Consider the following 121,771-nt stretch of genomic DNA (forward strand, 5'->3'; position numbering starts at 1 on the left):
TAATTTGAGTTTGAACATACCCAGCTTTGCCAAGAGATGACTCTGACTCGGACCCCATGGGGTTTTACAGCTCTAATGACTGACACTATCTAACAACTGTTTGTATACCTAGTCTAAATTAATAAGTCCAGTATTTACCCAGATCCAACAAGCTATAGCCAGGGAAAGGAGGTCACTTCATACAAACATGACCTCTAGATATGTTCCTTAAGGGATACCTCTAATTGGGGAGCGGGAAAGAAGTCCCAACATTAGAAAATGATTGTAAGCTCAAAATAATTCAACAGTGTTCTAAAACCACTGAAATGACCATAGGAAACAATCATAGATGAGTGGAACCCGGATGAATAAAGTAATACTTCGGCAGGACAACAACATTTGAAACGTATTTGAAGAGGCATGGACAAAAAAGAAAGAGAAGACTGAGAAAGAAGTCTGCAATCATATGATACGGGGAAACAGGGATGTCATGTGTAGGAATACCAGAGATACTCGTAAGGAATATCTTTTAAAAACAAAGAACAACACTGTCCTTGCGTTTTTAGATAGGTATAATGTGGCATGGACAGGTTGTCATCTACTCTATTTGATCTGGAGATGCCAGTTGAAGCCAAAGAATCATTAGACTTCTCTTCCCAACTATCTCCCCACCACCACCCCAGCCCTACCCCTGGAACTCCTAGTTGGGTGCTATTTTTTTGTCTGACAATGTCTTTATTTTACCTCAGTTTTGTTTTTTTGTTTGTTTAATTTTTTTATTGGAGTTCAATTTGCCAAAATTTAGCATAACATCCGGTGCTAACTTTGGCTCTAGATTTTTCTTGTTTTTTTTCGGGTATTTGACCTACATAACAAATTGTCGTGCATCTTGCCACCAGGTGGCAATATGGGCATTTTATTTAAAAGATCATGAACTGTGCAGCTAGCCCTATAAATAGTGCAAACCTGCTTTTGTGCTGTCTCTAAAGGACTGGGAATCCCATTTAGTGTCTAAAGTAAACGTACAGAAGTTATAATAATAAAAGACTCCTTTGACCAACTAACATATATTCCAAATCCTATAACTGAGGTACCGTGCGAGCCTTAGCTGCAGTAATAATGGTGAAGACCCAACAAGTTTTGTTAGCTACTTTGTGGCTTCAGTTAAGCTGTAAATTGGGGAATTTGGGAATATGGGAACAGAAAGACTAAGTGGATTTTTTTTCAAAATTCTGAGGAGGGGAGAAATGGAGCTCCAAGTGGCTAAACTGGAGTAGTACCCTCTGGGAACTGTGTAAGGGAACAAATTTTGTAGAAATGTTGCCATAATAGTGATATTCTGTGTTTGATGATGATGTCTTCGAGAATAGGAGTAAGTGGCAAAAATAGAGTGGGGCACAGTTCCCAGTACCTGACTGCTCAGGAAGGAGACTTTGTCACAATCAACTGCAGTTAACTCAGTAGGAATGACACTGGTTACACTGGTTACAACAGACTCCTGGAGGAGGTATTTTCTCCTTGTTTATCCTGAGTGTAGAGACTAAGAAGAAGGGAAGAGTAAGGGCCACAGTAAACACAGAGGAACTTCACAGCTCCCTGTACATTACAGCCTCCCAGCCCACAGCCTCTGCCACCTCCCTCTGTGCTGTGGGGACACAGTGCTCCACAGTCATCTGGAGCCCGTACCCAAACTCTGCAGCTCAAAGGCATCACTTCCCCTCATTCTTGTCTTTCTAAAGTTGTCTGTCCCGCTCGCTGGAAAGATGTCAGTATTTTAAGTTGTGAAAATATAAAGTGTTTCCCCCTCTAGACCATCTCTAATCTGTAAAACAGCACCACCAAGTATTTTAACCAGAACAACGCATGATCTATGACATCGGAAGTGGAATATACAGGCTATGGAGTTAAATTTCAAGGTACAAAAATTCTAATTCTGCCATTTAACTAACTGACGGATAATCTTGGCCAAGTTATGCTTTCTCTGTGCCTTAGTTTTTCCTCAACTATAAAAAAGAGAAAACAGTGTATCTAACTCCTATGTGTGGGAATTATAGGAAGTAATACATGCAAAGTGCTTAAAACAGTCCCAGCACATAGTTAGCACTACGTAAGTAGTAACTCATTAGTATTAGGTTTAGATGTACCATGAGTTTGCTATACTCGCTGATGGATTATACCTTAAATCTTTGGAGAAATAAATGCAATATAAATAGTAACCCCTTAATAATAATTTTAGTTTCCATATTATGTCCTCAAAATGCCCAGTAATCATCAGCCTTTTTAAAATGTGTAGGAAACACATAGAGTGGCTTTAGAAAATCTGGTAGAAGGATGACACTACAGTTGGTTTGTTTGTGGAGCTACATGGCTAAGAGTGGTCCTGGGGAAGCTCATGACTTCTTTTGGAGAAAATACAGTTCTAATTTTCTCAACTGGAGATCCCTAATGGAAACTTGCATTTCTAGAAATTCATGAAACAAAATATCAAACCCAGCGGGTCTCATTCACTGGTTCTTTACCTTTCTTTCACCAAGGATTCCTTACATAAAGGAACTACCTTTAAACAGTAGTACTTGCTGCTAAAGTACTACCAGCACGTATCTAAAAAGTCATTAGGGTTACAAATGTCTGTTCTCCCAGTCCCCTGAAAAAACAGCAATGCCATGCATGCTGTACTCCCTCTCTCCAATCCAACTCAATTTTAGCAATTTCTAAATTATATATTCTACTCTTAATTTAACAATATTAGATATTATCTATTCATTTCCTTTTATGGTATCACACCACCATACTCACTTGCTAACAAATAGTTATATCACAGTATGGAGTTAAATCAATAGTCATTATACATATGATTATGGCCATGTAAATATTGTCATTCTCCAGCCAAAATGAATATTATGATTACATTTCCTCTCTGGTACCATTTGTTTTGGGTTAATAATTGCCTTATTTTTTCATTTATCCTATATCAATATCCTGGAGATATTTTTTCTGATTTCTTTAGCAGAGTTTTAAAAATCTGTTAATTATTTCCCCAAGCACATCAAATTGATTATCTATTTTTCCTTTTTGCCCTAGAGATTCCCAGTCCCTGGGAAGCCTTGACCTGTGTGAATTGACTGATTCTTCAGACCTGGTGCACAAATATTACTCTAGGACCTTTCACCATTTTTGCTATCTTGCATCTTGAATCTCAGATACCTTCCTTTCTTGGTTTAGTCCTTTCTTTTGCTAAAACACTTTATCTGAAACCTCTGTAATAAAGCAAGCATAAGATTTTTTTAGTCAGTCTTTGCATGTTTGAAAATATCTTTATTCTACCTTCACACTTGATTTCTATTTTCACTGAATATAAAATTATAGGTTGAAATGCTCTCAGCATTTCCAGTGTTTGGGCAGCAAAAGTATTTTTATTGACTTTTTTTTTTTTTTTTTTGAGAAAAAATAGGGAGAGCACTCAGTTCTTCCTCAGTATTTTGAAGATATTATTCCCCAATTTCCTAATATCCAGGATTGCTGTTAAGATGGGTAATGCCATTTTGAATCATTCTTTTTTATGACCTTTTTATTCTCTCTGGGCAGGTTTAGGATTCTGTCTTTTCCCCCTTATATTCTAAAATTCCAATTTAACAAATATATATGAGTAACTACGTAGAAAGCATTTCTACGTTCCATGTATATAATATGCCTGAGACACTGTGATATCTCAGAGGAGCTTACAACATGGTACTACCTACTGCTCATCCCATAGGTATGTTCACTTCATTTAGTTCACATTCCTTGCCATGGATAAGACTGCCACTTATCCAGGGCAGTAGGCAGGCACAACTTGCTTTTCTGAGTCTATCACACATATAAAAAATGGAAAGAATAAAATATTTCCTCAATATTAAAGGAGAGTTCTCTTCATTAAAAAGCCAAGAAAGGGGCACCTGCGTGGCTCAGTGGCTCAGCATCTGCCTTTGGCTCAGGTCATGATCCCAAGGTCTTGGGATCAAGTCCTGCATCAGCCTCTATACAGGAAGCCTGCTTCTCCCTCTGCCTGTGTCTCTGCCTCTCTCTCTCTCTGTATCTTTCATGAATAGATAAGTAAAATCTTTTAAAAATTAAAATAAAATAAATAAATAATAAAAAGCCAAGAAAAGTGATGTCGAACCATCTTCAAATGGGAGTAGGAACGTTCAGTTTTCTCAAAGATGCTGGGGACATTAATCATAATCTTTTTTTCATTTAGTAGTTTAATAAATATTTATTGAGAGACTATTATGGGCCAGACATTAATCAAGACATTGGATACACACCAATGAGCAAGAAAAGCAAAATCCCTCTGATCTTGAAGCTTATGTCAACAGGAAACACAAAGACATAAAAATGCAGAAATAAACAAATAAGTTCAATAATTCCAGAAATATTTATTGAACACCTGCTATTTACCAGGTATGTTCTAAGTCCTTAGAACGTAACAATAAATGAACACAATAAATGAAAACATCTACTCATATGGAATCAATATTCTAGTGAATAAATGAACGAAGTAAACCAGATGATATTTGGGCTGAAACTCAAAGGAAAATATAGACTGGGTTATGCTAAGATATGAGGAGAAAGCATTCTAGGCACAGGGAAAGAAAACACAAAAGCCTTAAAATGCAGAAAGGCTTAGTGTACTCCAGAACTCCAGAAACAGGAATAAGAAGGGAGAAGCCCAAGCATAATGAATGAGATAAGTGCAAGATGACTTTTAGAGGCATTGTGTGGAGCCTTACAAAAACCATGGTGAGTTGGATTTGGGATTTATACCAACTATACTGAGAAGCTGCTAGAGAATTATAAATAGGCCAGTGGCATTTACCTTTGATTTACTTTTCTTAAACAACATTACTTGGCTCCAGTGTGGAAAGTAGATAAGGAGAGAGGAAGAGAAGAAAAAGAAAAAGAAAACAAACAAACAAAAAACAAAAATATTTAGTAGATTGTTGAAGTAATCCATGCAAAAATGGTGGTAGTTTAGACTAGAATGGGAAATAGTGGAGATGAAGAGAAACATTCAACTATAGGATATGGTTGATGGTGAAATTGACAGGTTTTGCTCATGGATTAAATGAGAGGTAGGGTAGAAGAAAAGGACCAGAAAGAAATGACTCCTTGCTATGTGGTCTAAGCAACTGAGTACATCTTGATATGAATTCTTGACCTAGAAAACTGGAAAAGGAACAAGTTCAAAGAAAAATCAATATTTATGTTTTAGCCATGCTGGGTTTATGATGCCCATTAGAAGCCCAAGTAAAGATGTTCTAGAGAAGTTAGGTAAATTAGTTTGGTGTTTAATAGAGTGGTCAGGGATAGAGATAAAACCTCAGATGTCATTGATATGTGGGTGGTATTTAAGGCCAAGGGGCATGGTGAGAGACTGGTTAGGATGAAAATGTACTGAAGGGATGAGAGCTTAGGTCAGACTTGAACACTCCAGAAGAAAGTGAACAGAGAAGAGAGAGAGAGAGTAGTAGAGGGAGCTAGGAGGAGTAGCCATAAGGCAGGAGAAAACCAGGAGAGTCAAGAGAGGGGAATGTCTAACTGTGAGAGAGCACTGGTCTGCCAAGAGGTTGAATAAGATGGTAACAGAGAGGTGACAATTGGCTTTGCTGCAAGGAGGTTCTAGTGTGTTTGACAAGAACAGTCTCAGTGAGTGGTGGAATGGAAGATGAAGTGAAATTGATTGAGGAGCTAATGAGAGGCAAAGAAATAGAAGTGGAGGGATCCCTGGGTGGCCCAGCGGTTTGGCGCCTGCCTTTGGCCCAGGGCGCGATCCTGGAGACCCGGAATCGAATCCCACATCGGGCTCCCGGTGCATGGAGCCTGCTTCTCCCTCTGTCTGTGTCTCTGCCTCTCTCTCTCTCTCTCTCTCTCTCTGTGACTATCATAAATAAATAAAAATTTAAAAAAAGAAATAGAAGTGGAAAAAATAGTTCATTTGAGAAGTTTTGTTGGGAAAGGAGTGGAGAAATGGAATACTAGCTAAGGAAGAACAAGCGGTGAGGGAGCAATTTGTTATTCTGTTGGTTTGTTGGTTGGTTGGTTGGTTGGTTGGTTGGTTGGTTGGTTGGTTGGTTGGTTTTTAAAAGAGTAGACAAAAGAGTATGATTTTGGAAGACAAAGCTATTTTAAGGTGCTGCTTTATTGTTACTAGTGATAGAAATTCGTCCCAAGTTTATAAAACTGTGGATATTCAGGATTAAATCGCTAAATAAATACAAATGATTCACTTGCAGAAAAGTGACCTCTGGGGCATTGCCCAACATTCTTACTTCCAATTTAAGTGTATCTTTGTGCATCAGTCCTGAAGTTTGAGCAATGCAGGTTTAAAACTTTTGAGTTGCAGCCATTAGAAATGACAAATACCCACCATTTGCTTCAATGTGGATGGAACTGGAGGGTATTATGCTGAGTGAAGTAAGTCAATCGGAGAAGGACAAACATTATATGTTCTCATTCATTTGGGGAATATAAATAATAGTGAAAGGGAATATAAGGGAAGGGAGAAGAAATGTGTGGGAAATATCAGAAAGGGAGACAGAACATAAAGACTCCTAACTCTGGGAAATGAACTAGGGGTGGTGGAAAGGGAGGAGGGCGGGGGTGGGGGTGAATGGGTGACAGGCACTGAGGGAGGCACTTGACGGGATGAGCAGTGGGTGTTATTCTGTATGTTGGCAAATTGAACATCAATAAAAATTAATTTGTTATTAAAAAAAAGACTTTTAAGTTGAATTAGCATCTGGCCTGGTTACATTCCTTATTAAGGTAGTACCTGAATCTCTGGTAGGATACCAAATGTATGAAAAACTAAACAATGACTGGAAAGCTTAACATTGTGTCAGCTAAAGTGAAGTTCTGAGGAAAGGAGAATCTTCAATCATTTTCCAAAAATCCCATGACATTCCTCTCTTTGTCTAACTGAATTCAAGGTAACACTTCAGAAATATATTTATCCTCCCTGAAATCCCTGCAGTTGGAAGGAAAGAGCTGTAAACAAATCATGACCTAAGCACTGACAGCTTCCTTGGTATCTGTCACACAGGTGAATTATGCAATACAAAGGCTGAGTCAGCCTGCCACTGTTTTACCCTAAGAACATAGTTCACAATCCTGAAGAAGACTCTTAAAATCTGTAGCAAAGGTGTGTACCCACCAATTTCAGTTTATGTTTTCCTTCCCACTGACTCTTGCCTAGGTTTGTATTAGATTTAAAAAAGAAAAAAACAAACAAATTTGTGATGACTTGTAGTGCGTTTGTGTGCATGTGTATGTGAGATTCGATGATATTTTAATTACAACTAAATTCCTGCTCTAGTCTGACTTTTAAAAAAACGATTCTAATTAGGAAATAAGTTTTATGAATGAAATATCTTAATTTTGTCCCTCTCGTAGATGTCATAATGTACTCTCTTGTAGAAAAATCAGGCTATCAGAGGTTATAAAAATCAACTTATAGGATTGTCTTGTTAACATAAAGTTTAGGAACATCACTGGAAGCTATAGAATAGAGAGAATGACTCTTCTATTTATTAGTCATGAGTCAGAGACTTCATACATTACACACACACTCCAACATCACAGTCTGTGATATGGAGGGACATTCTAGATGATCGTGGACAACCTGTTCCAACCTGAGATCTACATCTGGCCTCAGGTGTGAAGAACTTAAAAAAAAAATCATTAAGGATGAGACCAAAGATTCTGTGGTCACTGAGATTTGGAATAAAACTCAAAGTACAAGTGAACAAGTAATGTTTTTCATTTAAGGCAGGATGGTTGTGGAGCTTGTGAAAGCATATAGATAGCATTATGCCCTTAAAGAAAGGAGGAGGAGGAGGAGGAGAAGCAGAAGAAGAAGTAGTAGTAGTTATTTGCTAAAGATCTAAACTCAGAAGACAAGGAAAAAGAATGAACAAATGTTGAAACTCCATTTTTTCAGACTATTCCTAAAATAAATGAGACCTGTCAGGGAATAAATAAAAGCATCTTCCAAAGAGGCTTATGGTATTGGGAAAAAAGTCATTGGACACTATTCCATACTAGCACCCTGGAGATCATGGATATTTCCTGCTATTGGGAAGGACAATATATATATATTAGTTTTATGGTCCTTTCTTTGTAGAGTTTTTTTTTAAGATTTTCTTTATTTATATGAGACACAGAGACAGAGCATGAATGGGACAGAGGGGCAGGGAGAGAGGGAGAAGCAGACTCACCACTGAGCAGGAAGCCCAACGTGGGCCTGGATCCCAGGACCCTGAGACATGACCTGAGCTGAAGGCAGATCTGTAAGCAACTGAGCCACCCAGGTGCCCCACTTTGTAAATATCTTATTAACCAAGCTGATCTGTCTGAAAAGAAATATATGGATCAGTGAGGGAGAAAATGGACAGTCAGCCAAGGTCAGAAGGATCAGAAAAAAGACTTCCCATCCAGCAATCCTACAAACTACTCCAGGTGTCCCTGATTGTCCCCTGGTTGCTCTGAACTCAAATATGAGAGCATGAAACCTTTGTATTTCAAAGGATTAGATGCCAGAAGAATTAGAAGTTAAAGTCCTGTTGATCATGGCACAATTCCATCCAAGGGCCCAGGCTAGTCGATGGGAATAAGGCTGGATGTTCGGCTCTAAAGTTTTCTTATCCTGCCTCACATACCACTTACAGAAGCCATATGGTTTCCATGTGCAATATTATTTTTTTGCTTCTAGGAATAGTTTTTTGATATCTCTCTTGTTCTTCCCTGCCACATTAATTGACATTAATTGACTCTCCACCTCTTTCCAAACTTGACAGATCTTCTTGAGTTGTGAAACATTGCTCCCTTCTCCAGTTAAATAAAGATGCAAGGCTCATCTTCTAAACTCCATTTCTATGTCAAGGACAGATATTCAACCGTCATCCCTCAGACATATTTTCATTTCATTTGTTTAAATCTTCCAGTATTTCAACTACAATAAAATGTTTAAATCTCTTGAGTGAAGTCTTAAGATAGTGAATCTTACATATATTTCTACTGGGAAAGAGGGAGTTTTATATTAAGTTGTTCATACAAAGGCAGTAAGTCACAAAGCTGGCTCTGAGACCATGTTCCACGGATGCCAACTGGGGAAAAGACACAAAAGAAGATTAACTTTAAATAAGCAGACAACTCTTAAAATAGGACCCCAGTAAGAGTGAGAGTATCAATGGCAGCCTGGAGGAATCCATCAAAGGCCTTTCACCACCCACTATCATACCCCAATAACGCTTTCTCTCTCCTTTCTCTTTTTTCTTCCCTCTTTCCTTCTCTTCTATTTGTCCTTGAGACCCCAGAGTTCTCCAAAAGCCCAACAATCTCTCCTAGCCTCAGGCCTGGCTGCATTTCCAAAGCCTTATTATGTAACCATATCAAGTCAGTTATAATTTCAAGTCCCCATTTCCTGTTGGGGAGACAATGTTGAAATTCCATGAGGTGTGAATGAACTTTTAGAACACCTTTGGCTTTATTGGCAGTTGAAATGCTAGAAAACAGAAGCAGTGAGGTTTAGTCAATGATGTCTTGGTGAGTGGATAATTGAAGCTGAAGTCGAAGAACCAAAAATGGTTCCTAGACTTAGGCTGCAGAAAAATAAGTAACGGCTAGGACCCATGGTTTGGGGCCAAATACTTTGGAAAAAGGAAAAAAGACAGCAAGCACCAAGTGGCTTAAATCAGATCCTCTCATACATAACTTCATAGCCCATCAACCCCACTTTTTCTGTTGTCACTCTTGTGACAATCAGATTTCTGCAAACGTCTTCCGATTGGATGCATGCACAACATGTCAGTGCCTCATCTCAGCTGGCCAGGGAGGCGTATCTCTTGTTTCCTGACTGGGGGCTTCTCTGACATCAAGGTGTAGAATACCTTAGGAATCTGTGGGGCACTCTTATCACACAACAGAGAAGTTCAGGGGAATGAATACTCCTGGGACTACTTTTGAACAATGGTGAAAAACCAACAAATACATGGTTTCACCTTCACCCCAATCCCTAACCCCACAGATCAAAAAGTCTGCAGCATATTCCATAAGGTTCTTTAGAAGGTCCCAGCAGGATCAAGCACTGGAAACAATGGTGGTCAGCTCCATCATGCACCCTGTAGTGTAGTCTTTCCCCACTGTCCAGTTCCACTTTCTTTATCCTTCACTCCTGCTCCTGAAGATCGCTTCCCAAATAGATGCCATGCACATAAACTTTGGTCTCCAGTTCTGCTCTTTTTTTTTTAAGATTCTATTTATTTATTCATGAGAGATAAACAGAGAGGCAGAGACATAGGCAGAGGGAGAAGCAGGCTCCTTGCGAGGAACCCGAAACAGGACTCAATCCCAGAACCCCAGGATAACAACTTGAGCCAAAAACAGATCCTCAACCACCGAGCCACCCAGTTGCCCCTCCAGCTCTGCTCTTAAGAAAACTAAAGCTAAAATACTGCTTTTTCTCCCACTGAAGAGACAGGACACAGAGAAGAAGACATGCAGCCCCTTCCCATCTGCTCTCAGGAGTGCCTCTTCCCCTTCATAAGCCATAGAGGCTGGCCTGTGTAGCTGTCCCAGGGAGTATTAACAGCCTCCTTGTCATGATACATGTTCCCAGCTTTAAGGACTGGACACATGTAAGTCACTTTACTAAAACAAAGTAAAGTGTTGAAGTCAGAAGGTCTGAGTGGAATTACACAGTGAGACAGAGGGAAAATCCAGGAAATGCTGGCCCTAACAGAGAGGAAAAAGCAAAAAAAAAAAAAAAAAAAAAAAAGGAAAGAAAGAAAAAGAAAAAGAAAACAAATAAATAAGTAAAAACTATTCTTGTAAGAAATATCTTATTTGTTTGAAGGCCCATCGGTCCTTTCCTAGAACCAAAAGATTTTTTCCATCGAATAAACCCACAAGTATAAAGAGAAAACACAAACACGAATGAAAGTTGCCTCAGAGAGTTGACAAGATCATTCACAGAGACAGAGTTTTGGGTCTCAACTTTCTCAGCATCCTCAGTGAATTTTGTGTGGAAGATAAAAGTACAGAAATATTCTTAGTTGTAAAGATATTGAGGCTAACACTCTCTCTTGTAGTCAAATGAATGAACTGGTGGAAACAACTCCATCAAGAAGCTGGCTTGGTCAGCTTTTTTTCTCCTATATCTGGTCCTCAGTCACTAAATCAGTATGTACATGTAGACTACTTACCAGGCACCAGCTGGTGTGGGAACTGCAAAGGAACATTAGAACCCTCTACGAAGGAACTCAGTCTGGCCCAATGTATCTTACCCTAAGACTTATTTCCATAAATCAAGTTGTTCCTGGAATTGAAAGATTAGAAGTTCCATGAGGGCAGGAACCACATGTTTTGGTCATTACTGTTTCCCTAGTGCTTAGCGCAGGGCCTGGAGTAAGAAAGTTTCTCATTGATCCACCTGACTCTGTCATCTGTCTTGATAATGAAATTTTCTTCATTGCAGGGGTATATTTTGTTCATTTTCATATCCACAGAATGATTAGCACTTTACTTTGCCAAAAAGTATAAATTGGTGAAAAAAAATTGTGTGAAATTACATTACATGCATTCAAGTGATTTGTTCGTTCTGATTTTCTTTCTATGCCTCTTTATTTGCTGACTTACTGATTGTATTTTTGCCCCAGAAAGTCTGTGAGGACAGAGCCTTGTGTTTCTTGCTCACTGACGCTTCTCTTGTACCTAGCCCAGTGTCTGATATCTAGAAGTAGCCCAATAAGTGGTTTTAGGAATAAGTGAATGGAAAAGCTATTTCTAGGCTTCTGTTGAAAAAACCTCTTTGCAGGGTTTATTTTATTTATTTATTTATTCATGAGAGACACACATACAGAGAGAGAGAGAGAGAGAGGCAGAGACACAGGCAGAGGGAGAAGCAGGCTCCATGCAGGGAGCCCATTGTGGGACTTGATCCTGGGTCTCCAGGATCACACCCTGGGCTGAAGGCGGCGCTAATCCACTGAGCCACCAGGGCTGCCCTTTGTAGGGTTTAGTAGGCAAAACCCTGGAATCCTGGTCCCAGTGACCTGGGAGCATAACTTTCGAGAAACCACATCACCACTTCCAGCTTTTCCATCACCTGGAAAACTAGGATAATAATAAACACTCAACATTTATCAAAAGATATTAGCAGTAATAAATTAGGTCATGTATAAAGATTTATGTTTCTAAAGTGATCATGAAAACTTTATTTAAAAGAAAGGAGAAAGAGAAGGAGAAACCTAAATGTCTAACAATAGAAGAATTGATTTATTTTGGCACATCTTTATAATGGATACAACCTCTAAAAATCATATTACCTGAATTTCTGCTTCTAACCAAGATAGAATGACAGAGACCAGATTTACCTCTCCATCTGAAACAACAACAAAAAGCTCCGGATTAGGAGCTTTAGGTGAAACAGCAGTTTTTAAGACACCAAATACCAGGCAATGAATGAGAGTGGTCCCCAAAAGATGAGAACAAATGAGAGAGTCTCCAGACAATGGCACGGGGAAGAGAAAGTGAGGCAGAATGAGGTGGCTTCCCTGAGTTGAGGAGACAGAGCTGAGATTCGAGGAGCTACAGTTCATAGGACAGAACACCAGAGGAAAGAGAGGTGTGCAGAGAAAAGTCCCTGAAGAGCTGCAGAGAATCCCCTTGAGTATTCAGCAGAGTGCTCATCAGGCATGTGGAAACTACCCAAGGCCAGAGAAAGAGGCATCCAAAGGATCAGACAGAACAATGCCTTTTCAAATATATCTAGAATTTAAAAGGGAACTAATTGTTTGACCATATATCTCTCAATTCTTTGATTAATAATTTCAGACATTTCATTTTCTCTGGCTCTACTCACTAATGATTGTTGGCTATTTCAAACAAAAAAAATCATTTCATATAAATATTTAGAAAACAGCCCTGTCTGCTTGAGATAAAGAGTGAAAAAAAGAATAAATGATATCCATGGATGGCGTTGACAAAAAGTTACTAATAAACCTGTTTTTTTCTGATATCGGTACAATTGCCTTGAAAAATTAGCCTTTATATCTAACCCTTGAATTCATTTATATATAGTGCCAAATTAGGATAAATTCAAACCATGCTGATACTTATAAAATGTGATTCTATATAATGTAAAAGCCCTTAAACTCAAATCAACTTCAAACTGCAGCTTTACTCAGTTTTTAATTATCAAGTTATCAATACTATCTATTGTGACATTATTAACTTATTAAATACTTTCCATAATTTCTCTCATTCTTCATCTTGTTAGACTGAGAATTTCTAATTATTCGGAATCTTTCTTTTATTCCTGTAATCATCTTTGTTGTTATATCTATTTGGGCATTCTTTTTTACTTTGAAGAACAACTACCATTAATGGCTTCCAAAACAAGATCCAAATATGACCCCCTCATTAACAGTCCCACATGGTGTGAATTCTGCCTTCCCAAGGAAGAAATGTTTTTAATAACTACATTTCCCAGGATCCTTTGCACCTGGGGTGTGGCCCTGAGCCTTTAATTGGGAGATGAGCCACGTGAAGAATAGTCTAAGCAGGGACATCCCTTTCCGCGGTGGGGGGCAGTAGAGGCTGCATAGTTCTGGGGTTGGCAGCAATAGCAGCTTTTTGATTGGGCCAGGGGCACCAGTTTCCTCTTTGGGACCAGTTTGGTTTCATGTTCTGTGGCTGGTGGCACTGAGGGCAGCTTTCTGATTGGGACATTCAGCATCACCATCAATGATGGGGGACAGAGGCAGTGACTTCTTTACCAGGCAGGTCGGGTGAGTGGCTCTGATCATCATTCCTAGAAGTTAAGCGCAGAGTGTTTCTCTAGCTCATATGATGATCTGTGAGTCATCTAATACTCCTCCCCAAATCCCTATCTGCTTAGACAAAGTAAAGCCAATTGCTCTTTCCTCCTTGTCATTGATCACACAGACCTCTCACAGTGTTTAGTCTGAGGCACATCATGGCTTTCATTCCAGTTTACTTCAAGCTATGTCAGCTGCTTCACCTTTTCACTGGGGTACGCTCAGCTCATCTCAACAAGTAACAGTTCATAATGCTTTACAAGGATCTCCGGTTCTTTGCCCGGCAGAACTGGGGCTATGCATAAGAATAAAATCAATTTTGATTGCTGGCCCAGGACATGTCCTAGAATGAATGCACAGCAGATCTCAGAAGCTAGATTCCACAGGAACCAACCTTCTGAACATTACAAAGAGCCTTCAATGCTAGACGTGGGAGTGAGTCAAATGGAAAACTTTCCAAAGGCTTCTCTTCTTACAGTGTTTCTCCACAACCTCACTGAATATCTTCATTAGATTTCTTTCTCACCCCAAGAGTCAGGACCTCCGATACAAAGCATCTTTGAATTTCAAGTTTAAGGAAAATTTTCCTCATTTGGTGGGAGTGGGAAGACAGTTCCAAGACTAAATTTAAAGTTCCTTCATCCCTTTCTTACCAGCTAATATCAAATCAATTTCCATTCAATTGGCTAAGCCTTACTCATTCTTTCAATCTTGAATTAAATGTCACTTCCTCAATGAGCACTTTCTTGCCTCCAATCTAAATTTGTTCCTTCTATTTTATTGTTTCAAAGAACTCCGTAATTTCTATGAAACAGTGACACAGGTTTTACTTTATAGGCCTTAACACAATTTCTATGTATTTCTATATGATTATCTGTATAATAAGTATCTGTCTTTCCTATTAACCTCTCAGTTTACTAAGTGTCCTATGTTCAGAATAGTGCCTGGCACAAAGGAATGCGATAGCTGATGAATGAATGAATCTAAGCAACTACATACTCTACACTGGACTGTTGCATAAGTGTGGATACTCCCAATGACACATCCTTAATTCAAATACTGAAATGCTCAAAGAGGATTGGAAGCACACAAAGCAGTGTTTCTGGGGAGTGGGGCTCCAGTTCAATATGATTGAAAACAAAGAATAAAAACTTTAAAGAGAATCCACATACAAGTAAATGTCAACATGGAAAACCATGGAGAGTGTGTTTGTATGGAAAGTGGATATAGTAACAATGTTAGACTACCCATTTCCAAACTTGAACTAGGCTGACATGAGAGATCACCGTGGGCCAGGCCCTGAGAGATGGTTGGAAAATTTGGATCACTGACAATGAGATTTGTTTACTATTCCACTAAGCACAGTAACGGATTTAGCTTTGCCTGAAGATGGAACGTTGTCCTAGCTCCTGGGACGTAATGCATAAATCCTCAGATTTTCCTGAATCATAGGAATATCTTTGTTATAGATGATGAGCTTCTTGGATCACACCTGATAGTTCTGCTAACAAGACGACTCAGCATGGGGCTGGCCACACCGAGTAATCTCAGGGTAAAGGCTTGACAATGCCAAAAAGACCAACTATATCATTTAAGGTGGAGGCTTTGGGTTACATGGTCTCAGTTACCCCTGAGCCTGAGTTCAACCATGTAGGCAATCTATTAATCACGCCTACAAAATGAGATCCTAATAAAAACTTGGGACACCAAAGCTCAAGTGAGCTTCTTGAGTTGGCAATGCTCTATGAATATTTGTCACATATCAATATTGAGAGGGTAACCTGTCTCTGAGAACAACGGAAACTTCAGTTTTGGAACTCTCCCAGACTTTCCTATGCATCTTTTACCTTGGATGTTTCAACATATTCTTTTTTGGTAATAAAAGTAACCATGAGTGTAATAAGTTTCAAAGAGTTTTATGAGTTTTTCTAATGAATTATGGAACGTAAGGTGTTTTGGGAAGCTTCTATATTTGTAGTTGTCAGAAGTAAGAACAATCTTATGTAGATGCTTTAACTTTATAGTTGATTTCTAACTCCTTGCAATTGGGGTCACAAGTTCTGGGTAGACTTGTCAGTCTGAAGGTTTATGCCTTCAGCCTCACAATGTGACCAACTTTGAGTGGCTACATTTTGTATTGAGCCAATTCTATGTGGATAAAATAGTATTTATCTATACAGCATCTAAAAACTAATCAATTCTATCATGAGAGTGAAAAAAAAAAGTTGAAAGTTGATAACATGGGCAAAGGAACTGGAAAGAAAAGTAAATGTCTCCCATGTTGTTTGGAACATATGCCTATATGAGATCATTATTTAAAATGTGCTCAACACATGTGCTGGAAATGTCTAATAATAACTAGTATTTGTTGAATGCTTACCATTGAAAGTTTCTGTTCTGTATGTTCTACATATATTAATTCTGATTTAATTCTCAGAACAACCCAAGTTACCAGCCCAGTTTATAAGAAAATGAGGCACAAGGAGGCTAAATAATTTTCTCTAGGTTACATACTCCCAGGATTTGAATCCAAACCATCAGACTCCGTAGTTCATGCTCTTACCAGTGCCCTCATATGGTTTATTAGTAGGTAATCCCTTATATTTTTTATGATCTTACAGAAAGGCATAGTAAACTGGTTATCTGAATTCCCAATCCTTTTTTTTTAAAGATTTTATTTATTTATTCATGAGAGATACACAGAGAGAGGCAGAGACACAGGCAGAGGGAGAAGCAGGCTCCTCACAGGGAGCCTGATGCAGCACTTGATCCCAGGACCAGGATCATGCTCTGAACCAAAGGCAAGACACTCAACCGCTGAGCCACCCAAGCATCCCCGAATTCCCAATTCTAACCATCTTTGTGACAAAGTAAGATTTTTATATGAGCAGACATGTATTTTATTTCTGATAATCCCCTTTGGCCCTATGGTCCCTCTCATGTTAGGCAGGAAACCTGGACTTCTTGTACTGGAGGAAGGAGAACATAATGAGCACAGAAGAAAAAAGAATAAGTAAATTCTTTGCTTTCAAACTTCAAAACAAAATATGAAAATTTTCTACAGAAATTACTGCAGCCCTAGATTTAATGCAAACTTTTTGGTCTGTGGAAATTTTTAGGGGTGATGGAGACAAAAGTAAGAAAGTAAGACAATGGTGGCAACCTCTGTGCCCTATCCCCTTACCCCTCTCCTGGCAATGGGGTAGAAGGAGCAATAATGGAGCTGCAAAGCAGTTTGTAGGAATGTGAGAGTAGAAGACTTACAATTAATTCCTGTCAGAAAGCCTCGGTGACAATATACTTGCAAGTTTCCAGAGATGGCTGTGCAGCAGTGCCAATGTGCTCAGAGAGCTCAAGACAGCTTGGTTCTGCCAGAGTGATGTCCTAGCAGATGAATTTTCACATGTACACAAAAAGCATGGAAATTAACTGAGAGAGCCTCAGTGAATCTAGAGTAGTCTCAATTTTATGATAAAAAGGACGTGGAACATGTGGATCCACAACCAGAAACCTACAGGGACTCAGACATCTGGACAGATGACCCAACACACTGGCCCCTAGTATGTGCCAGTGTAGACCAGGTGCCCCCAAGCAATACCAGGAACATTTAAGCCCTCTAAAACTTAGATATCATTCCAAGAAGGTGGGAGTTGGGGAGAAGGGGATTTGAACAGGTGGAGAAAACCCTGAACAGATTTCAAAAATTATAATTTAATTGTGCAAACCTCATATTTGCTTAAAGTATATTTTCTGCTACCAGGCAAATGGTTGCTGGAATTAAAAATTCAGTTGTTATAGAAGATAAAGCTGTCCTGTTTTATACATATGAGTTGATTGCAAAATATTTACCCACTACATCTCTATTCATCAGATCAGCCATATTCAATGCCTTCTCTACTCCTACACAAATGACAAATGGCTTCCAAGTATATTACTTACCCCTTCAGGCCTACCAAAGGTATGTGCTCTTTCTAAGACCAGGAAACCAAAACACTGCAGCTGTAAACCACTAACCTGAATACTTACTGAAAGAAATGGTTTGGGTTAGTATGGAATTTAGCATAACCCTGAAATATGAGACTTTTTAACTAAAGGCACCAGGGGAAGATATATTACCTATTAGGGGACCCTGCTGACAATGATAAGAATGAAGATGGTGATTGGCAAGCAGTAGTTTCAAAGAGGCACATAAACAAACATTGAAAAATAGTAAGCATACAAGATAATTCATTTGGACACTTTTATATGCAGCATATATAGGATTTAAAATAACATTCCCAAGTTAAACTAAAAACATTACTATGTAAATGCCACAACTAAACCAAATGAAAGAGTAAATACCAATCTTGCAAATTGATCTCCCTTAAGGGCACTCAAAGGCTAGTACTGCATGCTGCTCTCTAAAGAAATGTCCTCCTTTATATCAATCTTCTCTGTTTTGACAGCAAACCCATTGACCGGCATATGTTTTGGAATTTCTCAACAATTGACTTTCAAGGCCTAACAAATGCTCATTCTCCACCTTCTTAGAAACCTCACAGGAGCCACTGCTGCCAATTAAAAACATAAATCTAACCCCAAATCTGCATTACTTCAAAAAGAGAGTGGACACCCCCATTCCCCACATTGTTTATACACATCTGTGTCAATCCTTTTGTTGAATGGGCCACGCCAGCAGGAGATCATCAATCAGCAAGTGTCACCAAGCCCAAGTACAAAATGGCTTAATAGGAAAATGGTGTATTTTTTTATTCCCTGGTGTCACTTACTAAAATGTAAGTTCCTTGTTGATCTCATCACACTGGGTTATGCTTTAGTGAAGGGTTGAAAAGACCCAGCCTGCACACATTATGGAAGTTTTGAAATAATGTCTCAGTGAACAGATGTATACTTTCTCCCAACAGCTCTTTTAGGAAATGATTTTTTTATGAGCCCAAAACATCCTTGATTTGTCCCCGATTAAAAGTCAAGTTAAAACTAAATACTTTTTTAAAAAAATAATGAAAGAAATTTGACAGAAATGTCAAGAAGTTATTGATACAAGGACTTTCAAGATTGAAAAACACTGGATTAATAATAATGTCTTTGTTTAGTGGAAAAAATTTATAGTATAGGAGAGAGATAAAAAGCACAGACTCCAGGTATAGATTGTCTGCATTCAGATCTTTCATATTCAAGCTCTGTGACCTTGAACAAATTACTCTATCTCTCCTTGCTTCAGTCTTTTGGAAAAGTTGATATAGTAAATAATAAATACTTCATAGGGTTGCCAGAGTCTGGCACATAATAAGTGATCAAGTAATGCTAATTATTTGCATATTGGTAGATATGAGAAGCAGTTAATGTATAGTTATATGCCAGTGATTATAAAATGTATGCAAAATCGATGCTTTGTATTTTATATTGATTACAAAGTGTTTTGCTTCTCTGTTCACCGAAAAGAGTAAAGAACTTTCCTATAAAGAGCAAAGAGCTTTTCCTATAATATTCAAAACATTATCCTAATGGTTGCAACAACAGTTAGCTAGGAATGTTTGTTACAGAAACCTCACTTGTGAGATGTTGTAAAACATTGATTATTGTAATTGTAAACTATGTTTACCATGGAAGGCTGTTCTGACTCACCGGCCTGTGATTAATAAGGACTAAATGTACCATTGTTGATTTAGGTCTAATTTATTCAATCAATATGGAAGGAGTGAGCAGATTCACTTAAATTTAGTAGCATAGCTAAAGGCATTTCTCATTGTAAAAAAAAAATTTTTTTTTTAAAAAGAAGATTCTAACAGATTTACTTTAAATCACAATGTAATTTCTTTTTTTGAGATGACAACAGTATCTTCTGTCTGACAACATTCAACTTGTTTCAGATTTATTCAGTGTTTTCTCAACTTCAAAAAGCACTTGAAAACCCATAAGGGAGGGGAAAATATATCTGTTCATTTTCAATAGTTACACTAAGAATACTTTCCAAAAGTCATATTTATCATCGCTTCCAAAAGGAATTCTAACAGTACTCTGAGAGTATGATAGTGATGAGGAAGAAAAGTCAATAGTTGACTTGGCTTTCACTACATGGAACAATGTAATGTGTCCTTTTTCTAAACTCTCTGACTCCACCAGAAAGAGGAGACACGGAGGATATGGCTGAGAGCTAAGGGATCAGGAGCTTCTAGGCCTGGGACAGCTTGACTGGTTTCCTGTGGCCTGGAGTCCAAAGCTTAGGTGAGCAAAGAGGAAGGAGGAAAAGAGAGAGGGCCAATGCTGAGGATCAGGCCTTTTTCCCCACTGAAAATAGGTGATTAGCAGACATCCAGAGGTGCTCCTTCTTCCTTACACTTGCCTTTGGCTTGGCTTCTTAACACCTATCTAACCCTCACTAAACTAAATGTCTGGAAGAGCCACACAAACTGAGTGAGCCATCAGATACCCCAAAGCAGTCTCCAAAGAAGACCCATGTTCCCCCAAGGGGAAGCCTGTTTCACCTACCAGGCCTGAGAAGTAAAACTGGGTACAAAAATCAGGACTATGACATAGGTTCAGGTTCCAGGCCAGAAACAGAGATTAAGCTTAATCTTTCAATATCAGAATTCCTGAAATTTACCCTACCATCAATCACCCTTTCAATCTTGTGTCAGTCCTCAGGAAAAGAGGTTCTGTCCCAAGCCCCAATTATTGCTGGGTGTGTCTCCACCTTTTTAAAACTGGAGACCTCCGTTTTCAATCAAAAACTTTTGCAGACAGTAATAGATTTTCAATATCCACTGATTGAAAAATAGTATTATGAATACAGTAATACTTTTAAATAGATGTATTTGTTTTTTACTAATCACAATACATCCGTGTGAAGTTTTAACCTAGAAGGACAAATATGTATAAAACAAACTTATTGGGGCACCTGGGCAGTCAATCGGTTAAGCATCCAACTTGTGATTTCAGTTCAGGTCATGATCTCATGGGTCATGGGATTGAGGCCTGTGTAGGGCTCCATGCTCAGCTTTTGAGATTCTCTCCCTCTGCTCCTCTCTCTCTCTCTCTCTCTCAAACAAATAAATGAATCTTTAAAAAATAAAATAAAATAAAACAAACTTACCACAGTGCCCAATACAGTGAAAGCACTCCAATAAAGAGTAGGTACTAATGAATGCTGCTAATGAATGACAATCTCTTGTCAAAGTCTATTTGGTCCACAGGTAATGCCTGATGCACACGTGGATTCTCAGAGTCCTTACAGTTTCTCAGTAACATATGAGCTATAAATGAGGCTTCAAATTTCCCATGACAGTAACTTTGATTCATATTAAACACCAGCAGCATTGACCACTGTGTCCTGCTATTAGACAATTCTTTTTTTTTAGATTTTTTTAATTTATTCATGAGAGGCAGAGAACTTATAGACAATTCTTGATAAATTAATAAAATTGAATCTACTTCCCTCAAATGTCATGAAGAGATAAAATATCTTGGCTCTGCTCCTTGGCATTTTTAAAATTCTCCGTTGTTTAAAAAAAAAAAATTTATAGGCTTCTACTTCCTAAAAAAGAAGAAAAAGAAGAAGAAGAAAATTGATCTGAATGTTATTCATGAAAACTAAAGGAAAGTCTTCTTGGAGAAGACCAAGTATGGCAGAGTTCTGCTAGAATTTGTTCTCAGCATGACCTGAGCATAATTTTATTTGAAGATCCAGGGTACAATCTAAGAAGTACTCAGCTTCTGGTGACCCTAAAATCAGTAACAAACAAAATTGGCCTGCTGGCCTCTTGAATAATCTGAGTTCTCATCCTTTTATAACATACTGGTTTATGTCCTAAAAAATAAAAAGTATTTATGAACAAGTAAGAAAATTTCACATCTCAAAAGAAATGTAGATGAAAGCCATGAAAAGGCAGTTCACAAAAGAAACAATGAAAATGGTTAATAAGCTTTTGAAAATAAATTCAACCCCACAGATAATTAATAAAATCAAGTAACGAGATGTAGCATATTCTTACTACAAATTGACGGAGGTCTGTGGGAATAGATCCTTCCTAGAATAATGTGCTAAGACACACTGTCATACACTGCTGATTAACATGTAAACAGTACAAACTTCTTAGATGCTAATATTTACCAAGATCCTTAAGAAGATTAACATTAGTGACCTGAGTTCTCATCAGCAGATTGGCAGGCTGCATGTGGTAGAGTACAGAAATGGGCACCATTGCATGTACCTCCCTGAATCATGCTTTTTACGTCTTTGTGGCTCTTGCTTGCAGAGGTAGACTGTTTCTCCATTCCTTGAATCTGGGCTGGACATTTAATTTTCCTTGGCCAACAGAGCATGGCCCAAGTGACAGTGTACAAGTTCTGTGCCTGCGCCTCATGAGACCTTGCCTGAATGAGGCTTTCCTGCCTGCTTTCTTGAGGCCTCTGATTTTGCCATGTGAGAAAGCTGAGATTAACCTCCTGGAGGATGAGAGACTGTGTGGACCACAGCCATGTCAGCCCAGTCGTCACTGAGGTCCTGGGCACCTGAGAGAGCCCAACGAAGATCAGCAAAGCTGACCTGCAGCTGATCACAATGGACTTCAGATGTATGAGGGGCTCTAAAACTAGAAGAAATACCAGTTGGTTCCCACTTAAATTGCTAACCCAGAAATAGCAACTAATCTAGAATATTGTGATTATTATGTCGCCATTAGAAAGAATATATTATGATGATATGCATGGGCCTAGGAAGATATTTATGATATATTTATAGGAGAAGAAAAACTGTCAAATACTGCTTATCATAAGATTCAGTTTTCTGCAAGAGCAAAGCAAAAGAAAACCTATACATATAAAAGCCTATAATAAGGCATGCATGGCCATGCACCACTGGCTGCCGCAGGAGCAGTGGACTTGGCAAAAGAGGAGGAGCATGAAGGAAGGAACAGAGGAGCAGGAGAAGCTGACTTTTTCTCTCACCCATTTCTGTATTATATGATGGTAACAGCCAGCATGAATCATTTTTATAATTTAGGGATTTAGATTTTTAAGAAAAGTGAAGGGCTAAGGAGTGCTTTAGAAAACCTGAAGGCTTCTGATTGAAGACACAAAGGTCCAGTGGTGGAAAGAACATGTACTTTGGATTCTAAGCTTTGCTGTAAAGGACAGAGAAAGAGAAAGAGAGAGAGAGTTAGTTTATGTGCTTGTCTCATTAATTCTCCCTCTGCAAATTTAATTCATGGGAATTAATCTAAATGTGCATAAATAATTATACAGAAGTATTTCGTTGTACACTTTTTATTATGTCAAAAATTGGGAAAATATAAATATCTTCCAGTTGTAGAATGGTTAAATAAATCTTGGCAATTTCTCCACAAATGCAGCCATTAAAGCCATATTAATAATCTGAAAATACTCTAGCCGTTAAGAAAAAAAATACAATAAATACAACTGAATATGCCACATTGTTACAATTCTGTAAATGCCCATATATAAAGCTAATACACAAGTTAACAAAGCTTATCTCTGTGTGTTTGATTTAAAAGGTGATTTTTTATTTTCTTCATATTTTTCCCATGCTTTCCCAATACATATAATGAATACACATTTGAATTTAGAATAAAAATACATACTATAAATATTTTTAAAGAATCCTTGAGAGAGGGAGAAGAGGGACATAACAGAGAAATAGGTGAAAAAACATAAGAACACCCACCTTTTTTTTTTTACCTCCCATTAATACCAAATCAAAAACTGCCAAGCAGGAGACATTTTATCGGGGGTCTGAGACAACACTGATGGTAGTATTGAATATTTATATACACCAACTGGAATGATCCATCAGGGAGAAATTGATAATGCAGAGGGAGAACCTAACATTATAAAGTCCTTGAGTTGGCAAAGGTAATAGGTCCAGCACATAAACAGAGCAGTCGGCCTTAAGATGAGCAGGGAGGGATCATCCATTAAACGGAGAGCAGCCTGAAGTTGGCCTGTAAGGAAAGAGCCAAGTCACACCTCAAGGGCCTCCCACCTCAAGAAAAGAACAGGTCTTTGGGATGTTGGCAGAGCCTGTGCTGGGGCAGCTCAATGACACAGTTAGGGTCCAGGAGCCCACAGATGACCCATGACGCTTCCCGCATTTATTTCCTCTACCTGGTACCTTGTCTCTCTCTTCAGTACCTGCCATTCCCCGCCTCCGACCACATGCACACACACCATGTACACATAACCATCTTTAGATCCTAACTTAGACACCACTTCTGGTGGGAATCCTCTTAGGTGGTTCTTCACCTACCAGACCAGATCTAAGCTGTGTGAGATCAGCAATCTCGTGTCTATTATTTATAGCACTTCCAGCACTAGTACAATATCTGCAAGTAGTGAGAACCCCAAAAGTACTTGTTGAATCAATAAACCTCAGATCTTATTCACGCTGCAGCACAACCAAGCCTTGGCCTGGAGAATATGTGACTGTCATTTTAGAGACGAGTCTGAAGGTATAAAAGCAGAAACAAGGAAACAAGATCAACAGGCAAGAGTTTGATAAGATGTGCTATAGCCCATCCTTCCAGAGACCACATCTCCTCTTCTGGGACAGTAGTGCCAAATAACTCCAGGGATTCTGAATATGACTGATCAGTATCCACAGCAGAAGGGAGGTTGTCAAGAGTAGAAGTCCTGCCCAGTTGCTCCAGCCTGGACAGTGATGATGTTCATCTTCCCAGTCAGGAACGGCCCTAACCTGGGACTATGTCACGTCTCAGGCTCTGCAACCTTGGGAATGCAGGAGGTTATATTTGCTAGTGATTTGGGGCCTCTATAGTGATGAATTAACTTTCCCAAAGAGAAGCCTGGCGTTTATCCTCAGCCCCTGCAAGGTGACCTCAAGGCTCTGGAATATCCTGCTTCATAGGGAGTATCCTTGTTTGCCTGAAGGTTTTGGCCACCATCTGTCTAACAATGTGATTTATGATGAGGGCTTTGAAACAACGCTTTTTGAGTTTCACCACCTCCAGAGGAACCAAAAACAAAAGGTATTATCCAGAACCACCGGGAGGGGCTGTAAGGCTAAAGGTGGCCACATGAGCAATATAAATGACAGAGCCCTAATAAAAACGCTGAACCTCTGGGCACTAAAGGCTCATGTGAGTTTCCCTGTGTGTGTTGTCACATATCATGGGCGGAGGAAAAAACATAATCCAGGTCTCCATAGGGGGAAGATGACCAGAAGTTTCATGTTTAGAACCCTCCCAGATGTCACCCTATGAATCTCACCCATTGGCTGAGTCTAATTCTTATCCTTTTGCTATAATAAAACTACTCAAAAGTATAGTGCTTTCCTGAATTCTTTGAGTCATTCTCTAGGACTATCAAACTTGAGGAACTATGGAACTCTCCGAATTTGTTAGCCAGCTAGTTAGAAATTGTGAGTAGCCTGGGGACCCAGAACTAGCAATTGGTGTGTGAAGTGAAGGCAATCTTACAGAGGCCTACACCCTTACCCTGGGAAGCCTGCCCTAACTTCAAGTAGCTGGTACCAGAATTCATTGTAGGCGTATTCTGAGTGAAGCATGGGAAATTGAACCAATGCTACCTGACACCTACCTGGGCTACCTAGGAAGCCCATCAGGAGAGTCCTCTGCTCTCTTCTCTGACCCACAGGTCCCAGAAAGTCTCCAGGGGCCATCAGCTCCAACAACAATGTCTGTGCAGGAGAGGAGCTGCAATTCTAGTCTGAAAGAACACTATCTGTGTATTGATTAAGATTCAAATGTTACAAAAAGCTTCCCAGTAGGTGGAAGATTTATCTTATTCTTGGTGTAATTAGAATGGTTATTCAATAAATGGATGCTATTCAGTGAAATTCCAAGAAGAAGCAGCTAAATTCATCAACCTCATCAGCTCACAGTCCTGGCCAGGACCCATAATACTGTGCTCCCAGAGAGGGCACAGAGAGCAGAGTGATGGAAAAACAAAAAACAAACAAACAACAACAAAAAAAAACAAAACAAAACAAAAAAACGGGCTGCAGGAGCCTGGAAATGCCAACATAAACACACACCCACACACAGGAAGACACTAGGAGAGAGGAATTGTGAGTGCTTGGTCCTCTGGGGTCTGGGAAGCAAACTGCTTATTATATTTGGAAAACATTCCCATACCCAGGCCCAGAGAATAGAGACAGTAAGGGTGTCCAGATCTCCTTTCAGGCATCATTCTCCCCTGAATCTAGTACCTGAGGTAACTGGGGAGCAGAAGAAAATAGTATTTGCTCAAAACTTAGCAAGTCATTAAAAAAAAAAAAAAGCCAGCTGTCTGAGCTTTGTCTCCTTGTGGAACTCAATGAAGCTAAGTCCTCTAGCTGTACACACTGACTGTGTGTCTCAAATGGAATGTTTCTGACTTCATTTCTACCTCTCCCCCATCACACAAGAAGGAAAGTGGGCCAGGACAGGCAGTTAAGACAGCTGTTGCTCCCACTGGCTTTACGGAAGTCCCCCCAAGCCCCTCACACACCCCTGGAGCCCTGAGGTTCTGCCCAGTGCAGCCAGACCAGTCTTCAGGATTGACTCCCTCCTCCCCAGGATTCCTCCTGAGAGTGGGCTTTCCCTGAAAACACAGTGTGCGTTCCCACTTCCCACTCAGGCCATGCCATTTGTTTCAAGGACTCTCTACTCCCTATTTTTTAGTACTTCACTCCCACCTCTGATGCATACCTCTCTGAAGATCATCTCCCTCATGCTTGCACACTCTAAAGCCTTAGAGCAATCATGTTGCTTTAGATTACATTTATTAGTGGACACCTCACAGTCACTGTGAGATGCCAAAGCTACAATGCTAGGAGAAAAATATACCCGACAACAAGTCCCATATTGTCTAACGGGAAAGATAGCATAAACAGATACATAAACAAATATATATGCAAATTGGGATGAGTATTATGAAAGCAATAAACAGGAGGCTGAGAGGAGATTGAAGAGTTCAATTTACACAGGGTAATCAGGAAATGCTCTTCCTTCCTTGGGAAGCAGTGAGTGAGGGGATGGAGAAAAGTCAGAATTTTTACACTAATGAACATTCTACTGCCAGCGGACACAGAACCAGGGGAAAGGAGTTTTCACCCAACAGAGTCGAATGAACACATCAATCACCTGGCCCAGTGGGTGACATTACTCCACAGGGGATGTAACTTGGATCTGTGTCAATCCACCACACCTCCAGTGTCACTCTCCCCAAGATATGGTGTGTCTGTGTTTGCACCATGTCTGTCTAGGAAAATTATATTCTCAGAATAGAGCACAACTAGTTGATTTTCATGACCACCAGGGTTCTCTTTACAATGGCACTTTGAGAACTTTGCTAATTGGCCAGAGATCAGGATATAATGAGGGGATATCTAGTTAGCAACTGAACTTCTCATGTCTGACCAGGTTCTAAACTTCTGTTCAACTCAGCAGCTCATTATTGTGTTCCTGGAATTAGAACCCCAACATAAAAGCTATCTCCATCTACAGTTGCCACTTTTTTTTTTAATAATACATTTATTTTTTATTGGTGTTCAATTTGCCAACATACAGAATAACACCCAGTGGTCATCCCATCAAGTGCCCCCCTCAGTGCCCGTCACCCATTCACCCCCACCCCCCGCCCTCCTCCCCTTCCACCACCCCTAGTTCGTTTCCCAGAGTTAGGAGTCTTTATGTTCTGTCTCCCTTTCTGATATTTCCCACACATTTCTTCTCCCTTCCCTTCTATTCCCTTTCACTATTATTTATATTCCCCAAATGAATGAGAACATATAATGTTTGTCTTTCTCCGAATGACTCATTTCACTCAGCATAATACCCTCCAGTTCCATCCACGTTGAAGCAAATGGTGGGTATTTGTCATTTCTAATAGCTGAGTAATATTCCATTGTATACATAAACCACATCTTCTTTATCCATTCATCTTTCGATGGACACCGAGGCTCCTTCCACAGTTTGGCTATTGTGGACATTGCTGCTAGAAACATCAGGTGCAGGTGTCCCGGCGTTTCATTGCATCTGTATCTTTGGGGTAAATCCCCAGCAGTGCAACTGCTGGGTCGTAGGGCAGGTCTATTTTGAACTCTTTGAGGAACCTCCACACAGTTTTCCAGAGTGGATGCACCAGTTCACATTCCCACCAACAGTGCAAGAGGGTTCCCTTTTCTCCGCATCCTCTCCAACATTTGTGGTTTCCTGCCTTGTTAATTTTCCCCATTCTCACTGGTGTGAAGTGGTATCTCATTGTGGTTTCGATTTGTATTTCCCTGATGGCAAGTGATGCGGAGCATTTTCTCATGTGCGTGTTGGCCATGTCTATGTCTTCCTCTGTGAGATTTCTCAGTGTGGCAGGATACAAAATCAATGCCCAGAAGTCAGTGGCATTTCTATACACTAACAATGAGACTGAAGAAAGAGAAATTAAGGAGTCAATCCCATTTACAACTGCACCCAAAAGCATAAGATACCTAGGAATAAACCTAACCAAAGAGGTAAAGGATCTATACCCTAAAAACTATAGAACACTTCTGAAAGAAATTGAGGAAGACACAAAGAGATGGAAAAATATTCCATGCTCATGGATTGGCAGAATTAATATTGTGAAAATGTCAATGTTACCCAGGGCAATTTACACGTTTAATGCAATCCCTATCAAAATACCATGGACTTTCTTCAGAGAGTTGGAACAAATCATCTTAAGATTTGTGTGGAATCAGAAAAGACCCCGAATAGCCAGGGGAATTTTAAAAAAGAAAACCATAGCTGGGGGCATCACAATGCCAGATTTCAGGTTGTACTACAAAGCTGTGGTCATCAAGACAGTGTGGTACTGGCACAAAAACAGACACATAGATCAATGGAACAGAATAGAGAACCCAGAAGTGGACCCTGAACTTTATGGTCAACTAATATTCGATAAAAGAGGAAAGACTATCCACTGGAAGAAAAACGGTCTCTTCAATAAATGGTGCTGGGAAAATTGGACATCCACATGCAGAAGAATGAAACTAGACCACTCTCTTTCACCATACACAAAGATAAACTCAAAATGGATGAAAGATCTCAATGTGAGACAAGATTCCATCAAAATCCTAGAGGAGAACACAGCCACTTTTTTTAAAAAAAGCAAAATCCATATGGACCTTACGAGTGTAAATCTGAAAATTTTCAGGTCATTTTCTCTAATTTTTCCATGAGGGCTGATGCAAGTCAATCTGAGGACAGCAACTCATTTGGTGTGACATGATCTGAAGTTAAGCAAACTTATTTTTCTTACGCAACGTTTTTGGAAATTGGTGCAATACCACGCCCAAACCAAAATACCACACATTTATTATCTCACAATCTCATGGGTCAGGAGTCCAGGCACGGCCTTGCTGGTCCTCTGTGTGGGGTATCACAAGGCTGCATTCAAGGTGTTGGCTGAGACACATTTTTAATCTAAAGATTTGACTGTAGAAGAATCTACTGCCATACTCATTCAGGGTTTGGGCATAATTCATTTCCTTGCAGCTGCATGACTGAGGACCCAGTGTTTTTGGCAGCCATCACCTGGAATTCCCCTCTTCCTGCCTAGAGGCTGCCCAGAGTTCCTAGCGGTCTCCTGCAGTTCCTTTGGACTTTTCCAACATGGCTGCTTATGTCATCAAGCCAGCAGGGAGATTCTCTCATTCTAGTCTACCAAGACAGAATCTTTTTTAATGTAACATAAAAACAGGGGGACAGCCCATCATCTCTGCATCTTGTGCTGGTTAGAAGCAAGTAAGTCATAGGTCCCTCCTACCCTCAAGAAAGGGGATTGTCTCCAAAGTCATGGACACTAGAAGACAGGGAATTATCGCTTTACCACAGTCCGTCATCTGACCCCCAAAGATTCATGTCCCTCCTACTTGCAAAATATATTCACACACACCCAAAGATCTCAAGAGTCTCATCTCATACAGCGTCAGTTCATAGCCAACATTTCATCATCTAAATTATGTCCAAGTTCAAATGCAGCTCCTGGGTGTTATCTGTTAAGTACAGGCACAATTCCTCTCCATCTGTCAAGCTGTGAAACAAATGATCTGCTCCCAACACATGCAGATTTCAATGTTAGAATGGGCTCAACCACAGGATTATAGCTGTAGACATTTGGATCCAAAAAAGGGTGAAATGAAAGGTTAAAAGCCTCACTGAAATCTAGCTGGGCAAACATTAAGAATTCCTTGATTAGATTTGAGGCATGGAAATAATTCTCAACTGTGCCCTCTTGGCTTTTAGTTCCATCCTCACAGTCATCTTTCTTCTTTCAGGAAAGGTAACACGTTTGCAGTTGAGTGATTTTATCAGCCCGCTTCCTGCCAGTAGAGTTTTAGGGATCTGACAGCCTTTTTGTTTTGTTTTGTTTTGTTTTTTACTCTGTACTCTGTATTACCCTCCCCGCCCCCCAAGCTGGTAGTGTTTCAGCTGAAATAATTTTCTCAATTCATGGGTCTCCCATGGATTTCAGTGAAGTTTTACTCCTTTAGAAAAAAGCCACACCCACAGAACCTTTCCAGATAACCCATACCTGTGGCTCTTGCTCAGATGGCTGAGGGACCATCCTCTTAAGCTTCCTAGAAGTCCTATGGTTTGGTCGAAAGGCACATCCAAGCCTCTTTAAAGAGCTCCTTGTGTGACTGAATACTCCTGGCTTTCTATCTTTCCGAGGTTTTAATGAAAGAAGTCACACTCTCTGTTCTCTTCTTCATGTCGTATTATCTTAATTTTAGCCTCTTTTTCCACTTGAAGAGATTGAGAATTTTCAGATTCATCCAGTCCTGGTTCTTTTTTGTTTAACAATCCTTTCCTCAATTTACTTCTCTTCTTTTCATTTCATTATAAGCAGCAAGAAGAAACCCAGTGGCACCTCCATACTTTCCTTCAAAATCTCCTCAGCTCTACAACTAATTTCAGCCTTTTATATAACTATAGGAGGCGACTTCAAAAAGTTTTCTGCCACAACCTAACAGGATTCCCCTCCTCCAGTTTCCAATAATGTATTCTTCACTTCCTTCTAAGACTTCACTAGATGTATCCTTGAAGCCAAATTTCTATTAACCCTTAATATAGGGCAAATAGAGCTGTATCTAGAAAAACATCGCCAAGTTTCCCTCTCTGATGCAAACCAGGAAACCAGGACTGTGCAGAAAGTCACTTCATAACCCCATGAGGGCTCAGTCCTGAGAGGTATTTCAAGGACTGTTTCTCTCCTCCCTCCATCTATTCCCAACTGTTGGGCATCCACCATGTTTCTACATCCAGAAATAGAAACTCCCAGAAACAACTTAGAGAAAGTCAGCAGGACTATTAGCAGTGCTTTGCTTCTTTTAGGGAGAGACAGTGGGAGGAAAAGTTTATAGATATGATTATAAATAGAAATAATTCCCAGGTAGTGCAGGCTGAGAATTTTTGGAGTCTTGTATCCCATTAGTTCAGAGTATGAGAGGGCCAGGAAATTGGGATAGAGAAGAAGATATTAAAGTATGGTATACTTACATTTACTTGTTTGTTTGGGAAAACTAAAATGCTCTAATGGCTTTTTTCATATCTTTAAAATAAGGAAGTTAGGCTTGGAAGCCTCAAAGAGTCCTTTAATTCTAAATTTTTTGTGTGATTCTTTCACTGAAAAGACAAAATTTAAATTAGTGTTGGTGTTGAAGTGTAACTCTCAAATGCTAGTCTTGGCATTAAGGCCAAGCCCATTGGTGAAGTTTTAGTTGATAGCTCAAAGTTATTGGATCCTATTCCAGCCACCCAGAACCCAGGAAAAGCTGAGTGAGAAGTAAGTTTTAAGAATTAGGGGCCAACTTGGGTAATTAGCAGGCAGCTTATATATGAAAATGAGCACCTTCATGGGAACGTCACAAATACACATCAAAGATCTGTCACACTCAGACGTTAAAGACCATCCTGCTGAAAGATGAAAGGGTCAACCAGGAAATTAGAGAAGAATTAAAAAGATTCATGGAAACTAATGAGAATGAAGATACAACCGTTCAAAATCTTTGGGATACAGCAAAAGCAGTCCTGAGAGGGAAATATATCGCAATACAAGCATCCCTCAAAAAATTGGAAAAAAGTCAAATAAACAAGCTAACCTTGCACCTAAAGGAACTGGAGAAAGAACAGCAAATAAAACCTACACCAAGCGGAAGAAAGAAGTTAATAAATATTCAAGCAAAACTCAAAGAAATAGAGATCAGAAGAACTGTAGAACAGATCAACAAAACCAGGAGTTGGTTCTTTGAAAGAATTAATAAGATAGATAAACCATTAGCCAGCCCTATTAAAAACAAAATAGAAAAGACTCTAATTATAAAATCACGAATAAAAAGGAGAAATCACAACCAATACCAAGGAAATACAAATGATTTAAAACATACTATGAGGGATCCCTGGGTGGCGCAGCGGTTTGGCGCCTGCCTTTGGCCCAGGGCGCGATCCTGGAGACCCGGGATCGAGTCCCACGTCGGGCTCCCGGTGCATGGAGCCTGCTTCTCCCTCTGCCTGTGTCTCTGCCTCTCTCTCTCTCTCTCTCTGTGACTATCATAAATAAAAAAAAAAAAAAAACATACTATGAGCAGCTATACGCCAATAAATTAGGCAACCTAGAAGAAATGTACACATTTCTGGAAAACCACAAACTACCAAAAACTGGAACAGGAAGAAATAGAAAACCTGAACAGGCCAATAACCAGGGCGGAAATTGAAGCAGTCATCAAAAACCTCCCAAGACACAAAAGTCCAGGGCCAGATGGCTTCCCTGGGGAATTCTATCAAACATTTAAAGAAGAAGCAATACCTATTCTTCTAAAGCTGTTCCAAAAGATAGAAAGGGATGGAGTACTTCCAAACTCATTTCATGAGGCCAGCATCACCTTAATTCTAAAACTACACAAAGACCCCACCAAAAAGAAGAGTTATAGACCAATATCCCTGATGAACACAGATGCAAAAATTCTCAACAAGATACTAGCCAATAGGATCCAACAGTACATTGAGAAGATTATTCACCAGGACCAAGTGGGATTTATCCCTGGGATGCAAGGCTGGTTCAACACTCATAAAACAATCAACGAGATAGATCGTATCAACAAGAGAAAAAAACAAGAACCATAGGATCCTCTCAATAGATGCAGAGAAAGCATTTGACAAAATACAGCATCCATTCCTGATCCAAACTCTTCAGAGTGTAGGGATAGAGGGAACATTCCTCAGCATCTTAAAAGCCATCTACGAAAAGCCCACAGCAAATATCATTCTCAATGGGGAAACACTGGGAGCCTTTCCCCTAAGATCAGGAGCAAGACAGGGATGTCCACTCTCACCACTGCTATTCAACATAGTACTAGAAGTCCTAGCCTCAGCAATCAGGCAACAAAAAGAAATAAAAGGCATTCCAATTGGCAAAGAAGAAGTCAAACTCTCCCTCTTCGCCGATGACATGATACTCTACATAGAAAACCCAAAAGACTCCACCCCAAGATTGCTAGAACTCATACAGCAATTTGGCAGTGTGGGAGGATACAAAATCAATGCCCAGAAGTCAGTGGCATTTCTATACACTAACAATGAGACTGAAGAAAGAGAAATTAAGGAGTCAATCCCATTTACAACTGCACCCAAAAGCATAAGATACCTAGGAATAAACCTAACCAAAGAGGTAAAGGATCTATACCCTAAAAACTATAGAACACTTCTGAAAGAAATTGAGGAAGACACAAAGAGATGGAAAAATATTCCATGCTCATGGATTGGCAGAATTAATATTGTGAAAATGTCAATGTTACCCAGGGCAATTTACACGTTTAATGCAATCCCTATCAAAATACCATGGACTTTCTTCAGAGAGTTGGAACAAATCATCTTAAGATTTGTGTGGAATCAGAAAAGACCCCGAATAGCCAGGGGAATATTGAAAAAGAAAACCATAGCTGGGAGCATCACAATGCCAGATTTCAGGTTGTACTACAAAGCTGTGGTCATCAAGACAGTGTGGTACTGGCACACCTGCACCCCGATGTTTCTAGCAGCAATGTCCACAATAGCCAAACTGTGGAAGGAGCCTCGGTGTCCATCGAAAGATGAATGGATAAAGAAGATGTGGTCTATGTATACAATGAAATATTACTCAGCCATTAGAAATGACAAATACCCACTATTTGCTTCAACATGGATGGAACTGGAGGGTATTATGCTGAGTGAAATAAGTCAATCGGAGAAGGACAAACATTATATGGTCTCATTCATTTGGGAAATATAAAAAACAGTGAAAGGGAATAAAGGGGAAAGGAGAAAAAAATGAGTGGGAAATACCAGAAAGGGAGACAGAACATGAGAGACTCCTAACTCTGGGAAATGAACAAGGGGTGGTAGAAAGGGAGGTGGGCGGGGGTGGGGGTGACTGGGTGACAGGCACTGATGGGGGCACTTGATGGGATGAGCACTGGGTGTTATTCTATGTGTTGGCAAATTGAACACCAATAAAATAAATAAATAAAAAGAAGATTATTCACCATGACCAAGTGGGATTTATCCCCGGGATGCAAGGCTGGTTCACCACTGGTAAAGCAATCAATGTGATTGATCATATCAGCAAGAGAAAAAACAAGAACCATATGATCCTCTCAATAGATGTTTCTGTTTATGTTTAGATTTGTTTCAAGGGGTCGCTTTCATTGCCACCATATTTTTTCACTTAAGTGTCAACTCTATTAAGGTAATATTGGATTGAGCCCCCACATTCCCAGGGTCTACGGCTCAGGAATGAGAGGTGTTTGTTAACACTCCTCAATTTATTCTCATGTGCAGCCCCCCACCCCCCACCCCCTTGCGAAGCCAGCCTTGAGAATTTTAAGAAGGCTATTCCTCTGTCTGGCCTCTAGGGGGCAATCCTGTCCAGTAACACAACTCCCAGAACTCAAAACATGTTGACACTCTCTGGATGGAGATGGGTGAGAGGCCCCAGGCCAAACTTAGGGCAAAAAAAAAGGCTAGGGCTGAAAATGAGAAGCCTGAATAATATTGAGATCATTGCAGGCAGAATTTCTTTATAATTTTTGTAAACTTTGGGAAACTCTGTGAACAACACTTTCCTTCTACAAGTGCAATTTTCCCAATATCTGTCTTATGCCCAATGCCAGGTTTGTAAACCTCTTCATTGTGAGAAACTTCCCATTTAATTATCTTTTTTTTTTTTTTTGGATACATTTCACTTACTAACAGGTTCATCCTTTATTCCAAGCCCTCTCAAAAGAATAACTTGGTCATAAGTTGTTCTTTGTCTTGAGCAAGTCACACTAACCTTTACATGTGCCCATCAGTACTCATATCATCCTTGACTCTTCTGGAATGACAATTTCAGCAGCCAGGATCTCAAGGTCTTTTTTTTAGTTTTTTTTTTTTTTTTTTTAATTTTTTTAAATTTATTTATGATAGTCACAGACAGAGAGAGAGAGGCAGAGACACAGGCAGAGGGAGAAGCAGGCTCCATGCACCGGGAGCCCGACGTGGGATTCGATCCCGGGTCTCCAGGATCGCGCCCTGGGCCAAAGGCAGGCACCAAACCGCTGCGCCACCCAGGGATCCCGGATCTCAAGGTCTTCTGAAATATTTCTCAAAAATGACCTGAATAAAGGCCACAGAGGTTTTGTGGTTTATATGTAAAGATACGTCAAGGTAATGATGAGTTGTGGGGTTGGGAGGCCTCAAGTACACAATTAGTTCAAGGACTCAGAAACTGTCATAACAAACATTCAGCAGCCTCTCTAGTTAAGAATCAGTAGTGGACTCTGGGACACTGATCTTTTATGAGCAAACCTGTCTAATATCCTTAAAAAATAAAGTTTTTTAAGGAGATTTTAAAGTTATTACAAGGAGATTAAAGTTATGCCAATTTTAGAAATGGCAATGGAGGGCAGCCCAGGTGGCTCAGCGGTTTAGCGCTGCCTTCAGCCCAGGGCGTGATCCTGAAGACCCGAGATCGAGTCCCACATCCGGCTTCCTGCATGGAGCCTGCTTCTCTCTCTGCCTGAGTCTCTGCCTCTCTCTGTCTCTCATGAATAAATAAATAAAATCCTAAAAAAAAAAAAAAGAAAGAAAGAAAGAAATGGCAATGGATACAAACAAATAATTTCCAAATTAAAAAAATAACAAGTACAAATATGAAAAGAATCCAACCTCAGTGATACACAAATGCATGTGGAAAACAACAAGGAAATAACATTGTTTTCTCTACAAACTGTTAAATATTTTTTTTTAAGCATTAGTTACTGAAATCATGAAACAAAACTCAGAAAACGCTATAGATTTGTCAGTTTGAACAGTCATTGTAAGGGCAATTTGTTAATGCATATAAAATTATTTTACTCAACAATTCTACATCCAAAAATTTATCCTTAAGAAACAGGATAATTGACAACAAAAAAAGCAAATCTCAATAAGTATTAAGGAATCAATATCATATAGATCAGATTCTTTTACTACAGTGAACAAAGTTAGATACTATTAATAAAAAGCCAACTTCAAATAAAAAGAAATGCACTTCTAAATAATTTATGAACCAAAAAGAAATTATAATAGGATTGTTAAAATATTTACAACTGAACAATCATGAAACATTTTAAAACTTGTACAATGAACCTAAGCAGTACACAGGGAAAATTTTATAGCCTTAAAAATAGATCAAAACAAAAAGACCGAATGTAATGAGCTAAAAATTCAATCAGAAAGTTTTAAAAGAGAATAAGAGTAAACAACAAAAATAAGACGAAGAAAAATATAATAGGAAGAGCTAAAATTAAGTAAATAAAGACGAAGAAGCAAAGGAAAGAATCGATTTAAAAAGGTTCTTTGAAAAGAATCTGAAAATGGACAATTCTCTGATAAGTTTTGTCAAGGAACTAAATAAGACAGAAAAATGTTGTGTAAGGGAAGAATATAGCTACCTAATAAAAATTTAAATAATTGTAAGACAATGCAGGAAATAAATTCTTACAAAAAAATTGAAAATTTGAACAAAATGTAAAACTTTCTAAAAATTATAGTCTGACAGAACTGACAAGAAAAAAATTGAAAACTTGAATTTATATATAAATTAATTTAAAACTTTATACATACATATGATTTCACAGGCAAGTTACATCAAACCCAGTACCAATGATTTGCATACCTGAAGACTACCACTCAACACATTTATGAGAGCAAGAGAACCACAACAACAAAAATAAACAGATGATGCATGAGAATTATAGGCCAATATTACATATGAAAAGCAATGACTACTTCTAAAAATATTACAAAACCAGCACTGGATATTAAAAAGTATTCCAGTGCACCATGATCAATTAGGATTTATTTCAGGAGTAGGAGTACGAGGAGGGCTTAAGATCAGTGCAACATATCACACATAAAGATATTAACAATAAAATTTTCTCACTAAATGCAGGAAAGTGATTTTGTCAAGTTTAACATAGTATTTATAATTAAAGTCTCCTCACAAACTGGGAAGAAAAGGGAACTTCTTTAACCTGGCAAAGGGAATCTTTGCATTTGTTTTCAAAGTGAGATGTTAAAAGTTATTTCCTTAAAATTTTGAAAAAGACAAAGATTTCCAATATTGTTCTTTCTATTCTACATTTCACTACATGTCTTAACAAGAGCAGTAAAATAATAAAAACCTTAGAACTGGAAAGAGAAAACACATCTATTAATCACACCTGGCTGATTCTATTTCTAGGGGGAGAAAGTGAACAAATGTGCCTAGAGTATCTCCTCCTCCCAGAAAACTAGGAAGCTATCACAGACCACAGAGGCCATGTCAAAAAGACCAGGAGCCAGCTTGAAAAGATTTCTGCTAGTAAAGATGGGACCCACATCAGTGTAAATTCCCACATCAGTAAGATCATGAAACACACCGTGTAAATCCTTGAGTTCATAAGAGAATGCTCCTCAAAGATTTTTGGAGATTTATCCTGGTTGCCTGGGATTTGTTTGGTACTATTTCAGTATTAGTACCAGAAAACTTTGTGTCCTGGAAACCCCTCCATCTCAGGCAAACAGGGATTGTTGATCACCCTACAGGTTATCAGCTCATTACTGTGAAAACTGATAAATGAATGGAAAGAATCACATACTTAACCTCAAAGAATAATCAAATAATTGACAAGGAAAAATTATCTTTATAGAAATACTTCTATCAAGTTTATAAACAAAGTAGAAATGACATAATTAGAATATTATCATTTTGCAAACCAACTCCTAGTTGGTTTGTTATCTGTTGATAACAACATATCTAGTCATTGCTTACCAATAGACACTAACAAAATGCACACACATACACAACATACACCAAAAGACAATCTGGTATTTTGTGTCTCCTGAGTAAAGTACACAAGCCCACGATGTCTGGGATTTTCTTTAAACAGAACTGGAAGAGGTATAGATGTGTAGGGTGATGAGGGTATAAAGTAATAAGATTGGCCATGAGTTGATAATTGTAGAACCTGGACAGTGAGTACATGTGGTTTTCTCTCTTTTGTAGATGTTTGAAGTTTCCATAATTAAAAACTTTAAAATAATGTAGTTAACAAATAAATTGTCAGAAATACAAAGACTTATATTTACAATATCCACTGAATCTTATTTAAACCACTCAAAAGAGGAAACAAAATAATATCAAACAGCAATGTTTAAGCAAATTCAGTTACACTTTTACAACAGAGTACTGTGAAGCTGTAAAAATCACATTTTCACAAACAGTTAAGTGACGTGATGGCATATTCATAAACATAATGATAAACAAAAGAATTTTAATTTGATCTCAATTCCATTAAAGTATGCATATTTGCATTAAAAAAATACCTAAAGAAACACAACAAAATGTTAGCAGTATTTATCTCTGGGTAATGAGATTACAGTTGGATTTTATTGTCTACTTTCTCTTCTCTGGTTATGTCTACATTGGACAAGTTTTCTTTTACCATAAACAAGACGTGGCATGTTATAGACCAATTAGAAAAGAGAGGCCTGGAGGAAGAGAGGCAGGAGGCAAGCAGATAGCAGGAAGTGTGACTCAGCTTGCGTGTGCAGAAACGCAGCTTCCAGCTCTATAGAAGAAACGCCACAGGGCCACCAAGCTCCAGTGACACTGCAAAAGGGCTGGCAGGTGGCAGGCAAAACAAAAGCCATTTCACCAGCGGGAAGGACCCCAAGGATGGAGTCCAGACTGCCCGCTGTGTTGTGCATTGTGGCGGCCTTCATCCACCTTGGTAGGGAGCTAACTGTTGCTGGGGCCTGAGAAAGGAGGTTTGGGAAAGAATTTAGAAGAGAACTTAACTGTGCCTTTCCCCCCTTTGTTTTCTGGGTCAAAAGCTAGCTATTTGTGACAGCTTTCTTGGGAGCAATATCAGCAGCTAAGTCTTATTCTTTTCTACAGGTTCCAGCAATTCAGAGACGGTCCGTCAATCTCAGAATAAAGTGTATAAACAAGAGGGAGAATCTGTGACCTTGGACTGCAGCTTCACCCTCAGCTTTAACTACTATGTGATGAACTGGTATCAACAGCCTTTCGGTGAGAGGATGACTGAAGTCATGAGTATTTATTCTGATAGCACCAGCTCTTCGAAAGGACGATATTCTGTGTCATTTCAGAAAGGAAACAAAATTCTAACGCTCACCATCACAGGCTTGACGCTTACAGACTCAGGCGTCTATTTCTGTGCTGTTGGAGAAGTTCCACAGTGAGAGGAGTGACAGGGGAGCCTTACAAAAACCCCCTAAGCTCAGCGTGAAACAGCCACCTGCTCCAGGAGCTTAGAAAACAACCCGCAGGACAGGAAAAGGATAGACACAAAGGCACACTGGTGGCACTAGTGGGTCTAGAGAGGAAGCTTATGAATGTTCTAGCAACAATCTTCCCACATCTGGTATCAAAGAAAGAGTTGTGGTTATAAAATCCCAGCCTCAAGAGCATTTTCAATTCAAAGTCTTGTGCCTAAGCACGATCACATAGCTAATCGAGATATGCATCTGTCTTTTCGACCTGCCCACCATCTATCCTTCCTTTCTTGGTGACAACATCTGGACTTTCCCTGGATAATCAATCCATGTCTCCTCCTACCCCATGTTTGGGTGTAGATGAGGCTGACCCCACCCTTGCGCTCTCTGATCAATTAACATAGTTCACCTCTCTGGCCACAATGATTGGTTCAATGATGGATTCCTGACCCAAGCCCCCATCCCAAAAATTAATATGAAATTCTTAGGAATACTGCTGGGGATGTCAGAGGCTGGAATGGAAACCTAGTCTTGCCAGCAGCCCTCTTCCCACCACAAATGAAAAGAATGATCCTGAAAAAGAGAAGGTGAAACTGAGCTCCCATAATATTGTTTGAGGCCCTGGACCCTTTAGTGATTAGAAATCTACTTGGGATTTTTCTTTTTTTTTTTTCTTTTTTTTTTTTTTTTATTTATGATAGTCACACACACACACAGAGAGAGAGAGAGAGAGAGAGAGAGGCAGAGACACAGGCAGAGAGAGAAGCAGGCTCCATGCACCGGGAGCCCGACGTGGGATTAGATCCCGGGTCTCCAGGATCGCGCCCTGGGCCAAAGGCAGGCGCCAAACCGCTGCGCCACCCAGGGATCCCTACTTGGGATTTTTCAGTTGTATAACCCAGCTGCCTTAGCTTCTGTTCCTCCAGAAAAGGATTCTAGTGTAAGTGGTTTAGTTGGGAGGTGATCCTAGGGGTCCTGGGAAGAGTGACAGGAAGGGAAGTCAGCCAATAAAGGGCACGTGTGTTCTTAAGCCAGCTGCCACTGTGGGCACCCAGAGTTTCATCCTACCGGGGAACCTCTGAGAACCAGCGTGAGACACTTGCCTCAACTCATCCTTCCTGGGGGCCAAAGGAACTAAGTTACGGAGCCCCCAAATTCTGTGTCATGGATGGAAGGATATGAGTGTCTGTGGATATGAGTGTTGATTCTCTGAGTATTGATTCTCTGGCACTTGGACCTGTCAAGCAGGCTGGGCAGTAAGAGAAAGCCTTTAGGCAAAGAAACTCAATTCTGGCAGGAGGAAGGGGACAGGTGCACCAAAGTCATAGGCACAAAGAGATAAAGGGAAGACACCAAAAACTCAAGAAATTATTTTCGCTTTTTTATAAATTATTTTGAGTTGGGTTTTCTATCACTTGCAACCAAAAGAGACCTAACTAAAAAAGATAATAAAGACAACATTGGATAAAACGAATTAACCAAACAAAATACTTTAAAATTACTTTTTTAAAGCTTTTGGATTGCTGCAGTTGAGAAAGGTCACAACTCTTTAAACTGTTCAGATTAGATCAATTGTTCAGCTCTTTCTTCCCACATCTTCCAGGGTAGCAAGGAGGAGGGACAGATTTAACACCTGAACCTGTTACTGTACTGGACATTTACCTGTTCTCTCCCCGCTTCAGATTCTTCCTATTCAGGGTCACCTTGCTTAGTGCTGCCTGATGAATTGCCTTATAACATCCATCTAAAGATTCTTGCTTGCTTTATTTTTTTTTAATTTTTATTTATTTATGATAGTCACACAGAGAGAGAGAGGCAGAGACACAGGCAGAGGGAGAAGCAGGCCCCATGCAGGGAGCCCGACGTGGGACTCGATCCCGGGTCTCCAGGATCGCGCCCTGGGCCAAAGGCAGGCGCTAAACCGCTGCACCACCCAGGGATCCCTCTTGCTTGCTTTAAAACTTCTGGATTCCCTGTGAGACTGTGCTTTTCCCAAATCCAAAATTCTGCTCCTGCTTTTGCTTCTCCTGCAATATGTTTCCTCCCATTTCTACCCTTTGAACTCACTGTCTCTCAAAATCTATTTCACATCTTTGATGTTTTGGAGAATAGTCCAGTAGCAATGAGCATGCCTAGATCTCATATCTTGGTTTCTTTTCTCTTTTTTTAAGATTTTATTTACTTATTTATTTATTTATGTGAGAGCATGAGCTGGGGGGGAGGGGCAGAGGGAAAAGCAGACTCGCAGAGGTGCAGAGCCTGACAGGGAGCTCTATCCCACAACCCTGAAATCATGACCTAAGCTGAAATCAAGGAAAAGGAACCAGAGCTCCTTGGAGAAATGGCTGATTCTAGGGCTGAGGCAGGGAATATGCAAGATAAGGCTGAAGCATCTTATAGTATTCAAAAAAAGAAAACAACCCACCACCATCAATGATGGGGCTATGTTAAAAAGACATAGAAATCAACTGAGAAAGCTCACTGTGGCCCAAACTGGAACAATTTGAGCAAAAATAAATAAATAAACAAAACAAATCTCCCATGCTGAAGAATTCTAAATATGCAAACACTCAACACTTTCCACTTCTTTATTGTCTGCTGCTCACAGTGACTTCCTTCCAAAAGGGACAGTATGGAAAGAGTGAAAAAGAGCACCTTTACAGTGGGAAAACCTGACAAACATCACAGTCAACATCAACAGAGATAAGTCATGTTGATAGCATGTCCCCTTGATATGATGAGATGAGAAATGGCATTTTACTTCTGTGGCCTTCCTCCCCAAAACCCATAACCCCAGTCTCACCATGAGGAAATTATCAGAAAAATCCCAGCTGAGGGACATTTTACAAAATACCTAACTAATTAACTCCTCAAAATTGTCAAGATCATCAAAAATAAGAAAAATCTAAGAAATTGTCATAGCCAAGAAGAGCCTAAGAAGAGACATAGTAACTAAATGTAATGTGGTCTCCTAATAGGATTCGGCAGTAGGGAAAGAATATTAAGTAAGACCAAAGTAAATCTGCTAAAGTATGAACTTTAGTTAATAATCCTGTGTCAGTATTGGTTTATTCATTGTGGCATATATACCATTGTAAGATGTTAATAATAATGGATACTGGGGGTGCAGTGTATGGAAACTATGTGTACTATCCTCACAACTTTTCAGTAAATTCAAAACTGTTCTAAAACTAAACACTGATGATAAAAACTTACAAAACTGTAGGTTTCACATGACTGGAATTTTGTGGAGAGAGAATTACAATTTTATGTATAGCCATATCATTGTATACACACCAAAAAGAGTCTTGAACTTTGCTGTCCAATACATAGCCACTAACTACATGTGACTCTTGAACACTTGGATTGTGACTAGTCCAAATTGACGTGTGCTATGAGTATAAAATATACACCACGTTTCAAAGACTTAGTATGGAGAAAAGAATCTCATTAATTTCTCTTCATTGACTAACATAGAAATGATATTTTGGGTTTATAAGGTTAAATAAAATATGTTTTTATAATTAATTTTATATATTTATGTATAGTTTCTTTTGATGTGGCTACTAAAAAATTTATGTATGTGGCTCACATTCTATTTCTGTTGATAGTAGTGGTCTAAAAAGTTAGACATTAAATGACAACACCTGGTAGTGGAATTCAGGGTGATATTTTTTAGCTTTCCTTTTTCTAATTTTTCTTCAGTAAATGTGTGTTCCTTGTACCATACAAAAGTGATAAAAAATAAAAAGACACAAAGAACTATTGCTATGAAATGTCACGCTGAAAGATGGAAGCACTGAGCAGAAATGTCAAGCCATAGAGTCCTTCATTAATTAATTATTCACCCATTCATTTAAATATACATATATTAAGTATCCCATGTACAAGGCACTAAGACAGTTCCTGGGAATACAAATACACAGAAAAGTATGAGCTAAAATTATTTTCTTCAAGTTCACAATCTACTTGGGAAATTAAGCTTCTAAATAAATTATTAGAACACTGTATGGTCAGTAATACTATGGTGATTCCTATAGTCCATCCTCCTCTATTTTCTGCTTTGAATGCTGCTGTTTTTCTGGTTTCAACCTTAGTCTAATTCTTTGTTCACATCTTGATTGCAATTAATACCTGTGTCCTGATGACTGTGCCTCTAACCTTGCTTTCGCTCAAGACCTCTGTATACCTCTAACATCCTTTTGGTCAGATGACCCTTGAGCAATATAAACTGTACAAACCTAAAACTCATGATCTTTTCACCTCATCTACTCCAGGCTCTTCTACCTCTGTATTTCTTGTCTTAGTTAAAGATACTCTCTTGACTCACAGCTCTGTGCTTAGGCAAACTTAGTGATTTTACTTCACTTTTCAAAATTTTTTAGACTTAGCTTGGCACAAGCCCACATATGATCTGCTTTTAACTACCAATTCAACCTCATCTCTTGACACATCTCTCACCAATGTTGCCCTAGAAATACCAAAATACTAAATTCAGGAAATGTCATGAGTGAACATTTTTTTGTCTCCATCTTTTCTTCCACTCTACCCTTCTCTTTGTTTGGAGTTTCCAACCTCATCATCACCTCCCCATCATGGTCGCCTGACATCTCTCTGAAGCTTTCCTTGATCTTTCAGGCAAATCTAAGGTCTCTCTCCTCTCACTCCTTTTGAAAGCTGTACAAACCTCCAGAACAGCATTTATCTCTTTATATATTTATTGCCCCCACTTCCTCTAGAATACTCTATTCCTCAAGAGCAAAAATTATGTCTCTTTCACTTTGATATCCCCAACACCACACAGAACATGACAAGTAGAAGACTCTCAAGTTTACTGAGTATTTCCCATCCCCTTGACCTTTCTTAATCTACTATGGTCACTCTTACCCCCTAGAATAGTTCCTTGAATGATCCAAGGAGGCTTCCACCCCTGGGGGTTTTTACTTGAATATATTTGCTCCAAATGACTCCCTTCATCCCATCATTCAGATCACTGCTCAAACATCACCTCATCAGAAAGGTCTTTCCTTCAATCTATCTAAGATAGTACTCACCCAACCCATCCCTTTTTCCTCTTACCGTGTCTCACATTTTTTCATTGCAATCATCATTAGCAGACATCATATTATATATTTGTTGTTTTTTATCTGCCTATCCACCAGCATATAAGCATCAGGAAGCCCAGGACTATGTCTGAATTATTCAACAAATAAATAAAGATCTGATGCATGTATAAAAAAATAAATGATGTTATTTATCACCTAAACATGACACCATCTCTCTTGCATTTGCCCTTCATCTGCTTTTATTCTCATCAAGCCATAAATCTAGGACAAAAGAAGGATTAAGATACAAGACTCTAAGAATTGTCAAGTATAATAAGGCTGAGTAAGCAATAATATTATAACTTGCAAAGGGGCAACAGTTCAGCTAACCATTTATTAAATTTGTTTCAAGAATGTGTTTTATCTTCTAATTCATTTATTCAACAAATATTTATATCACATCTATCACTTGTTCTTTGCGAAGTTAAAAGCTGTCGCATACGTTTGTATCACTATTTATTGTTTACAAGGTCCCTTCTGACACTTATTACAATATATTCTCATAAACAGTTTTTTAAGGCAAGCACATCTTATGAGGAATGAGTTGGTTACCAGATTAAGAATCACTGGGTTGTAAAAATTTTCAGCTAGAAAAGTATTCCATCATTTTATTGTTGATACAACTATGTACAGAAGCCCATTATCAACTTATTTATTTCACCCCAGAGAGCTGTAATACACACATTGTCCATCAGTACCAGTACATTAATTCTCACTTCTGGGATTCCCAGCTTGCTCTAAGCCTCAGTGTTAATATGAATATTTCACAGTTGAATACACAAACTTCAAGGATAGGTACAATGCCTTCTCTCTTTCTTCTACATACTTTAAGGCTCTCACACACTGTGTGTTACCCAAAAATATTTGTTAGTAAAGAAAATAGTTATTAAGGTAAGAATCTGTCTATCTAGAAAGTTTTCGAAGCAACTGTGACAGCTAATCTCCAAAGATGGTCCTCCAGTGAACCATGCCTCTCAGTAGTCAGATTTTTGTGTCATCCCCTTGCCTTGAAATCTGGAATCAACTATAATCAGTAGAAGGTGATAGAAATGATGCTACGTGGCTATGTAGGCTCTGTCAGAAGCAACTTTGCAGTATCTGCCTTGGTTTCTTGGAACACTCACTCTGGGGGAAGGTAGACATCACATAAGCTGTTCTGCTACTCGGATACCACCATGCTGTGAAGAAGCCAAATGAGAGAGAGATGCCTAGTCAGCCTTCACCAATTTCAGAACAGCACTCCCATCCCAAGCTCCATTGTGTAAGCAAAGAAGCCATAGAAGACGTCATACCCAGCTGAGCCATCAGATGACTACAGTCCAACCAATACCTGATAGTGAACATGAGAGACCCTGCACAAGAACCACACAACTAAGCCAACTCAACCCACAGTACTCTAAGAGATGATAAGAAAGGGCTGTCTTAAAGCACTTATGTTTGTGGTAGTTTGTCACAGAGTAGCTATAACTTAATATTTTACAGATCCCTCACTGTGTCTCCCAGTTAGAGATCTATTTGGGGGACCAGGACCACAGGACCACCAATCATGCAGCTCTCTTTTTCTAGGCCCCTTTCAAAATTGGAAGCTTTTCAAATCACTCAATAAATAAGGTCTAGGCTATAACAAAACAGCCAAATAAGGCATATGTTGTCTCTAAAATCCAGTGTGACACACCAAGTATTGTGACTCTTAACAGTAGGAGAAACCAGATGTAGACCTTGACCCTGAGACCAACTTGACCTTGACCCTGCAAAAGGTATCTCACCTTGTCCCAGACAATGGAAACCCAAAAAAGTTCACTGAGAGAACAAGACCCTAAATTTTCCTGGGATGTATTCCCTACCCTTTGACACATACGCATCTTACCAAGGTGTCTACAGTTAGTTGGTCCATCAAGGTAATGGATCCATGTGATGTCTTGTGGAATGGAGAAGCAATCAGTTCCCTGTGGAATAGAACAGGACAAGGTGGGGAAGGTTGATATATTTTAAGGTGAAACAATAAACGTATACTACTGGCCCTCCTGGGTGAAAAAAAAATTGCTTCAGTAGTCTCTGCTAACATGTATACAGAGGAACAAAGTTCTTTTTTATATCAATACCCAAATCGAAAGATTTGTTGATTTAATCTAGCAATGAAACCACATCTGGAACAGCAGCTGCAATTCTATTCACCATCTGATTAAACTTACAGAAATCCTTTGTCATTCCTCAAGAGCCACCTACCTTCTACTCTGGTCAAATAGAGGAGGTGATGGAGATGTGCTGGCCCTACATCTTTTAAGTCCCTTATGAAAGCATTAATCCCTACGTTTTCTCCAGGATTCAGTATTACTTGGGATCTACCATTTTGGAACACAGAGGCAATTCTAATGTCTTCTACTTGTCCTCATTCCATGGATCAGATACAGTTATAGTGATTCTGCCATTCACTGAGTGTGTCTCCAATTAGGTATTCTCGAAGGTGGGAAATAACCATTGGATAAGTTCAGGTCAGATGGACCTGAGCCAAAACACCATGTTGGCCTCAATAGCCTTAAAAAAAAACCCTACTCTGATAAACAGAGTGGCATATGGGGTTTCCAAGATTTAGTATCACTTCAGACCTAATCCCCAGAAAGTCTGGTTATTTTCACTTTCCCAATGCAATACCACCTTGTTAAATGGCTGTGGGTCTCTTGGGAGAAGGGAAGAAAGAAAATTTATGATTATATAAAATTTTTAAAATTTTTAAATGACATAAGCCTAAAATTTTTAATTATATAAACTTTTGGCCATATAAATATAAATTAGAAAAATCTCAATTCTTTCAGCATGTATGACACCTCATTATTTTGTACTTGTCTTCTTGGGGCCTGCCCTACATCTGACTATAGAGATAGGAACAATGAAGACTTTGAGAGCGTGTCTCGAGGAGTCTCAGCATTTATCCAGGCAATAGGTCATCACAGAATCTTCAAGCGAGGAGGGACCAAACTCCTCAGAGAAGGGGAAATGTCAGCTTCTGTAGAAAGGAAACTGAGAGGCTGCAAGGCCTCCGTTTCATCAGAGTACCCCCACATGTTGCTACCTCAGTTTTCAGGGGCCTAAGTCAATCCTAGTCAATGCCCTAATTTTAACCATAAGAGGCCTTGAATTAAATTGGTATTATAATCTTACTACCCACAAGATTAGCCTTTGGGTTTGGTTTTCAGAAATATCAGACCCTACAGCTCTGAGAAATAAGGATTTCCCTCAGGGCAATCACAGAAACTTTCCATCACCTTGCCTGGACCTTGAGCTGAAAAGGTATTGCCCTAAGTTCATTATTTTCTTTCTCCAATTCCTCTAAGGCACTTAGAAGCAACCACTAGTTGCTTCTAGTTGTCCCATTTACCACTGGCAGTGGGATCGCTAATCCTATAGTCAAATCAGAGAATCAATGCTAACTCTCCCTTTTTAGGGTCCTGCTCCTCCAAATCAGTTTAAGGGCCAATAACTGTTATCATTTAGGGGTCAGCTAGGTTAGCAGAACCACTGTAACTCCAAGATAGAGTCACTTACCACTCTGTAGCTACCCACCTCTTCTGTAAACTCACTGCCAGCATCTGGCAATGGGCCTGGGGTCACTGTTGGTCAGCTGAGCCAAGAGTCAGAAAGATTCACTTGACATAGAATGGAGGAGAGCAAAGACAACATAGGACCTACCTGGCACCTCTGCATCTATCATTCATTATACCTGACCACAGTGACCCCGTAAAAGGAATCATAGCTGTTTCACTTCTGCCTTCCAGATCATGTGCGATTTCATCTTCAGGGCATCTCTACTGCAGGACTACAGGAGAAAGGGGATTCTGGAAAACACAGTTGTCTGCTTAACCAAGTTTACCAGCATACTCCAGCAGTCCTGAAGTGCTGGTCCTTATCCCAGATCTCAGAAGACAGTGAATATCGTCAGAAAGGAAAGTAGAGAAGACCCTTGGGCTCATTGGAAATCTTGTGACTGCAGCTGACCTGTGGTTTGGGAGATGCCTGGAGACAGCAGTCAAGGCACACAAGGAGCTCTCCTCTCAAAGATGAGAAGGTCAATCTGGATCTACTGGGATTCTTTTTGGAGACAGTGGGACTAAAGTGTGCACTATAAGATATGATGAACAAAAGGCACATTTCATGTATCAGACTCAGTCTTCCAAATGGAGGGGAACACTAAAAGTAGAGTGAACAGAGTCCTTGAGTCCCACAAATTCTAAAATATAGATAGAGAACTTTTTTCAGAACTGCTTTTATGCAAGCAGTGCTTGCTTACCTGTCAGTGATTCAAACAGGACTTCATCAAATGAAAGAAAGAGAGAAATGAAGTAGAAGATTCCTAAGACAGCACATCAGACTCCCCAGATCAGAATGTTGGCCACCTATCTCTGTGCAACAGTTACACCGTGCTCCCCAGCACCTGCCTCCTGCCACTAAGTGCTATGATGCAGGCTCCAGCCACATTCCCTGCCAGGCACTCTGGCCACAGTGGTAGCACCAAAGAACAGAGAGGACAATATCTGCAAAAGGAACCTTAGAGTTCCCAACCTGACAGTGATGTTTCTCAACCTGAGTCATATATATCTCCTTTAATGGGCAAATAGTTTTCATGGAGCCCAGTGTTAACTACACTACTTTTAACATAATGTTATTTAAACATATAGACATATATGAAGCATAAAATGGTATATACACTATATGCTCAGCATTCTTATGCCAACAATAAAAAATCCAGGCTAAACATGCAGGAAACTTCAAAACCAATAAAACTTTAAAGATTTTCACTTAATGTAATACATGAAGTTTTACTAAAACTAAATCAGGGCACCTGGGTGGCTCAGGCCATGATTCCAGAGTCCCAGGCATCAAGCTCCTGTTCAGTGGGGAGTCTGCTTCTGCCCCTGCCCCTGCTTTGATTCTCTCTCTCTCACTCACTCTCTCAAATAAATAAATAAATAATATTTTAAAAAATAAATAAAATTTAATCATCAATTTTGAATTGAAAAGATAAAAAATATATATGTGATAGTTGGTTTTACTTATCAACTTGATTCTTTTCTGAAAGACTTTCATCATTATTGTTTTCCCTTTGTTCAAAAATAAATTCATATTGAATTGCTAATCCATTCACTTGATGGTCCAATTAATTTACTATGCACCTACAGTACAATATTGAAAAAAAATATTTTTAACTTTTAATGAAATGTTCTTTGCTTTATCACTACTATACCTATTGCTAATCAATTATATCTAAAAGGCTTGCACAAAAGGAGTTTCACACAGCATAGCCACGTGGGTGGTGAACATGGTACTGATCATACATTGAGTTTTACATATTTATAGCATCCGATTTGTGATGATCACATTTTCTTACAATTGTTTTCTATTCAAATTACCTGCCATCATTTGACCTTCAGTTAGTGCTAGTGTTACTTTAAAAACAAAGGAGGGGGATCTCTTGGTGGTGCAGCGGTTTGGCGCCTGCCTTTGGCCCAGGGCACGATCCTGGAGACCCGGGATCGAGTCCCATGTCGGGCTCCCGGCATGGAGCCTGCTTCTCCCTCTGCCTGTGTCTCTGCCCCTCTCTTTCTCTCACTGTGTGCCTATCATAAATAAAAATTAAAAGAAAAAAAAACAAAACAAAGGAGGGCATTGGAGTCTTATGGCAAGATTTGCTTATAAGATCATTATTAAGATAAGCCCCAAATTGAGTCAGTTGCATTTTATAAGAAATGTATATTCTTTTCAGTCTTGCATTAATTCAGGATTGATTTCCCAATGGTGGAAAATGAGGAATTGGTTTACAGAGCCCATATATATATATGAAAATTCATATCACAATTCTGTTTTGATGCTGCTCTTTATTTTCTTAGCATTACTTATATTTAGCAATTGCTCTTTTTAAAATTAATAATAAAACATATCAAAGCAGTCATCTGGCCTTCTTCATGGCACCAAATTATAACTAACATCTGTTTAAAAGTTACAAATTAAAAAAAAAAAAAAAAAACTTGTAGAGCACCTGGGTGACTCAGCTGGTTAAGTGACCAACTCTTGATTTCGGCTCAGGTCATGATCCCATGATGGAGTCCTGCATCAATGGGCATGCAGCCTGCTTAGGATTCTTTCTCTCCCTCTGCCTTTCCCCCTGCCAATGAAAAAGTTATGTATTTAGATGCACACTTTGCAGCATGAGCTTTGGTACCAACTCTTACTTACACTACTATAATGAGGCATAAAATAATTTGAATATTTTTTCTGATTTTATTTATTTATTCACGAGAGACAAAGAGAGAGAGAGAGAGAGAGGCAGAGACACAGGCAGAGGGAGAAGCAGGCTCCATGCAGGGAGTTCGATGTGGGACTTGATCCCAGGACTCCAGGATCACGCCCAGAGCCAAAGGCAGACACTTAACCACTGAGCCATCCAGGCATCCCAATAATTAGAAATTTTTCAAGTGACTTAAAAATAACAGCAGAGGGATCCCTGGGTGGCTCAGTGGTTTAGTGCCTGCCTTTGGCCCAGGGCGTGGTCCTGGAGTCTCGGGATCGATTCCCACATCGGGGTCCCTGCATCGGGCTCCCTGCATGGAGCCTGCTTCTCCCCCTGCCTGTGTCTCTGCCCCCCCATGAGTAAATAAATAAAATCTAAAAAAATAAAAAAATAACAGCAGAAAACTGACCAATATCTCTTACAGATATTCTTATGAAGCAAAAGGTAGAACACAACATGCTAACAAAGAATGTCCATTCTTCCGTTACAAGCTGAAATGATGCCACCATGTGGCAAGAGTAAAAATAATTTACAATTCTTTTGGTTTGTCAACTGAAATTAAGCAAATCTTAAATTTGATGAAAACCACAATACTACAGATTTTGCTCATAATATATGGGTTATTAAATTTTATACCACTCAGTTACGCATAATTTATGCTGTTCAACTGCATGTTTTAGGCTACAACTCTATTGAAAACACACTTCTAATTCTCCTAAAAACATGAAGACCCACAAAAATTCCAAGATACATCATTTCAGATATGATAAATACAAAGTATAAATAACTTTTTAGGCCCAATTTTAAAATAATCCCAATTACTAATATAATATCCATATGGGTCTTGGAAATGACTTAAAAGTAATGACAACTTTGTCTCTATAAAAAGAACGCTATTCAAAAAAAAGATAAACACTTAACAAAATGTAGAATACTGCCTGTTACTAACATATAAAATTTATAAATGCTTTCTCAATCTTTTAATCAGAAATTTAAATAATCTAAATTCTTGATACATATAAGGCATAATTTATTATTACCTTGTTTATTTCAAAAAGCATAATGAAACCTGATTGTTAAAATTAGTAGTTACCAAATTATGATTCTTTTTAGTCTTTAGAAAAGTATCTCATTAGTGAGTATTGAATATCAGAGTTCATGGGGATTGGGTGATTACCTATTTTCTTTTCACTCTTGTATTTGCCAAATTTTCAATGTAATATGTATATATTAGTTTTATAATGAAAAATGAAAAAGTTTGGTGGGCAATTTGGGGTTATAACAATCTGGGCACAAATAATAGTATAGCAAAGAGTGGTATAATAAATTATAAGTTTATATTCCATACAGTTAAAAATAATGAAGTGAATCTATACATATAACAGGAAAAGATCTTCAAAATGCATTATTGAATGGGAAAAGAAGTTGCAGAACAATATATAGAGTATGATGCCATTTATGTTAATATTGGCATAATACAAACCCTGAATATTGCACAATGAAAGGCATTATAGGTTTGCAAGGTGCCACCCAGATCCATTTCATCCATGTCTGTTCCTTTTGGTAAGTTTATTAGAATTAGCAAATTCTACTGAATTTTTTCTGATTGATTAACATATCTTGTGATGTAACATATGTGTTTTAAAAAACAAAAAAACACAAAACACTTGTTTTCCAAATGGCTTTGGGATAGTGATAATTTTTGCTGATAGCTAAAGGAACCTCCCCATGGCAGTACACCCATTGAGGAATTGGATTTTAGTTGATAGGATTAAGAAAGTGAACGTTCTTAGTAAACCCAGAGGCGATTAACCCCAGTGGCAAATTTAAGCTGTCTAAATTGGGATGAGATTCAGACCTAAACTCAAATGCCAAGGATTTGCACATTTAGTCTCAGTGCAAGGCATTTCCTCCTTTGCTTATTATGATATCTTGGAAACCAAATTTTTTATCATAAATTTGCTTGCTGAGAACATGGAAGGTTCAGTGGTTTGGGAGAATGGATATTAATTTCCCCCAAAGTTCTACAAACCACCACAAAAAGCCTACCTCCCAACAAAAACAACTCTGGCAACTGAACTCCACATGCCTCTACAGTCTTAACTTCCTTCTCCTTTGGACAGTGCAGACAACTGTCCTCCTGTGGGTTATTATTTCCTTAGGGATATAATGCCAGAGTCCAGTGGCAACCTCAATTACTTTCCTTACAGAAGTGGGAGGCGTTGTGTCTCCTCTCTTTATGCATTAATTTAATTAGGCAAACTTTCACAGGCTCTCACTATCAGCCTACAGTCTCTCTGCTTTTCCAATCCTGGGAGAAGCCTTATCACACTGAGAAAGAAGATAGCATATGTTGCACCAAAAGGGAGTTCCTGTGCATGTTAGCAGCAAGGAGACCCCTGGCTCTGAAGTCCACTAATGCAATCAACCTCTGATCAAAGTCCAAGCAAGTTTTCCTCCCAACCCAAGCTATTCTTCCTCCATCCAAATTTTGCCCCTCCCTCTGAAAAAGGAGTTTCTAGAGTAACCGCAGTAAAAGCAACTATCAGGATATATGCAAATACATACATTTGAGTGCATAAAGTCAAAAGATTTCTAAATGTCCAAAAATGCTTTAGTGAAAAAATCGATAATAAATTAGTTTTTTAAAATATATGGGTTGTATGACAGTCAAATATTAATAGGCTCAATATATAAAGATTTCCTATAAATGGATAAGGAAAACACTAACCTGATTAATATACAGGGAAAAATTATATTAAAATTGCTAATAAATACTTGAAAAAGTCAACCACACTTAAAACCAAAAAACTCAAATAAAAACAACTATCGTTCATATCAAATAATATGGATCTTTTTAACAAGTGCACCTCACTGCTGGTGAAATTTGGCATATTAAGAGGACTTAACATCTATTGCTGCTATGATCACAAACTAATACAATATGACATTGATATCAAGACCCTTTAACATGGTCATCCCTCTTGGCCGAATAATTGGTAATCAGTCTTTAAAAAAATCTGAGCAAATGTTTTATAAACAAAGAGGCCCATTAAAGATTATTCACACTTCCAATAATTGGAAATAACCTAAATATCTCACTCTACTATAAATGGAAAACAGAAAATTGAATATATAATATGGCTTCAACAATGTAAGAAGATACGCTGAAGACTAGAGACTAAAAAGAAATATAACAAAATGATATAGTACCTATCTCTGGGTAGTAGAATCATGCATGATGTTCTTCTCTCCTTTCAAATGATACGTAATTCACAATTTCTTCTTCAATGAACACATATAAGTGAGAAAAATGATCTGATAAAACCACCTTTTAAATATTAGATTATGGGGATCCCTGAGTGGCGCAGCGGTTTGGCGCCTGCCTTTGGCCCAGGGCGCGATCCTGGAGACCCGGGATCGAATCCCACGTCGGGCTCCCGGTGCATGGAGCCTGCTTCTCCCTCTGCCTGTGTCTCTGCCTCTCTCTCTCTCTCTCTCTCTCTCTGTGTGACTGTCATAAATAAATAATTAAATAAATAAATAAATAAATAAATAAATAAATAAATAAATAAATATTAGATTATGTCTTTTTAAAATATTCCTAGTTTTCCTTAAAGTAGGTCGTCCAACATAAATAAAATTGTCTAGATCTCACTAGAACACACATTAATATATTCCATCCCTGGAGTAAGGAGTTCCTAAAATCACCTGCATACTAGGTAAGTTAGAACAGCCTCTTTTTTCCCCCCCGAACGTATCTGTTATCAAACTTCAACAAAAGCTCTCCATTATTTTTGTTAAACAATGCAAGCTATACAGCTATACACAATCTGTTTGGTGAACCATTTTTATTCAAAAGTCAAATAATGCTTTGCTTCTAAACAAAGGGCCAAGAGGAAGAGGATGCCTAACCCTGAGGATGAGGAACTAATCTAAATTGACCACAGAATCATGTCTGACAACTGTCCTCAAAACATTCAACTGAATTCAGTCATTCCGAACACCAGTTTTTACCAAGCCCCCTGCTAGGTCATTAAGCCTAGAAGGAGGAGAATTCAAAGACGAGCAAACTGTGGAGCCTTAAGGGTTGCCCTTGGGTTCCTGCCTCCCTAAAAACTGAGCAGTAAAAGTTATTTACCAGAGAAATAACTGGTAAAGAGAATAACTGCTTTACCAGTTATTTCAGAACTAAATGGGACAATTGCAGATGTTTCGATAAGGAAATCTTCACTGGAACAAATTTACTGATAGGTAGACACTGTATACTCCCTAACAGCAGAAAGGACAAAGATGTTCTTTGGGAAACAAAATCATCCCCCAAAAAACTGTAAAACAAACCAACAAAACAAAAACAAAAAATAAAAAACAACCAAAAATACCTCCTGTGCAGTTAATCAAAGAATCGCTGCCCTATCCTCAGTGAGAGAGAGTGAGAAGTCACCACCCTACTGGACCCAGCAGCAAACCTACATTCTAATCGTGAGGCCCCCAAGCTAATCATGAGATCTTGGCACTCTCCGATCTGTTTCCCATCCAAAAGATGAGGGGAGGGACTCAAAGACTAAATATTCTAGCTCTAACATCTTATGGATCTATGAGGAACTCCCTCTGGTTGGCCCCTGGAGGCACCTGGAGACCAGATTTAGAGAATCCAGGAGTTTCAGCTCATGATCAGGACATAGCTCCTCATTGTGGAACTTTGGACCTTTTGCAAGCACTTTAAAATAATTAGTTGGTCCCTGGGCTGTCTCTTAAAACTTTAATATTTACTTTATGACAAAGTGAAAGTGCTCATTAGTGGTCGAGCCAAAGCAGTATCATTCTCTTTATTCATTCCAATGAGCTTATTTTACATTAGTGAGAAAGAGTTGGAGAGGTATAGGCCCATGGGGTATTTGCCTAGCCAAAGAGGATCTCAGATGGAAATACAGTTGAAAAGCACGAGCTGAGAACACTTTGAGAAGTTTGTCCTTACATCTGACCTCCAGAAAGATAGTGAGGTCCAAATCAGTGACTTCTAGCATGCCTGCCCTGGTCCATCCTAGCGATGCCCACAGCGAATGGAGAGTGCTGGCAGGCAGGGGCAGGCAAACAACAATAGCAAAGATCTCTTCCACGCTTCTACTTCCTCAAAAGTCCAAGCCCTCTTAAGATCGCATTTTCTTAGTGACCTTCACTCTAATTGTGATGAGAATTCCAAAAAGGAACAGACCCCATGTGAATATATGCTATCTTCCATTTCATTTCCAGTGGAGTATGTCATGGTTCTGCTTAGATTTGCCCACCGACCCATTTCTTTTCAGTAGACTGGGGTGAGCTCTCAAGTCTCTGGAGCACCTATGATGTAATGGGAGGCAGGGAGCACATGTAGTGATCGGGCCTGAAGTCAGTGCTGTCACTGAAACGGACACCTTCCTGCACTGGGGGCTCTTCATCTCTGCTAGAGTATCATGTTCAATAGGAGGCCTCTGGCTCCTTTTGAAATAGCTACCAGAGAACAATCTGGTAAAGTCCAGCAAAGGTTTTTGAGGATTAATTCTGTAAGAACTTCTTACACAGAAGGGAATTCTTCTCTGAGGGAGGATGCTGCACTGTTCTGAGCTCTGGTAGTCGTGCCATCCATCCAAGGGGCCTGGGGCACAGGGTGAGCAATCACCCAGCTCTGCTGTTTCTCTGTAGTTCCAGGAAATGGCCAGAGGAATAACTGCTGTGCCAGTTTGATGTTTTCTGTAACACCGAAAGCTGAGCCTGATTTGCATTTCAAATTTTCTAGAATGCCTTATTTTAGGTCACAACTGGCCTTACCTGTAAGTTAGTTATGTGGCAGGATTTGGCACATGCAAAAAAAAAAAAAAAAAAAAAATCCTCCACTAAAAGGATTAGGGCCCCACCACCCCACTGTAACATCTGAAATCCCTCCATTAGTCACTTTTTGGAGTTTAGCCATTGAAAGTGCAAGTTAAAATGCAAATGTCTTCCTTGAAGAAGTATCTTACAGAACCCTTTTCAATTAATAATGCCCCAGTATTGCTGGAACGTCAGACTAGGAAGCATCAGTTAAAATCAACATACCAATAAATGAGGACTGGCCATATAAATATATATTTAATTTGTGAAAGTGGTGACACTAAAAGGGTGTTACCAAAAGATAAATAGATTCAAGATCATTTTGGATCAATGAATTCGTGACAAACCCTTGAAATTCTATTAATGGGAATTAGTTTGAAGTTACAGTTTAACCTTTGAGATTAGAAGAAGAGCTACTTCCCCCGCTGCCCATGTCAGAAGCAGAACATTAGTACAGATTCCCCCCAGATCAGATTTAGCTTATAATTCAGCATAAGCAGGGTATATGATAGAGCAGAATAATCTGGTTTTGACTCTGTCTCTACTGTTTTTAAGGTGTTGTGACCCTAATCAAGCCACCATCAATGTGAGCCTCAGTTTCCTTATCTATAAATCTGGAGATGGAAAGGAAAATGCATTGTAAAATTTTTGTTCAGTTATTCTCTATTAAAGAATCTCTTCCTTTTCTCCATTCACAGCCTCAGGGTCTCGGTGGTGCTGACCAAGACTCTCAGCCAAGACCTCTCCCTGAGCCCTTGTTGGCTTAGAATTAGAACAGGTATGTTACTCCTGTACTTAACTTCTTGCTCACCTGTCCAAAAGGTGCTTGTTTACAATGTTGATGCTAAGGTTACTTCCTGGCAAGAAAGGGTAACTTTCTGGAGCTTTTGCATTAGTCTATATGTCTGTCTGCCTTGCATATGAGAATCATCTCATTGATTCAGACTGGAAATCTCAAGAAGGCAGGATTTCTTGCCATTGAACGTATGGAAAATGATACCCAATAGAGAACCACACTTGAAAAGGGGCTAAATTGTCAATAACATGCTTGTGACAACATGATATTAAAACAAAACCAATCAGAAAGGGAGACAGAACGTAAAGACTGCTAACTCTGGGAAACGAACTAGGGGTGGTAGAAGGGGAGAAGGGCGGGGGGTGGGAGTGAATGGGTGACGGGCACTGGGGGTTATTCTGTATGCTAGTAAATTGAACACCAATAAAAAATAAATTAAAAAACAAAACAAAACAAAACAAAACCAAACAACAAGCACCACCACCACAAAGGAGCCTAAGTGACTAAATTCTATTTGTCAGTCAGGGTGATTGCAGAAGTTTCAGAGCCCGAGAGGAAACCTCACTATGATCCCCCCACCCACATATTTTTACACAAAGGACATCAATTAAGCTGAGTGACTATATCCAGCTTCCAGAAGAAAGCAGAATAAACAGTACTGATTAGCTCCATGGGTGGTCTTCACCACTTGGGCAAGGTTTAAACCTGTCTTCTAGCCAGAGCCCACTGCACCTCTGCACTCAGTGGTTTCGCCCTCACTCTCCCTCTACCTGGTGATGCCTTGCTCATGATGCCTTGTTTGAGTTCTGTGGCATCTTCCTGCCTCGTAAACATTCATGTCAATTCTTCGGATATGTTCCAAAACAGAGCCTGCTGTCAATGGGCAAGCCCCCTGATGAGCCCCTGGAGTATACCTGAGGCTGAAGAATCTGGGGTGGCAGCCAACTTTTGTCACCTCCTTCCTCCGAAGGGGGGGAAGTCTCCAACCCTTCCTGGTCCCGTTGATTGTAGGCATCTGCTACAGAGGAGCCCATGAGAGATTGGAGACACCCAAACCTCTGTGGGAAAGAGAAGGGAAGAAGGGATCTGGGTAGAGATCACTCCGCCACTGATTTCCTCATTCAGGTCCAGCCTGTCAGAGGATAGAGTGCTGCACTGAGACTACATATCTGCTTCGCCCCCTACGCTCCTCCTCAGGGTAAAGGAACTGCTGTGATACTGGCCGGTTCTGGCCCTAAGGACTCAGAGTGACAGCTGGCTGCTGAGGACTGTGTTAGTGATTCTGCCGTGCCCAGCATCCTGCCCTGCCCTGCTCAGCTGGAGGGCTCCATGGCCATGGGACACAGCTGAGGAATCTTCCACAGCCACACCACTCCTCCCTCTGACAGACAGTGGTGAGCATAGCAGGGCCTACCCTCTCCTCTTTGCCGCCTGTGGTTCTAGAAATTGCACCCATTAGCTCTAAGACTTTAAGGAAATCATTGAACGGCCCAGGTCCCCTCACTCATCAAATAGGAGTATGCTACACATACCTCGCTTGGTCGTGAGGGTTTAGTGAGTCAGTGCCGTAGTAAAGTTGAAGGCACACAGGTAGACATTGGGTGACAATGAAATTTCCTTTCCCACCTGCTGGCCCTTGAGTTTGGAGTTAAACTTGCATAATCCCAGAGAAGACATGATGGGGGATAAAGGGGGGGGGATAGCCCAGGGGTGGTGGTGCCCACTCACCCACATCAGGCATCACATGACATACTGCCCTCACCACCCCATGCAGCTGGCAATAACTTTTCTTCCTCTTTGTGATATTTTCAGAAATTTAAAAAGGAGGGAACCAAGGCCAGGGGACTCCGATCATTGGCTTTACTTTGGTTCTGAAACAGGAACTGATAGAATTCGGAGGGCCGCCCGCTTGTGCAGGCTGTGGGGGTCCCACCAGGGGAACTCAGCCCACCTCCAGGACACAGTGAAGCCAAAAAGCCACCGTGCCCCTCCCCTACAGGGATGCATGAGTTCTCTGCCACCTACTCTCTCCCGGCAGTCTCTGTCTCCGGACTGTAAGTCCCTGACCACACAAGTGGCAAAGAGACGAGGCTCCAGGGTATGGCTCTGAGAGCCCCTCATTTCTTGTGGTTTGCTGAAAGAAAAATGAGGTCCCAGGGAAGAGGCGAGGAAGAGAAAAGGATGTCTACAGTTTTCTGACTAAGGAAAAGAAACACACACAGGGAGAGCGTGAGCCAGTTAAAGTGCTCAAAGTTTTTGCGAGCTCGTCGTGTACAACTCATTCAACAAATTATATTTCCTACACAAACATTCTGAGGATTAAATGAACAATACAATACTTGTCTGAGCTCTTTGTGATCAAATGCTTTGTGGTAAAAGTTCTATTCCTGGAGAGTTGCTATCAGAGCTTCTTGCTCCTCGTCAGTAAACATAAGAAGAGGCCAAGTCCGTGTAAATTTAAATTACATAAAACCTTTCCCCCAACTGCCAGGTCTCTCAACAGCCCCTTTTCACAGAGCTCCGTGGTCGTGGAATGTAATATCTTTATCTTAGCAGCACAGACTTTTGAAAACGTGACATAATAGGATTTCTTCCTCACAAGGCGTATCAAATACCATTTCGAACTAAAGTCTACTTTACTTTTAACCAGGAATAAATCAAAGGGCCCTTTCTTTGTTTATTTTTAGCCTTTCTATTTCCCCATGACCCAAGAAGCATCCTCTCTGTCCATTCTGCCAACCAGAAGCCCTGCGACCCAGCCCAGTGGGTCCCCGAGTCGGCCCCAGAGACCAGAGTATGACGGGATTGTGAGAATAGGCAGCAGGACAGCCGGGGCTGCACCTCTGTCTGGGGTGTTCTTGGGGGAGCAGGGCAGGGAAGATGACCACATGTTGCAGATATATCTCTAAATGCAATCGAGAGCAACCGGTATTTCAATGAGGTGATATAAGATGGAGACGAAGGTGACAAGGATATTAGCTCATCTCTGGTTCAGTGGCAAGCTGGTGTGAAAACTTAGAACTTTTTGTGGGGATTCATTTCTAGAACCCTCATGCCAGAACAGTTATGTGTTTTCTTGAATGAATGAATGAATGAATGAATGAATGACACACCAACCAATGAATGAGCAGCGATATTGAGAAAGGAAAGAAATCTGCTACAGATCAATACACAAGACCCTGGGAGATTCTCCTTTGTCTCCCTGTGTCCTCTGACCGTGGGGAGAGCAGCCAACAGCTGGAGCAGAGTCCCAAGCTAAGGGGACCTAGGACGACACACACCTGAGGGAGCATGTCACCATCGCCCCCAATTCCACTTCAACCTTGGGCAGTTTGAATACTTTTGGAACTGCCAGTGACCCCTCTCTTCTCAGAATCCCTACTTCCTATGTTAGACGTTGTCCTCATTTGGACAATTCATCACTCATTCACAATTCATTTAGAGTCCTATTCTAACTGTTGTGCGTCTTCCTGCCTTCCTTCTCTAGACAAGAAGATCCTTGAAGGTTGAGACTGTGTCATATGCTGCTTTTTTGTGTCTACTTCACTGCATGTTCTAGAGCTGAGTGCATATGCAAGAATGAATCAATCAACGAAATTAATGAACACACGCCAAGGCTTAAAGAGAAGGACATTGACTGCTTGGCTTGACAACCAAAAGCAACATGACTCCTTCTGTTTCAGCCCCCAGCCCAGAGATGCAGTCACCCTCCTCTCGAGTCAGGAGCCCACGGTGATATGCAGGCAGCTGCAGCCCCAGCCAAAACCCTGCAGCTGGCGCATGCCCTAGCTGCACTCCCATCACAGTTCTTGTGAGTTCTATAGTGTGTTGCACTGGGTCTTCCTTCTGAGGGGAGTGTCTCACAGCTATCCACACATCCCAGCATATCCGCCCAAGACCCACGCTGATGAACCAGGGCTAAAACCCCACTCCAGTGCTATCACAGGCAACGCAGCCAATGTCAAACAAGGTCAGCCTTGGGAAACTGACCCACGTTGAGAGAGTGAAGCCCAGACTGGAGCGAGCTTCCCCTTGCAAGGACTTGGTATGGAAGTAGGGGGCAGGCAGCTAAAAAAGACCAGTGGAATTGGCCTTTCCCGCTGTGACTTTTTCCACCCCAGCCTCTGAGGATTCCTCAAGACAGTGGGAGAAATTTCCGCGTGGAGGGTGGGACTCTGCCTGCCCCGAGTCACAGAATTCACCTCGGCTTTTGGCAAGCCACGTTCAGTGTGCCAGATTTTCAAGATTTAACATTTAGAGTCTAGAAGATAGATTTGGGAAAGATCCACAAACACCGGCTCTCCAGAGGGGAAGGACTCTCTCAGGCTGGCTCCAGGAGGCAATTCCAGCGTGGTCCGGGCGTTTGTTGGGAAAGGGGACCCTCAGGGACCGCGAGCCTGAGGACATCCAGGACTGTGTGGTCTAAGTAACCACCTCACTCCGGTTTCACAGGCGCGGCTGCTTCCACCCCACTGGGGAAACGACAATGCAGGGAAGGGGCCGCGGCCACTAGATGGCAGCAGAGGGTAGGAAAAGTGGGTCCCCGGCGGCCGGGGTGCGGGGGTGGGGGGAGGTTTGTAGCCCCTGCGTTTTGCTTTACATCTTTAATGAGATGTGAAGAAAATGAGTCCCTTACATGCCAGACACAGATGCCGGAGCATATGGAGAGACGCCGCACAGCACTATTTCTCTGGTTATTAAACAGGAGGCACCTAACTAGTCATTCACCCCATCCTCGTGCCGAGTTGTCCTTTGTGTCTTGGATGTCGCTGTGGACAAGGTAATAACAGGAGAAAGCGGTGGAGAAGACGTGGCCCTCTAGGCTTGCGGCGCCAGGCCGTGGGGGTGCCAGGGGGGTCGGCAGTGAAGGCGAGAAGCCCAGCCCACAAGGGCCAACTTGCCAAGAGACATTGTCGTGGCCTCCACTGCCAGGCTCAGTCCGGGCCTGGCTTGGTGGCTCTCTGGTCTCCCTGGCAGTCCCTGAAGGCTCATTTATTCAGAACCCAATCACCACCAGACAGCTCTGGAGTCTGACCTGTCACCACAAACCCCAAATGGGAATGGGAGCTCTGGACATTTTAAAGAGCAAGGCCTGCTTGCTATTCTGGCAGAACTGAAGACCTACAGTGTAGTGAACATGCACCCAAAGGCACATAGAGAGGGAACGATTTTTCCACGCTGCCCCAAGCATAGTCCTGCTGACTATGAAATATTTTCATCTGGAGAACGGTTTCTCCTAACAGACTGTGACCAGGGCAGAGAACAAGCAGGTATCACTCCACTTTATTTCCGTATCCCACCCACTTTCACACTCCCCATACTATGCCCTACCCCAGCCACTCAGCCCGACCATTCCTTAGATAATTCTCCCACCCTCCCAACCCCAGATTGTATACAGCCATTTTTCATACAGAGAAACCGAGGCACAAAGCTGAGATACAGGTCCAGGTCTCTGGGTCCCCATCCCTTCCTGATAGGTTTGAACCTCTGACACGGTCTGCAGTGGAAAATCATAGCAAGATCCACCTGCTGCTATTTTCTTCCCTGTTTTGGCAAATAAGGCTCTAAACTAGAAATCCTTGTTTGTCTGTGTGACCTTAGATAAGTCACTTAACTTCCCAGTGCCTCATTTTCTCATCTGGCATTTGAGGAGCTAGAATTGGATGATGACTAAGGCCCCTTCCAGCTCTATATGATCCTGCGGCTTCAATTTCACAAGCCTCTGCCAGCCCTCAAAGAGCATCACACACAATGCTTTTTTCCAACAATAACCACACTCAACAGGAGCGAGCAGAATTTCCTCCTCCAGTTGAGGAGAAATGTGGTCGTGGTTGGAATCTTGTTGATATTCTTTTTCCTTGGAGCAAAAGAAGCATGGAAGTTTCCTGATGCTATTGACACTAACAGCCGGACCTGGAGGTGGCCACACTCGTGGAGGAGACCGCGCAGAGCTGTCTCGGTGGGGGGTAGAGAGGCATAGGCAAGACTGGAGGATGTTTTAACAAGTGTTTCTCAAAAAAAAAAAAAAAAAGGCCCATTTGGTTCTGCACAGGGGTCTGGGGGCAAATCCAGGTCTCCCAGGAGGAATCTACTCTCACCCATAATGGGGGATTGGTTCAGCTCAGCTGCTCTGACAAAGGGCTGAATACAGTGCTCCCCACAGCTCCATGTGAAAATGACTCACAGCAGTTATGAATATCCAGCCTCCTTTGATGTATTCCCAGACATGAGGAACAGCCACAGCGGGGAGGACGTGGACTCTGGATGCTAGCACTGCGGGGAGGTGCACAGAGGGCCTGGACACATCTGGCAGCATCCTAAAGTTCCAGCAGAAATCTGAGCTGCCTAATTACCCCTGGACTTCCCAGGACCATGGAGCTCCCTTTCATCCACCCCTCCCTCTTTCTCCCTCTTTCTCTCTGTCTCCAGCTACAGAGGAATCGGATCCTCCAAGAATTACAACCTGTTTGTATCCCTTCACCCTTCCCGAGGGGATAACAATTCACTTCCCTGAATAAAACCAGTTTTATTGGGATCCCTGGGTGGCGCAGCGGTTTGGCGCCTGCCTTTGGCCCAGGGCATGATCCTGGAGACCCGGGATCGAATCCCACGTCAGGCTCCCGGTGCATGGAGCCTGCTTCTCCCTCTGCCTGTGTCTCTGTCTCTCTCTCTCTCTGTGTGTGACTTTCATAAATAAATAAATAAATAAATAAATAAATAAATAAATAACCAGTTTTATTGAGCACAAAAATGAATGCACCCACGCTACTCGGCATCTGCACCAATTGCTTTAAAGCCATAGACCTGGCCCTGTCAGCCAAGCAGAAGGATTTTCCTCTGTAACTGCCATTTCTAGACATTTCCGGCCTTCTGAGTGGCCGCATGACACCTTGTTCTCCTAATAGGCTCTCAATGATGATTGAATACAAAGCCTCCAAGTCTGTCTTGTGTCGGCAGCTCCGGAGACTGGGTCAGTCACAACCGTCCAAAGCAGAAGACCCAGCCATGCCGACTGTGCAGTGAGTGCCCAGAGCTCAAAGTGAAAGGGGAGTGTCAGTTACTGCCACCTGAGGCCGTTCAGCTGAAACCTTATCTATGTGCAGGGGTCCTCCCATTCTGGACAGGGTTCAGGAGTATATTGATCCCTGGAAATTGGGGCAACGTCTTTCCAGTTATAGAAAGAAGTGGTCAAGGGTGTCTAGGGAGGGAATCTGCTCAGCCCATGCCTGCCCTGTTGTTCTCTGAAATGGGGCTGATTTTATTTGGTCAAGTTGAGCTTTGCTCTCACACACCCACAGACATCTGCACATGTACACTTAAATGTAATAAAACACCTCCTCTAACTGACCATATGCCCAGCACAATGTCCAGGGCTTCACATGTACCAACCAACTCCTCTAAGCCTCGCAGACACTGGAGGATGGGGGGGGGGGTCGGCAGGTATCATTATCCCCGCTTTAGAGAGGAGGTGCCCAAGGCTGAGGTCTAGGACATTTGCCTAAACTGAAAAACAGGGGGCTCCTGAGTGACTCAGTGCATTAAGCAACCAACTCTTTATCTCAGCTCAGGTCTCCATCTCAAGGTCATGAGTTCAGACCCCATGTTGGGCTCCACACTGGGCAAGGAGCCTACTTAAAAGGGAAAAAAAAAAAAAAACGAGGAAAGGAGAGGGAAGAAAGAAAAGAAAAGCTGAAGTTAAAAGAGCTTGGATTCAGGATTGTTGGATTTTAAAGCATCATCTCTTAACCACCAGGCTATGGGGCAATACGTTTATCATCAAGTGCTTACTGTATCCAAGGCACTGGAATTCTGAGACAGCAAGGAGGGCACAGTTCTTGACTTCAGAAAGCTTTAGTTTAACCAGTCACCAGTGCACACAGATGTAGGTTCTTATAGATCAAGGAGTCTATGCTCCATCCTTCCCCATCACACAACTCTCACACCTTCTACCCTCGATTCACCGTGTGAACAGCATGTGTAGCATAAGGACTGGGGTCTTCTCCCTTAGAGCTTCAGGTGCTTGAATTTTACAGGCAACAGCAAGAGCAATTGGACCACTGAGGCATTAGGCTGCAGTTACAAAGCTCCTGAACTAGCCACTGTTTGTTTTATACTGTTTTTTAATTTGATCAGGAAGTTCTTCTAACCCATTATTCTATATTTGCAGAGGAGCAGGGCAGAAGAGCAATAGGGTAGGGACAGGGAAGATTTCAAGCTTGGAGGTTCAGGAAGTCAAGCTATAGATCAACCAGAAGAAATAAAGCAGGATGGGGTGAAACTCCATTACTTCCATGACCTCAGAAGGGAAGTGATGATATATGTGAAGGACACTGGGATGAAACAGAAAGAAGGAAGTGATTGTTGCACTAATTTAGATTTTGCCAAGAGCAGATTGGCTGCCAAAGCTACTTCAGCCTTGACTCATACATAGATCCATGACCTGGGAGACAGCACAGTGTCCTGCTGTGCTGGATATCTTCCAGTGGCATTGACCCAATAAGGGGGTTGAGGAGAAGAGTCCTTGATGCTAAGAAAGATACCTCCCTCCAAAGTGGAGTTCTGAACCACCCACACATAAGGCATGTAAGACATGGGGAGGCTGCCCAAGACCACTTGAGTCCCAGGAGGAGTACTGAGAGCAGACTGAAGGTAGATCTACAGACGAGACCCCTTCAGAGACTCTTTAAAAGTTCATTACACACAAATTTGCATCTGATTTCATTTCAGGAGACATGTGCTTATTCCTGCATTGCCCACCAACCTGCAGATATTTCTTCTAGATCAAAGTCTTCCTAGAACTTTGACAAGGGTTGACAGAGAGGACAAGGCGGTTCAGCTTTAGGACCCCCCCCCCATCACCACTAATCCCACCACCACACTTATGAAATCCCTAGGCAGCTGCATGATCTTATCAACCAGTAATTATTTCTTCTGACAAAACCCAAATTGGGGAACCGACAGGATGTTTGTTTCTGGTTCTCTCTATGCAGGTACCCAGGTACCCGGTCACTGATGAATCTTAATCCTCACTTTAGTTTCTGGACTATGGCTTCTGGTTTCTACTTGGCCAGCCTCATCGGAGGGGAGCTGGTCCTGAGTTCCCCTCACTAATCCGCAGACACCCGCCTCACTCTAGGAATTCGGCACTCCCAAAATGACCACATATGACCACTGGGGGGCAGTGCTGCACCAGCCAAAGCACCTCAGGAGCCTGCTCCATCCTTGTCCCCACCAGCCCCGAGCATAGCGGGATGCAGACTCTGGTTGGAAGCCAAACCCGAGGACCACTGGAGCTTTGTGAGTAGCAGCACAGCCAAGCCTATTACAACAGCTCCTCGCACCTGGCATCATAGGAATAAAAGGTAGTTCACTGGAAAGCAGATTTGCTCCATAGGTGACGCAATCCCCCGGGAAAGAGAATGAAAGGAAAACTTGCCTCATCATGTCATTAACTAGGAACAATCTGTGTCTCTGACCAGCGGTTGCAGAATCCTACCTTTCTCTACTCACTCAGTTGTAAGCTCCTGGCAGTACACACGGTGCTTGGCAATAAATGTTTATTGATCGAGTGCAAACATGCATACATATATACATATGCATAATTGAAACGGGCCATTTTCAGATTTGCTGCTGTTTTCCAGTACTTACAACATCTAAAGTTTAAGCCATCAATTAGCAACTGAGCATTCTTAGTCCTGGAGACAGCTAAGGATAGCCAGGTTATTCATTATAGCAGCAGTTGTCATTGTACAGATGTTATTTCAAATATTACCTCAAGAATTTCAATCTCTTGCTTTTAGGAAGTCCTTCATTATGTCACCCATGTGTCCTCAGACTTCACCAGCCTGTGGATTAAAAAAAAATACAGACATTGTTTCCTTAATATTACAACCCCTGGGAACTGTAGCCTCTAATGGGAGACTATGGAATAGCCATTCTCTCCCCAGGGGATTTGTGGTAATTGCATCCCACACTGGAGCCCCGTAGGGCTAAACAATTGCCCTCAGCCAGAGCTCTTCCTCAGGACATCTTGGTTCATCTCTTGAGGCTCATCTCCAGGCTGCTTTCTCCCCTCATTCTGCCCCCAACCGATTCCATGTCAGTGTGGACACAGCCTACTCCCATGATCATTTACAACACAGCTATAGGCTTGAGGAGAGAAGGAAGTGCATATTTGAGCTCCCAAAAGCCAGCGTGGAATGGGTCTGTGCCCTCAGTAAAAATCTGCAGATATCCATACATCTCCAAATTCAGAATCCAAGACTAGCTTCTTACCTGCCCTGAGTTGAGGGACAGTGGCAAAAGTCATTTCCTGCCAGGAAGCTCTCCCCATGCCCTCCACTATCTCAGGGGGAGTCTGGCCTTCTTGGCCCAGAAAAGCAAACACTGTGTTACTAGATCTTAGAATACCACATATGAGAAAACAATGGCCCTGATTAAATTCATATGGGGGGAGGAGGGGATCTGCGCTTAATTCTAATTAGAAAGATGCCAGTTAATTTTTAATCGAACACTTATTTTTTTTCTTTTTAGAGGCGGAAGAGGAGGGAGAGGGAGAAACAGAATCTTAAGCAGACTCCACACCCAGCACAGAGCCCAACTCGGGGCTCGATCTCACGACCCTGAGATCAAGACCTGAGCTGAAATCAAGAGTCCGACACCTAATTAACTGAGCCACCCAGGTGCCCCTTGGGCACTTACCATCTTAGTGTATAACATCTGCATTTAGTTCTATGATAACTTCATCATCTCCACAAGAATGAGTAGATATTTGTTTGAAATGTAAATAAACTCATTCTCAACCTCACCCTAGTTTTCTCCACAAAAGAAGGGTGCTCTAAACTTTACCTAGAGACTCCACTCTCCCAACAGAACCCCAAGAGCCTACAAGGAACAGTACTCCAGCAAAGGGGGAGTAGAGAAAAGGAAAGTCCTCTCTTTATAAGTTGTTCCTTTTGTGAAAATTTCTAACTGAAATTTCACTATACAGTTCAAATCTAGGTCCTCAGAGGACATGGGTGGTCCTCATCTTTCTCATAAAAATGCTGTAAATCAAAGGATACCTTTCCTGAAAGCAAACAGAAATTGAAAAAAAAAAAAACACAATTCATTCAGACACAGCATTTTTCTAATACTGTCCATGGGAGTTGAGTTGATCATATGTTAAGCTTGTCCTGGCCTATGTACTTTCTCAAGACATCTTCACTGTGATTAAGGGACAGGTCTCCAGGGTAGTGTCTCAGTTCTGTACCTGGAAGAAACAATGTAAGGAAAAGAGGAGATCTACAGTCAATACATAAGAGAAAAGGTAAGGAATGGTCCCCAGGGTTAGCTCCTGCTTTCAAATTCAGACCTGTCTCAGGTCTCTGATTTCCAGGTCCAGATCTCTGGTGTGTGAATAATTTCTGCAGCCTTGATACTACATCTCATGTTCAGGTTTGACATCGATGGCAGGTCCGAGACCTCTGGCCTTGTGATTTTGAAAAATCCATAATCTTGCTCAAATCCTCAACCTTCTGACACCTTGTCCTAGAGGATAAATGTCCGAGATTGTTTCCCTTGAAACCACAGGCCTTTCTTACAATTCCAGGGCCACGCAGCCCTGGTCTGTAACTGGTTGATTCTCTTTTCTCATGCTGCTATGGCAGTGAGATCAGATATCAAGTTAATGTAAAATGTGAGGTAGACAATGAGAAGAGAGAAGGATCAGAAATAAGGACCTGGAAAGAGGAAACAGATTCAGGAGACACTTCAAAAGTAGATGAATGATATGTAGGAGTTGAAGAAGAAGGAAGAGATGGCCTTTTCCCGGTATCCTGGTTGTATACTGGAATATTCTCTAGTTCCCATGTTCCATGGCCTTCCCATCAGAAATTAATTCTCACTTGTATTTTAGCACATTGAGGCTTAAGGTATAAATCCTCTTAAAAGTTAGAGCCTCTTTCCAGTAAAATTATTTTGGGTATGACATTCCCCCTGCCAGCAGGAAGAGCCTTCTTCCCAGGCACCTTTGGTGAGCCTGCCTGCGGTTACCACAAGCACACGTACATCTTCTCAACAGCTCCCAAACATCCTTCACACTGCTATGGCCATCCCTCTGGAGGACTCCTGGCCACCCCATCACACCACCTGCCCTGCAGGCACATCCACCCCCATGCCACCAGCACCCCCCACCTCCATATGCCTGTGTGTGTCTATGTAGCCTCAGCCGTCTCCAGCTCTCTTCTGTGTCACACTGAGTCTGGGCATTCTGGAGTGAGTGTCTCCTTATCTCTTTGTCCACAGTCCTATTATGCCTTTGAAGTTGTTCATGAGAATATCTTGCAGAAAGATGAGTAGTCTTGGAAAAGATGAGGTAAGTAAGATGGAAGCAGAACAAGATGAGGTAAGTAAGATGGAAGCAGAGGTGGGAGTAAAAGCTTTGACAAAGATGATAAAAAGAAAAAGAATTCTTGACCTCCATCAGCCCTGACTCTCTAAAGAAGATTGGCCCCAAAGAGAGCTTATTATTTATCCCAAATTTAAATTTCCTGGCTCTGCAGTCATTGTGTACACAATGAAAAGGAAGCCATTGCACAAAAGATGCAGTTATCCTCACAGTGGGAACAACCGCAGCCAAGCTGATTCTGTTCCAAGAATAGAACGATAACAGTGTTAAGTCAGGAACTCCAAGACTGGATCTTCAACAAACAGGAAAATGGTTATAAGGGAAGGTCAGTAGAAAGGAACCCTCTGACTCTTGGATGGGGTGCGGGTTGCCAGGGAAAATTGCAGTCTGTTGTCCTCCCACAGTGAGCTCACAACCAGCTGTGTTGACTGGGAGAAAGCCCCGCCTGAATTCAGGCAGACCCCAGAAGCCCTTTCGCCCACCCCCACCCCCCAGCTTCCTGTACATTATTTGTTGGGCTGTACCTCCTTCTCTTGCCTGAACTTAAACATCATCATCAGACTTTTTAACTCCACAGTGGCAGAAATCTGGGCTGGTTTTTGCTTCCACTATGTCCTCCGCGCTCAGCAGAAAGCCCGTATGCAGTTGGCATTCAATAAATATCTGATAAACGGATGCTCAATTGATTAATCAGTTAACTAAAAATGAACGAATTACTTCCTCTCTGTCTGGTTTCTGAGGAGTGGGTCCCAGAACCAGAAACTGCCAGGTGGGCCACGAAAGCCATAGGACACCCAGAAAAAAAGACTGTTCCTATCTTTCCCCATCTCTCTGTGCATGTTAGATCCCTAAAACTCAGGAACAAGGACCCAAGAGATGATGGCCTCCCAAATGTCTTTCAACAAAAGACTATCTCCCTGGTTGTTTCCTTTAAGAATAAGCCTCCTGGGGCTGATAAGAGAATGGTACCATATGCTGGAAACACAGGCCCCAAGTGGCAGAGGAGCACCAGAGCCTCCTCTAAAAGGGCCTGTTGGATTGCTGCCTTTGAACAAATCTGAGTGTGTCTTTTGATAGCACAAGCACCAACCACCCCCAAGGACCTCTTTCCTTTATTGCTACAGCAATGAAGCAGCCGCATGGCCGTTGCAGATAAGGGGGCCCGAGTGCATTGTGCATGCAAAGTAGGCTTCGTGGTAAACAGCACAGAGCAGAACAGAACTACAGACACACCATGTACAGGCTTCTCTGCCTTGTGCTGTCCTTCCTCTGTAAGGGGCTCCCAGGTAAGTTGGTGCAATTTTCCTCCACTTCTCATCCCTCACTTCTTATTCTTTTTTCTTTTCCAGTCGGCTCCTGCAGGACCGAAATCATACAACCTTCCAACCTAGCTGCCATGATTGAGACAGATGTGCAGTTCCAATGCCAATATAATATTCTTGACGGGAATTATGAATTTGTGTACTGGTAACTGCAAAGAGAGGACCGAAGGCTCACCTATATCAACCATACATCTCAAGGCATCATGGAATCAGAGCATTACCAGTTGTCTGTGAACAGAAAGTCATCCTCCAGTACCTTAACCATTAAGTATGTGCAGCCAAGAGACAAAGCCATTTACTACTATGCTGTCAGGCGCCATGATACATACTATCACACTGAACAAAAACTGTAAGCTTCAAGCAACTTCAATCCCAAAAATTCAGATAGTCATTCAACAAGACAGAAAATATTCAGTATCATCTTGAACTTCCCCCATTCATTCCTCAATTCATTCATTCAAAACTAAGGGGTCCTTATGGTTTACAAGTGGATATACTAAGTGCCATGGGGATACAAAAATATAAAACAAGTACTTTTCAAATAATAATATGTACTCAGCAAACGGTGCTTCCTCACTTTAATCTTGCTAAACCCTGAGCAATGAAAATTAAATACTGTGTAATTACTTGAATCTTTGACCTGACAAATAAAAGCATAGTCCCCAATACCCAGAGAGACAAATAAATTGGACTCACATACAAATTCAAAGCCATCAATCAACATCTTAATCACAGACCCTTGAAAACCTGTCACAATTTCTAAAAAACTGAAAAAATATATTAACTATACATATATATGTGCCTAGGAAATTAGAAAGATAGATAGATAGATAGATAGATAGATAGATAGATAGATAGATAGATAGATGATAGATAGATAGACTGTAGGTATAGGTATAGTACCAACAACTGAGCTCAAATTCAGACTTGAAATCCAGACTTCTTACATTTTGAATCCCAGATCTTCCATTTACTGACTTATTAGCTATAGGATCTTGGACAAGTTACTTTATGCCTTGCTTTCCTCATCTATGAAATAATGGTAATAGGTGCACTTGGCTGGCTCAGTTGGTGGAGCATACAACTCTTGATCTTGAGGTCGTGAGTTCGAGCTCCATGTTGGGCACAGAGATTACTTAATAAAAAAGATTTTTAAATTAAAGTAATGATAATAATCATACTTACCATAGAGAATAGTTGCAAGAATTAAGTGAACCGTTACACTTAGAGCTATGCTTGGCACATAGGAAGTACTCGGTAAGCACCAGCTCGTTGTTGGCAGTGATATCATAATGACAATTCCTACAACATAGCCACATCCCTACCGCTGGGCTAGGTTAGGACTTGAGGTACTAGTTGATAAAAAATTAAGTCAATCTCTTGGGCAATTAAACATTCTTTTATATATTAGTATCCCATCTAGTGGGAATGAAATATCAATGAAAATTGAGAGAAATACAATTAAAAGGATCTTCAGGACCTTTTTCACTAGATGCTGATAAATTGTTAAAAGCCTCTTACATAGAAAAAAATAAAACCAGAGGAAGGTTATTTCTGCTTGATCCTCATAAAACAAGCAAACATAGACTTTATGAAATATTAAAATACAAAAGTAGCCCCCACTTATTAAATGGATAGTAGAATAATTTATAAATGTAGAGCACAAAGTAAAATTAAAAGTGTTTATGGGCATAATTATAAATAAGAAATTAGCCCCTTCAACATCACAAGCATACTCCATGACCTGAAAAATTTCCCACTTCCGAGAACTTGACAAGTTAAGTCAAAGCACACCTGACCTTATGATGTCCTAAAAAACTATCAAATGAAGATAGTCTCAAGATTCCCAAAAGTGTAGGCTCTACAAAGACCCATCCATATCAGTCTCTGCTTATTCAAGGAACCACCCAGGGAAACTCCTTGATGTGACCTGCTGAGCTGAGAACTGGGAGTAAATAGGACCATCTTTCCTATTTTCACTCCTGAAGATGCACATCTCCTGCTGCTTTAGATCCTGCATTTATTCATCAGTGGAAACTCTAATCCCCTCCTGTCCTGCTGGCTTTCTCATTTTCAGCCAACATATGGGCTCATCAGCACTGGTGCTTCCCCAAGAGCAGCCTTTAAGGGCACAGAATCACACAAAACTGGAGGGTTTTCTTGGGATGAAGAACTGGAGGAAAACCCTTTGCACAGTTTGGCTTTGGGGACAAGATTTCAAAGTCTTCACCCTGCCGGGATGGACACAAAGCCAGAGACTGTCTGGTGAGTGAGCAAGTCACTTTCCTCCCTGGCTCACTCTTCTCCAGGGCACTTCGGGATTATTGATGACACATCTCCAGAATCCTGAATGTTAAACTAGAGAATCTGGGTTTTCTAAAGGACACTTACAATTCTAGTAACCCTGCTGTGTTCTCTGACAGGTCTCTGATTCTGCCATGTGAAGAGTCTTCCTGACAGAAATAATCTCTCCTCCTTTACAATCTCTCCTCCTTTACAATCTCTCCATGGGATCCCTGGGTGGCTCAGCGGTTTAGTGCTGCCTTCGGCCCAGGGCATGATCCTGGAGACCCACGCAAGGAGCCTGCTTCTCTCTCTGTCTCTCTCTCTCTCTCTCTCTTTCATGAATAAATAAATAAAATCTTTAACAACACCAAAAAGAAACCCTGGTACAGGGGGCACCTGGGTGGCTCAGTGTTTGAGCATCAGCCACGGGCTCAGGTGGTGATCCTGGGGCCCTGGGATGGAGTCCCACATCAGGCTCCCTTCAGGGAGCCTGCTTCTCCCTCTGCTTACATCTCTGTTTCTCTCTGTGTGTCTCTCATGAATAATTTTTTTTAATCTTAAAAAATAAAAAGCCCACTACTACTTTCTTTCCCCCCCCGCCCCCCCACTACTACTTTCAAAGATGAAAGAAAGTTTGGAAGAAAAACAAAGTCATTAGAGAACTATGTATGGGCTGGAGACTACTTCCCAAGGTCAGGTTTCTAGGTGGTGATCTATCCCAACCACCTCACCAGCTAACTGGAAGCCATCCAGTCTCCCCATGTGGTCCTTGAAGGACAGTCATAGAAGAAGAGGTGAGCAAGAAGGTTCACAAGTGTTCATCAAGTATGGATAAGCTTCAGAGTATAATAAAATCGGCATGGTTCATTTTTTATTCAAAAATATGTATTGAGTTGTCTACTACGTGCCAGACACTATGCCAAGAGCCAAGGTTACCAAGGCAGGTGATACAACCTTTCTACCATTCTGGAGTTCACACTGTAGTAGGGCTTACAGCTTCACAGAGCGATTGGATGAGATACACGCAGGAGCAAGAGAAGGACTTGGTTGTAGTGATCACAGGAGTATTCCAGGACGAAAGTGCACATTGGAAATAGGACCTTGAGATTTCAGGAATGAGCTGGGAGACGGGAACCAGGAAAACATTTCCAAGGAACTGAGCTGAGAATGAATATGGAAAAGTTTATTTATTTACATCTCAAGGTCCCAAGTCAGTAACAGAAGTGGAATTACAACTCAGAGAAGTCCCAGCTGGCCTCTTATGTGGCTCTGCTCGGCAGCTGCTTCATTTGGCACCACACAGCTGGGTGAATGAGTCGCAAATGGAACAGTGGCAGCCAAAATCTTTTTTGAGATAAACGACACTGTGATTTTCCTTGACACCCACTGAAATTCCTCACTAATTTCCCAAAATATCTTATGTTTTCTTTAAAACAACCAGTGGGGCTCAGACATTTCAGTTGAAAACACATCAGAGAAACAGAGTAATCCCAGCTGTCTGAACACTCTGAGCCCAAACCAGCCAGACCGAGAAGAATCACTTACAGAAGGCCATCCTGGGGCACCGGGCAGCTGAGGTCCTGGCCCAGGGAAATAGGAATGGCATTTTTCTCTCTTCTTTCACCACCAGCCCTGTTCTCCAGTTGGTTGGCCAACCAGCTGGTGTCAGGGCAGAGGAACCAAAGAGCAAAGACGGCAACTGGAAGCAGGGCAGATAGAGGATAGCTACCATGCCATACAGCGAGTCATCATGAGCCCACATCAGAGTCTGACTCAGTTGTCACTAAAGCTTTCTGTGAGAAGTTTGAGGGTAATGAGGAGGAAATAACACAAACCAAGAGCTTTCCTTCACTGAATTTATCTTTTTTCTCCAAAGAATTCAAAGGGAGTGGGGGAAAGGGTAGATGTCTTCTAAAATCAAAGGCAAAGTAGCTCCTGAAACTTCCAATTAGAGAGAACATCAGTTCTGGCACTCTCTCCCACTAATATTCCGGTGTTCCTATGGATTAGATGTTTGATACTAAGAACCCAGAGTGGCAGAGACCATCAGAGAGAACGGCACTGGGCTTGGGTGTGTAGGAGCCAGTGTGGCTTGATTTGATCTGACCCGGGAGTCTTGTTGCCTCTTCAAGTATTCCTATTCTTTCTTCAACCCAGATGGACAAAAACAAACAAAAAGCACTCCAATTAGGGCTCTAGCTCTATGGGCCTCTGTCTTTAGATGCTGAGACCCGTTTGCTTAAGGGCACAGAAATGAGTGGCATTGCCCACTCATCTCTGACACAGCTCCATTCAGCTCCTCATCTACCTGCCCAAAGTCCTAACATAGCCTAACATCACTCAGCTAACCCCTCCTTCCCTCAGCAGAATGTCCTGTGCCACACTTGAAATTCCAAGCCCTGTGTCTCCCTTGGTGACTACAGCTCAAGTAGGGATCCATGACTAAGGCCACTGACCCAACCATGGTAAAGCAGAAGAGATGTGGCAAACAATCAACATCTGTGGTGGGCTTACCAGCATGTACCAGGTATAGGGATAAGCTCTTCACACGTGTTCTCTCATTTGAACCTCACAACATCCTTGCAAGGTAACTACAATTACCCTATTTGCAGAAAAGGACATCAAAACTTGGGGTTGTACCTTGCCCAGCTACCAGTAAGTTGCAAAGGAAGATTTAAAAATCAGAGCAATTAGCCCTGCAAAACCAGCACTCCTTTCACATATAGACGACGTGGGTAGTGATACCACCTAGCCACCCATGGGTGACATCAGAATGTTGGCCACACAATGACAAGCAGGGTCTAGCCAGGTGGGAACTATCCCTCCTATAGAGGGCCCACCTCTCTCTACACCTACGTCAATGAGTAGAGGACCTGCTTCCCCAGGTTTGGACTTGGGTTAATGGCAAATCCTTTACTAATCCCATGGTTCACTAGATGAACAACCCAGAATGCTCCTTAAGAGTCAGGAAACTTCAGACAGAAATCCTGCTTACATAGACTAGCACATGTCTGCCAACCTCCTAATATTGACAAGTCCTGTACTGGGGACTGAGAATGTGAGCATAAATAAGATACAGCCACTGTCCTAAAGAATCTTCAAGTCCAACGCAGAAAACAAACAAATTATCAGATAATTATAATAAAAATGATAAGTGCCATGACCCAGAAAGTTCAGGGAACCCAGGGAACACTTCCCTTAAGTTGGGGTGGGGAAGAGAGAACAAAGGTCTGGTTTTTCCAGGAAGAAGGAGCAGCTAGTGCAAAAACTGGGACTAGACAGACTATACTACATCTTTGAACCAGCAAATATTTTTGTGCAGCTGAAGTACTGAGTGCCAGTGGTCAAAGTGAAACTGGAGAAGAAAACAGATCAGGAGATCATTAGGGCCATGACATAAGACTTTCCTATTCCCCTAAAGGCCAGGGGACGCTACTAAAGGAGTTTCAGCAGAGGTGTGCCCTGTTCCCCTCTGCTCTGGAAAAAAATCGGTATGATGGCTGCTTGGAGAATGGCTGAAAGCAGGTGGAGTCTGGAAACTGGGAGACCTCTTGGAACAGTCTGGCAATAGCTTTCAGTAGGTGAGGAATGCTCAGACTGAAGCAGGGGTGGTGAAGGCTGAAGCAAAAGGGGCGCATGCAGGAATAAAGGAGGCAGAATAACCCGGCCCTGCAGGCTGCTCTGCTGCTGCAAGCCCTCGAGCCTAATTGCACCGCTTGGTCCCCGGGGAATGCCCTCCGGAGGCCGCTGGCACAGCCCTGTCACCAAGGCTCCTTCAGGGAGAGTCTTCTTCCTGGCCCTGGCAGAGACCATTCTTGCCTCCGCGCTCCTAGAGCACTTTGTGTCTAACTCTTTCATAGCACTTCACTCTCCTTTGTGATTGTTCTATGTCTGCCTCCCCACCACCCACCAAAAAAACCTGAGTTTTTTGAAGACAGGAGCCACGTCTTGTTCACCTCCTCTTCTCCCCAGTCGAATCTGACCTGCCATAGATAATTAGCCTGAGTTTGCTGGAGAAACAGCCCAACCTGTGAGCTGGCAGGCCTGTTACACATCTCTCTGAGGAAGTGACTAACACCCAACCACCTCGATAACAGACAGAACTTCTCATGGGCAGACAGTGGCTGATCAGGGGCAGCCAGGGAGCACCCACACACCGCACAGCCACCTCCACGAAGCCATGCTGTGGACCTGTCCCCTCTTCTACCTCACCCTCTTCTGTGCAGGTAAGGATGAGTCGCTGGGCCTTTTATCCTTAGGGAAATGTGCTGCAGGGATGATTTGGGGTGGGGGTGGGGTTCCAGGGAGGGTTCTGAGGGGAGGGCATTGCCAAGCTCGGCCCTGACATCCATCCCCTTGGGGTAGAGGTTGTTCCCCACAGCCTCTCTCCCTGGGCTTGCCCTTTCAGGGGTCTCACTGGATATCATTTTGGAACCAGAAACCAAAACCCTGACTGTTCTAGTTGGAGAGCCTGCCACCTTCCGCTGCAACGTAACAGGAGGGGACTTGAAGAACTATCAGGTAAGCTGGTATAGGAAGAATGAAGATAACTCCCTGACTTTAATATACAGACAGAGCAACAATACCAATGACAATTTAAGGAGTAATTTCAAAGGAAATACCGATGCTTCAAAGAGTCAATGTATACTCGACATTGAAAAAGCAACAACAGCAAACGCCGGTACCTATTACTGCGCAGCAGATATCCACAGTACTCCAGGCCTGCTTCTGGTCGCCTCAGAACCTCTGGGTCTAGCTGAGCTGGCAGAGCCAATGAGAGACCATCTGTGGTTAAAATGTGTGCCATACCCGCGCTGAGACCACCTGATCACCTCACAGCAACATCTGATAAGAGAGGTAGAGCTAAGTTGGAGCAAGGGCCTTATCTCTGTGGTTGGAGAGGGTGCCTATTTATCGATCAAAGAGGGCAGGAAAGTTCATTAGAGTTTATGCGAAGAAACCAAGAGAGCCCTGCACCTGCCTCTCAGGGACTTTAGAGAAAAGGTTGAATAGAACAACCTTCAATGCTGACAAGGTTTTCTTATTGTGGAGGCAGGCTCAGATGAACAGAATTTCTATCGTGAGTGCTGTAGCTCATTCCAGGGTCTTTATTGTGAAAGCATTCGTGTGCATAAACTAGATAAAGCAAGGATGGTTTTCTATTACCACCCTAATCAAAATTTCCAAAGCTATTAGAGATAGCTTTAACTCTTACACTGTGAAGAAGGATGAATAGAGTCATTTTCTGAAATGCTCCCTAACTATTTCAGGTATAGGATGCTTTATATCATCCCTTAGCTACAGAGGAGTCCGGGGGAGCCATGGGGATGGGCAGAGAGGGGTAACACTGTCTGTTTCATGTCGGTTGCTGAGAAAGATCTTGGAGACTAATGCTTATGGCAATGCGGGATTTCTTCTTTTTTTTTTTTTAAGATTTTATTTATTTATTCATGAGAGACACACACACACAGAGAGAGAGAGAGAGAGAGAGAGAGAGAGAGGCAGAGACACAGGCAGAGGGAGAAGCAGGCTCCATGCAGGGAGTCCGACGTGGGACTCAATCCCGGGTCTCCAGGATCACGCCCTGGGCCGAAGGTGGCACCAAACCACTGAGCCACCTGGGCTGCCTGGCAATGTGGGATTTCTGAATTGGTCATGAATCAATTGAATAAAAAAAAAAAAAAAAAAAGATTCCAAGTCCCAAGTTGAAATGGGTGAGCCCAAAGTCTCTGAGCCTACAGGGAGCCAAGGCCAGGAGGAGCCCACTGAGCAGGCTGACAGGGAGGAGGCCTTACAAACATTTAATAATCATCAAGGGAGTGTTTCACCCTGTTAGCTCTAGTAACCACCTCTTTGTTTTTCTGCTCAAGTGTCTGGTCTGGAATCCTCTCTCCACATTAAGTTACAACTCAGGCATTAGGATGCAAAGTAGACATTGATTCGTGAAAACAACTGCTCTCCTGATACCTTCGATATTCAATATTCCTTCCAATGCACTATCATCTACATCACACACTTGTTTATAGGGCAATTATTGTATTTGTGATATTGGGATAGGTCATGGGAACAGAAATGGCTATAAGTCAAGTTCTAGCCTAAGTTCTATTCTCGTCAATTTGCCTACAATTTATTTTAAAGATAATGGTAGAATTACAATTAAGCTTACAAAAAAATACAAGAAAGCACATCTAACAATGAGTGCTACCGATTTTATATGCAGTGCTCTTGGAGCTCATAAAAAGATAATCACTGTGAGAAAAGTGTCTTAAAACACCTAAGGCTTGAAACAGGTGGGACTTGGGTATGTGGGAAGGAAAATGAGGAATATTTCAAAGTGGACACTAGTTATTTGTTCTGTAACAAAATGCCATAAAATTAAGAGGTGCAAACATTCCTTATCTCCTAGTTTCTATAAGTCAAGAATGCAGGTGTGGCTTCACTAGGTCCTTTGGATCGGGGTCTCCCATCAGGTATAGTGGAGAGTCATCTCAAACACTGGCTAAAAAAGATCCACTTCCAAGCTCACTCAAGTGAATGTTGGTGATCCTCACATGAGCATCTCCATAGGGGTCCTCAGAACATAGCAGCTTGCTTCCCTAGAGCAAGGACTTAGAAACAAGGCATCCAAGATGGAAGGCACAGTCTTTTTGTAACCTAATATTGGAAGTGACATTTCATTGCTGCTGCCATTTTCTATTCAATAGAAGTGAGTCTGTAAATACCACTCACACTCAAGGGGAGGGAGAGATTACACGAGAGTGTGAATACCAGGGAGGAGAGATCACTGGGGGCCATCTTAGAAGCTGCCTACCATGATTTTATTAATTTGAGTCTTCTCTCTCTTCTTTTTAATAAGGCTGGCTAATGGTTTATCTATCTGATTAATTCTTTCAAAGAACCAACTCCTGGTTCTGTTGATCTGTTCCACAGTTCTTCTGGTCTCGATTTGTTGAGTTCTGCTCGAATCTTTATTAACTCCCTTCTTCTCTTGGGTGTAGGATCTATTTGCTGTTTTTTCTCTAGCTCCTTTATGTGTAAGGTTAGCTTTTGTATTTGAGTTCTTTCCAGTTTTTGAATGGATGCTTGTATTGCGATGTATTTCCCCCTTAGGACTGCTTTTGCTGCATCCCAAAGATTTTGAATGGTTGTATCTTCATTCTCATTAGTTTCCATGAATCTTTTTAATTCTTCCTTAATTTCCTGGTTGACCCTTTCATCTTTTAGCAGGATGGTCCTTAACCTCCACGTGTTTGAGGTCCTTCCAAACTTCTTGTTGTGATTTAGTTCTAATTTCAAGGCATTATGGTCTGAGAATATGCAGGGGACAATCCCAATCTTTTGGTATCGGTTCAGACCCGATTTGTGACCCAATATGTGGTCTATTCTGGAGAAAGTTCCATGTGCGCTTGAGAAGAATGTGTATTCAGATGAGTTTGGATGTAAAGTTCTGTAGATATCTGTGAAATCCATCTGGTCCAGTGTATCATTTAAAGCTCTCGTTTCTTTGGAGATGTTGTGCTTAGAAGACCTATCGAGTATAGAAAGAGCTAGATTGAAGTCACCAAGTATAAGTGTATTATTATCTAAGTATTTCTTCACTTTGGTTAATAATTGATTTATATACTTGGCAGCTCCCACATTCAGGGCATATATATTGAGGATTGTTAAGTCCTCTTGTTGGATAGATCCTTTAAGTATGAGATAGTGTCCCTCTTTATCTCTCACTACAGTCTTTGGGGTAAATTTTAGTTTATCTGATATAAGGATGGCTACTCCTGCTTTCTTTTGAGGACCATTCGAATGGTAAATGGTTCTCCAACCTTTTATTTTCAGGCTCTAGGTGTCCTTCTGTCTAGAATGAGTCTCTTGTAGACAGCAAATAGATGACGGGCACTGGGGGTTATTCTGTATGTTAGTAAATTGAACACCAATAACAAATAAAAAAATAAAAAAAAAAGAAGCTCCCTACCACAGGAGATTAACACAGTAGAGGAGGAAAGGAAAGGGCTCAAAAAATCTGGTTGAGACCAACTTGTTTAGAGATCCCTGACCTATAAGGCTAAAGTAAAGAGATTTGATTGGATTTTATAAGTCAGTATTTCTCAAATGTCGTGGTACATAGGAAGCACCTGGAGAGATTGTTTCTAATTATACTTTGGAGTCCCAGCTACAAAGATTCTTATTCAGGCTATCTGAGGGTAAGCCTGGGAACACGCATTTATAATAAGTGCCCAGGTGATTCTTTTGTTTTGTTTTCGTTTAAATAATAAATTTATTTTTTATTGGTGTTCAATTTGCCAACATACAGAATAACACCCAGTGCTCATCCCATCAAGTGCCCCCCTCAGTGCCCGTCACCCATTCACCCCCACCCCCCACCCTCCTCCCCTTCCACCACCCCTAGTTCGTTTCCCAGAGTTAGGAGTCTTCCGTGTTCTGTCTCCCTTTCTGATATTTCCCACTTATTTTTTCTCCTTTCCCCTTTATTCCCTTTCTGCCCAGGTGATTCTGATGCAAGTGGGTTCAAGGACATACTTTGAGAAATTCTGCTGTAAGCAGCAAAACTCTTAGTTTAATACAAGGAAGATGTAGCCAGCTTCTCCTGCCCTCGCTACAGAGAAATGGACATTAGATGTGGTCAAGGTATCTCTTGAACAATAGCTCTCAATTCCAATTGCATATTTTAAACACCTGCGGAAATTCTTTAAAAATACCAATGTCTGGAACACATCCCCAGAGATGCTGATTGAACTGGTGTGGGCATGGAGCTCTGGTTTCCCACGTAATCTAACCTCTCTCCCCTACTCTTTCCTCTTCCCTTTTCCAGTCTAAGATCTTGCTGTTTCAAGTGTGGTCTCTAGATAGCATCAGCATCACTTGGAATTTTGTCAGAATGCAGAATCTCATGCACCACCCTTGATCTAGTGAATCAGAATCCGCATTTTAATAAGAATTCCTTGGTGAGTTATATGCATATTAAAGTTTGAGAGGCACAAGTCTAGGGAAGCCATCACTATTGAAAAATTTCATTGAAGTGGAGAAGTATAAATCTTCTAATAAATAATAATAAATCTTAAATAATAAATAAATAATAATAAAAATATAATCTTCTAATAAAAATTTGGGTTTTTCCCAAATGCCACCCAAAAAAATCCATATTTGTAAAAAGCTCCTAAAGGGATGCTGCTGTGCAGCCAGGTGTGGGACTCAGGACAAGCAGTCAGTCATCCCCAAATCAGGTTACCGATGATTTGTGTTACCAATATAATAAATTTTCTCATTGAGTCATTGAGGTGCTATCGTGTCCTTGTATGCTCCTTGGAAGAAGGCATTACATAAATTCCAGGTATGATCATTTCTCATTCACCCACAAGCAGATTAGGAAATGAATTAATATTTATAGAGTCAATGTACTTTTTACCACACCATGTGACCATCATATATTATCCACTGTAACCCAGAACCTTGTGCCACATACCTTCAACTCAAGATCAAGCCAGAAAAAAAGAGTATGAATCATTAGGGTCTAATAAAGTCTGATTGGGATGAAAAGGGATAAGAGTGAGAGCATGTATCTCTAATTGTCCATTCCCCCTTCAGGACAGATGAGAACATGAAGTTCTGATTCACATTGGGGTGGGGAATCTCAGAACCTGAGATGGGCATGGGGTGACCATGAAAAGCAGCCTGGACCCAAGGAAGAGGGACATCTTGGGAGAAAACAAGCAGACTGCCCAACAATGACCTGAGAAAGTCTGAGCACAAAACAATGAAATAGGGAAACTGGACATAAATTAAAATTAGAGACCTAAAGAAATGCCCTGAGCTTACCAGCAGGTAATTGAGAAAATCTTTCATTTATTACCTGGAGCTCCAGGCTGAGGTGGAGATAGGGCCACCAAGGGCCCTAGCATAACATAAACACGGACCAAGTGTTTCTGCAGAAATTCCAAAGCCAAATGAACAACAGAAAGTTCAGCTGATATTTTTGTGTTGTTCCTATTCTTCCCCACTGTACTTGGTAAAGCCAACTGAGAGTTGACTTAAGTCATATTATTGTTATCCCCATTATCCTGCTTTCTTATCCATCATAAAAAAAATTCAGAGCAGTGAAGAGAAATCCCAGAGAGTATCTGCCCAGGCTGGAAAAGGTCTTTGAGTTCAACTGACAGGGCATGGTAATAGGCCTGGCACTTCCACCAGGCTCCCAAGTAAAAGAGTCCTTACGCATGTCCTGTCGCTAGATATGGAAGATATGATTCCTCAAAGGCAGCAAGAAAGTGGTAGCCGGCATCTAGAAATAGGGCCACCCACTGGCTGCACTTATGAACAGACCATCCAGCACCATAGAACCATGGTATGGAGCGACTGGCAAGAGAAAAAAAAAGGGAATCAGGGGACATGTCCTCCTCGGAATCATGGGAGGCCACAGCCAGCCAAGGAAGGGAATGTGATTCCTACCATACATTGTATTTTCTGAGAGGTCACAACCTTGAAGAAGTTACTCTTTACAGCACCCTGAAAGTGCCCAGGGAATGTACTAGGCTTCAAGTAAGGAAATGGACTCAAGGAAATCCAAGTTGTGACCTTCATTCTGAATGATGAAGGCTTTAAACAGAAAATTAGAGCCATTGAATTTGAAAAGCCAGAAGGGATCTTAAAGGCCAAGCAGGAATTCCCCTCCATTCAATTTATTTGTTCATTAAATAATAATTGAATAAATGATCATCCAAACTCAAAGTATTTTCAGTGACAGTTCTTATTTTAAAAAATCACCTCTTACATTGAGGTCTGCTTCCCTATAACTTTTTTTTAAGTATAATTAGCATACAATGTTATGTTAGTTTCTGGCATACAACATATTGATTTGACACTTTCATACATTACTTAGTGCTCACTAATGTAAGTGTGCTCCCCATCATAGAAGTGGGGGATGAGCTGACAATAGGAGAAATAGATAAAGGACATTAATACAAACTTCCAATTATAAAATAAATAAATCACGGAGATGCTTCCTTTATAACCTTCTATGTTGGCATTTGTTGTGCATTCTGAAACAGCACAGCCTAAGCCCTACCTTAATATTTTCAAATATTGAAAGATGGGTATCATATCCAACTTTCCAACACCTCATTTCTCTATACCCAATACTCTCAACTATTCCTCATGACTGTCTCCTAAGTTTTAAGGTCCTCAATAGGAGACTCCAAGCGCAGTACATTTTTCTGTTCCACAGAGTTCTCAATGCTGTGACTCTCATGTGATGTGGAGTCAATAAATATGAGTGAATGCATGAATACATATGTGTCCAATAACTGTTCAATGGTCCACTTAGATGTCTCAAAGTCCCATCCATCCTCTACCACCAACACTTTAATCCAAACTTCCATTTTCTCCTTTGAAATATTCCATTAGTCTTTTGAATGAGCTAACTGGTCTCTGGGACCTTCCAATATGTCATCCCCACAGCAGCCAGAGTGATTTTTTTCAACATACAAATATGATTATGTTACACCCCAACTTAAAAACCCTTCAGTGATTTCCCATTGCTCACAGGCAGAAAGCCAAACAAAATCCCCAAAGTGGCCTCCACAACCCTGCACACTCTGACCGCTTCACACCTACTCCTGAAATACACAGGTGCCCTCCCACCCCAGGACCTTTGCATATTATATTACCCCTACCTCGTAGAATACTTCTTTTTCGCCTGTTTAACTCCTACTCACCTTTTGGGTTTTTTTTGTTTGTTTGTTTAAAGATTTATTTATTTATTTATTTATTTATTTATTTATTTATTTATGAGAGACACACAGAGAGAGGCAGAGACATAGGTAGAGGGAGAAGCAGGCTCCCCACAGGGAGCCTGATGTAAGACTCGATCCCAGGGTCGATCACACCTTGAGCCAAAGGCAGATGTTCAACCGCTGAGCCATCCTGGCATCCCCCTACTCACCTTTTGAATCAAAGTATACACATCAATTCCTCAGAGATGTCTTGAGATCTCCCAGCAAGTTCAGATGTTTGTTTGGGGTTTTTAAAATATGTCTCTGAGGAGAGGGTGGGGAATAAAAAAAAGGAAGAAAAATTGGGACACCTGCGTGGCTCAGTCAGTTAAGCTTCTGCCTTCAGCTCAGGTCAAGTTCTCGGGGTCCTGGGACTGAGCCCCGCATCAGGCTCCCTGCTCAGCAGGGAGTTGGCTTCTTCCTCTCCCTCTGCCCCTCCCCTGATTGTGCTCGCGTGCTCTCTCTCTCTCTCTCAAATAAATAAAATCTTTAAAAAAGAAAGAAAAATAAAATAAAGTATACTTTCATATATCAGTTTGTAATATTATTTCATAATTTGATTAATGTGTATTTTTCTAGTTTGTAAACTCTAAGAGATCCTGGACTATATCTGCTGTTGCTTATCATTGAACCTGACAAATTGCATGAATATTTTTTTTAAGATTTTATTTATCTATTTGAGAGAGAGAGAGAAAGAGAGTGAGAGAGAGCATGAGTGGAGGAAGAGGCAGATGGAGAGAGAGAGGCAGACTTCCACGATGAGTTGGGAGCCTGACATGGGGCTCCATCCCAGGACCCTGGGATCGTGACCTGAGCTGAAAGCAGTTGCTTTATCAACTAAGCCACTAAGGTGCCGTTCATATTTGTATGAATAAATGAATGACTCTGGGATCTTAGGATTTCCCAGAATTTGGTGTAAGGTCCCAAGCCTTTACCATATTGTCACTTTTCAGTGGTCTTGAAGACCCCAGAGTCACCCTGAACTAGAGGCAAGCATTCTCAGAGACCAAGGATTTCCACCCATTCTCTATTGGTCCGACATCCTAAGGAGCCCATTTGGGGACACACAGGACAACTGAGAGGTCAAAGGGTCCTGCACATTTCTGAGCCAGTTACCACATAAGGATTTGGAACAGGTAAGCAAAACCCACCCAGAAAAGCTGGCCAGCTATGCGGAAATCAGAGGAGCTGTTATGATTATTATTTTCTCCTTTTGAGTCCTGGCTGGGCTTCTGATGAGCCCTTTTGGTGCTTTGGATTTTGTGTGGATATTTTCAGTAGCCATATTATTAAAATATGCAAGTCTATAATTATGGGGATGCATTCCTCATCCCTCAAATATGTACTGAGCATGTACAATATTCCTGGTGCTGTGCCACATGCTGAGTTACAAATACCACCAAAGCTCAATTCCTGTCCTCAAGGTGCTCTTTCCAGTGGAAGAAACAGACATGCAAATAAAGACTTATCAACAGAGGAAAGAGCAAACACCTACCAGAATGTAGAGAAGAAGTGATGGCCTGAAGCGGGGGAAGCCTCCTCAGAGGAGATAACAGGAAGGAGATCAACACGGAGAAAACACTTGCTTCCCTGAGGTAATGTACACTTGGAAATTTTTTAAGATGACCCAGGAAGGAAGATGAGCATTCTTGACAGTTACGCACACATCACACACATACAGCCCTTCATCAATGATGCTCTCAATATATGTAAGTAAATAAACAAACTGATGGAAAAACACTGAACCTGGACTAGGTACAGCCAGCCTTTTCATGAGGAATCTAAGGTCACAGGGGCTCCTTAACCACAGATGTAGTGAATTCCCGCCTAGGAAAACCTAAAGATTTCCAAAAACGCTATTGTACACACACAAAACAGATCAGCTAAAGGGTGGTGGTATGGGTTGAGAAGATAAGAATGAAGCAAAAGGGGAAGGGAGAGGGAAAGAGGAACATTGTTTCCTTGGAAACACTCCCTTTAACTTTTTGTTCTTTTCCAAGAACCCTCCCAAACCCGGGATTTCCCAGAACTTGTTGCTGCTGGGCAACTGGCTGCCTCCTCATCCCACTGATGACAACTGTGAGGAAATCTGGAGAGTCTATTAAGAAAGCAATGTGCTCTACAGGAAGGCAAATAATACCAGCAGGACTGGCCATGAATGTCCACTTCTGTGTGTTCTTTGATTTCATTTGGTTTGAAATGCTGAGATTTCTTCTCCAATATGCAAGCCCATCACAGCCTGCACTAAATCTACAAATCTTATCTAGGTTGATTGAGTTGTTTCAATTTGTGGAGTTGTTTTTAGGCAAAACAAGAGTACAACTTTTCTCCTGTAAAATATAAAAACTTTAGCTATAAATGGGCCTCTTTTCTGCTTCTCCAGAGTTGTTTGTCTTCTGGAAGCTCTGGAAAGAAACAGCCGTCACGTTCATAACAACCTTACGTATTTTCCTCTTTGTATTAGTCAACTCTGCTGTGGTAACAAACAGTACCAATATCTCAGTAGCTTAAACAATTTACTTTTTGCACCTGCTTTTACCATAGGTCCGTGGCTGTGAGGTGTTAGCTAAGCTCTGCAACCTGTGTCTCCCCATTCCAGAATCCAGGCTGAAAGATAATTCACTATTTGGAACATAGTGTTCTCATGGCAAGAGGAAAAAGAACATGAGAGCTGCTGGCAGAAACTCAGATGCTCCTTCAAGCTTCTGCTCAGTCATGGCACACATCATGTCCACTCACATTCATTACCCAAAACCCTCCATGGCCAAGCTCAATATCAAGTGGGATTCATGCCCTTCCTACAGAAGCTACTGCAAGACACGTCACACCAGACAGGAAGTGATAATCCTCTCACATAGTAGGGGGAATAGATTGCTTCAGAACAATAACAACCTACCATTCCTTTTGACTCCACCCAAATAATTTGCATCCAATATAGGGAGCTTCTCTGCCTGTCATCTAAAAATATATATATATGAATTTTTTTCCTCTTAGAATTGTTATAAAGCCCTGGGCCAATATTTGCCAAATTTTTCTCCAGAATATTACTGTCCCTTGAGATGTTAACAGTTGTTAAGCAATTAAAAAGAGTTCCATGGTCAGATAAATTGGGAAAATGCTCCATGTCAATAGCCCTTTCTTACTTTTCACAATTCTTTATTATCAGATTAAATGTTCTGACAACACTTGCTATAAAGATGCCTATTTAACCCAAGACTGGGATCACAGAATTGTTTCCGTAAAAGCATAATCATTATCTTATGAGATCCTAGTCACTAACACTGCCCTCAAGGATTATGGGAGAACCACCTAGATGGATTCTTGTTTCTTCATTTATGCATCCAAATTGAAGGACATCTAAATGATGTTGAGAGGTGGCATGCATGAGGCCAAGACATCTGTGCAGGCCTCCAAAAGAAGGCTTGCAGGTTTTTTTGCTAAGATCAAACTCTGTTAGAAATTTGAAAATGCTAATCCGGATACTACTCTTTGCCTACTGAATTAAGTATAAACACTGCAGCCTGGCTTGTATGTCTTCCTTCCTTTATGCCACAAATATACTTTGAGTTCTATCCTGTGCCAAGTATCATGCCAGACACTGAGTACCCAGTGTGAACAAAATAAATCTGGACCCTACTGTCATGGATGTAAGAAGAGACAAACATAGAACACACACAGGAATAGCTAGCCAATGATCACACAACCTCTCACAGGGTATGACACAGGTGGCCACTCATTCCTTCTTCCAATGCTTTCTGCACTTAGCTTCTGAGATGCCACACTTTCCTGATTTTCCTCTGCATCACTGACTTCTTCCCAGTCTCCTTTGCTGGCTTTTTCTTCCTCTGGCTAGCTTCTAAACATAGAGCACCCAGGGTCTCTTGCCTTCTGAATCTCTCCCCCAACCCACCACCCACCATGGTGATATTCTCTCATTCACACTAACAGCATTAAATTCCATGTATGCACTCCCAAATTTATATCTCCGATGCAGAACTCCCCTCGGAGGTTATAACCTCCCCCAGTTGAACTCCCTTAGCACTTACCTCTCTTGAGTCATTTCATGTGTTCTCTCTTCTTCCAAGATTGTTTGGATACTTTATGCTCCTCCTAATTTATAAACTACTCAGGGACAGGAATCTTTGGTCTGTTTCATGTTCAGTTTCCACAATGTATCAGGTAGTAAGTGTTTAATATCTGATTATTGAATTTAATGTTTGAACTGAATTTCTGCTTTAGGGATCACTGAGACACAGATGTAATGAAAGGGAATATTTTATTTCAAGCAATAATGCCTCACCCTTCTCTATTTCCAAATGAACAACTTCAGATGAGAGAACACAGCTACATACATTGGCATGAGGTGAATACTTAAATTCAAAAATGTTAAATCGAGCCAATATCATCCCTTGTGGTCGGCAGAAACTGCCTTGAAGGTTTTATAAATTGCTTGCATTCCTGCACCCCATCTGGCAATGCTCCTATCTTACAGTCACAGATGACTAACTCTTCACAATACAACCCCCCCCCCCTTGAATCTACTCCCTACTCTAAAATGAAAAGTAGAAGAGAACAGCAAGGGCTTGCCCCAAACTCTCCCACCCAAACAGAGCAGAGATTCAGCCCTATAATCCTGACTCCTCAATTTAGCAGTCAGGCCCAAAGAGGGGGTCAAAGAGGCAGACTCCCCAGGGCGCCTGGTGGCTCAGTCAGTTAGGGGTCTGGCTCAGTTTCCACTCAGGTCTCTATCTCAGGGTCGTTACATCGAGCCCCACATCAGGGTCCTCTCCGTGTGGAGCCTGCTTAAGATTCTCTCTCCCTCTCCCTGCCCCTTCCCTTTCAAAAAAAAAAAAAAAAGAGGAAGATTCCCTGCATTGCAGAAAGGTGTCTCACCAGCAGCTCTAGTGATAGCATGTAGTATCTGCACCTCTGATGCTTCATCTGAATTTGATCCTGTTTTTTCCAAGCCTCTCCCAAGGCCTCTTCCACTAGTCGAAAGCAGCTCGGTTTTACATGCTTTCAAACAGAGGACCAATGGAAACTGAGCACTGTGTAGAGAAAAGCTAAGAATCCTTTTGCACTCAGATGATTTGCACAAGCGAGTCAGGGGTCCCCGATGGCCACACAGGAAAGCCCTAATTATAATGTAGACATGGCTCCCATGGCACAGCTCCTTCATGTGGGTGCAGAGAGGCTGCTATTTCTCATCTTGGCTGCCCTAAAGAAAAGTTTGTCTGTGGCTTTCACATGCTTGAAACTTAGGAGTTAGTCTATCAAAATAAGAGGAAAATTGTCTGGATTACACCTTTTCTACAAAAATTAACATTTTTCAACAACCATAGCATTTTTTCAATTATTATTATTATTATTATTATTATTATTATTATTATTATTATTTTGCCATAGCATTTTAAACTGTCTTCTTTTTCTGAGAGTATCCCTTCCCCATCACACTTCCCTGGATAAACAACACATATTTACTAACAAAGGGTGGAGTGGCTTTAGGATTTCTGAGGGGAGTTGGAGGAGCTCTTCAGCTGGGTCCCCAACCGCAGTGGGAGTCAGGCAAGCACAGCAGATTGTGAGTAGAGGCAGCAGTTCCCTCTCTAACATGCTGCAGCAGTGACCCTCAAGTCAGCCTCTGGGTCACCAATCTGGAACCTGAGCTGGTACTTTTTTAAATAAAGTATTCTGACAGCGAGAGATCATTATCAGTTGAGTCTGGCAAAAATCTTCTTTCCCTGGGCTCTTCGAGTCTGTCTTCTTGGCGTGTGCCATTCCCTATGCATCTTTTGTTATCCTACATCCCTGATTTCTCACCATTGTCTGGATGCTGCTGTCAGTTTAGATTGACACTGTGCACTTTGTCAGCTACCATGATTCCACTCGTAATGGTACAGCCATTTGATAGATGCAGGTCGTTCAACACGCAGAGCAGCCCCGCTGTGTCCTCCTTCGGTAACTTCCCGAGTTCACACGGTTGCTGTTCAGTCATGCCCATGTGCAAACTCTCAGACTGCTTGGCAATTAAAGCCCTGTCAACTGGATAGCTTGTTTTTCTACTCAATAATCTTTTCTTTCACTCATACCAAGCATTCATCACGCAGCTCCGTGTTCACTGCGCTTTATCTTGTCACCACCATGTGTGTAATAGGACCTGCATTCTGAATTGGCTCTAACCCGACAGTGCCACAGTGATCATGAAACAACCACTCTTTTTTTTATTTCATTTAAATTCAATTAATTAACATATAATGTTTTAGTGGTTTCAGTGGTAGAGGTCAATGATTCATCAGTCTTATATAATACCCAGTGCTCAATATCACTCGGTTACCCCATCCTCCCCACCTCCCTGTCCTCCAGCAACCCTCAGTTTATTTTCTATGATTAAGAGCCTCTTATGGTTTGTCTCCCTCTTTGATTTTTTCTTGTTTTATTTTTTCCTCTCTTCCCCTATGATCCTCTTTTGTTTCTTAAATTCCACATAGGAGTGAGATCATATAATAATTGTCTTTCTCTGACTGACTTATTTCACTTAGCATAATATCCTCTAGCTCCATCCACATCATCAAAAATGGCAAGATTTCAATTTATGATGGCTGAGTAATATTCCATTGCATATATACATACACCACATCTTCTTTATCCATTCATCTGTCAACGGACATCTGGGTTCTTTCCTTAAAAACAACCATTCTTAACTGTGATAAACCAGGTGAGTATGATCAACAATACTGTATTTATCTCCATCTTTGCCCCTCTATCCATCCCTACTTTCCACCAAAGACTCAGCACAAACCCTGTATAACCAACCAGAAAGTCAGAGAAGCTCAGGGCGTGGCAATGGGACAGCGGCCGGTGCAGAATGGGTGAGGATCCTAGGACATGATGAGGGCACTGGGTTATGGCAACCCAAGCTGCTGTACCAATATCCACCCACTCAAATACTAACTTTCCCACTTAATTGGTTTGGGAAATCTCTTTGACCCCCAAAGCCACCTCATGGCCACTTCTTGGCTACATAGCTGCCTTCCCCAGAGCACCCAAGAATAGGGCCATGTTTCTCTTCCATTGTCCTCTCAGTTAGCTCTATATCTTTAGAGCTGATGCCATGTTTCATCCATTCTTTCAGGCTCATTTTTTTTTTGTCACAACCTGTGATAAAACTAAGCAAAGTAGTAAGTGTGTTTCTCAAAGCCCAAGAACTCGGAGGCGCCTATGGAACTGTCTGGGCTGGAAGTCCAACCGGAAGAAGCACGCAGGTTGCCAGTTGATACTGAGGGCTGTAGAAGCCAGTGGCACAGAGGGCCAAACTATACAGGCAGATGGGCCCAACACACCTCTCTCCCAAGGAAAAGAAATTGAGGTCTTTCCATCTTTGGATTTGGAAGGGTATTTGCCCTTCTCTGGCAGCATAGATTCAATCTAGAGGATGGGGTCATCTCTCTCCCACTGGAGGTAGGATAGGGAGGGTCTCACTTACTTCCTCTCCCTTTCCTTGAAGGGTAAGGATCTTTATTTACTTTCCTGAGGGAGATGAAGCAGGGAATTTCCCTAAGGTTCTGGGAGAGCCCAGTTATGTCACCACCCTCTGCTCTAGGGGGTCGGCCGACATACAATCTATAACATAGTTAAATTCCACATGTATAGTTCCAGAACGACAGAATATGAGCCCCTTATAAGCACTGAAGTATCTGCATTTGATTTTTTATAAGCTTCTATCACCAAAGGAAGAAAAAAAAAACATTTATCTTCTCCTTATCTCTGATCTGTCCCCCAGCCCTACTCCCAACGAAGAATGTTGAGCAAGATATTTTTCTCCATTTCAGAGGAGAAAAGTGGGGAATGTTTTTTCTTATGTGCAGAGAAATACTAAAAAGAAGGAGGGGCTTCAATTCAGCCCCTTTCAAACTAATAATCTATCTGTACCCAACCCGTTTTTCCAGCTTTTTCCTCTCTTTGAGAAATTGTTGAATGGAATGACAAAATTACCATTGTTTCTTTTTTTTTTTAATAAAGAGACTTCTACCAACAAAAGTATAAGATTAGTCTCCTATTAGCATGAAAGCCCCTATTCTGGCCTCTCCATGTTCTACCTGAGGACCACCAGCCCGGCCCCCCACCCAGTTCTTCCAGCAAGCAGGGGAATTCAGAGAGGATTTCCAGAAGCATCAATAACTTTACATTCTACACACAGCGCTCTTTGTGTGGTAAATCTTCACTGTGAAATCAGCAATTCCAGGAAAGCAGAAGATAATTCACACCCTCCAAAACAGGTGGCCACTTCAGAACATTGGACGTATTTTCATCCTTAAAGGCAGGTCTCCTTTGGTGACCTATGGTCTTCTGTGAGCCGAGGAATTTCAGAACAAAAATGAGAAAGGAAGGGAGGGCGGGAAGAAAAAAAGAACACAAATTTGGACTACAGCAAGAACCCTTTATTCTCTAGGTCTGGTGTGCTCCAGACTGCGTTCCATCTCTCTTTCTCACATAATATATACAGTGATGTGTTGTCCAATGTAAGGAATCACAGCAAGTGGGCTCCCCTGGCTGAATTCTGCCTCTCAGATGAGAGTTTGGGTGGAGTAGAATTTGGATCTTGAAGATCAAGGCAGGCTTAAGAGAAGGAAAAAGAATCATAGACCTAACCCATTTCTTTTTTTTTTTTTTTTTTTTTTTTTAGATTTTTTTATTTATTTATTCATGATAGTCACACACAGAGAGGAGAGAGAGAGAGAGAGAGAGAGAAGCAGAGACATAAGCAGAGGGAGAAGCAGGCTCCATGCAGGGAGCCCGATGTGGGATTTGATCCCGGGTCTCCAGGATCGCGCCCTGGGCCAAAGGCAGGCGCTAAACCGCTGCGCCACCCAGGGATCCCGACCTAACCCATTTCAATCAACATGGGACCTGGAAGGACAAAGAACATAGTCCCTAGTCACTAAGCACCCAGTAAATGCCCAGCATTGCTGTAGGCACTCAGGGGAACAGGATGATGGCTGATGCTGACCTCTTCATGACCTCTAATTCCTAAGGGGTCAATGGCAAGAAACTTCCAGGGAAAAGACCTATTGAGGGTCTCTGCTGGTCCTGGAGAAAGGGCAAGGAGAAGACTGGTAGACCCTCTTGGTCACAGGTTTTTGCCTTGTCCCCTGAAGACAACACTGTAATACGCCTTGACTGCACTACAAGGTTTATTCTTTGACTAAATGATTCTCTTACACAATGGTTTTCAACTGTGGATGCACATCAGAACTGCTGAGGGAGCTTTCCAAAATCCTGATGCCCAGATCCAAAATCAAACTCTCTGGGGGTGGCACCTAGGCTTCAGTACCTGCCCTCAGTGATCCCAATGTGCAGCCAAGATTGAGAACCACTGCATGGAAGCAATTGTTCTACTCTAGCTTTTCTCTGTCTCTACCTTCCTCTTACCCAAGCTGTTATATCCTCCTTTATTTTTAGTTTGTTCTACTTTGTCCTTTCAGTAGATAATTCTATAATACTCCATTAAATTGTTTTTCATGCTTTAACTCTGATTTCTTTAATTTCCCTTGCCCACTCCACTTGCTTCATCTTCCCATTATGTCTGTTTTGTGTTATCTTTAGTACAGCATCAACATTTACAGGGCACTTGATATGGGCAGAGTACAGCAGTAGACACTTAACTGCTACTAAAAATTAGACTCAACATAATACTCTTTTCTATTAAATTCTGTGCTACAAGTTATAAGCTCTCATCCTATGGAAGATGGGCACAGTGGCAAAGTCTATGTCCCTTCCTGGGAAGTAGCACCCTTGGTATATAAATAAAAGATCCAAAATAAATATATTTCCACAAAAAATAAAAGGAATATCCACAAATAGGGGAGAAAGAAGCATTCAGAACTGTCCAAAGCTAAATATTTCGACTGCCAAAAGCTTGGCCTCACTCTAGCATGGAGATGCTATCATTTGCAACAGAAAGAGAAAATCCCTAGATGGTCTGTACACCTGTAAAGCTGTTCTCTGGGGGCAGAATGTCTGTTGATTCAGGTTCATTTCTTCCTTGTCCCCAGGCAAGCTCAAGAGCACAGAGAAGTGTTGCTGAGCCACTCAAGGCCAGATGATGAAGAAAAGGCCATGAGATGGTCTGGAAGCTGAGGACTTTAGTCCTCAGGGGAAACCACACAGTGGATCTGCCTCCTTCTCCTGCTGCCCAGCTGCAAGAGTGGCCTTGGAGACTTGGAATAGTAGGCTTGCAGCTTCCTGAACCAGGTGAGCTCCAGAGAGCCTTAATAAACATCATCACTCCCACAAAACCCAGTCCAGCCCTAAGCACACCATAGAGGCCGATGGATGTTTGCCCAATAATTGGGTGAATAAATAAATGGCTCCCTGATTAAGTTACTCCTGGTAGATTTTGTGGAAAGATTGAAATGGGAAGGTGGCTCTGTAATCCAACACTGGTACCTTGGTCTCTTGATATGCTGATATGGTTCCTCAATTTCTCCTATCTTCCTTTTCCCTTGATTTTGTGTTTTAGGAATCAAGCCAGATGCCTTGTTGAAATAACAAGAGATGTTTGTTCTTTTAGAGGAAGCAAAATTTTGCAGTATGAAATCACAGGGGGTAAAAATGAATAATTATACTGTCTACTGGTATAAGAGGAACCAAGATGGCATCCTGAACTTTGTATACCAACAAGAATTCTGTGATCCTGATCTCCAGAGCAACTTTTTTATAGATGTCAGTTCTCCCTGGAGATTCTTGAAGCCCCAGTAAGAGAAGAGGGGACTGATTATTTTGCTACCCTACCCATAGTACTGCCCCTCTGCCTCTTGATGGGTGACAAGCCAAAGCTTGCCCCTCTGATCTTCCACACTGGCCAGCTGGCCCCCACTGTAGGTCTATCGGTAGATCAATCACAAGGTGTATTCATGTCCATTATTTCAGGGCCACGTGAGGCAGTATTATCCCCATTTATTATCCAGAAAACCAAGGACTGGAGAGGTCAAATGACTTGCAAGTCAGTTGTGGAGTTAGATGCAAACTCAGATCTTCCAAGCCTAAATCCAGCAGTCTCTCCAAGACAGTATAGCTACCACTTGAGAACCCGAGCAAGCAGTGAAAAGAGGACCCCCAAGTTCCAGGACCCTGTCCAACCCGGTCTTGTAGATCATATTCTGTCTGCATCTTGTCTGAGCAGAGATAGGGTTGCCGAGCTGCCTGTTTTCCACAGTCTGTGCAAATTCAAAGAAACAGATTATAAGTTCAAGGAACCCACTTAAAGAACAGGAAAAGCAGCTCTCTGCTTGAGCTTATATAAGAGGATATGAAGGCTGACACTTGGATTCAAAGGCTTGCAAAGGTCCCTACAACCCTCAAATCTTTCATTCTGCCTTCTGTTTTCAATGAGACCAATGGACACATCTTCCTCCATTGCTGTGTGATACATCAGCTGATTTGCCTGGGACTCCTAAGCAGCATCCTGACCCTGAAAATGAAATATCAATGACCTGAGCCTTATAGCCATCTCTAGCCATCTTATATTACCAAAGAAGCAGGAAGCACTGTGACAGTTTATATGTTGGATCAGCAGTGCCTTTCTCAACCATCCCCACCCCATTCTGGTAAGGCTGAAGGGAACAGAAGTTCCTATAATGATATGGCCTGTCTTTAGAGCCACAACCTAAAGATCTGGGGTTCTTCCTGTGGCTACCGTCTTGGAAATGAGCTCCTCACTGGTCTTCCTTCACTCTCCTCATATGTTGTAGACCACAACTCACTTTCAGGTCGGACATCCTGTGGGCAGAAGAAATCATTTCACTTCAACCAGAATTTTTGAGAACCTGTATGGGTTCAATAGGTGTTTTGGGGAGATTTCGCAGGAGATAAAGCAGACCAAGCAACAAGAGTGAGGCTGCACTCATACATTATAAAGCATAATATATTATAAAGCATAATATACAATGACAACTTCAAAATTTCTACAAATGAGGGGCTGAGGGGTGCTTGTCTGGTTGGAAGATGCCCCAGGAACTTGCCTTGAGGCTGTATTTTTATAGCACCTGATCAGGAAAGATATTAAAGACTAAAAGATGGTTGGAGATTATGGGAGAGGATAGATAAGGCCCCCAAAGCACTCTACCTCTCCTACTAACTGCTCAAGTCTCAGGTATCTTTGTTTTATCTTTCTTCCTTTCTTCCTACCTTCCTTCCTTCTTCTTCTTTTTTTTTTTTTTTTTACCATGATAAGTGTATTCGAGTGATGGAACAAACCCCAGGGCCTATGAAGCTGTGGTCTAATTGGTGGCCTTGACACAGAAAGAATGATTGAGCACAGGAACACAGGCAGCACAGAGCCCGAGAAAGGCAAAGTCCACGGGCTGAGCCCTGGCACACTCACTCCCCCGCAGGTGGGCACCCCACAATCCACCGTATTCATGTCGAAGTTCCAGCTTGCTCCTGCCTAGGGCCCAGGCCCGGCTGTCGGCAGCAGATGCCGGTTTTCCCAGCCTGAGTATGGTGCACTTTCTAGCCGCACCTGGTGCCAAGCTGCTGCTAGATCATCCCTTCATCCCTGCCCCTACTGTCTTCTGCCTCTGGCTTTGATTTATTATTCATACTGGCTCTCTCCTCATCAGGCCCAGAGGAAGGTTATTTTTGTCCATTAATAGTAAACTCTTAAAATTACTCCTAAGCTGGGACAGAAATAAATCACAGTTAGAAACATAAGCACATTCTTGAGATTTTTCAGAATGACTTCCTGCATGATTTGGGATAGTTTTACAAGAATTATCTAAAAGACAGGCTTATTTGAGCCCTACTAACTGTTCTTTTGATACTAATGCAGCTATAAGCCCACAGCACTTCCTCCTGCCTCAGGGCTTTTTTTTTTTTTTAACATATCCTTATTTCTTATTTTAAATGTTTTTTCCCCTTCAAATGCCCCTATCCCTGGTGTATCAGGAAGAAGGTCCTAGCAAGAGACAGAGGGTACTCTCAAATGGCATGATTAGAAAAAAAAATCTGGGGATGCCTGAGTGGCTCAGAGGTTGAGCATCTGCCTTTGGCTCAGGGTGTGATCCCGGAGTTTCCTCCTGGAGTCCTGCATCGGGCTCCCTGCGGGGAACCTACTTCTCCCTCTGCCTATGTCTCTGCCTCTTTCCCTCTCTGTGTGTCTCATGGATAAATAAATAAAATTTTAAAAAAGAAAAAAATGTGATAAAAGGGACATTTACAAGATGTGGGCAGGTGTTACAGATTGAATCATATCCCTCAAAAAAAGATACGTTGAAGTCCTAACTAACCTCCAGTACCCCAAAAGTGATCTTATTTGGAAATAGGATCATTGCAATGGATATAATTAGTCAAGATTAGTGTAATTAGTTAAGATAAGGTCATATTGGAGTAAGGTGGGTCTCTAATCTAATATGACTGATGTCTTTGTAAGAAGACAGCCAGAGACACAGAGAAAACACCATGCAACCACAAAGGCAGAACCTGGAATCATGCAGCTATAAGCCAAGCCAAGGGAATACCAGAGATGGCCAGCAAACCACCAGAGCTAGGGAGAGTCGAGGAAGGATGGCCCTACAGTTCTCGTAGGAGGCATGACCCTACTGACAGCTTGATTTCAGGACTGGAGCCTCCGGAATTGTGAGACAATATATTTCTCTTGTTTTAAGCCCCTTCGTTTATGGTGCTTTGTTAAGGCGGTCATAGGAAACTAACTGCATTATGGGAAACCAAGAAAAAGCTGATAAACCACCCTTGGGTGTGGCAGTACTGTACTGCCACTGCCATTCTAGGTTCAAAGCATGGAGTGGAGGAGCCTGCAACTGTAGGAAAACAGAGCTCAGAGCCTCCTGCAGAGGGAGGCAGCCGCTGCCAACCCGCAGCCTGGCTGGCAGGGATCTGGGGTAATACCACTCCGCCTCCTTCTCTTCCTTCTCTCCCATCTCCTGATGGTGCCTCCCATAAGCCAGACTAAGTGGGATGCAAAGAGCAAAGGAACTGTTAAGGTCGGCCTCCTCGAGTATGAAGCAGAATAGATCCAGAGGGACAGACATTATCTAGCAAACCTAGGTAACTTCTGCTTTTGAATCTCAGCTGCAAAGCCACTTCCTTGGGATGGCCATTCCTGATCTCCTGACTGGGTCCTGCCCCCTGTAACATGATCCCATAACCCCTTTGCTTCTACAGAGTGTTTATCACAGCAGCAGTGAAGGAATTTATTATGCAAATCTCTAAGTGATGACCAGCTCCCACACTAGACCGCAAACTCCAAGAGAGAAGAACCACACCTCATTCATCAGTGAATCCTGAGAGCCTGGTGCATAGTAAAAATGACCAATTTCTAACATGTGCCAAGAATGAGGCAACCTGATATGAAAAGATCAAGTATGGGGATCCCTGGGTGGCGCAGCGGTTTGGTGCCTACCTTTGGCCCAGGGCACGATCCTGGAGACCCGGGATCGAATCCCACATCGGGTTCCCAGTGCATGGAGCCTGCTTCTCCCTCTGCCTGTGTCTCTGCGCCTCTCTCTCTGTGACTATCATAAATGAATAAAAATTTAAAAAAAAAAAAAAAAGAAAAGAAAAGATCAGGTATGGAAACCCAGAGACTTCCTTGGCAACTTTCAAGAAACTAAAGAGAATGGGCACTACAGCTAGGTACTGATGGTGTGATTTGTAATTGCAAACGATATGACCAGCTTGAGCACTCAGTAATGGTCCTCTAGAAATGCTGGGTGAGATGGGCAGTTGGGTAATGAGATGAGGCCAGAGTAGGGAGAGCAACTACCATGAGGTCAAGCCAACCGGAGCTTGCTTTTATCGGAATCTCCTCAGGCCACCCTGGTCCCAGTCACACTGGAGAAAATGGAAAGCTTAGGTGGCTCTCTCTGTTAGCATGAGAATTCATGTCCCACACCCCACCTCAGACACTGAATGCCACCTTTGCTCTTTACCTCTTCGCATACCAACTGTCCCTCTTCCCGCCTTTTACTGCAACCTCTAGTTTCCATTATTAATTTACCTGTTTTATTTCAAAATGTAATAGATTACTGGTCTTTGAAATTCAAAAGTGTAGGTCTCAAGAATTCAAACACTCCTCTCCTTTGAAGTACATATAAATTTAGTCATAAACTGGGATGTAGTGGTGGTTTTTTAAGTTTTTTACAATATTTTGCTTCATGTAATTCAACTTAGGTGACCTAAGAACCCTTCAGAAAGGAAGATAGATGATCTCAATAAAGATCAAGGAAACTCTGGCTCAAATTCGAAGACCACGCTTCATTGGATTGCTCTTTTACACTCGGGTGAATCACCCTTATCCAACTTTGCGTGGAGGGAGTTTGCAGTAAACACAGTGGTCATCACAACACCCGTGGTCTTTGCGCACATCCTGTACTGACTGATATACTGTTTGTTTTTTTTTATTACAGTTGTAAATGTCAACAATTCTTCCTGGTATTAACTGTTAACATCACCATTGAACAGACAACATGTACATCTAACATGAAAATGGAGAGACAATATCAAACTTAACTTCTAGGGTGGGAAGCAGAAACTTTCTTATCAATCAACTAAGCTGCCTCACTTCCTCTCAGTTAGCTGGACCACATCATGGATCTTGAAAGTGGTCTTATCACCCCATTAATAGGCAACTGGTTCTGTAGCCTCCCATGATTGACAAAGTCCCTCCTGGGGAACAGAGCAGCTGTCCACAGGGACTGCTTTCTTCAGGCACAAATGCATCCCAGAGTGTTGATTTGGAGGAAGGACCACACACAGGGTGAGCTGTGAGGCAGAGCTGTCCTTGAGGGGATGTCCCACAGAGGGCATCCTCCCTTATCTATCTCAACCTCTTCTGGACAGGTGAGGCAGATCCCAGAACCTCAACCAAGCAAGACTCAGCAACAATGAAGCATGGAGGCTGCCAGGCCCTCACACTCATAGTCAATGCCCCTTCCACGGAGCTCTCATCCCCCATCCCCACAGAGCCCCCCTCATGTCTTTTCTCTCAAGGGTTATGTCAGCTTTTACATTGGTGCAGAACCTCATAGTGACCATGTGTGTCTGGGGGGCAAGGGAACTGCCAGCCTCCAGTGCTCCACGGAAGGAGAAACAATCACTGACTACTGTATCAAATGGGACAGGAAGACCCAGAGTGAAGATCAAGCATCTTTGGCTAAACTGTGAGCAAGGCTCTGGGTATTGACTCTGCCCTTGGATGAAATGACTTTCAGATACTGAGAAGAACCATCTATGGCCCTGGTTTTCAGGACAGGGTCCAAAATCAAATTGATTGTTCAAATGACCAGGCTCTACTTGAGACTTGAGGCCTCAGAAGTTAATGAAGGAACTTACTACCCTGCCAGTGGCTCCACCTTGCTGGATATCTACTTCTGAGCAACTCCAAACTGTGGACATCTATGTAGAAAGGCAATTCTAACAGACTCTGATTGTCTCTTGAAAAAAATCATTTAAGAAATGGGGGCTTAGGGGGAGGAGGGGCAAGATGGCGGAAGAGTAGGGTCCCCAAATCACCTGTCCCCACCGAATTACCTAGATAACCTTCAAATTATCCTGAAAATCTACGAATTCGGCCTGAGAATTAAAGAGAGACCAGCTGGAATGCTACAGGGAGAAGAGTTCGCGCTTCTATCAAGGTAGGAAGACGGGGAAAAAGAAATAAAGGAACAAAAGGCCTCCAAGGGGGAGGGGCCCGCGAGGAGCCGGGCTGAGGCCGGGGCGAGTGTCCCCAGGACAGGAGAGCCCCGTCCCGGAGACGCAGGAGCTGCACCGACCTTCCCGGGCGGAAGGGGCTCGCGGGGAGGTGGAGCAGGACCCAGGAGGGCGGGGATGCCCTCGGGCTCCCGGGGACACTAACAGACACCTGCGCCCCGGGAGAGTGCGCCGAGCTCCCTAAGGGCTGCAGCGCACGGCGGGACCCGGAGCAGCTCGGGGGGGCTCGGGGGCGGCTCCCCGGAGGGGGCTGCGCGGCGGGAGCAGCTCGGGGGGGCGGCTCGGGGGCGGCTCCGCGGAGGGGGCTGCGGGGCGGGAGCAGCTCGGAGGGGCTCGGGGGCGGCTCCGCGGAGGGGGCTGCGGGGCGGGAGCGTGAATCCAACAGCGCAGGCCCCGGAGCACAGGGCGCCGGGACACAGCCCAGGATCCGGCCTCCCCCCGGGACAGGCAGAGGCCGGGAGGGCCCAGGACAGCGAGGACGCTCCTGCCCCGAGCTGAGCAGATCAGCAGCCCCGCCCGGAGCCTCCAGGCCCTGCAGACCGAGAGCTCCGGAGCTACTGCGGGAGCTGACTCCAGGGCTGCAGAGCTGGCCCCGCCACTAGGGCTGTTCCTCCTGGGGCCTCATGGGGTAAACAACCCCCACTGAGCCCTGCACCAGGCAGGGGGCAGAGCAGCTCCCCCAACTGCTAACACCTGAAAATCAGCACAACAGGCCCCTCCCCCAGAAGATCAGCTAGACGGACAAGTTCCAGGGGAAGTCAAGGGACTTAAAGTGTACAGAATCAGAAGATACTCCCCCGTGATTTTGGGTTTTTTTGTTGTTGTTTTGTTTTGCTTTTGCTTTTTGATTTGTTTGCTTCCCCCCACCCCTCTTTTTTCCTTTGTTTCTTTTTCTTTCTCTTTATATTCTTTTTTTTCTTTTTTTCTTCCTTTTTTTCTTTTTTCTTCTTTCTTTCCTTCTTTCTCTCTTTTTCTCCTTTTCCCAATACAACTTGTTTTTGGCCACTCTGCACTGAGCAAAATGACTAGAAGGAAAACCTCACCTCAAAAGAAAGAATCAGAAACAGTCCTCTCTCCCACAGAGTTACAAAATCTGGATTACAATTCAATCTCAGAAAGCCAATTCAGAAACACTATTATACAGCTACTGGTGGCTCTAGAAATAAAGTGTAAAGGACTCAAGAGACTTCATGACTGCTGAATTTAGAGCTAATCAGGCCGAAATTAAAAATCAATTGAATGAGATGCAATCCAAACTAGAAGTCCTAACGACGAGGGTTAACGAGGTGGAAGAACGAGTGAGTGACATAGAAGACAAGTTGATGGCAAAGAGGGAAACTGAGGAAAAAAGAGACAAAAAATTAAAAGACCATGAAGATAGATTAAGGGAAATAAACGACAGCCTGAGGAAGAAGAACCTACGTTTAATTGGGGTTCCCGAGGGCACCAAAAGGGACAGAGGGCCAGAATATGTATTTAAACAAATCCTAGCTGAAAACTTTCCTAATCTGGGAAGGGAAACAGGCATTCAGATCCAGGAAATAGAGAGATTCCCCCCCCCCCAAATCAATAAAAACCGTTCAACACCTCGACATTTAATAGTTAAGCTTGCAAATTCCAAAGATAAAGAGAAGATCCTTAAAGCAGCAAGAGACAAGAAATCCCCGACTTTTATGGGGAGGAGTATTAGGGTAACAGCAGACCTCTCCACAGAGACCTGGCAGGCCAGAAAGGGCTGGCAGGATATACTCAGGGTCCTAAATGAGAAGAACATGCAACCAAGAACACTTAATCCAGCAAGGCTCTCATTCAAAATGGAAGGAGAGATAAAGAGCTTTCAAGACAGGCAGAACTGAAAGAATATGTGACCTCCAAACCAGCTCTGCAAGAAATTTTAAGGGGGATTCTTAAAATTCCCCTTTAAGAAGCAGTTCAGTGGAACAATCCACAAAACAAGGACTGAATATATATCATGATGACACTAAACTCATATCTGTCAATAGTAACTCTGAATGTGAACGGGCTTAATGACCCCATCAAAAGGCGCAGGGTTTCAGACTGGATAAAAAAGCAGGACCCATCTATTTGCTGTCTACAAGAGACTCATTTTAGACAGAAGAACACCTACAGCCTGAAAATAAAAGGTTGAAGAACCATTTACCATTCAAATGGTCCTCAAAAGAAAGCAGGGGTAGCCATCCTTATATCAGATAAACTAAAATTTACCCCGAAGACTGTAGTGAGAGATGAAGAGGGACACTATCTCATACTTAAAGGATCTATCCAACAAGAGGACTTAACAATCCTCAATATATATGCCCCGAATGTGGGAGCTGTCAAATATTTAAATCAATTAATAACCAAAGTGAAGAAATACTTAGATAATAATACACTTATACTTGCTGACTTCAACCTAGCTCTTTGTATACTCAATAGGTCTTCTAAGCACAACATCTCCAAAGAAACGAGAGCTTTAAATGATACACTGGACCAGATGGATTTCACAGATATCTACAGAACTTTACATCCAAACTCAACTGAATACACATTCTTCTCAAGCGCACATGGAACTTTCTCCAGAATAGACCACATACTGGGTCACAAATAGGGTCTGAACCGATACCAAAATATTGGGATCGTCCCCTGCATATTCTCAGACCATAATGCCTTGAAATTAGAACTAAATCACAACAAGAAGTTTGGAAGGACCTCAAACACGTGGAGGTTGAGGACCATCCTGCTAAAAGATGAAAGGGTCAACCAGGAAATTAAGGAAGAATTAAAAAGATTCATGGAAACTAATGAGAATGAAGATACAACCATTCAAAATCTTTGGGATGCAGCAAAAGCAGTCTGAAGGGGAAATACATCGCAATACAAGCATCCATTCAAAAACTGGAAAGAACTCAAATACAAAAGCTAACCTTACACATAAAGGAGCTAGAGAAAAAACAGCAGATAGATCCTACACCCAGCAGAAGAAGAGAGTTAATTAAGATTCAAGCAGAACTCAACGAAATCGAGACCAGAAGAACTGTGGAACAGATCAACAAAACCAGGAGTTGGTTTTGAAAGAATTAATAAGATACATAAACCATTAGCCAGCCTTATTAAAAAGAAGAGAGAGAAGACTCAAATTAATAAAATCATGAATGAGAAAGGAGAGATCACTACCAACACCAAGGAAATACAAACGATTTTAAAAAAATATTATGAACAGCTATACGCCCATAAATTAGGCAATCTAGAAGAAATGGACGCATTTCTGGAAAGCCACAAACTACCAAAACTGGAACAGGAAGAAATAGAAAACCTGAACAGGCCAATAACCAGGGAGGAAATTGAAGCAGGCATCAAAAACCTCCCAAGACACAAGAGTCCAGGGCCAGATGGCTTCCCAGGGGAATTCTATCAAAAGCTTAAAGAAGAAACCATACCTATTCTCCTAAAGCTGTTTGGAAAGATAGAAAGAGATGGAGTACTTCCAAATTCGTTCTATGAGGCCAGCATCACCTTAATTCCAAAACCAGACAAAGACCCCACCAAAAAGGAGAATTACAGACCAATATCCCTGATGAACACGGATGCAAAAATTCTCAACAAGATACTAGCCAATAGGATCCAACAATACATTAAGAAAATTATTCACCATGACCAAGTAGGATTTATCCCCGGGACACAAGGCTGGTCCAACACTCGTAAACAATCAATGTGATTCATCATATCAGCAAGAGAAAAACCGAGAACCATATGATCCTCTAATTAGATGCAGAGAAAACATTTGACAAAATTCAGCATCCATTCCTGATCAAAACTCTTCAGAGCGTAGGGATAGAGGGAACATTCCTCAACATCTTAAAAGCCATCTACGAAAAGCCCACAGCAAATATCATTCTCAATGGGGAAGCACTGGGAGCCTTTCCCCTAAGATCAGGAACAAGACAGGGATGTCCACTCTCACCACTGCTATTCAACATAGTACTGGAAGTCCTAGCCTCAGCAATCAGGCAACAAAAAAACCTTAAAGGCATTCAAATTGGCAAAGAAGAAGTCAAACTCTCCCTCTTCGCTGATGACATGATACTCTACATAGAATACCCAAAAGCCTCCACCCCAAGATTGCTAGAACTCATACAGCAATTTGGTAGCGTGGCAGGATGCAAAATCAATGCCCAGAAGTCAGTGTCATTTCTATACACTAACAATGAGACTGAAGAAAGAGAAATTAAGGAGTCAATCTCATTTACAATTGCACCCAAAAGCAGAAGATACTCAGGAATAAACCTAACCAAAGAGGTAAAGGATCTATACCCTAAAAACTATAGAACCCTTCTGAAAGAAATTGAGGAAGTCACAAAGAGATGGAAAAATATTCCATGCTCATGGATTGGATGAATTAATATTGTGAAAATGTCAATGTTACCCAGGACAATTTACACGTTTAATGCAATCCCTATCAAAATACCATGGACTTTCTTCAGAAAGTTGGAACAAATCATCTTAAGATTTGTGTGGAATCAGAAAAGACCCCGAATAGCCAGGGGAATTTTAAAAAAGAAAACCATATCTGGGGGCATCACAATGCCAGATTTCAGGTTGTACTACAAAGCTGTGGTCATCGAGACAGTGTGGTCCTGGCACAAAAACAGACACATAGATCAATGGAACAGAATAGAGAATCCAGAAGTGGACCCTCAGCTTTATGGTCAACTAATATTCGATAAAGGAGGAAAGACTATCTATTGGAAGAAAAACAGTCTCTTCAATAAATGGTGCTGGGAAAATTGGACATCCACATGCAGAAGAATGGAACTAGACCACTCTCTTTCACCATACACAAAGATAAACTCAAAATGGATGAAAGATCTAAATGTGAGACAAGAGTCCATCAAAATCCTAGAGGAGAACACAGGCAACACCCTTTTTGAACTCGGCCACAGTAACTTCTTGCAAGATACATCCACGAAGGCAAAAGAAACAAAAGCAAAAATGAACTATTGGGACTTCATCAAGATAAGAAGCTTTTGCACAGCAAAGGATACAGTCAACAAAACTAAAAGACAACCTACAGAATGGGAGAAGATATTTGCAAATGACGTATCAGATAAAGGGCTAGTTTCCAAGATCTATAAAGAACTTATTAAACTCAACAGCAAAGAAACAAACAATCCAATCATGAAATGGGCAAAAGACATGAACAGAAATCTCACAGAGGCAGACATAGACATGGCCAACATGCACAGGAGAAAATGCTCCGCATCACTTGCCATCAGGGAAATACAAATCGAAACCACAATGAGATACCACCTCACACCAGTGAGAATGGGGAAAATTAACAAGGCAGGAAACCACAAATGTTGGAGAGGATGCGGAGAAAAGGGAACCCTCTTGCACTGTTGGTGGGAATGTGAACTGGTGCAGCCACTCTGGAAAACTGCGTGGAGGTTCCTCAAAGAGTTAAAAATAGACCTGCCCTACGACCCAGCAATTGCACTGTTGGGGATTTACCCCAAAGATACAGATGCAGTGAAACGCCGGGACACCTGCACCCCGATGTTTATAGCAGCAATGTCCACAATAGCCAAACTGTGGAAGGAGCCTTGGTGTCCATCGAAAGATGAATGGATCAAGAAGATGTGGTCTATGTATACAATGGAATATTCCTCAGCCATTAGAAATGACAACTACCATTTGCTTCAACGTGGATGGAACTGGAGGGTATTATGCTCAGTGAAGTAAGTCAATCGGAGAAGGACAAACATTGTACGTTCTCATTCATTTGGGGAATACAAATAATAGTGAAAGGGAATATAAGGGAAGGGAGAAGAAATGTGTGGGAAATATCAAAAAGGGAGACAGAACATGAAGACTCCTAACTCTGGGAAACGAACTAGGGGTGGTGGAGGGGGAGGAGGGCGGGGGTGGGGGTGAGTGGGTGACGGGCACTGAGGGGGGCACTTGACGGGATGAGCACTGGGTGTTATTCTGTATGTTGGTAAATTGAACACCAATAAAAAATAAATTTATTTTTAAAAAAAAAGAAATGAGGGCCTAAGAAGGCTGGCATTCCTTGCCGTTTCTTCAGGCTCTGTCACCCTTGACCTGCTTGCATGTACCCACGTTGTTCAGACAGACTACTCGAAGTAAGGTGTGGCCAGGGGGCGGCATGGAGAGAGAAGAAATAAAGCCAAAGTCAAAAGTTGTAGCATTTCCTGTACACTTTGCTTTAGATTTATTTATTTATTTGACCGAGAGAGAGAGAGTGGGAGGGACAGAGGGAGAAAGAGAGAGAAAAGCAGACTCCCCGCTCACATAGAGCGGTACCCTGGGCTCCATCCCAGGGCCTAAGATCATGACCTGAGCTGAAATCAAGAGTTACACACTTAACCAACTAAGCCACCCAGGAGCCCCTCACTGTACTCTTACTCATCTTTTTTTTAGCTTCATAAAAGATTTGGCCACACATTCAAAGTGCTTAGATCACAGCACTTTCCAAAGTATGATAATGAGTGGTGTTCAGTTTCTCCCTAACCATATTAACCAGAAATTTAGCTGCTCTACAGGAGGAGGCTGGGAAGCTGGGAAGACTCCTCCCTCCAGCATCAACAATTTGCACTGCTAGTCATCTTGCCCAATGTGAAGGATAACGTGGATGCTCCGTCTCCAGCATCTACGTTGTTTTCATGATTGCTCACTGGATATGTCGTTTGCCCTCCCTCCCATCTCTATCTCCTTACTTCCTCTTCTCTAGATGCTAGAGAAATATTATAAATTTCTTCCACTGGCACTTCTTCGACCTTCTTTGAATAGCTCTGTTTAAACCCCACTTTATTCTTGATCAATGTACTATTCCAGATTTAGGTGACTGACAGCCTATTCTGAGGCTAAACTTGTGGCTTTCCTTCCTGCATCATCGAGAAAATCTACAATTCACCTTATTCAGCACCTCATGGGAACTTCTGGTGATAACAGATATGTTCAGCAACTTGACTGTGGTGATGCCTCCTTGGATGTATAGGTATCTCAAAATTCATCAGACAGTGCACTGTAAATATACATGGTTGGTTGCACATCACATATAATTTGATAAAGTCATAAAAATATTTCTTTAATTTAAAATACAGTTTTTTAAAAGCTTCCTTGGACAACTTCAGGCAATGTCTAGGAAAATCTTTCTCTAACACTGCTGATCAAAGATATTGCCCTCTGCAGAATCACAAAGAGGCTGACAACTGTTTGCTAGAACCATACAGTCAGCTTCAATCAGGCTTCTCACTTGTCCACCAAGAGTCTTCCATATATTATATATATATATACAGAGAGAGACAGAGACCGACATGCAGACACACACACACACAGAGACAGAGATATGATTAGATAGATATAAACCCACATATGAGTACCTTTTATACACTACTTATATATAGTTATAACTATATATAGTTATAACATATATTTTGTATATTTTATCCATGACTCCCCATGAGTTGTCATCATTTATCTCCCCAAAAAGCTACATTTCAACCCTTCAGGGAATCTCTTCTTTTTACTCTCTACCCCATACCCATTTACTCTGTCCTAGTGTCCTGATTTCAACACAGACCTGGGCCTGGTATTCACCTCTCTGCCCATCCTGTTGGGTCGCATCTTTGACTGAACCGTTGGCAAGGCTCTGAGTATTGACTCTGCTCTTGGATAAAATCAAATTCCAGGATCCTCATCTAGATAGGACTCCCTGAGCCCCACATTCTGGGAAAGGAGTTCAGACCCAACCTTCCTAGCATGCGCATAGGCCCTGTGACAACTCATCAAGCTCACTGCCTGCTACTCATATCCAGTTATTCCTGTTTGAATGAACAATAGGCGAGAAGATAGAGTGCATCTCCAACACTAAAAGGGTACAATTCTTCTCCCAGTTTGAAGTCATGACTTTGGAAAAAGAATGACATTTGGAAGCTAGTTACACAGATGGTGCCAGAGTTTTAGAATCACGGTTTTATAAGGTCTGCAAGATGGATTCCTAGAAAGAGACTCAATGGGTCCTCCTGACAGACACTGGAAAGACTATCTCGGAGGAGGAGGAAAACTATGTGGACAAATCCATAAAACTGTAGGTTAGCTGTAATAATAGCTAACGTCTGTTAAGCACTTACTGTATGTCAGGTGCTACTGAGCACTTTACATGTGTTACACGATTTAATCCTCTCAACAGCTCTATGATGCATTTTCTATTATTATCCCCATCTTACAAATGAGGACAGAAAAGCTATAACACTTGCCCAAAGAGCCACATCTAGTAAGAGAAGGCAACAGATTTCAGACTCTGGAGTCTGTGCTAGAGGACACCCATCTGTGATTCAGGGCGGGACCAGTACTGGGGAGGAGGCAGTCTCCAGGATGTGTCAGAAATAAGGAACAACAGGGGCTGTGCCCTCACCACTAGACCTATTCAAACTGATGATCTGTGACCATCTGTTAAGAAACTGGGACAATGCAGCAGTGGTCCCACATGACTTCTCCGGTGTTTTCTAACTCTGAGATTTTTGTGATCCTGACACAAGCTTCACACTATCTTCTAAAATTATCTGCATCTCTTCATCTTTGAAATGGGGATAATGAGTTCCAATTTCGCTGTGTTGTTGTAAGAAGCTAATGATAGAAAGTAAATTGCACTACACATAGTAGCTATTCAGTAGATGTTACTCATCATAAGGGCAGATGATAAAATGGGATCATCAGGGAGAAAGTGAATTCAGTTACTGAGGGCGGATAACATGCAGCCGCTTTGCAGATGTGGACTCACTTAATCCTTCCGCCAATCCCATGGGGTCATTACTGTCAGTTGTGTTTTACAGATACTGAGCCTCAAAGAGACTGGGTAGCTGACCTAAGGTCACAGAAGCAGAGCCAGGATTGAGGTCTGAGTTGAAGGCTGATGGTGCTGGCACTGGGCGAGGGGTTGGGGGATCTACTGATGAAATGCATCACCTATAACACTATCTGAGCTAAAGAACAGCTGGCAACAGGTGTGTGATGTCCAGTCGTCTAGAGCTACAGACATTGTCTCTGACTCCTTGTCCAGTCTCCAGAAGAGGGTGTATCAAACACATTCCACCTCCCATCTCTCCCTTCCTTGCTTTAAGACACCAGTTGTAATTTCAGCTTCCAGGCTGTTCTCCTGAAATGCCTCACCCCTCTGGCTGAAGGAGGACAGCTATTACCCAGGAGATAACAGGCCCCTGCCACTTGCACTCCTGAGCCCCACCCCTAGGTCAGCAGCTTTTCCCCCAGGCCACAACACAGGAAATGAACTCACATATTCCTTCGTCCTGATGTTTGTCAATATAATATCTTGTTGACTCCCTTAGAGTTTCTGGGGTACCAATGGACTCTCTGCCTTCTCCTTTCCTTCTCAGGGACCTGCCTAGAATGACAGCTACAGGGGTCTGGGGGTAATTTGAAGAGAACTTGAGAAATTCTATGGGTCTCTGGCAGATCCACAGGATGGCCAACTTTACCATCCATAGATATCTCTACTGTGCAGCAAAGTGTCTGAGTTTGTCACTTCTATTTTTATTGACTTATCCTTCAAATGAAGAGAGCAAAAGGGCTTGAGATCTATCATTTCTGGTTCTCAAAAGAGCAATACCTAACTCCCTGCCCCCTACCTCTGCCACAACCACTACCACCAAATGATTTTGGTATTCTTCAAGAATGCAGAGTCCTTGGAGGTGGTTTTTTTGTTTTTGTTTTTGTTTTTGTTTTAGCAATTTACACATACACAAACACATACATTATGAATGGCAACAGTGTAGAGTAGCGCCTATCAACTCCTGAAGGAATTCTTTGGATGCTCAAGGACACCCTGGATGCTCATGGGCTCCCAAGGCATTAGTCAGCCAGTGGAGCACGGCCACTACCCAGCTTGTGCACTCCATAAGAAAAGGATTTGGTGACAGGACCAAGGAAATCAAGCCAAAACGCAATTGCCTGTGCTAATGTCAACACGGCAGCTTCCCAAACTCTGTGTTTAAATAAGAAATCTAATAGCTGTAAGCTTTTTATTTACCTGCATCCATGTGGGAGAATAGGGAAGTTTAAATTATCTTTTTCTAGCTTAAAGGCAAAACCTCATGAGTATTTATAACTTTTGGAGAAAGAAATGTCAGTATAAATATATTACTAGGGCAACAAATTATTAAGAAGGAAGACCGACTCAAAGTCTAGGGTTTTAAAGAAAGAAGTTACTTTCATAGGATGTGACAACATCCATCACAATTTATTAAGTGCCTACTATGTGCCGGGTACTTGTCTAGATACACTGGGAATATGGTACTCAGAAGCTCTTGAGTTTATTTTAGTGAAAATAAACAAAAAGGAAGAGAAGCTATATGTTAGATGGTGGCACTTGTGGAGAAGACTCACAGGAATAGAGTAGGGGTGTTTCCAGGGATCTGAGGGGTAGATAACCACTTTAACTCAGGTGGTCGAGAAAAGCTGCAATGAGAAGATAACATTTCAATAAAGGCCCTAGGGACAACCGGGAGAGAAATATTTGAAGTCTGAGTGTTTGCCAGACTTTTAGGCTAGAAATGATATTTTCATGCCCAGGTTTGTGACCCATAGTACCAGCTTTTCTGTAGCCTGGAGGAATAGGCAACAGTCTTTCCTTCCTCCTTGCTGAGAGCTCTCTCACTAACAGTTGAGAATTTCATTTTTCAAGACCCAGTGATGAAATTCCATTAAACAGTACAAAGTGGAGAGGAAGCCATCCTGCAAAGGTCAAAACTTGGAAAACTTAGAAAAGGAAAATGGCAGAACCATTGGTAAATGGAATATGGGACATGTAATGCCAAGCTATTTGCCTTCTGTCCCTACTTATGTGACCACATTCTTTGGGTTGATGAATATCTCCTCCTGATCGTAAAAGGAAAGTATACAAATCAGATGATGCATTTCTCTTGATAGTATCCAAGAGGACCCTAAACCAGCATCCCTCGGAAAGGATCTGCAGCCTCATCTATACTTGCAGATTGATGTATCTTCCAAAAAAAAATGGTCCCAATAGACAGAGAAGCTAAACAAAACATATGTTCACCTCACTGAGGTTCTTGATTTTTCCTCATCACCAGGAAGCCAGGGAAATATAAACCCGGGGAATCTGGAATAACTGTGGAGTGTCTTTTCAATTCCCCACAAAGCTTTAAGGATTCACCCTCCGGGGCTTCTGGGTGTGCTAGGACCGCTAGTCTCAGGATTGGTCCCAGAGTTGGTTTCCATCTTCACTTGCCACCTGACAAAGTGAGCAATATTACTCAGAGGCAGTGAGAAGGAAAATCAGCACCCACAGGAACAACACCAAGGAAACACAGCCCAAGTCTACCCTGTCAGAAAAAAGGCTGGGCTTCGCCTCACTCATCTCAACCTAAGTAAGCTCCACTCCTTAGGGACCCTGCTCATCACTCTCTGCCCTTTGTCCCTACACAATGTCTCTGATCCTCTCTGCTAAGGAATGGATGGATCTGTGACTAGAGCCTTCCATTCAGACACAAATTCTCCCCTCCCTTTTTTTTCCCCCCCAAAATAAATGCAAGCCAACAATATGACATTGCTGTTAAGGAAGAGAAAACCAAGTAGGTGCTGTGAGATTGTAAGAATGACAATGTGACACCCAGCACTGGTCAGATCCTCCCCCAGGGTCACAGGCTTGGCATGTTCCTGAGTTATCCTGAGTAAGTCTTAGAAAAATTAAACAGTGTTGAATTGTGGCATGTGAAGTGTTATTAGACAATGGAAAAGAAACCCACTAGACTGCAGCCTGTGTTCAAAACCTAGTTCTGCCTTGTGAAGACTTGAACCCATCACTTTGCTTCCCCAGGCTCACTTATAGAAGGTGAAGAAGCTGGAATTGATGCAGCCTGAGGTCCCTTTCAGTTCTTACTCTCTATGACTCTATGATTGGTTGTCCTCATTTCCCAGGAACTAAGAAAAAGAGAAAACATTCTGAGATTTCAGCAAAAAGAAGCTAAAAATGAAGATATCCTTGAATTGAAAATCATCAACAACTGTAAAAAGGTACCAGTAAAAATAATTGATGGCCTACAGTGATGGGGTACTTTTCTATATGCAAGTCACTGTTCAACATAGTGTATAGGTTTTAATTTGTTTGATCTTCACAACAAGCCATTCCCCTTATAATCCTTATTTCACAAATGGAGGCATTGAAGCAAGGAGAGGTTATAAGGCTTTGCCCAAGGTCATACTGCTGGTGAGTGGCTGAGCTTGGACACAAGCCCAGGAAGCCTGCCTTCACAGGTACCACAAGTCAGGAGTCTTCTTTTCCTGATTATTAAAAAGCTTATTAAAAGCGATTTCTTAAATAATATCTGTGGGCAAAAAAAGTGGGCCAGTACCCTCCCTGAGTCTTTTTTGGCTGCAGTAGGCTTTACTCTATACAAGGAAGGCAGAACTATCTCCTATTGGGAGCCCACGATTCTACCCTCACATTTTGCGTCTAGGACCGATAGCTTCTGTGTATGATGTGGAAGCCAATGTCTGTTGGCACTTTTCCGCCTCAGTCTCCAGCCTGTGTTGCCTGCCTCAGCTGACCTTCCTTGTACTGGTCCTTTCTGGTAAATGCAAGAGTCATCATTTTTTTGAGGTAGAATGAGGTCTGTGTCTTACAATTCTTATCAGTGCTTCCCCTTTTCCAGAGGTCCAGTCTCTAAATTCTCAATCTTCAGAAAGCTCTGCCTTCTTTGAGGGCATGCTCCCGCAGGGCCTCCCCAGTCTTAGAGTACACTTAATGCACCATTTTAGGAATCAAGAGAACTTTCCCACCTTTACAAAGGAACCTATAAAGTGGGGTAAAGTAATTAAGGTGTGAAGAGTGACATTTGTCCGTCATCATGTTGACCATGCTATCTGCATGGGGTTAGTTTGCACTACAGTACTTGGCCAAGAAAGCCCAGTTTCCCCGAATGAATCCCAATGATAAATATCCCCTATACCCATTTCAGTGCTCTAGCCTCTTCCATTAAAGAACTATAGGGACTTTATCCAGGGGATCTGGAAAGAAAAGCTAGGGAAATCAAAAGCTATTCTCTTGCCAGAAATGCATGTTCTGATGGAAGAAGATCGTGAAGGGTACCTGTGTCAAATCACATGCTGGAAAGAAGCTACCTGAGATCTGGGGAAACTTCCACCGGCTAAGACGAGCTAGCAGCCTGTTGAAAAAAAAAAAAAAAATGAGAGTCAGAATTCTTACTTCTTTTCGTGTAACTTTAGATAAATCAGTTAACCTCTTCAAGCCTCAGAATCTCATCTGTACAATAAAGAGTTTATATTAGATGATCTCTCCGGTTCTTTCAGCACCACCAACAACAAACTATAAACCTCTCCCCAGCAAGAGAGAGAAGGAAGAAGCCATGGGACAAAAGATATCAAATTTGACAGATTCCCAAGATTGGGAAGCACAGATTTCTGCCTAGGGGATTCCTTTATGTGACCCCATAAGGATAAAAAATTTTTAAAAAGAACAAAATGAAATACACTCATGGTTAATCAAAGGGGATTGAAAGTCATTGGTAACCTCACACCTACCTTGGTTCGCCTCCAGCTCACCTCCCTTGAGACACTCCTCCTTCTCTTTAATGCCTCATCATGATTCTCAAAAACTGTGATCACTCAAGGTTGAAGCTTTTAATCTCCCATGTATAAAAGGATATGCAAATAGAGTTCAGTTTCCTGTTGAGTCTCTGCCAAGGTCTTAGCCTGGCAGTTCTGGGAAAGGAGCCAAAGACCTCATATTTCTTGGCTGTTAACATTCTCCCATCTGTCCTCAAGTCAGCAGCCTGGGCTTCAGGCTATAGCTTGTCTTTTGACTTACACTTCCCTAGATTTTCTAAAGAAACTCTTTAGAGTGTTTCTGCAAGAAAGTAGCTTGGCTCCCAAGTAACCAGACAGAGGATTATCTGATTATATTTTGGGACAGTAAGAAAAAGACAGGAAGTCTGTATTCATGTATCATAGCCTTGGAATCCAATCTTGTAAGCTACTTGAGGTATGGATATTAATTAGGTCTTAGGCAAAGCTTGCAAATAAGTCATGTGTTTCTCCAACACAGGTTGTCCCACATCATACATACACATGGTGAAAAACGCAAGCCCTTCAGATATAAAAACAGCCCTGAACAGCATTCACAATCAAAAGACCTAGAAAACACAAGACATCTCAATGTGTTTCTTGAGCCAGAACAGAGGTTCTGTTAAACAAAGAATTGTCCCTTGTGTCTCCCTGATTGAACTCACACAGAATACCAGCTGCCATGTTTATTCAACACAAGGCATCCAGACCCAAGTTTACTGAAATGCTGTCACCAATATTCTAATGGAAAATTATATGTTCCATATTAAGTTAAATCTGACCATTCTCTGTGCATGGAATTTTCTCTTTTTTCATAAATGCTCTGGGCTTATTTTCATTATCTAGTATTTCTCTTCTGAAGCTAACTCCCAAAGAGTTTTGTGCATCCTTATTTCCATCACAAGGTCAATGTACGAGTTAAATTTTTTAATTTCTTCAGAAATCTCTATAGAGATTTTCTCTTCCATTTCTCTTAACCCAGGCAGCTATCAGGAGCAAAGAGTTCAAACTTGGATAACCTTGGAACAGTCCAACATTAGTACAAACTGCTCTCTGAGTTCCTGTTTCATACCAATCATTCACTTAATGTCTCTCACAGCATCAATTTCTAAGCATCTTTCTCTAAGTTTGCTCCTCTTTATAACATCATACTTTCTTCTTTGAAATCTAGTGGTAACATTTCCCCTCCTTTCCCTTATAATCCCTTTCACTATTTCTTAAATTCCCCATATGAGTGAAACCATATGATGATTGTCCTTCTCTGATTGACTTACTTCACTCAGCATAATAGCCTTCAGTGCCATCCACATCGAAGCAAATGGTGGGTATTCATCCTTTCTAATGGCTGAGTAATATTCCATTGTATATATAGACCACATCTTCTTTATCCATTCATCTGTCAAAAGGAACTGAGTGGGGAAAATTAGAAAGGGAGACAAACTATGAAAGACTCCTAACTCTGGGCCATGAACAAAGGGTTGTGGAAGGGGAGGTAGATGGGGGGTGGGAGTAACTGAGTGATGGGCACTGAGGAGGGCACTTGAAGGGATGAGCACTGGGTGTTATACTATATGTTGGCAAATCGAACTTCAATAAAAACAAATGATAAAAAAAAAAAATGAAGTCTACACACAAGAGTGTTGCTGCTCTATAACTTTCCACCTCTTGGTTTTTCCTTCTAGCGTCTCTCATCCCAAGCCTTATACCCCACAAGTTAATTGTTCCCAGAACATTTGCATCTCAACAGGAAAATGAAGTAAACCAGGTCCCTTCCTATTCCTGTTCCTGTTTCTCAGCCCTACCCTCACCCCACCCTCACCCCACCTATGCCATGCATTTCTGGAAAGTTAGCTCCACCTTGCGCCATTTGTGGGCATTTTTCTCAGAGCTCTGTTCCTGGAGCACCATTTGGGGGACAGAGCCTGCACTCCATTGATGACTCTAGAAGGCACCTAACTCAGAAAGACTTGGCAGTTTCTACCTAAATCCAGGACCAACTACTTCATCACTGTAATTTGCCACACGAATTGAAAGGAAAGGTTTGAGCTATCTGCATATCATCCCTATAAAAGCTCAGAAACTAAATCTTAGATTCTACAGGATATATGGATCCTCTGAAGCTATAAGGCAATGGCTCGAATGCAGCAGTTCTGTGTACTGTAATAGGAGCTGTCCGGATCATGTGCCTTCATTGGAAGAAAGAAGCATTGTCACCTTAGACAACTCCCACTCTCTGGTCTGAATTTGTCCTCCTAATATCATAACTCATTCTACTGTGTACTTACAGCACATCTAGTCCACCCAAAGAAACCTAGAAAAAGTCAACATACTCTTGTGTTAGTCTGGAGGCTTAAGGTAAATTAAGTGACTTTGACTCCAGAGTAAGACTTTCCCCTTTCTCCAATGCAAAGACTCCAAGAGCTATCTATGTATAAAGCAGGGTTCTAATCACTTACATTCCATTTGGATATATTTCTCCTAGGTCCTGAACATTGTTTCTGCACAAAGAGAATTCAGTGATGAAAAGTAAAGATCTACCCTACATACACTAATTAACTCAACTATCATTGCAGATTGATTGTAGGAAATGGGGAGATGATTTTGCACTGAGATTTATTAACCTCTATTTTAATGAGAAAAATAATAGAGAAACTTTCTTCCTACAGTGGCTTTCTCTCTGGATAGATTGTTTGCCAGGAAGGGTTAAGATGGCTCTGCCATGGCTTTTTGGCTTCCACGCCCCACACCAGCTGGTCTCCATCACATCTGGAGGAAGGATCTCTTTGTTCAGCATTGTTCATACCATCACACTGATCTCAGTAGTCAGAACTGACTACACAGATTGGCTAATAAACCTGGAAAAGCCCATGTTCTAAGGGAGAGAGGTAGAAAGTAGTGGGACTAGTGGCACCTGGATGCCAGGAAACTGCTCATATCCACTGCTGATTCAGTCTTCTACCAGCTGTTTAATCCAACAGATGCATCTTCTTTATGAGGCATGGGAGACCCAGAATATCCACATCCTGTGGTTCCCTGTACCCCCTAACACCCCACTTCTGAGTTCCTTTTCAATTCAGAGAACAAAAGCCACTGGCTTTGGGCCAGTTCACAGCAGATGTGAGTCATAACCGCCAACTACCCAGGGCAGGGCATGAGAATCAGCTTCTTAGAAATTCCCATACTCATGATCCCAACAATCATCTAGCACCTGCGCAAAGAGAGACTGGGAGACTTTGTCTCGATCATCTTTAGAGATGCTTCCTTTGGGAATTAAGAATACTGGGTTTACTAAGATTTAAGAAGGCTGGGAATTAAGGGAATTAAGGTAGGTAGGAATACCTACCTAGGAAAGTAGGTATTACAGATTTACACGGACCTAAGGAAAACCTGCAAATCTATCCAAAACTTTGACAATGCCTTCTTATCATTGACCTTGCTGATCTCACTCTCCAAATCCTGTGAGGTGATCACTCTCTGGATAGGTATTCAAAGCCATGAGAAACAGGACCTTTCCTCTCTCCACTTGCAAGACAATGGGAAAGGAATTCTGTCATTTAGAGTGTCAATACTAGTTTGTGCCAAGCCTCACAAGGTCGTTTCCTTGTACTTCAACTGTCTGTAATAGACTGTACCCTGGATTTCCCTAAGTTTGTAGATTTTACTATTTTTTTACACCAAGAAAATGGTCCTTACTGTGCACTGCCTACTTAGTAAAGCTAAGAAAAATAAGACGGACAGGGACAGAGTGCAAGGAAAGAAACAAGAAACATTAGTACCAGATAAAATACTGTTGTTGATGCAAGAGTATTTAATCACTTGAATTGATATTAACCCGATCTTCCCCAAAAAATATAAAGGTCGGTATTAGGATATTTTTCTTAGGGTCGCTGAAAGAAAATGTGAGCATTCAAGAAATGCAGAAGGCTTCAATCCTCTAGAATCCACCCTCCCCACCCTGCCCAGAAAAGTGCTTAGCTGTGGTCTGAATAATCCAAAGTCTTGGTGATAGCTAAGGGAGGCTGCCCCTGGCAGCCCTCTGCAAACTGGAGTGTAGGTCATCCATGGTTCCCCCATTCTCATCTTTCTGTGTCTTTTCCTTGGGTCCTCCTCCCCATCACATTCCTCATATGCTTTTGTTCTATTCCCATCAAAACTTGTTATCAAGAAACGATCTGAAACCAATTCACACTATTTAGTGAGTGACAAAAAAATAGATGGAGGCTTTGGATTTTCTCAGGTTTGAGTGGGAGGGAGGAAGCATTGTATGTTAATAGGGATAACAGCTAAAGACTAACACATCCGAGGTGAAATTTTCAAAACTCAGGAACACTGCTCAAAATGAAAGATGGAAATTTGTTCTCTGTTTGGAAGCTTAGTGTGGATCATTCAAGGCGAGTCTGGAGTCTCCTGGAGCAGGTCTGTCTCTTCCCATGTGTCCGAGAAGAGGCCCAGCTGGAGCACACAGAGAACATCAACCTGCCCATGTAGAAAAGCGTGCAGCAGAGGGCAGAACTGGGGCAAAGAGGAAAAAAAAATCCATATTTATGTCAATAGCGGGAATAGCTTTGTTCACAACCATTCAGCAGGGAAACAAACATCCCTGTCAGAGTGGGTTCAGGTGGATGCCTATGCTGGGAAAGTGGTTTACAATCTGGTTGGGCTAGAACTCAATGACATGAACTCTTTTTCCTCCCTAGAATTCCTGACAAAAGTCTATGTTGAAAGAATATCAGGACCACTATCAAAAAGCAACTGCAGCTATTATGTTGGTACACTCCTTCCCAGTTTTCTCTTTCAACGTATAGATTATTACTCTGTATAAGTAATCATACTCCATATACACATTTATATCTTTTTTTAACATTATATTATATGATCAGTTCTTTATGTTAGCTGATAATGAGTATTTTTAGTGAACTATATTAATATTATGTCTAGAAACATACTAGGGTTTACTTAATCAGTTCTCTTATGATTGAGAATTTAGAGGCATTCTACATTCTACATTTTTCCTAATATTAAAATGCTGTAATGACCATATCTGTATGTAACTTTTCATTATTTAAAATTAACATATATGTGGGAATCCCTGGGTGGCTCAGCGGTTTAGCGCCTGCCTTGGGCCCAGAGTGTGATCCTAGAGTCCCGGGATCCAGTCCCACATCGGGCTCCCTGCATGGAGCCTGCTTCTCCCTCTGCCTGTGTCTCTGCCTCTCTCTCTCTGTCTCTCATGAATAAATAAATAAAATAAATAATAAATAAATAAAATCTTTAAAAAAGATTTAAATTAACATATATGTATATGAGTAAAAATACATATATAGAGGGATCCCTGGGTGGCGCAGCGCTTTAGCGCCTGCCTGCCTTTGGCCCAGGGCGCGATCCTGGAGACCCGGGGTCAAATCCCACATCGGGCTCCCGGTGCATGGAGCCTGCTTCTCCCTCTGCCTATGTCTCTGCCTCTGTGTGTGTGTGTGTGTGTGTGTGTGTGACTATCATAAATAAATTTTTAAAAAGTTTTAAAAACTTAAAAAAATACATATATAAAGTTTGTTTATATGTGAATCTGAAGCAGTCCTCATTTTCCCTATTTAGAGGATTCAAAATAAAGATTTTTAGCCAGCTTGGATATATAAACCCTTAGAGTTGTAGCTGAAATTGTCAAATTCTACTTTAAAATGTTTACTGTATTAATTTAGTTACATGTAAATATTTAAAATCACATATTTTATAACATAGTATATCATATTGAAATACTGTTTTTTTCCATCCACATAATTCATAAAATTCTATTCAAATTCTCCACAAGCATCTCAAATCAATGTATTTGTCTTCAGTAGAGCTGCTTCTTTTAATCTTCAAACATTTTTCCAGAGTATATCAAAATCATTTGTGTAAGTTGAGTTAAAGCATATTATGAATCCATATACCAAACTATCACTGAAACATTTTGGA

General features: G+C 41.6%; 2 long non-coding RNA genes across 2 annotated transcripts; one reads left to right on the plus strand and one right to left on the minus strand.

The window, feature by feature from the left end:
* Nucleotides 1-45,316: 45,316 nt before the first annotated feature.
* Nucleotides 45,317-115,885, minus strand: LOC144320270 (uncharacterized). The gene is made up of 6 exons (XR_013385818.1): nucleotides 115,775-115,885; nucleotides 115,323-115,398; nucleotides 67,438-67,510; nucleotides 50,768-50,893; nucleotides 46,604-46,682; nucleotides 45,317-45,914 (listed from the first exon to the last, which is right to left on the minus strand). It is a non-coding gene; the product is annotated as an uncharacterized LOC144320270 (long non-coding RNA).
* Nucleotides 77,707-88,718, plus strand: LOC144320271 (uncharacterized). The gene is made up of 5 exons (XR_013385819.1): nucleotides 77,707-77,887; nucleotides 78,070-78,518; nucleotides 86,398-86,580; nucleotides 86,869-87,039; nucleotides 87,445-88,718. It is a non-coding gene; the product is annotated as an uncharacterized LOC144320271 (long non-coding RNA).
* Nucleotides 115,886-121,771: the final 5,886 nt, after the last annotated feature.

This window comes from Canis aureus, chromosome 9 (genome assembly GCF_053574225.1).
Source record: "Canis aureus isolate CA01 chromosome 9, VMU_Caureus_v.1.0, whole genome shotgun sequence".
NCBI classification, from domain to species: Eukaryota; Metazoa; Chordata; class Mammalia; order Carnivora; family Canidae; genus Canis; species Canis aureus.